Below are 116,356 nucleotides of genomic sequence, written 5' to 3'. Positions count from 1 at the left end.
ATTAAAATCCGTATGTTTTATTTGATTTGAATGCAAATAAAAGGAAATTTCGAATCACATTCCTACCGAATTTCAAATTGTTGATATAAAATGTTTCTTAAAAATTAAATAAATATTTTTTTCCATGGTATTCACATTTGTAAATACTACGCATGTGTTAGTGTCTAGTGATTGGCTAATGGCTCGCGGTTCAAGAGACGAGATAGATATTAATAGACTTATCAGCTTAGAGCAATGTACTCGTGAGCCGTACCAAAATGCGGTCCACTAGCAACTATAAAAAGCTGACGCGATAAAAACTGTTCATCTCGAAATTATTTCCACGATTTTGTAATTTAAATTGTAAAAGGGCTTGTAATATATTTATTTAGTGATATTGGTTATTTACTACGTTTAGACCCGAAACGCTCGATTATGTTCTTTAAAAAATATTTTTAAAGGACTTAACATGATAAAAAATAGTAAAATTAAATACAAATTTTTGTTCTATTTGGAGGTAGAGCTTTGTGCAAGCCCGTCTGGACATCTGAGTGGGTAACACAGCAGATATTTTACCACCAAACAGCAAAACTTATTATTATTGTGTTCCGGCTTAAAGTTACCAAGTGTAACTAGAGGTACGAGGAACATAACATCTTAGTTCCCAAAGTTGGCGGCGCATTGGCGATTTAAGGAGTCATTATTACATAGTATAAAACAAGTCATTATTACATAGTATAAAACAAAGTCGCTGACCGCTGTCTGTCCTTATGTATGCTTAGATCTTTATAATTACAGCGGATTTTGATGCGGTTTTTTTAAATAGATAGATTGATTCATTCATATAATACGTGCACAATATAGTAAAGCAACACAATAATTTTAGAGGTTTCTAAAGTGATGTTGCAAACGCTGGCTGAACCCTACGAGATAGATCAAAATAATATACTAAAGTATTGTACACATTTTTTTTATATGATAGGTGGCAATCGAGCAGGAGGCTCACCTGATGGAAAGTGACTACTACCGCCCATGGACATCTGCAACAACGGAGGGCTTGCAGGTGCGTTGCCGGCCTTTAAGGAAGGAGTACGCTCTTTTCTTGAATGTTCCCAAGTCGTCTCGGTTCGGAAAAACCGCCGGCGAAAACTGGTTCCACAGAGTTATTGTGCGAGGCAGAATATGTCTTCAAAATCGCGCTGTTGTGGATTTTCGGACATGTAGGAGGTGCGTCGGACATCTAGGTGGTGCGACACCTTAAAAAAATCTTCAAAAAAGTCCGTGATGGTATATGTGTATCTCTTAGAGATAACCACCACAATAACTATTTTTTGTCCTTTACTTTTTACGCTGAATAATGGCTTATTTTCGAAGCGATTTTAAGCAATACAGCATTATTCCTTATCCAATTAAGTACATTAAATACATTGTGCATTTAGTATAGATCAATATGACATGTAATTTAATGAATATTTTCGAAGATATTACATATTCAAAACGCAGGGACAAAGCGGTTTGTGTTGTCTAATGACTGAAAAACTATGAACGTTGTAAGACATTCTGTAGTATATTTAGTATCAGCATTGCACCCGTGCGAAGCCGGGGCGGGTCGCTAGTTGTTAATATTTTATACAGTGCCAAAGTGTATGGGCGGTGATGGCCCTGTACCACAAAAATGTTCGTTTGGTAGTAATCCATAAATTACAAAATACTTTATATCCCACACATTAATATATTTTTCTAATATCAAACAGTACTGCTTTGTATTTGTAATCTTAGAATGTGAAGAGTTAGCGAGCCAGTGTTCGCAGGGACAAGGTACATAGCTTTATTGCTGACATGTTTGAATTGTGTCAGGAATATTTGTGCAGACAATGTTTACGTACAATGTATCTGCCTGTCCTCCTAAATTAAATAGGAAAAAAATGTGCATGCTCTACATAACAATATTTGAAGATAGATAAGACGAATATACTCTGCAATAATAATAAACAATATAACATCCTCATGACCGAATTTCGTTAACGACGGCTAATCAAGACTTACGTGTTGTGCAGATGCGCAGGACATTTACACAGAGTTAAGAACCAAGAAATATTAATCTCGCCTTCACAGGACGTCCGGCAGATGTGAAGCATCGATATTGATTGAAAAAATATATACCTAAAGAAAACGTCATATTTTTTAACATATATAAATATAGTTTAATTATTATATTTATAATTACATATAGTAACGAAGTATATGCGACGTACACACAAGAAAGTTTTGATCAAACTCTCAAGGCGCACCAATAAAAGTTTAACATCAAAAAGATTTAATATTTGTTATTCGTTTTATGATACAATATTATTATTTTATTCAAAAATACAATGAGTTGTATCATTTGAAATTTAAATTCGTTGTAATTTAGAATTGGTAAGCTACATATATTTGTTTGAAATCACACTATCTATGTTTAGACTGCTATCGGTCATTCACTGGCACTACGCGCCGTCTACACATGTTTTACAGAAATTAGGACAGTATAATGCTCTGCGTTTTTTTTTTTTTTTGAAATAATAAACACTCTTTGGCACGCTTTCAACAATCCACCTTAGGCACGAATGAACTACATTAAACCGGTGACAGGGCTTGGTACAGGTCTGAGTGGGTACCATCTGCTCAATGATTCTACCGCTATGCCGCTATACAAGGCACACTAGACATAACATCTTAAAACTGTTGGTTGACAGTACATTGAAAAGATAGGAGTGGTTAGGATTTCTTGTAGTGTCTTCTCGAAGGTAACTACTATATGATGGTTCAATTAAAAAATACATAGTTACATTTTTATTGTAAAATAAAACCTCCAACATTGTATTGATAATTGTTGTACTATCTTTAAAAGTACTACAGTAATTTTGATGAGTGCACTCGGACACTAAGCTGCACGACGAAGAAAGCCTGGTCTTAGCGCCGGCTTTACTAAGTTGAAGTAATTTTTTTTAGCATTTCCACTATCAAATGTAAACTGAGTTGTATTTTCTTGGGACATTTTTTTAAAGACATTTATTTTAAATTATAAAAATTAAAGATTTAGATACATAAAAAAGTAAAGATAATCTAACGGACCGTAAATGTTGCCTCACTTTTGGGTAAAGGTTTGTGGCTTATTCCACCGAGCTACTCCGATGGAAGTTGGTGGACATATACATAAGTGTCACAATTTCTTTTTAATTATTATGCAAATTTTAACGTATGAATTATAAACATAAATAAACCACTGAAAAATTAGTCGTTCCAGCCAAGTAGTTGATACTTATAACCAGGATATACGCAAAATATTAAAGTTTTTACTTTAAATGTCATTTTTCAAAAGTACATTCTTTCATTCCTCTGTCGATACATAAAGTCGAAGTAACACTCAATTTCCTTTGTTTCATAATTGCTTCTTAGTTACCTCCAACGCCAAAAAAATTTAAAAATTAAATGAAACCAACTATGTGTCGCCGCTTGCAATTCTTTATAAGTGCAATTATACATTTTAATTTTAACAATTATTTATTCGTTATATTTCATTTCACGAGTCTTTGTTGTGATTACAAGCTATACATATATAACTCGAAAAAAATAATTAATACGCATTTTACTAAAGTGCATATTAATTTAGTTTTTCGAGTTATATTTACAACCAAGTATTTACGTAAATTACGTTAGATACATTTATTTTTGTTAATGATTTAAATACAATGTATAATACAGTTTTATTTTACAGTTCTTTATGCATTTCTGTTCTCATTGCAATGCCTCTTTAGATTATTTTAAAAATAATTATCAAATACTCATCCGCCATCTATTATTCGTACATATTATTACGTTGATGGCACTACGCCAGAAATCTTTACGCAAGTAACAAGAAATGTACAAAGATTCAACTAAATCAGTTAAATAGTTTAAAAATAAATACATGAAACATTCTATTTTTAAAAAAGGTTATTCGATCTAAAACTTTTAAATATATTACTTATATTACTTATACAATTTAACGATGGCAAAGACAATGAGAAAAAATAGATTTATTTCTTGTCTAGAAATCACAATGACTGCCTCATGCAAGTCAATTACGTCTATCAGCCGCCTTGTTTGTGTTTGAACTCGCTCACTGATACAATATGAATTTCATACAAACAAGTTAGTTTACGAGAAACCATCTAATATGATTAGACTATTGTGGCGAAATCGAGTTAAAGTTCAATTGTCTGGTTTTGAGTACTACGTGAAGTTTCAGACAGACATTTAATTACAATAATCTCAATATAACGAGACATTTTATTTATAGTATCAAATAATGCCTTTGATAAGATTCTACACGAAGATAGTACATTAGCTAATAGATAAATATTAAATAGTTTTATCATTTAAATGCTCAAATAATCCGTATAATATTTTATTGTCTTATAACATTGATAATGTTATATAGAAAGTATGTAATGAAGACCGAACGTTGTTACAAATGACGTTTATAAAAGCTTAAACCATATTCAAATGTAATTTTTTTTAAATATTAGATATCTCGCTTGGGATTTATTACAGTTCGCAATTCGGTTTCTTTGTTTAAACAACGAAATTGAATATTGAGAAAGCGCTGCAAAAATCCATTTCGAATACTAGGAATCTAGCAATTTCTATAGTCGGGATATTGAATAATATATGCTATTTATGACGATGATTCGAGGTTATGTAATCCCAGTGCGCTGCGCGCTGCAGATCGCATCCATACCGGTAACGTGAGTGTACAATAACTACATATATCTCCAGGCTGCTTTATGCCTATCTCTTTGTTTATTCAAATCATCCATATAAATATATAATAACTTTATATTACGTTTCAAAACCTCGTCGGTCTAGTGGCTAGCTTATGGGGCTACATACACCAAAGTTGTGAGTTCAAGTGATTGGACCAATAATATATTATTGTGTTTTCTAAAAATAATTTTTCGGTAGCAACTCGGAGTTGACAGTGTTTACATTCCCGTGCCTCGGAAAGCACGTGAATCCGTTACGTGTACTATGTCTTGCGGCTTTTCCGAACGTGGCGGACTTACTATTCCAGCAGACTATAGCAGTGAAAGAATAGGAAGTGGACCCATACACTATAATATGTCCTACGGAATTTATAAAAACAACCATGAACGAATTCACAACGAAGGAGCATCATTATCATCAAACTTTTTAAATTTTAATAATATTTGATTAATAAATATATCGAACGATTATTTGAATGTGTTTTAAAAATAAGAATGAGCTGTATTTGACATAAAGCCTAAGAGATAAATAATAATTTTGTTAAATAATAAATTTAAGTAAGTATAACAAAAGCGGATTCAAACAAATATAAAATGATTAGAATATATTTTTGTAATGAGTGTAATCATTCAGTAAATTGTCATTTGACTTGTGACTCTAAATGTCCAGTACCAATCAAGAGCAATGAATGTCCTACGATATAAAAATATTAAATATTAGTCCTAAATTGTTAGCCTATATGATACTTGTGTTAATATATTGTTATATTAACCAAATTAAATTAACATTTGTAATCATTTCAATTTTGCAGATATTTATAAATTTGGACAGTGTGTTTAAAATAATATATTTAAGAATATATAAATAACTAGCTCCTCGAGTCTGCTCCTCTCGGTTATAGTCATTTATTTATTTGATATAAGATATTGAATATAGTGAAAAATTACAAAGATTTTGTTAGATTATGGAACGAATAGAAAAAAGAAACAGATCTCTGAATTCTCACGGGAAAAAGCTGTGCTCGGCTGGCTCAGATACTGCATGAGATGGTGTTATATCATGGAAAGGGAGCGCGAGGACGGTGTTGCCGCTGTGCCATGAAGCAGACAAGGGAGGAGGCGTCGGCGCTGCGCGCACCTTCTTCCACCGCCGTAAGTGTAGTCGCCGCGGAAATACAACGATTTTCTGAATATGAGAGGAGACCAACAGCATTCCGGTAAATCCCACGTAGACCCCACTTCACGCAGGGAAAAATAAAAAAACCTGTAAATGTCTTAGTAGAGTAAGTGTTCTAAAATGTTGTGAAAATAATTATAATTATTTAATTGATGAAAACTTGTTTAGTTTACACAAAAACATCACACACTGTAACCAGAGTGACCAGCATAATAAAAAAAACAAATTACCTAAAATACGTGTGATATTAATTACAAAAATTAAACTTTTGAATGGTAAAATTTACAGTTTGTTATTCATTATTTTATATTTCGAAGATTGTGAAATTGGAACCTTTTTAATTTTGTTGATGAAAATCATTTTATTTTCTCGTCTTATATTTATTCTTATAGATTTTATTGTGTACCCGTATGTATTATTTGATAATTCTTGTGTCTCATATTACATAAGTTTATTTCTATTTATTAAAGTAAATTGTAATTAGATGTTTTTCTTCAAGCATTAACGTCAGATCCTAATAAAAAATATATTTCGTTCACCGGACTCATTAGAGTTCTAGAACTGGCAGTAAAAATATATATCTACATAATAAAAATTGAACATGGCCAACTGGCATATAATCCACAACCTAAACTGATCATAACAGGAAATTCGTAAAGGAATCCCTTATGGAATGTACATAGATGAGGAGTAAAAAATGATGAATAATGAAAAAAATGGTGTAAAAGTTTCTATTGAAGAGTATAAGATAGTCGATAATGAATACCATTCAATATCAGTGAAATGGTGTTTTATTCGATTTATTAACTATTTTGGTCGTAAATTATATGTTAGCTTCGTTTTCGTTTAGCATTACAGTAAAGTTGTTTGGCAATATCCGTAAATAATTAAAGGGGTTGGCTCCCAAATCTGGACACAACCCTATATTGTGATTTATGTGATTTGGTAGTATTTCGTGGAATCTTATAGTTAATTCACAGCAGACTTATATTTTTAGTTAACAGTTACACAGATAACGTGGTTAAATAAAGGTTTGGCAATGCAAGTTACAAAAAAACTTCAATACTTTTGCAAATGAACGTGTAACTGAAGAATGTTTCCGATAATATATCCCATCGGGTATACGAATAGTATATCAATAGAAAGCAGTTAATTGATATTTATAGGACCTTTATAAAATAAAAAGTCTGTATATATTTTTAGCATAGGAACTACGGAGACGTGACAAGTAGGTGCGACGCAAAGTTACAAGCAGCACAGACTCAACCTTGTACGCTTATAGTGCTTCAATTTATTGAATATTGATGTTTTGAAATTGTTCTTGGTGCATATTTAAGAATATACAAATATTAAAAAAAAATCAGTGGCATGTGGCGTATATAAAGTAAATGATTTGCCAAAAAAAATATTTGTCTCCTCAAACTATTTGAATTATTCTTCCTTTATGAACGTATCGTTGGCAAAACTTATTTATAAGCGATTTGGAAGAAATCAGTTGTATTATTAAAAATATTAAATAAGATAGATTTTGTGTAAATTCCAGCAAAGACTGGCTCGGAATCCTTTATTAATTATTCAAATGATTGCACCTACTCATTCACGACCATCGTACTCCTGACCGAGTTTTTGGCCACGATTATTAATCACATAGAGTATATATCTGAGCAGGATATATTATAGTGCACCAGCGCGTAAGCAAAATAAAGGGGCATTCTGTTTTCCCTCGTTCTCGTAATCCGATTGGATGACGATTCAACACGATCGGAGAGTTTAACACTGTCAACTTTCCTACTTCCGTTGGGTCGATAAAGTTCAATATATGTATTTTTATATTTCAGGTATATCTGGAATCACCTAGATATATAACTGATGACTTCGATTATAAAAATAACACCAGCCTGTGGAGTGTCAGCAGGTAGTACATAACAGTTCTAAGAAACTTTTTCACACATATTTTAATCTTGCAGACGCTATAATTAAAAATGTCAATAACAATTAAAGCTGTGTTAAGGAAGCGAAAGATAGAGAAACAACAACAGGATGTGAACTTTGAATATAACAATTGAATATGACAAAATGGACAATAAGCGTGAAATTTTGAAACATTTTCGGAGATTCATATTTTAATTGCATGAATAACTTTCCTTTGAATTTATCGTTGGGCAGACGAGCAAATAAGTCATTTGCTCTTAGAAATATTAACTATTCCTCACACCTCAAATAGAACGTCAACTGATAAGTACATTGGTTGGAACTGTCTCCTTTATACTGTTTCAATCACCATTCAAAACGGGACAGCAATACAAGTATGTTTGTTGGTGGTAGAATGGCTACTAACAACACGGTGGCTTAGAAGGAAATCTTTTATTTTAATGATTTTAAATGGATATCATAATCATAAATGTCAGGTGATAACGTGTCCAGGATAAAACATGCTAGCATATAACGTGGAGGACTAATGGTATTGTTACCAACGGCATTAGATCCGAGAGAAGATATCTTGATAAATGGTAAAATATATATCTCACGACTATATTGAAACACTTGATCCTCAGTAATTTCGAGGGTAGTACATTATATTACTTTATATAGCACGCATCAGAGAAATATGGGTAGAGCGTGCGGTGAGCTGAATTAACCTTAGGTAGGATGTCAGGTTACAAACGGAGAAAACGCCGCATAATATAATACATTTAATAAAAAGTATTTTATTCAATAAATGGACAATATTCGTGAAAAAAAATGTTTTTATTGTTTAAACATATATTTTTAAAATATAATAATACGTTTGTTCTATTAATGAAACAATATTAGAAAAAAGATAAAATTTACAATTTTTCTCAAAATCCATATTTATAAATTGGTCACTACATGTATAATTAACTCAATGATTTATTGATTCTGGTATAACAATAAGTTATTATATTTTCCTGGCACGAACAAAGGATAAGAAGGAAAGTTCTCGAACAAGGGATCTTAAGTTAAGAGGTAAAGTAAAATATGTACGTATAGAAAGGCTTCATACCTTAAGACATTTTCACCTAATTTTCATGGACTTTCATGGAAATTTTGTACTTAATTGTAAAGATAAAATAAAAAGTTTTTTTAATTGGCAATTACATTATTATTACTATTTTGAACAACGACTTACTTATTATGTCCGGAACTTTTTAAGGTTGATTAGTATTAAGCACACTGATATAAAATATTTCGATAACTAAATATAAATTAATTTACATCCTTTAAATGTCTCATTTCTGGATTAAGGCCTATTTCACCTTTTTCAGAAGAATGTTTCAAACCAACTTTCATAATTGAATAACTCAATTGCCTAATTTTCTTGTATTTAGTTATTTCACACAACTATAGTATTTTTTATTTGGCACAGAAATGTACCGGTTGTTTAATGCATATGTTTTAAACGGAGATTCCACCTCTCATTACGTTGCTATTGTATATTTTTTGGCACTACACCTACAAACAACGTTGTGATGTAATTACGTTTATAATTTTGTTTGTAAATGAGAATATTTGTAAACATTTATAAAATACTATTATCATTGCTAAATATTGTGCATTTTTGTTACTGTAATATTTATTTTAATTTTAATATCATATTATTTCGAAATTGAATTTATTAATTGTATATGTATGTATATAATTATTGTTAAATTTATTTAACTCTGCATAACAATTAAAAAAATATTTGTAAAGATATTCTTGCAAGTCTAAAGCAAGCTTTACATTAGATGATACTTCCTTCATTAACTTAAAATATGGAGGTGGGTCATTTACCTGCTCATCTATTTTAAATTTAAAAAAAACTCATAATTAACTTAATTAGGGAACTCAAATGTAATGTCCCTTGAACCTGTAATACGGACTATAGTGACAGCAATACTATAATTCTAATATGTGATTACTTACTTTAATCGTTTAATTATACGTTCATAATAAAAATATGTTTGCCAAAAGTTTATTAAAAATCTGGTTAATCTGATATGCGATCGATTCTTTGGTCTTTTTCGTTGCATAAAACAAACGTAAACATGATAATGTAATTACTCTCCGAATATCAACAGCAGAATGTTTATACGGTTCTGGGCATTCGGAATTGTTTCGTTCGGCGTGGCGGCAGGCGGCCTTGCTCAGGTCGCGAGTCCACGAACTACAACAACATGTGAAGAATTCGAACGTGACGTTAAATTCGACTCTTTGGCAATTGTCGACTCTATGTGGAAAATAATTTATTTTTGGTCGAATACGACAGAAGTCAGACCAATTATATTTTCGTTGATTGCGAAAAAGGTTCGTTTGGTTACATTATTTGTTGTTTTTATTAAACTCTACATTGCACGTGAAAAGAATAAAGTATTTTTTCTTTTCTCTTATAAAAATACTCTAGTGAATCTTAAAGATATAAAGCAAAAGTTTATGAAATCAAGTGTAGAGTTAGTATTTGTTGAATTCTATGCGGAATAAGTATTAATTCAATTATTGTATTTAATCATCTATGTAATTGGTAACAGAAAATTTTAACTATTGAGTTTCTTGCCGGTTCTTCTTGGTAGAATCGACATTCCGAACTGTTGGTAGCTTTAAATTAAATTTATTTCTGTAAACCGGCGATACAAAAGTGCTCACAAGAGCCTACTTGAACGAAGTATATTTTGTTTTGATTGAAGTAATAAAATAAACAAATTTAAAATTATTCAAATTTTAGAGACTAAATAAATTCAAGGCCGTAGTGGACGCCATAGCACCAGAGTTAGATGTCGAATGGCGTCGAGCGATACTCATGATGGAGCCAAGGCCTGGTGTCCAAGTCATTCTCTTGCATGCTACCACGCCAGGTGCATTCCGAGCCATCGTTAAAATGGAACAGCGCGATAAAGGTAATTGAAAAAGTTTTTATAGAAAATCGAAGCGTAGCAAAATATTTTCAGAACATTTGTATAAGAGTTTTATGTTCACACGCGTCCCCGGAAACTGCAGACCAATTATTATTAGTAACCAGTATCATATTTAGTTTTATAAAAATATTGATATACAAAGAAACTCCTGTTCCTCACGTCAATAAATAGCCTGCCCATAGTACGTGACAAATATATATTAAAAAATAATCGCAATGTATTGTAAGTATTTTTATTTTCTTTGAATCACCAATTGCTGGTGTACTCAGTTATGATAACGTGTTATATAAATCTCAGTTTTAAAACACCAAAGAGTCCGTATATCATAAAATGAGCATATTTTTTAAGATGCTCGAATTTTAGGGACACAATGATGTAAAATGTGTTCTTGTGTGCGCAGGCACGCCAACCGAGTTTTCAGTCTTCGTCAAGATGGAAGTGCGCAATAAAGGTGCGACAGTAATACACCCACCATGTACCCTCCCGCGCGCCATTTCCGTTCCTAACTTTCACGACTTGCCTCATAATGATAATAAACCGGGCGCTTTTTAAACGTTTTTTTTTCATCGTATTTGTTAATGTTTGTTGAAATGTACAATCTCGTTAGTCGTGAGTAAAATATGATATGAATGTTATAAGTATCCACTTCTAAAAAATACCTACTAAAATTTTAACTATAAAGTATTTAATTGGAAAAAGCTATTAAATAAATATAGTATTTTAAAATGGTTGTCGTTATATTTTATATGTTCTAAAGTTTCTAACTAAAAAGCTTCTACAGTTTTAAAAGTATTAGTGACATTAGAGTAAAATTGATAATCAAAGAATTTTTTTTTTTTAAAGATGAAATAAAAGCAAACGCAGTCACAACACCTCTTCGTCACAGTAGCCTGCGAAAGCGATCCTGTGGTGCCCAAAAGACGGAAAGGGATTATTTAGTGGGTATTCCGGTGTACTAGGGCGCAGTCCTGGGCACCGGTGAGTCCCACATACCCCCCCACTTCACGTGGTGAAAACGCGTAATGCGTTTTTCCAGCGAGAATAACAAAAGACACAACATCCCTCAGTGTTGTAAACGATACGTGAACCGCGACGCCGTTTTCTGTACCGCAGAAGTCGAGCGCCTGACCGCTCACTTAGCTCATTATTTACATAAATTGAAACTGAAAAATAGGAGAAAAGATTTTTAAAAGATTTGCCATAATATATCCAAACTAAAAAAAATAACTCCATGAAAATCTTCAAAAATAATTATCAAGTTATAGTAATAAGAGAAAAGTGTATATTATGTATGTCGGTGGCCTGCCTTGATTGCAAATATTTCACTTTGAAAGCAACAAGGGGAAATACCTTTTATCATTAAAAATGATATGTTTTTTAACATTTAATAGGTCCCCTGATGATTCTGACTTCTGATCGTCGCACTCATTACTTTTTATTTCAGTACGGCCAAATCCGGAGCCGCTTCTGAAATTTGCTGATCTACGATTCAAATTAGTGGGTCGGTATTTAGGTATGATGTGCTGTGAAGATTTCACAGCTTTTGTGATGGCCAGAATGGATGAGCTGCCCACCACCGAAGAAAAGTGTCTTGCTGCTGCTAATAACCTTGGCTTACATGGACCAGGAGGTAGATCGTACTTGTATTTTAATATAACCCGAACTGAACTCTAAATTTATAGGCAAAAATAAACTTCAATAAATATATTTATTTAGTTTCATTTATTTTGCACAAATGTAACAATTAGTATGGTTGGTTATATGACTTTAACTTTCATAAACAAATAATATCTCATTTTAGTAAAAACGTTGTGAGTAAAATGTGAATCAGCAAAAGAACTGAACGAAACACTTTAATGCTAACATTTAGAAGTTGTACATTTGTGTCAAGTGACACAAATGCCATCATTAGGAAATCAATAGCGTTGTATTTTCCATGCAATACTTTATATCTATGGATTATGAAATTTGTACTATAAATATGAGTATAATTAATGTTTTCGGATGAATTTAGTAAAATATAAACAAAATATTTTTTATATTCGTACGTAACAAAACCCAACGAGGTACAATACATAAAATGTACTGGCGTTTTTAGGCTTTAATTTAAAAAATTGTTATGAAACATTTTTTTTAACATATTTTATAGATAGTCTTTACCTATTTCGGGGCCCTAAGGCACACACAGGAAGAATTTGGGACGCTATTGGAACGTACAAAATTGACAACGTACTTTTTAGATATTTTTTCAACATACTTAAAATATTCATTTAAAGTACAGTCCAGACAAAACTTCATCCAAAATTATTTCAGTTAAAATTGATAGTATTATTTAGACAGCCCAATAAATAGGTTAAATAGAAGCGAAATATATTTGTATATAATGTAACTGGCAATTATTATTTACACTGAGTGTTGTCAGATAATTTAAAAGGCTATTTGTTAACAAACTAATATAAAAAAAAGAATACAATGTAAACGAATACAAAGCCGTTTCGGGCCCCCCTTAGAATGCCGTCATGCTATGGCCCGTGTCTTATGGTAAGTAAGGTAAGTATGTATAGTTGTTTATTATATAAACTTAAATATGATGTCGAAAATAAAAAAAAAACATAACATTATAAAAACAATATTTTTGTACTATGAATTGATACGAATGCTTTGGTCCTGTAAGAAGAAACTCTAAACTCACCGCAGGACACGAGCGTAAAGTGTCAGAACGTGATATGCGACGTTGAGTTAAATAATTATAAAATTTATGAATCAAAATCAAAATATACTACATATAAAAATAGAAAGTCATGTTAGTTAAATACAATTATATATGTATATAATACATCCTGCTTAAGTCAACGAGTATTAGCTCCACGCTTTTTTAGCATCTATATAATCTTGTATTGAATAATATGCCTTCTTTACCAATGTATTTTTACTATTTCAATTTATGATTCCGCAAAATTAAAAATATCTGTGGAATTATACTATAGAAACAGATACCTATAGGCACACGTATATATCGGAACATATATATACTATAGAAACACGTACCAAAATGGCCTATCTCAATAAGTCAACATTTCACGATTGAGATTCGAAGTGAATTCTTAGACAATTGCACTGCTCTTACAATTTTATATTATTTATAGATGACAACATTGACGTTAAGACTACTATAGTAAAACTAATCAAATATAAAGAGAACTGTTTAGGAGCAAATAAAATAGAAATAGTCGCCATTACTGCGTACCCTTTTCTAAAATTGTTTTTTCAATACGAGTTCCGAAGAACTGGATACACCTCAGGTGCACACTTTATTCTCAACGGAACCTATTCACATTTAAAATGTATGTGTTAGTTTCAGTACATCACTTACTAGTTGGTCAAGATTTATCAATGAAAAATATTATTCGATACACAAAATCATAGTTTTTGATGTAACTACTCAAACGACATTTTAATATCATACATATTTTCAAATTGTAATATTTGAATTCAACAAATTTTAATATAAATATAATATAATACTAGACGTATTTAGGGGTAGTAAATTACAAATTTTATGAATAAAACTTCGGACTCTACTAAACAACATATCAATCAAAACGTTAAACGTTTTTTTGTAAACAAAATAATGGTGTTGCAGTTATGAAGATCAAGGAAATTCAATTTAGATCACGTATATATCGGAATAAGAACATGCCATATTGTAATCAAATGAAACGAAATCAAATTACTTTATACAATAGAAGCATTACCAAAATCATAAGAGAATTTGTAAGATAGAATGAAGTAAATTACACTTAAGCTCAAATATTGAAAAAACCCTATTTGCTTATTTTAAGACTGCACTTATTATGCTAAGCTATAACGACCCACACTATATGTATGTAATATTACTGTAATATTACTGTAATATTACTGTACTATCTGTATGTATTAGCTATACATATAAAAGCGAAATACCACTACTGATTAAGGACGTAATCTTAGAAATTCCTTATAGGGTATAGACATCTGGATTTTATGAAACCCTACCCCTACCCCTACCCTAACCCGGGGATAAAACGGGGGTTTGAAAGTTTGTATTTTATAAATTTCGCGCGAGTAAAGTCGCAGGTTCAGCTAGTTATTTATAAAACAATTTGTAAGGTCTTATACTATCTGTATGTCGTTCAGCCTATAACTCCTCTTTCTAAAAAAAAATCGACCACGGATGATTTTTCGACGGACACTATCCAATTGCATAGGATAAAATATATTTTACGCACCAATGTATTTACTAACACAAGTATATTATGTTTACTATTATTTTATTAGTAGTATCAGTTGGGATAATAATAAAGTCATTTAAACATCATGCTAAGATATCATTGATTCCCACGAGTGAACATGTTATAAAACCATTGTTTGTAGATATCTAGTGTAAAAATGCAAACGAAAATGAATCAAATCCTCGTAACATTTTTTTTTAAATTCAAAAAAGCGTAAATATCACACCGAGAAGTTGAAATTCACCTAAAAACTCTAAAACCAATAACTAATATTTATTAGTCCAGTCAAACAAGCAATTAAATTGAAACTTGAAGTAATTGGCTGAATTTTCGCTATAACTTAGTTTGGGACATCCCGAAACTATTGGTCAACAAAAACAAATTTAACCTCGAGTAGGGTTCAAAACACAGTTACATTTTTTAACAATAATTTGAAAAGGGTAAGTACTGAAAACAAAATCAAAATAAAAAATCATAACATTGTACATAAAATCACAATTGTACATGATATATAGTCTTTTAACAATTTTTGGCAGTTGCAAAAAATTGAGTTAAGAAAAGTGTAAGTTAAGGGAAAACACATTTTTTTTAAATAGGTCTTGGTGAACATCATTGGCATCAAACTGAGTTTCAAGCAAGGTCCAACTTTATTCTTCTTTCAGATATATTTTTATCAAATACCCTATTACAGAAAATAATAACATTTTATTTTTTAAAGAGTACTGTACCGTACTGAAAGTTCATAATTTTATAGTTACTTATAAAAAATATTGCTTTTAAAATCACTTATTCGAAACTTAGTAATTACAATTTTGTTAATATCGGGAAGATATTTACCCTCTAGGACGTCCTATTTACTAAGAATTACAGTTAGTAGGATATTTGACAGGCCTTTCTGAGTAACTACCACCTATTAGATATTATGGAGATTCACATACCATAAAATGTGGTTTATTCGACCATGGGCGAAGGTATTCACTTCCCATTTCTTTTAGGTAACCAATTGTTGTTCGACACTTGCCCAAAAGTAATATTAAAAAAAAAAAAACACTTGATACGTATAAAAGTAATTAATTAATGTGGCTATAAAGACTGACGCTCGAGGAGCAAAAACTGTGATCTTGAAAAGAAAAATTAAGACCGAAAGTCGTTGTGGGAATATTCCACGTAACTGAGAAAGTTTGCTAAACACACAGAAGTAATTCTTATTGTTATTTGTCTGTTATTTTGGCTTCACGAAAGGAAAATTCCCTTCTAAACATTAAAAATCAAATCAATCTTATTCTGTTTACAAAATTGTCTTGCCGTGTATTTTAAGGATCATAGAAGAAAAATTGTATTTAAGAATATACAAACTATAAAAATTTGTTTGATTTTAATAAATCTATATACGGCTGATCAACGCAAAGCCGAAACCACTGTGTACAAATAGATGGAAATTTGCAAAAAAGGTCTGTATATAAAGTAGGTAAGTACTGAAAAGATTATTTAAAAAAAATCTGAAGTATAAAAGTTTGTATCAAGATATCGTTTTTTATTCAGTCAAATTACTTGAAAATAGGCGCATACACTTTTCAGTACAAATAATTGAATAGGTTTTTCAGGTTTTTCTAAAATTCAACCTCTAAGGAGTTGAGACCGACTAATAAAGTTTTTGTAATACTTATAACTGGAAAAATTTCAAAAATCCTTTACAAACGTTATTTATATTTTTTTTATTATAAAAGAAGCACTGCTTCGCAGTTTCATCTGCTTTAAATTTGGGCTATTGAAGTGACAAGCGTGAATATCACGTTCTTGTATAATATACCAAATTTGAAATGTAGTTTGAAACACTCGAAACTTAAATTATGATAAGTATAGAAATTATGGCCCTACTAACCTAAGTAACTCCTGACACTTATTACAAGGTCCCAACTCCCAAACCGTAAATGTGTAGCTATAGTGTTAAATGGTAATAATTATACGTAACCATGATTGTAAGTTTGTCCCAACCATAATTCTTGTGGTCAGCGTCGGTGACGCGGTGCACCAAAGATGGCGCTTGTAAACCTATTTCTACACCTACATCTAAAGTGAACTAAACACATGCATGTACATTCGTACAAAATATTATATCAGTATACCTACGCAATTAATAATAATTCAATATTTTACTATCAACTGATTTTAAAATTGAAAAATACGCATTTACGTTATTTTTATGTATATCTAAATACATAAATCGTTCTGTATATAGAATTCCAGCATTGATTTTATTAAATAATAGTAATTCTCTATAAATACAACCGACTTCGTACGGATGAAATAAGATTATTTTTGGTCTAAAACATGGAACACGATCGCAGCGCCACCTACCGGGTTCCATCTAAACCATAAAAAAGTAACATCTGTTTTAATTTAGATAAACGTACCGGAAATACAATAAGTATTATACTATTATATTTTTATATATAGAAAAACATTACTTCACGAGTAGCAGGTAATCCATTATAAATTGATTTGGTACGCTGAAGAGCCTATATCATTTTCCAGTCCGTTCCTCTCTGTGGATTCATGATGTCTTAGCAAATAATTCGAGAAACAAAGTATCTTATTGTCCCGATCTCATAATAAATCATTGATCCGTGCTAAATCCTTCCTAACCCTCCACGCCGGGGAGCTTGCTTATTAGAGAAATAATGGTACCATTGGCAGGTTTCATAAAACAATTGCTAGCAAATGGTTTGCTTTCATTTATTTTATTTATTTATTTTACTTTAACTTTAAAAATATATTAAAGATGTATATAAAATTATAATCTTTATTGTTGAAAATAATATGAACTCTTTTGATTTTAATATTTCACGTATAGTCGATATGTATTTCACTTGTTTGTGTTAACATTATACATTTTAATGGGATTAAAAATATATTTGGACGGTTCAGTAGATGAAGCACGTGGATAACCTGAATTCGCTGGTTCAACTTCGACTATGTTTTTTCAACTGAGTTCAATTACAAATTTATACTTTACAATTATTCGACCTTCAGCTTACTACAAAGAACAGAGAAAATATCTGCTGTAAGAAATTGTAAGTTATACGAATCGCCATCGGAGGTATACAGTGTGTATGATAATACCCTAACATTCTTCATATTAATGAGAAGTGTTGGTTATGGTATATGAAGATTTACTATTAGAGTTATCTTTATGCACAAAATTAATGAGCAAAAACAAATTATCTGTTTTTAATAAATTTCTGGTTTTGTATTTGTAGACAATTCAAAACTGAACAATTGAAAGATACTAACAATTAATACGAAATTTATATTGTATTCCTTAGCAAGAGTATCTTCGTCTTCGTGTGCTTCATTACTGAAGGTCGTGCTTGGTCTGAAATGCTTTCACCGATGTGTCGACTAGCTTCCTCCGCACCCCGTCCTCGGCTAGTCTCAGGGCAGTCGAAATATTGTTTACTTACTTACTATTACCAGTTTATCCACTGTCTGGTTGTCTCCGGGCAATATGACCAAACTATCTTAGAACTCGTTGGTAGAAATAGTATAAATGTATATATAATATGATTAGTAGAAAAGAATAGCTACTGAGTTTCTTGCGGGATTTTGATGTGAAACGTCTAATGGCGTAAAATAACAGTATAAATTTCGATGTTTCAAAATCTCAATCTCTCTCCCTCTCCCTCTCTACCGAGCGTTCCGTGTTCCGTTCAATTTTGAAAAACTGGGTATTTACTTTCACTTATAGTCACTATACTATATAAGTCATTCTTCTTATATTTTGTTAATAAATTCAAAATCTTCAAACAAACTACGACATATCTACCACGATTCATCGTTAGTTCATTATTCTTTTATATCATGCGTTATGGCTCTTGAGAATAATTTAAACTATTTTGATTTTGTTTTTTTAATACCCAATTAAGGGACTGGTTTATGGGTATATGGTTTATTTATGTAGTAGTCTAAATCTGCATTCAATAACACGTTGGTACCTCGAGAGTCTTATATTCAACAGAATAAATTTATTTTTCCCCGAAGCGCACTAGACGTCAACAAATAAGGTTATTTTTCAACAGAGGTTTTATTCATTCTTTAGATGGTATAAAGGCCAAGTCAACAGTTTTTTCAATTCTATATTAAAGATGTTGATTTATCTTCACTTATACTGGAATATGCTTAAAGTCTAAGAAAATAATGTATTAAAAGAATAATTGTTTTTATTTAAGTTAAATGTCATACAATTTTAGTTTAAATATACTTATAATTGAATGTAAATAATATAAAATATTTGTTACACGGATATTTTTAATTTATTTAGATACTTAATTCTTAATTAGTTTCTAGTTATAAATTCTCATAGAACATAACTGCGTAGTAATATATTCAAGTGTTATCGTTCAACCGCCTCGACAGGAGGTCTTTCGGAAAGCTTGTTTTATTAAATGAGAAGATTTACTGTGACTTCAAACAACCTTCCGGTGTTAAATTAAATATTACGCAAGGAAACCTATGAAGGCAATTTTGCGCATATAAACAAAAATATTTTAGGTTAAATAAATGATGTAAGATGTGTGTAAGTAAAATCAGAATTATATATATCTTTATATATAATATAAATATATACTAATGTAAATGTATAATATAAAGATTGCAAGTAATGTTTAAATCGTTATTTTCTTGTTTTGCTTTAAAACAAAATATTTATAACGTCTTGTATAAAACGTCCTTATTTCTTTATTAACGTGTGTCTTAAATATTTTGTTAAATGTTTTCGAAAGTGACGGTGTTTTTTATTGATTATTGCAGATTAATTATCTTTTATTATTTCACCACATTTTTATACAGCAAATATAGCGTTTTGTTCTAACGAACCGAACTAAATATATTGTATATACGATACGGGTAAAAAATAATATTCGCCAACAGGAAAATGTTTTTACATTCTGCACAAAATAAACTTAAGCCATAGACGGACTTTTTATTTTCTGGTCCAAATAGGATACCTTCGTCAAAACGGGTTTCTTCCAAATCCATTAAGTCCTTTCTCACACCGAAAAATGATTCGATACTGATATTGTCCCTAGCACGTCTTTCCATTTACAGTATTCCAATGGAATCGCTATTAGTAAACCTGCTCTCCCATTTCATGGATCCATAAAAAGATCTTCGTCAAATGAACGTCTGTTGGACCTTCCGAAATAAAACGCTTAAATTAACACTTGTACTGACTATAAAATAGACGTAGTCTTTATTGATATTAACGCTACTACAAAAACATTAAAAATAACTACCACTTTTTGAGTTAATTCTTAACTTTTAAGTTTATAGTCGTTGATTGTCTTTTATTTAGAAAGTTTATTTTCGAGATTAATGATTTTTTTATCTTAATAAATAAAATATAATGTTCATAATATGTATGTCCTTTATGCGTTCCAAAATCATTTTTTGGATTGTGGTGAAAATTTTGGTATGTTGTTCTGAGTTCCGCGAAGGATCAAAATCACAAAAAACAAGACATTTTTCTTTCAATTTTTGTGATCCGACATAACTTTCTATCTAGCAAAGCTAGACATTGGTTGACTTTTTGGTATAGCCACTACCATACTGATGTATCAAGAAGTAACTAACTCTATTAATAATAAAATAGAATTCTTCAATAGAAAGAAACTACTGATATAAACAATTTTACAAGATACTCGTTTATATTTAAGTACATCCGGGGATAAGTCATTAGGTAGGGACGCAGAGTTTGAGGACTTTTTAGAAAGTGTAAAAAATGATTTTCGGCGTTCTGGAATACATAATTAAGGCCGAGGGCCTAATAGTAAAGATGGATTTTAACTTTTTAAAAAGAAAATGTCTTTAATATGAAATACAATTAATTGAAGTCTTATTTTATTGACAACATAACTAAGACAGGTAAATAAATGAACAGGCATGATGGTTTGCCTTCTAGCCATAAACAATAGCTTGTAAGAGCCATTACGCATTCCTTGCATTACAAATGCATTGCCAACTATGGGATCGAAGTTGCTATGACCTTTGTATATATGTAATGTATGTACACGGCAATACGATAGTTTATATTTTGCTGTAGATGATCTGGATGGTGCCTCTATAAAGTCGGCAGTTAGTCTACCAATACTAAAGCATAGACAAGTTCGTTATTTTTAGTCACGTTATTTGGGCTAATATTGATTACTCTTTGTAAGGTCGCTTCTATTTAAGAATAAATATATATGCTATTCGGCGCATTAAGACGCGTTTTATCACAAAAAATAAAACGTACTAGTAAAATATTAGAAAATCTGATAACATTTACATATTTTCCTTTTTACAAGTTTCGACGAAAAAATGCTTATTTATAATTGTTTCAGTAATAATTTCACATATAATATTTTTCTTGAAATTATATAATTTCCACTAAACCAACCACTATTATTTCAAAATAATTTAATTATATTCAATTACATTTTTTATCATACACTATTTTTCGAATTAACTCTTTTTTTTATCTAGTCAAATTTTTTTTTTTTTAACTTTTATAGTTATATCATATTGTAAAAATTGTGCTTGGCTTTAAAAAATAATATAACTTAAAGGAAACCGTAATGGATTGTTAAATATAAAGTAAAAATTAAGTCAAGAACATGTTCTTTCATTAGTGAACACGTCGCCTTGTCATAACCAAAACATCTTTTGCTTCTTTCTTAAGAGCGGAACCGAAGAGCGGCTTTTATGTCATCCACTTCTGTTTTTAGGTTTCTTGTCCATACAGTACGAAACTTCTAATTATTTTTATACAGCCCCGAGTTTACACTTTGATGTAAATATAAATGATACGCTTTTCAGGTTGCACACTTGTAAAATGAATCGAAATTAACATATATAAATATATAATAAACGTATCTGTATTTATATTTATAATTTACGCTTAAAATTCTTGAAAACGAATAGTATTTTTCATATGTTTTGTACGTTGATCACTATGTTTACATATGCTATAAAACACTTTTAACATGCAGGAACGAAATGAATAGAATAAAAGTGCGAGTGCACAGCTTTAAATCACCGTGAAAAGCCATTTGGACACAAAGGATATGGTCAATAAACAAACAAGACTCGGCGCAGATAACTCGGTTTGGAACAAAATAAATTATAAGAGCGAAATTTATATTTCGTGCTATTGTTACCGAATACTTTTCGAGGGTATTCAAGAGGTTTTATCTGCAAAAAAGCCTTGCGAAATCTGATTTCTTATTTCCTTCGACCACACCCACCTAATGCAGCAACTAATAAACTGGTCACGTTGATGTTATTTATTGTTATAGCAACAGAACCGAGCAAAAATATCCATGCCTCTAATCGTATTTGACGTCTCAAACTCCTTCGTGCAACTGCGGGGAGTTGCTACGAAAACTGTATAGATCGAAATTATTATCCCCAAGTTAATATAATCCAGTCGATAGAACACGTACATCTTAACTGAAGATCGCAAGTACAAGTTCGAGCAAACACCATTAAGTATTTCATGTACTTCATCATACGAATAATTTCGATATAAAACGTGTTTGATAGTATTATTATACGCCGAGCTTAATATATTTAGTGAAAACATCAAATTGTCTTTAGTAATTGAAAACAGTGGGTTCTGTGTTTACTCAGACTTACTTTATAAACTTAATTTACAGTGTGTGTTCTTTTTCGAATCGTTATTTTTATCTCTACAAGTTTGTCGTCTACTACTTACGAATTGAAATCGAATTTAAAAATTAACGTGCATAATTCGAAATCAAGAAATAATTACGCAGGCATTAAAATAAAAAGATACATCGTATTCATTCTAATAAGAAGACCCGGCAAGAAAATTAGTTGATAGGTACTTTTATTCATCAATCTTATTCATATCATAAATATTTCAACGACTACTTGACTAACTACGGAACTCCAGCTTAATTACAATAACCACATATTTTATTTAATTTAAAAGTTCTACTTTAAATTATCATCCTTGTAATATAACGTGCTTTATGCTGAGTAATATTGATCAGCTCTTCTTCATGAACGAACAATAGTGAATTGTGTCTGTTCTTAGTTTCCAATTTGATGCTGTGACACCGTATCGTTATTTAGACAGCTTGGCTCGTTAGTTCACGTGCCAGATGTATGACCAGCTACGCGACCCCATACCTGTGCCTTCCTTAATAAGGCGCACTTTCCAACCGAGGAGATGCGTAGAGTACAGCGTGTTTTCCTGTTGTTTCAATACATACATATTTTCATCGTATATTTTCAGTTTTATAAGAAGAATGAAAAATATTGTAAGCTTGGAAAATTCGTTTACGACATGTGCTACTACGATAAGGTTTTGTAGGTGTGTTTGAAAATTATAATAAGCATTTATCAAGTGAATGTGTAATGATAAAATATTCGTAATTTTATGAATGGTAAGTACAACTTAATATAATATTTGTAACATAGCCAACAAAATAACATAAAATAATCATATATTCTTTGTCTCTGATTGCTCCAACAGCTTATGAATTCTTTGGAATTATATTCTAATAACCTTTTATTTAGTCGTTGTCCATTCGTGGATACGTTTTGATCCACCGTCTAACGAATTTATTTTGTAAGGCAATCATTTATTTTGTTTTTTAAATTTAAAAATTAATTTAATTTAATTAAAAAGACAAAGAACAGTAGTAAAAATTATTAATACTCCTATTAAAATGTTACTTCAATTGAAACAAATAAATTACGAATCGGACAAAGTTTCCAAAACAATGTTTCTACTTCGACGGCCAACGACAAAACGGACGATATAATTTTTTGTTTCATTTGTTTTGACTGTTTAATTGCTGTTGCTATAAAGGCCAGTAGGGCAGTGGCCCCTATAGCGTCACCGAGTGGAGGGTGAGTACTAGACTCCGCCTTGCAAAAGGACGATATCTGTGTCTTTATGTATCTACGCTTCAGACCAAAATATTTTCATACTCCAAAGGTTACTGTTTCACACAACGATTTTTCCTTATTAAACGTATATTAAACGACTTATCAGTCTATATAAGTAATTTAAATACTTATAATACAATGAATACTTTGCTTTAATTTAGAATGGGTCCGTTTTTCAATGCAGTTCCTTCAGAAAGCTGGCCTCTTGGGAGTGGAACCAGGTTATATGGGATTCTTATTGACTAAAAAGACTCAAATGGCCGTCTTTAACGCCTGGAGAGGCTATGGGATCGTGTCGATATCAAGTATCTGCGGCTTGACCTGCTCGTTGCTCAACGGAACACTCCTCGGGAAGCGTAGGTTATTTCAGCCCTCCACGGACCTAGGCTCACGCCCAATCTTTTAGGCCCCGAGCAGAAGGGGCGAGACTACGCCTTCAATATCTCCACAAAACAGGAGCGGCTCTTTCCCAATCCCGTTCCGCCATCTCCTTCTGGATCATCATAGTCTCACGGAAGTATGCTACAAACCTCCTCACTGATTTCCAAAGCTATCTTATATTTTTAACTGAATTCAAGTAAATGTTAAGTTTAAGTTTTTCTTGAATACGCATTACGCTACAAACTCTATATTATAGCGTGTTTTCTCACTATATAATAAAAAATACTTGCACATCGACATATTTCATCGGTCGATTAAATTTAAATAAGGCAAAATTCAATTAAACCATTTAAACTCACACAAAATTTGCATACACTTAAACACATACACACATACAATCACTAATACACGCATAAAATAACAATGTAACTGCACTACCACACACACCCGCAACATAGTCTGTGTTGCCTAATTTGTATTCGTTTTTTTTTATTTAGTTTTTGTTATTTTTAATTGTTGTTACTTTTACACGTTATGTATCAAAAATGTGTATTGCTACTTCTATTAACTAATATTAAGTTTGCATAATTAAAATTGTTGTCTGTATACTATATTTTTAATGTTTATATTTTGTAATATATGCTGTTGTTTTCCTGAAATAAATAAATAGGAAATTGTGTATTATATTTGGCTCATCGCTATCTGACATTTTTCTGTCCATTAGCAATCACACTTCGGTGTGTTATTCATAGTTACCTATCAACGGAGATCGTTATAATATACATTATTAAAATTTTCACACACAAGTCTTTAAAAGTATTTTTAAAGGACGCAAAAAAATAAATTCAATTTACATTCAAAAACGTTTTTGATATTTGTTACTAAAAAAACGAGAATCTAGAAGTGGATTTATGTGTAACTTTTATGAGTTTTTCACAATTCTCATTTTCAGGCCCTCAGAGGCCATTCGCACTTTCTTGTCGGCTTCGCTTTTTATGAATAACTTGCTAACCTTTCTCCAGAGACGACTGCTACCAGCAAGTTTTTCGGCCTCTAGCTTGTAATCACATTTGGGGACTTGAACGAAAGAATGATTTGAACTTTGCTAAAAAATCTGAGCTCTTCTCCTACGTTTAAGTAGCGGTTTTATAAGTGTCAGTAACCCATAAAAACAACTTTTTCATTTTTTTGGGTTTTCATCTTTGAATAGAGCTGTACTCGGAGCATCGGCCTACTTACCTTCCCAAATTGTCCATCATACAATCATCCATCACTATAAAACTTTCTACGATTTTGGATTAGCCATTTGTTAGTCTTCTGCATTTCTAGATATTTCTACAATTAGGAACCTACTATTGTAGATTATATATTTTGATTCAGTCACTACGGTACAATATGTTTGCTCTTAGTATGGCCAATTTTTCTACGAAGAAAGAAGTTTTGCTTAAGAAGTTGCCTTAATTGTCTCTTGTTTCTTTACCGTCTTTATCTCTTGTCTTCTTATTTTCTTGCTATTGCACTCAATATTCAGTAGACTCTGCCTTTCTTCTTCTGACTTTTGCATTTCCTTCAGATCTCGGTTCGGTTTGTATCGCTTCTGCTTTTATACTTATTTTTGAGCTGAATTACGGATTATTTTTATGTTGCTGTGCTGCGTTTGTTGTCCTTTTTTTAAACATAATACTTTTGTAGTCATCGATTATATTTTGTAGTCAAATGTATATTTATTCTTAGAAAAACCTTCCACATTTAGTTAATTTTAGGTTTACGCCGCTTAGCAGAAAATGAAGATTTTAAAAGAGGTTACACAAGAAGTGCTATTGATTATATTGAATTGGGTTTATAGTTTTATCGGTGTAATTATGATTTCCTTTTAAGAATCGCATTAATATCAGCGATCGACGTTCAGCATCTCAAACCAGTTTGTTCTGCAGCGCGGCGTCAATAAATCATCTTGATCAACCATCAACCAACCTCACCTCATTATTAAGAAGTGTTAGCACAAAAACAATTTATGGCTACTTACAAAAGTAACCATAATTTGTTGTTTTTTTACATTATCTAAACTATGATATATAAATTAATTATGGAATGCAATTATATAAATAAATTTTGCAAAAATAAAATTTTGTAATTGATTTGGAAATGATTAAAAACTATAAAAATTTAAACTCAACCCTGTCAGTTAAATATGAACAAATTCAGATCCCAAAAATAAATGACCGAAAATGATCAAAAATCTAAACCTTTTCAAAATCTATAATTATTTTAGGATGTTAAAATATAATTCGTTTTTGGTTACAGGTTATCTAACAAAATATTCATTTATATTCACGCTCATTCTTTCATATATAAAATAAAATCAAAATGTTAACAAACATACTATAAAAACAAAATGTATTTCTACCACCAATATCAATATTTACCTACACTAGTGGGCCAAAAATTTTTAATTAATACAACATAATTCCCACGACAAATCTACTAAAGTTTTTGGCAGAGGGATGTATATGGCTTTCTGTTTTCGTTCTCTTCCCAATGATTAATGATGTTCGCGTTTCGCTTATAAAACTTTTTACTTTGATAACAGAGGGGTATAAAATTAAAATAAATATATAATAGTTTTATTTGTGCTATAAATAAAAAAGATAGACACAGACATATAGAGTTGTTATAGTTAGTTACACATGTCGCGACACAATCCCAAAATTTACCTTTGTGACATTATTAAAATTGTGTCAACATGACGCGGTGGCGGCCGATCGCTCGTGCCGGTAGAGTTACAGCTACGGCGGCCAAAGCGGCGGTTACGGGCTTCGGCGGCAGTCGGCGTTCGTCGCCCGACCGCTCTCCGGTCCGGTAAATACAGCCTCCTTGCCTCCCTTGTATGGATTAATCGTAGCTAGCGAGGAGCGGAACCAGTGCGACCCACGCGCTCCCTGCGGTCGCTCGTCTCGACTTTCGTGTAGATCCGTATAGCGCGCTCGTAGCTCACTCCAGCTACGGAATCGTAACATCTCACCCGTAACATTGGTTTACCTTTAGCGAAGCTATTTTAAAGCATGCCATTATACATCCCCTACCCGTATTTAAATGATGAGTTAAATGTCATATTGATATATCATGAAAAGAACTAGTATAATTATTAAAGTGTAGTTGTCCGTGATATTCCAGTGTTAAGCAGTTTTTGATTTAGCGTAAGTATTGTATTGCATTTTACAAATAAATATATGAAAATAAATCCAATATAATTAAGCTGTTATATAATTCATATTGATAACAATACTGTAAATAAATAAAAAATGTACCATTCACAAATAAAACGTGAGATTTTTTGTGAATGATGTGATAAGACTACCCTTTTTTTGACTTAACTAACTTGTAATCTTCCTTGATAGATTTTGTATACTTATATAGTAGATATTTATATCCGTATTAAGATAAGCGTGCTTTAAAAATATATATTCAAGTGTTATTACCGTAGAATAAAAACTATTATAAACCTTTGTTTATAGTTTTAAACCATACCCGTCAACCCGTCGTTCATCTTTACGAAGTCAAGCGAAACAAAAGCATTGTTCGAGATAATGCCATATGAAATTATGGCCTAATTATTATCTAATCTGTAGGCCATTTTTCTTATGAAATACTTCAACCTTTTTTGAAATATATAAAACTGTTTAAATATAAACAACGGGTGGCTAGTCAATGTTAATAACGCTGCTTAGAATTTAACTGGTCAAGCAAGAATGTGGACCTGCATGGAACGCTTTGTTTGTAGTAATAGCACTTGGACGATGTGATTACAGGTCGATCGACCTGACAAATAACTTTTGAAATATATTACACAATAAAGATCGATTTTAATATCAGTAGTGTATACTTTATTGGGCTTACAATATTTTAATTATTTTTTATAAGTATTTTTATCACTAAACCATATTTAATGTTGCTTATTCATTCATATACGCATCGTGCAATAATAATTAAGTGAATATAACGTGTATATAACGTGTGTATAATAATTAAGTCTCCATTCAAAAATACAAATAGTCGTTTATCCCTTTTTAGAAATGCTATAAAAGTTACGTTATATAGAAAATAGTTACCATGGAAACAGTTTTGTAGCTAGCTATAAAAAAGGAAATAATCATTTCTATATAAAATATTCTCCACTAGCAGTGGCATATTTTTTATTGATTTAACGGTTACAAAAGTTGTTTTATTTTAACACACTGAAACTAAAAAAAATCGCACTGAAAGAACACATCTCGTTTGCTAATGGAATCCGAAATGCAAAAATAAAAATCTTATTTATGTTCCGTATGTATTTCATAAAATCATTATTATCAATGAAGATAAAAAATACAATTATTGTATGATAATTTGTTCGGTGTGTGCACGCATCGCGGAAAGGGTGACATGGTATTAAATGAAACTCGGCATGGCTCCTACCTTTCATACGCAATGTTTTTTTACGATAATAAAAGGATTGTTGGAAAGGGGTTTTTTGCAAATTGTATTTTCAACATTAAATATATCCAAATGAACAAAGTCACGGGCACAGCAGCTCGTATTTAATAAAAGCGATTCAATGCAACTCTGACCCATTCTCTGTGTATTGTGTGCGCGTTCTGTACCAAAACAAAAAAACATTTACCATGCGGAAATTCGGAATGATTTTTACGTGCGAATTGTTTTTAAATACGTTCCTTTTGATAGGCTGTGATTTTTAAGTTTCTATATGGGCTCATTTATACGATTCAATTATTTAAATAAGACCAAATATTTGTTTTAAATGTACACAACACTAGCAATATATTTTATGACATTCCTAGCTAAATAAAAAAACTGCATTCGCAATAATGTTGATATTTGTTCCTTAATTAGTGTCGTTAAAATCAATTCTTTATTTTCATGACAAATTACCACGATAATTTATATAACCGATATTTTTTCATATCATTTTACTAGCACTACATCTCTAGAAAACATCAAATCCTAAACTTCATTGTGCACATGCTACGTGAAACGAATTATAAATGCAGCAACAACACGTTAATCATTCTGAAAATTCCTTTTCTACTCGGAATTAATTACCGTAACGGTTTAAAATAAAATGGCAAAGAATGGAAAAATGAGTATCACCTTGTGCAACCCTTTTTTGTATGTGTACAGTAGCCGCTTTAAAATCAGTTTTGAGATCTTCTGACTTCAATATCAAGCTAAAAGGTTGTCATTGAAAAAAATTGTAATGCTGCGTATATTTATTTTAGTTCTTCTTATATAATTTACTTTTCGTTTAAAATTATACACTGCTATGTTAATTTTAAATTAATGTATGCACAGAAGTGTTTTCGAAATAAAGGTATTATAATAATATTATAGTATATTGTGATATTCTCATGTACCTATTTGAATCAACGAAAGTAAATCTGTGCCCACAGATTTCACTAACAGACACTATGCCAATAACCACATCGATCTCGGTTTTTAAAAGAAAAATCTTCTTAAAAAATCCAAAAATATGTCTAAGCACTTAAATCTTTACCTAAGTTTTTCATATCTGCAACAGTTTTGTTAGGTTCTTTAAGAAATTCGGTCCTGTGGTTGGTCATCGAGTTTATGTCAAAATTTGATATAACTAATCAAGTACGTATGTCACAATTCAATATGATTGTGTCATGCACTTAATTGAATACTGTACAATACATAGCATTTACAGCCCCTTCGAGATTAGTTAACCGTAATTTTCATTGTTTCTAGATATTCTGACATACACTGTTCGGGGATTGACATTAATATGATGTAAATTCTGATATTAATTTCCTTATGGAATATTATTTGCTTATTACTGCATTTTTTTTAGTAATTGTTAATTCAAAAAGAATACCCGAAACATTGAAATTTCTTATTAGGTAGTTGTCAGTACTGTTACATTTACCGTTTGCTCATCTTTGATCATTGTATATAATAAATACGCACTTCGCGAGTTTTAAATCCACATTATTAGGATAAGTAGCAACTAATACACTGACGTTTCAGTTTATTGCTTTATAATATGGTTTTGTTAACTAACCAGTACATTAGTTACTAAATAATGATCAATTTAGTCTCAGAAAGACTATATCAAATAGTAACTAACCATTGTAATTACAGGCACATAGCATCTTATGACGATGTAAAAAATGGTCAAAAAAAACCGCGCCAATGTCTACGGGCAGTGGTGACCATTTACCATCTGGTGGCCCATTTGCTTTCCGTATACCTAAATTATAAATAATAGAGGATTTTGCGTTTTAAATTTTAAGATAATATCAAATTTAGAACATTATACCACTCAGTGTTTCAACACTGACAGCCTCGATACTAAAGTACGCGTATGTAACGCGCGTGTAGAGCACATGAGTATTACTTAGTTTTATATCTTTACCGGTTTTAAGCCTTACTATATATAACTATGAATATTATAAGAAAAAAATTCTAGGCTTTTTGTATATTCTCCATGCTCGACAAAATGTCGGAGTAAGTGTAGTTTATTTAATATTTTATTTAAATATCATTCTTTTTGTAGAATCTATATAGTCACTTAAAATAGCAGAAATATTTTTTAAAAATATTGAACTATTTTTTTAGAGCTGATTTAGAGATTTGGAGCTGATAATTATTTAATATTATCAGTAAAGCCTAGGCTAAAATTATTATTTACTCGATGTGGCTGAATAAAAAGTCCCCTATACACGTGTATACACGTTTAAAATGTAATGACAATAAATTTTGAATATAATGCACTTCTAACCATCTCCATTCATAATTCATAATTTTATTTAATTGTGTACATTAGCGTAATATATAATATCTATGAACGATAACTTTAAGACTGATATAATTTCTTCAGTCAAAACTGAAAGTACCGCCATATTGCTATTTATCAATTACAGCTGAGTTGAACACAACACTGGTTTCAGCTGGTGCGTATACTTCGGAAATTAAACAAAAATAATTATACAAACAATAACTGTCAAAGAAATGTGTATTTTTAAATTGAATATAAATTACATTAATTATATATTTTAGCTATTATGTTACATACCTAGAAGATAAAAAAATACTCCATTCAGATATAATATTGCATAAATAAAAGCGAGTTACTGAAATGAAGTTAATTATGCGACTTGTCTGCTTTATAGATATGCTAATTAACCCTGTCTTACATAAGACGTATTTCTTAAAAAGCTCTAACTTTATTTGTCATTTATTTAAAATGTTGCTTTCTTCTATAGTTTATCATCTTATTTATAAATTGCATCAGACCATTTATATATTCGTTATTTTCAAATAAAAAAATAGAATACATTTATTTTTATTCGGAACAGATGTTATCTGTGCCTTTTAGATTTAATAAATGAATTCAGATGGTTTTTTTTTGCACGTTATGTGGTATTTTCTCTGATGTGAATATTGATGATTTTTTTTTTATTGAATAGATTATGGTATATTCAGACCGAATGGATTTTAATTGAAGGAAAAAAATATACTAATAAGGGTGGAAACTGAGTGTTGCTAAACTTGTTATGTGTGTGTTTTATTTATAAATCCCTTTCAATGTTATATATTTTTTTAATTGAATGAATGAAATTGAATGAATGAATCTTATTTCAATTTTAAATTATAAATAAAAACCTAAAGTTGGAATGAGGGTTGTAAACTAAAATATCCATCAGATTTGCAATCGTTTTCCGATGTATACAAAGCAAGGCATATCTGTTAAGAAAATAAACTAATATAATAATATAATAAGCTAATGTTAGTAAAGATCTAAAATCGTCTCAGTCCATTGAGTTATAGTGGTTTTCTGAATTGTATTATAAACAATTATCGGATACGACTAACGCGCCATCTATTGTACGTAATGTATATTAAAAATCAAAATTGTCAGTATGTTTCAACTTAAGATTAACAAGATTTATTTTAGTAATCCAGTTAGTACTTCACCTACATATTAATTTAGTTTTGTAGATTGTATCTACTCTCTGCTACGATAAATATAATGTTAGACGGTGACTTATATTAACTGTGGCCATTGTAGGCGCGGAATGCTCCTACATTCTCTATTTTCGATTGTTTTTTCTGGACGAGTGAGCATTTTTCTTCGTTGCTTACAAATGACCGCTTACCTACATCGAAATCTTTTCGTACATTTTATTCTCCCTACTACAGACGCTTCCATTATTTTGTTAATGGAATGATAGGTAGACATGCCCGGACAATAAGAGCCTACGTAATATATATAATAGATGTAGGTAAACCGTATACGTTACTATTAATATTACGGACATACCTACATATTGTTTTTTTTATATTTTAAAAAACAATAAAACAGTCATTATTATATATATATTTAATAACAATAATTATTATAATAAAAACATATGCATAAGCAAAAGTAATCTAATTTACGATGTAAACAATTACTTAATTTATAATATATTATATAACTATTCGTTCTAGCAAAATCCAGCAGACAATTTCCTGCCTGTGAATATATACCAATTTTCATGGCGATCGGTTGAACGGTATAGAAGTTGGAGTGCTGCAGAACCATCTAGTGGTTGGAATAAAGTGGATAGTATCAAAACTTTCTCCATGAACAAATACATTAATGTCTCAACTTACGTGGTGATCGGTCAAACAATCTCGAATTCTATTAATCTTAAACAGATTAAGAACAAACATCAATTTCTTTGTAAATATATCGAAAGACGACTTCTTAATATTCAATTTAATATAACAGATTTATAATTCCTTCTTTTATAATTATTTATCCGCTTATGTAACAAGTATTCATTTAATTGTTGGTCTAAATAGTTCACAGCACAAGAAGTTATTCATAATGTATTATACTAGGTACCCGTCCCGACTATGTACGGCTAAAATAAAAATGTTATCTCACGCTTTTTTAATTTGACCAATACGATATACTTATAGACATTCTGCTAACCGATCTATTCGCCTGTACTGTCCTAATGCGCCGTAAAACACGCTCCGCGTATTTTTTCACGCGCTCATCTAATTGTCTCGTAATATTTCGAAAACTACTGGTTCGAAATTCAAAGTGTAAAAGTCAATACAACTATGTTAAACGTTCACAATTAACTTGTGATTATGATAAAAAATAATACTTTGCAATTAAATTAAACGAAGGTTGTCGTTAATTTTTTCCCATTTTTTTTAAACATTCATTTGATTCACAAACAGATTGCTCCTATAAACATATTTTTAGTGTATCTGTTATAATTATGTACAGGCACACTTATACATTATTTTGGTTTTTAGTTGTTTATACCAATCAGAATAGTAGTTTTTGTATTTTTTTAAATTTAAATTCAATTAGTTTTTAGCTTTTACGCGAAACCGTGCAAAGTTAACAAATAAAACTCTCCTCTTTATAATATTAAAAGCATGTGAAGATTTTAGTTGAAATTTTATTAATTTTAATATCGTTGGCTTTGTATGAACCTACCCAGAGGTAGGTACCATATATATTCCACAGTCAAACAGCGATATTAAATTAGTATTTTTGTGTTAGTGCCCAGGGTTGATAGCGCAATAGTTGATAGGAATGGTTAATATTTCTTATAGCGTCAATGTCTTTGGACGGTGGTCTCAAGTCCTTGATCTTAATATAGGAGTCTAAATATGTATGTAGTTAGTATTTAAAAACTAATTAACGAAAAGAATCTTTTTAAAATAAAAAACGAAATAATTAAATCTCTTTTGTATTTTTCTTAACGACACTAATAATCCGGGACGGACAAATACTCGATAAATGTTAGTAAAAAATATTAGGAAAAACGTAAACATCAATGTGTCTCGATTTCAGTTAACATTCATTAATAACCTTGACCTTTAGCTATAAACCTTGTTAAAGGGGTGATTAGTTAAACAATGCTGTGTCTTTTTCCTTCGAATATCAAATCAACGATAACAGAAATTGAGTAATCAATGTTTAACTAAACACCCGCTTATTATACTCATTTGTAAATAAGATCGTTAAATTCTATTGATGTTATACATTATAAAAGACTTACAATATAGGTTGTGTAGAAAATACAACATGTCCGCTGTCTGTCCCTGTGCATGCTTTGATCTTTAAAATCAAATCGCAAAAAAATATATTAAAAAAATCGCATGAAAATCCGCTGTGTAGGATTTTGACGCGGATTTTTTTTTTTAATAGATAGATTCAAGAGGAAGGTTTATTATACATATTATTATTTCACTGATTATTTCAGAGGTTTCTAAGTGATGTCGTAAATAAACACATATTTTTGCGCTTACATTGCAAACGCTAGCTGAAGCCTACGAGATAGATCAAAATAATGTAGTACAGTATTGTACACTTTAAAAAGGTCTTTAAAAAAAGTCCGGGATAGTATATGTCTATATCTTAGTGATAGCCCACCATAACCATTTTTATCCTATACTTTTAACGAGAAATAATGGCTTATTTTCGAAGAGATTTTAAGCAATACAGCATTAATCTTTATCAAATTAAGTACCTTAAATACATTGTGCATTTAATATAGATCAATATGGCCCTTTACAGCATGCAATTTAAATGAATATTTTCGAAGACATTACAGATTTAAAATGCAGGGACATAGCGGTTTGTATTATCTAATGATAAAAAAGCGTGAACGTAGTAAGACATTCTGTAGTATTCTGTTATATATTTTAATAATTACTTTAGCGGGTCGCTAGTATTCATTAAAATATAAAATAGAAATTTAAGTACTAATGAATCGTCAAACGCTACCGGCGATTCGGAATGTTCCTAGATTCTCTCAAGAAGAATCTACAAGAAAGATTTTTGTTCTCTTTTTAACTTTTTGTTTTTTTTTACATATGGGTATAGTAAATCCTACAATATCCAGCAATAGTTAATTCCATTTACATTTTTCTCAAATTCTGATACAGATTTTAAAGTAAAGTAAGGTTGGTTAAGAAAATTAATTTTATTCAACTTACAAAGACGTAGACTTCATTAAACTAGGTTTATTACAATTTATTTTCTGTTGACCCACTTTAACAGACCATCGTATTTTATTACTATTATAAAAAACATCCTTCTAATATCCTTTTATGAAATGAAAGTGCAAAGAATTTTTTTTCCAGATCGCACCTGTAGTTTGTTGATGAACGCGAAACATAATTTATATTATTGGGTATAAAATAATAAATTTAATTGTAGCATTAAAAAAATATAACAGTTAGATATCAACGTCACCATAAAGGTTATTAGTCTTCGGGCCATTTCTTATATAATGTAAAATAAAATATAATAATATTTGCCGATGGGGTAGCGAGGAGGAGGCCCGTCTACCTTACTAAAAATTCACACTTAATTGGAGTTGAAGAGGAGTTTCAATTTGGGGAGAAATCCTATAATACAGTTACAACTTTTAACATCTACTTAAAACAAAAATTAAAATCACCGACTGACAGACACAGCCTAAGCTGATGGTTCCAACAGTATGAAAACATGGATAGGAATAATTCCTTATGGAATGTAGAGCACTAAGAAATAATTTCTCTAAATGAATTTCCTAAGAAATTTAAATGGGTGGGATGAAAATTTGTATAGAAGTTCCTCATTTTTATAGGGAAGAATATTGAAAATCTCTGTGTATACTTCTGTTTACGAGTAAAAGACAGCTGAGACAGCTCTTTTGAAAATTTATCACCCGAGAATCTGAAATTGGGGATGAAATTTTTGTATTGCGGTTCGCTTTTTTTAACATAGACGTCTATATTTTGACCTCTATTTATGAGTGAAAGATATAGTATTAGTATAGGATTTTGGCAAATTCACCTCTTAAGAGGTTGAAATTTCTGACCAAAATTTTGTATAGAATTCACTTTTTCTCAATGTTTGAATTATGGAAATTGGTCCTTGAACATGCTTATGTGTAAAAGACAGTTGTTTCAGGACTTTTGTAAATCCATTGCAGGTTACCAGAAAACTCTAATTCGGAGGGTTGTTATAACATTTTTCCGATGGTATGTCCCATTGCATGCATGTTTAGTATAAATAAAATTATACAGAGTAATGTAAAGTATTGTGTAATTTTGTATACACGTACTACTACTATTATACTGTTGACTTGTATAGGGGATCTTGCTAGCTCTATCTTTCAGCGTATTCAACATATGAATTTGTGTACATTTCTTGAATAAACAAACCAAAACCCAGCGCAGGGTATTTTTCAGAGGGTAATGTAAAAATACTACAGTGCATTATATGAGCTTGAACATCAGATCCGCTCTCTACGAATATGTTTCTATTAACTCTTTTAATTTTCATTTTTCTTTGTTCCTTAAAATAATACGAGTATAATTTTATGATATATATTTCTGACATTTATATTATATTTTCTCATACATCGACTTATAGTAACACTATATTAAAACGATATACGGTAAAAATTAAAATTAATTAATTGTAAAAATAATCAATTGGTTTTTTCTGTTTCTTTAGAATGTCGACGATGAATTAAAAAACCACCAAGCACAATCATGATTCACGTGGACAGCTTCAAACGTTCGTCGCCGTCACCATCGCGATGCTCCGTTCGAAGTGACAGCAGGGTCTTTCGACAGCCACGTGTGATTCAAGTTAATCGCGATGCAGCAACAATGATGGACGAGGAAACTGTTGACAGCCCTGGGACCACTGCAGATGCGGGATGCGCGTCTGACTTCGAAACTCATGTTAACCAACACGGTGCTCATTTCCGTTCGCGAACATTCAGCGATGGATTTATCAGAAACACAAGCCTCGAGTTATTACTCGGTGTGGATTGTGAAGCTTGTTTAGCGCTCGCTTCACAAAGACACTGTATTAATGAACCAATATCCGAACAAGATTTCGATTTGGTGTGCAATTGTAATGTTCGACAAAATAATTACTTGAACTGTTATCGTGATTCTATTAAACAACGTGGGCACACTCTTAATATATACGACATAGAAAGGATCAAACGAGATACAGGGCGAAGTAGTCTTGCTATTGGATCGCATCGCAGTCTCGACAGAAAACATTACAAAAGCAAAACTATAGGAGTATCGAGTTACATTTCAAAACAATTCATTTCGTATGATCCAACTAACACACTCGTTCAAAAAATAAAAAGGAAATTGTCCAATTTAAAAAAAATAAAAGGCGAGTCTATTACAAAAAAACCACAGAACTCTCTTCAACTCGCTGAGATGGCCTCAAGTTCAACTAACTCATTAAAAAGGTTGTCGATGCTATCTCTTGTAGATAAATCTCATAAAAAAATGGACAGTCAAAGTCGCATCTTTTCATCTTCGAGTATACAATCAAAAGACGATTTAAAAAACAATGTGAAAACTTATGAGAATTTTTCCTCAAATATTGATCAATGTTTTGATCGTCTTCGTAGCACAAACATGGATAGTAATACCTCACAAAAATTTAATAAAACAAGAAATAACGAAAATAATGATGAACTTGTAACAAGAAACTCACCATTGATCAAATTTTCAACGCTTGATAACCGAAGTCGTTGCCGAAGCATAAGGAGACAGTTGTCGTATAACGATTTTCCATGCGACCGATATAGAGATCGCGTAGCCGACCCGTGGCCGCAAGACGAAAATGCTTTCATGTCGAGAAATTTACGAAACGACGTTGTTGATGATACACAAACATTTATCGAAGTCGATAAAGTTGTAAGAAATAACCCACGAAGTGCACATGCCCACTGTACTTGCAACACTGGCCGTGAAAGCAGAGTTCCTTCGATTTTCTACGATACACATGTAAGTTATTCTGAAATAATAAACCAATTTTAAAAATTGTTACAAGCTCGTCTAAGTTTGTTATTCATGAACATTCTACCACCAAACAGCAATTCTTAGTATTGTTGAGTTCGGTTTGAAGGGTGAGTGAGCCAAAGTAACTAAAGGCAGAAGATACATAATATCTTAGTTCCCAAAGTTATCGTGCATTTGCGATGTAAGATATGCTTAATATTTATTACTATGGTAATGTCTATAGGTGGTGGTTTCCACCTATAGACACCACCATCAGGTGGTCTATTTGCAAGTCTAATTATATAATATATTTAATCACAAATAAACGTTACATAAATGGAAAGAATATTAATAGTAACACTTTGCATAAACCAAACTTCTAACTAAGTTACGTAACTGTAAGTTTTGTGTTATCGAGTTCCTGAATTGATAGTATGAACTGATAGTCAGAAAATCGAATACAATTTTCGTTGTATTCGTAAAGTTTATACTTTTGTAAAAAGATGCAAAAATATTTCTCGTTGTAATTAATTTTACAGTCTACAAAGTGACCGAATAAGAAAAGATCTGGAAGCCTTTACCGAGTTTCGTTCAGACTTTATCGAGACCGGACATTCCTTTCAGTGGTCATTCTTTATTTTATCTTACATCACAGATCAAAGGCACACGTCGAAGAGGCTGAATGAGATGACTCTTTTAAACGTGAATGCGGTTGTATCCTTGATGGTTGAAATTCTTATTTTCTTTCTTTCTTATACTTATTTTTATTCTTACGTTTATATTTAAAAAATTAAAAAGGTATATTGATTATAATAATATTAAAAGTATATTAAATCCTGAGAGTCTTTATCGTAAAGTATTGTTGTGGACAGAAAACATGTGCTATTTAAATATACCAGTAATTTTAGTAGAGTTTAATAACACGAACGTGAATGTGAGAATGTGATATGCTCATTGACTATAATAATAACAAAATTAATAGGATACCCATATCAAAGTGGTGTATCTCCGTAAATCGGTTGAGAGATCACGAGTGAGATACGGTTCGAATTCTTACAGACTCGCACTGTAGCTATCACGGATCGTATCGCATGTAATGTTTATAAGCCTAAAATTTCAATGTCTATGTTCAGAGACATAATCACTACCACCATCTGACTAAACCGGCCCTTTCCATGTCTACGTTTTAGCCAACTAAATTCAAAATGCTGTATTTTCAATTTTCAAACAGCATAAAGTAAAATAATTCAGGTAATTACTGTGTTTCACACTTATACCTAAAACGTTCTTTTCTGCTTCTTCTGAAGAATGGCTGGTAGAGGAATATATTTTCCATAAACATAGCCTTTTATATATACATATATTTTGTGATACTACGTTATAAAATTAAATATTTTAAAAATGGAATTGATTCGAAATTATTAGGGCAAAAAACGTACAACACCGGCACCAGACGTAACGGATAGATCGGCTGGCCGCGTACCTGCCTGCAGCGCCTGTAAACCGGCTCAATGGCTGCCTACAACTACGACCTCAACAACTAGCCACAGCTCGACTACCACCGCCAACTCGTCGCGTGAGTTTTTGACAATTTTATAGCTTAAATATAAAATAAGCGTAGTCTATAACAATTTTTCAGAACTCATAAAATCACAAACCGTGTGTATGTTTGTGTAATGATGCACATTTATATACACACTCAAGCATTTATATAATAAAGTAAGTATTTGTCCATAGTTTTTTATTATATCCTGAAAAGACACAGATACTGACGTTCATAAATTGCAATAGTGTATACTAGTTGTTATTGACAGTTCTTTTTATTATTATAGCAAAGAAATATATTATAATACTTAAAATGTTTTCCAGATGAATACGTTCAAAGCAATAAATTCCACAACATTATGTCATCTATTAACCCGTCGGTAACTTCCCACTGAAGCGATCCAGGAATGTTGTTTGACAAGTAGATTATCGGGAAGCTTCTGACAACTATTGCTATGACCTAAATCGTTTTGATATATGTGCTGTCTAATACGATCGATCATAAATTTAATAGTTTCAATATCATTTCACATATATTAAATTTAACAAACAAAAATACATAGGTTATATGACCCAGACATGTTTATATTTATTGGTTGAAATCTATGGTTTTATAAAATATATGAATTATTTTAACAGGTTTATCCGCGTGGCATCGTCGTTGGTGCTGTGTTGCTATATTGGTGCTAGTGGCTGGCACGGCTTGCGTTGCCGGACCGTTGGCGCTTCGGGCTCCTCCAGGAGCGCCTCTTCATGAACGTCTTCGCCTTGCAGAACGACTTTTACATGATACACCACTCATAGATGGGCATAATGATCTACCGTGGAATATAAGAAAATTCTTACACAACAAAATAAAAGATTTCAGGTACTTGACTTTGCACGTGCAACTCTATCTCAAAAATTTATTATTTTTTAAATAAGTATAACGTCAGTTTAAGCTCAAAAAAAAAATTAGAATGAATTTAGAAAAAAACTCAATTATATTAAAATTTAGAAAAATATATCATATTTAAGTGTTTTGTAATAGATTCGATGAAGATCTTCGCACAATATCTCCTTGGGCTACGAGCTCTTGGAGTCATACCGACCTCCCTCGCTTAAAACAAGGTCGAGTTTCTGCGCAGGTGAGTAACAAATTAAAATTCTCACCTCAAAATAAGAATAGACTGCATGGCATGTGGACCCAACTGTAAATGTAATTATAATTTTATAATGTAATCTCCCTTACTTTCTGTTATAAAATTCGTCATTCTATTTTTAAATTGCATTCGATATAATGTTATTCAATTTAAAATACGATATATAAAAGAAGTAATAAAAATGCAATAAATATTTAAAACAGCTATACGAAGCAAGAAATTGAAAGATACTATAAGATAGCAGCTATGACTGACATCTTAAAACTTAAAACCTCACGGACCGAATAAGACTTGTGTTTTGAATGCTTTCTTTCAAGCGCCAAGCTATCTCACGTTTCCTATTACATGTCACTGCGTACAAAGAATGCACATTTATATTCCACAAGCGATCGTGGAATGTTATTCGTGCATGACATTAAATCAACTGCCAGTTAAAACATGTATTTCCATCCGTTTTGTATTAACGCACGTCATATTGTTATATACTCGTTTAATTCTAGCGTTAAATTATTTTATTAACCTACTTTTAAGTGACTTTTTCTCAGGATACTACCGACATAATATTTTTTTTTATGATTCTCTTACTGAGATACATATAAGATTTTAGTTTCTATACCATTCTTACCATTTCTATACCATTCTTAGTTATAGTACTCTATATACTAATAGATAATATAATAACAAAAACATTATACGCTCAAGGTCAAAACTGCCAACTTAATTAGAACAATTTCCTCTAATCCTTCCGTCCTACGGAGTTAAATTTCATATGTTCGGTCAGCTTCGATGAAAGCATTTTTATAATAAGCATGTGTTGATTCTACGGTCAGGATCATCTCCATGTTATAGGACTCCTTAACGGCCAGCAGTGCAGACAAGAAATTTTGTTATTCAGTTATGATCGCGCCCATTCCGAATAAGCGCTTTTAAATAAAATTATATTTAACTTTAACTTTTAATTAAAATCTTTCATCTACCTCTTTGCTTCACCCCTTAGTTATGTTATCTTGTAATACAGGTGTATTTTGTTTTACAATTAGTTTTGGGCCGCGTACGTCCCTTGCGACGCACAGCATCGGGACGCAGTGCAGCTGACCTTCGAACAAATAGACTTAATTCAGAGGCTGACCGACAAATATCATCCACAATTAACGTTCTGTACATCCTCTGAGGGTAAGTAAAAGAAATATAAAAATATAAATAGAAAAATATATCGTACGTCGGAATAAATTTTAAGTTTTCATTACAAATATTTCCATAGTATTGAATGTTTAACCCAATTCATATACAAATATAAAAATACGAGAATAAAAGATGAATACAAAAAGAGGAGGTGCGAAAGCGATCTAATTGCTTAAAATAGGATCTTGACTATTGGACAGCATAAAATATAAACATCTACGAGGGATGCGGACAACACAAATCTCATATAAAACTTAAAACGCATTATATATTATATATGAAGAAATTCAATTTAAACATTACAAATACGAAACAGATCGCTATAATTGATATTTGTGAGCTATAACCAGCCAACCAGCTCTGTGCAATGTCAACGCTGCGTAATACTGCATCCGCTCTATGCAAACTTCGCCCGTAATATAAGTGTAGGTAGAAGTACAAATACCGCAAAAGTAATAAAATTATATTTTGAAATAAATCAAGAATTCCACGTAGTTAAACTTATATTTAAAACTTTTACGTAGGTATATCTTTACAAGCTTTATAGGCAATCATTTGTATTGTATACTGAGGTCCATAAATAACTAAAGGAATTAGCTGCCACTGTTGGGTTATTTTCCTTAATGACAGCAGATATTGGCTCATTATTCATTCGGGTCTCTCGCTTTTCTAAACGTTAAGTATACTATTTTTCATAAGCAGTAATACTTTTATTAAGTTAAGTATTTTTTTGCGTAATATCCAACGACGACTTTCAATCATTATTGAAATCGATAACTACCTTTTCTTTAACGAGATTCTTAAACGGGAATTCGATATTCAAAACAAGATACAGAGAATTTCTTTTACATAAAACAATATAAACATTTACCGTTAGTAATAAAGTAGGTATTAATTTGTCGTTTACTTAATTTTTCCTATCGCTCAGCTAGAACTTAAACTTTACGAAATTTGGATTAGCATATAAAAAGGCCTTTTAACTCTTAAAAAAATCTAAGCTGAATTAATTTTATCGTCTTGAATTTTGCCTTAACGAAATTGTTTTTTTTTTTTCACTTTCTTCTGAATAGTCATTAGTGTTACAATAAATCAAGCTGCCAACGCAGAATGCCTTTGCACATTAAACAGTTAAACGAGGGTTCGAAAAAACTATTTCCGTTACAAAATGAATTATTCTTATATAAGTATTATATTTACAGGTACGTGTTTATTATTATTGATGTCACATTAACATGTAGGTATACACAGAGACAGATATTATTTGACGCTTTCTTAAACCATATTAGTCTCTCCACAGATATTTATTAGTTTTCATCCGCGTTTCGTTTTTGGGGAGGTGACCTATAGGTATAAAAAAAGCTATATCTATAGCTTTTCTTTCTTGGGTTCAAGCTTGCTTGTTTCGCATTTATAATATTAATTATTAGTATAGATAATGCACGGGTGCATATATATATATGTGTGTGTGTGATGGTGAGTGTGAGGTGATATTCTATAGGTCCATTATCATAGCTTTAAGCAACAAGAGAGAAGGCCTTTGTCCAGCTGTTTGACAATTACAGGTGGTTACAACTAAATAATTATCTGAACCGAAGTAATCTCTGATTCAATTATTTTTTTCAAATTCAAATTTCATTTAATTTTTAACAAAATTGAAGTTACGCTTTAAGCTGTTTCACAGATTAACAGATATATTATGTACGCCTGCAAAATTCTTAAAAATGAACTTACCTCACGGCGTTTTCCTTGACCGCACTTCATTAAAAGAATATTTAATTGTTAATAAATATTTTGTTCATGAGAGTTTCCTCTCAAATCATATGTTTGACATGTTAAAACATAAAATTTAATACATCACTTATCGCTAACTTTATATCATTATTGCTCAAAGGCCTTGCCTTATTTTCTCTTACTTTTAGATTACCCATAATTATTCCATAACGCTTTTCGACTTTGAGTCAATGGATACACTTACGACAGAATTTTATCCAACACATTTAGGTGCTGACGATTTTCCTTTATCACCACACGCAAGATGAATTTTAAACACAAATTAAGCGCACCAAACCTCAGTTGTTCTCGTCCGGAATTAAACTCGCTATCTACGGTTCAAATCCACGTGTTCCATCTATAAACACAATACAATGTATATCATTTCATTCGGTAAAATTTAAAACGTTTCAATTTCTAAGGTAATAACGGAAAACATTTTTTTTCCAACAATTTATTAAAACTTTTTTTCTCTTTATGATTTCTAGATAATTAAAAAATGTAGTATGACATTGATGAAATGATTATTTTAGATATATTGGCGGCTCACGCTAATCAACGTCTGTGTTCGCTTGTGGGTGTGGAGGGAGGTCATGCTATCGGGGGATCACTGGGCGTTTTGAGAACCTTGTACCAGGTCGGCGTTAGATATCTGACACTGACATCCACTTGTGATACGCCTTGGGCAGAATGTGCATCTGCCGATCGACCAGATTCTATTCAAAGAGGAGGATTGACGCCGTTCGGTAAGGTATGTATAACAATTGTAACTTTATATTGTTCATTTATGTATCTCTAATGAACATACTAATATCAATTTACAACTTGATATATTTATATGTTATACATTTTAAAAGCATTTTCTTACAAGATATTTTAGGTCAGGATCATCTACAACAAATATTGATTGAATAACATACATATATTTCGACTCTATTTAATAATATGATATATAAATATATTTTTCATTAAATACAGTCAATGTATAACAGAAAGATCTATTTAATATTCAGCTACACTTACTGACGTGATGACTGACGGTATGAGTTATTTATCACCTCAAATTTCAGAAATTGTATTATTGCTACAATAGTAAATCATAGTCCATCGTGTTAATCTAGTTTCGTGCGTATACGTCTAAATATCGAGATCCTGACTTTGTATCTTGAGCCGAGAAAGTTATAATAATTGGGTTCTATTGATTTTTCACCGATAACGCTAGATTGGCATCGCATTGGACTATGAGATTTGTGGTAGGACCATATGAAAGTCCGTCTGGGTAGGTACCACTCATGAGGCATCCTAGCGCCTGACAGCAATACTTAGTACGGTTGTGTTTCGGTTTGAAAGGTGAGTGAGCCAGTGTAAATATAAGGACATGAGACACATAATTATTGTTCATTATAATGTGTCGTGCAGATTGGTTTGTCACCGAAATTATTTGACGTATGTCGACGACTGTCTGAAATTTGGTCAGGAGAATATTAAATACTAAGTTTCATAACTAGTTCACGAACAACTTAGTTAAATTCATCGCAAAAATTAAACACAATCATAGTAGCTGTTGTTTAATTTAAATATGGATTATGTAAACAATAATAATTATTAAATTTCAAATACATATATGGAAACAATTCTCAATTATCATCCCAAAAAATCTATTTTCGAAAAATAAAACATATTTTGGAGTTTAATATTCATATAAAATTTTCTTAAAAACGAAGTAATGATAATACAGGAATATCTATTATTATTTATTGTTCTATCAGTACTTTCTCCAAGTATATAAAAAATAATGTCAAGCTTAATTTTAAAGAAATAAAATAATTTACTGAAAAAATCTTTATTGTACGCATACGAAGCCGGTGCGGATTTTTAGTACAATATAAATCATTGACCTCTTTTGCAATAAACGGCTCTTTACTGTTATTATTATGAGCAAGCACTTAACATTTGGAGTCTCGAAGGTATTCAGGATAATATTACAGCGGGTAATCAAAACAAAACCGTAAAGATCGAGATGTGGAGTAGAGTGAGTGTTCCATAATCATAAACATCCTATGCCGCTGCAATATTTTGCTTTGAACTTCGGTTGCTTGCGAAGCCGTTCTTTGTTTTACGTACAACGATACTTTTCGTAACATTTTCTTTTGTTGAAACCACTCACTGCAAGTTAAGCATCAATTTTTGTAGGAAAAATAATGTAGCGGAATAAGAAACTTAATGAAAATTCACACAAAAAATCTGAAACAGTAAAATATAAATATGTTATAAGCGTTTAGTTAGGGTTTTTAAAGCCACTTTAAAGTCAAAGACACTTATTTTCATATTCAAACCAGTTGCAATGAATATAAAGCGTCTAATGAGAAGCCTTTTCATATTTTTTGAGCAACTATGGTTAATTTTTTTCACATGAACAAGAATATCCTTTCCGGCAAAGGTTAAATTTTAGTACAATATTTTTGTAAATTATTTTTACGGTACTTATTAAATCTCATCTTATTATATTATATTATATTATATTAATTGAAAGCTAAGCTTGTTAAATTTTTGATCATTTAAAAACATAACGTGTACATTAATATTCACCATGTCAATATAATAAAAGTTAAACTTTAATAACGGTAGCCACTAAATTTTATCATAGCATTTCCATTTTTACCCAAAAAAAAAATGTATTTTGATGTAATTTTAATTTGTATAGTAATTAGCTTTAAACAGCGTTGTGACTTTTCAGGTAGTGATAAAGGAGATGAACAGGCTTGGCATGTTAGTGGATTTATCACACGTTTCCGAACGCACGATGCGCGACGCTCTGTCAGTATCCCGAGCACCGGTTCTTTTTTCACATTCTTCAGCGCGCGCTATCTGTAACGTCACTCGCAATGTGCCTGACAGCGTACTGCGACTTTTAGCAGCAAATAAAGGCCTTATAATGGTCAATTTTTATACCTCCTTCCTGACATGCAAGGATACGGCGACCGTTCAAGACGCAATTGGTAAATACTCAGTGTTGCAAACTACAATAAATTTATACCTAGTAGGTTTGTACAACACTTTACATTTTTAATTACAGAACACATAAATCATATACGCGACATCGCTGGTGTAGAAAGCGTGGGCTTAGGTGCAGGATACGACGGCATCAATTAGTAAGTACAAACATCGCATTTTTGTTCTTTTATTATTCAAATTAAAACGCTAATGAGAATTTTTCATTTAAATAACTTTTTTCTAACTATTATTTTCCTTATTAATAGCACACCACAAGGCTTAGAAGATGTATCTTCATATCCTCTCTTATTTGCCGAGTTAATGGAGGATGGTTGGAGTATAGAAGATCTCAAAAAATTGGCTGGCCTTAACCTTCTACGTGTCTTAAATGCTGCGGAACGTGTATCTCGGGAGCTGGCCTCCGCGCACGTAACTCCTTATGAAGAAGTTGCGCCTCGCACTTTTGATGCTCACAACTGTTCCAGCCAAGACATTTAATAACAAAAAAGCAATTACAACTTTGTTCTAAAAAATATATATCTGAATGCTATCAGTAACAAGCATCTACTACTATATTTAAATATTTATCGCTACATGTTATGGGCGAAGTGTTTATAAATAGCAAGTAGTTCTCAAATGCTCTTATAAAAGTTTTAAGCGTGTATCAGATCACTATATCGATATATTTTTTCTGAACAAACACGTTTTTCTTTTATATTATCAAATTATGGTCTATATTTGGATATATAGACTTTACCTCCAGCAAAAAGCTATTTTGTTAATCAATTTTTAGTAGCCTAACAGTGACAAACCGCATCAATTTAAAACAATCGTGACATTCTTTGTGCTATTCAAAGTCAACCATTTAATTACATATCTCAAAAGATAGTCAACGTTTCACAGATAACGACCTAAATTATTTTTTCTACTAAAATATAAGATTAATAAAAATTACCTTGGCTCTTTTTTATTTATTCATAAATTTTAATGAACTTTTAACGTCTTTTTGTGCAATATGCTTAACGACCATACGTCCTAGTAGGATATAGTACCGCTTTCAAGTCTCATATCTATTGTCCTTAATAAACATCAAAATATCCATATATGTAATAGAATATTACATTAAAAACGATAACATGTATTTTTACGGAGTTTCCCTTTCTAAAAACAAAATGTAGGTAATACCAAAACTAAAAAAAAACAATTGAGTACGTTTTTTTTTAAACAATTCGTTCTTTTGCAAAAAATATATATGGTCGAGTATGAGTCGTATTATGTACATCGTCCTAGTAGAATGCTCTTCGTCCATAACATATTATACACCTGCCCATTTAAAAAGTCTTATAGTGTGAATAATCATTTACCTAGTTCTTAAAATTAAACGTTATAATTTGTATTTTAATAATATGTTACACAAATTATTAATTTTAGTCTCTTTAGTTTGAAAAACAGCATTATTTTAAACAAAAAATATTAAAAAAAAACACGTAATAAAAAGATTATTTACAAAATAAGAAATGAGTTGGAATGAGGTATGGTCATACATATATTATGAGTAATAAGCCATAATTTATAGGTATGCATGTTTTTGTAAGTTGCTTGAAAACATTCGGAGCTGGACTGATATTTTATCTTTATATGAATAAGAGAACGTAATTTATTATACCTAGTATAGATTTTCAGGTTCGTATAAAGTAAATATTTAAAATAAAAAAAATAAAAACATATTGTGGACTTCAATTATATCCCAAGCTTTAATACATTATTGTATATCTATTTCGATAATTGTAGTTTCCTTCCCAATATTAGTCGAAATTTTTTAAAATTGATCTACAAATATTTAAATTTATTAAAATATACAGTATCTATTTAGTGCCATAATAATTAGTACATTAAAAAAAATAATGTTAAAATTTATTGCATTCGTTGATGATGTCGTAACTGAATGTAATAACTACTTTTTAATATATTATTTATTGTTAACGAGCTACTTTCTTGAATTATCTCTAAAAGCAGTTTAAAAAATAATCTATTCACGTAACAACCAATATCAACAGTTACGCAACGGAACTACGTCGAAATAAATTTATCGCTGTCAGACAATCAATCCACTGCATAAAAGTCTTAGAATTAGTATAAACGCACATTTATAAATGAAAATATTGTGAAAATTTGTTTGTGTGTAGTTTCTGGACGAGGTCGAAAATTATTTATAGGTACTCAAATCATACTTGCCTTTAAGATAATTCTTGAAATATATTGCTTCTAATTTAAAAACGTAGACATTTTTAATATATTTAGTAAAAGAGTTGCCAATGTATGTATATAATTTGATTTAACTGTTATTTTGTGTGTTATAGATATTTTATAATGCAACACATTATTGTTATTAATAAAATTTAAATAGCTTTATTTAAAGACGACCAAAATAGTATGAACCATAGATTAGATACCTATAGTATAAGACTTTGAAATTTTATTTATAAAATTATATATTTCATCCAACGAGATGAAAAACTTTTTGTACCTTCCTATTAAAACGCAATATTAATGTACGTATTTGTTATAAAATTAGTAATAATAGACCGATCTTAAGACTGACATTTTAATGTAACCTCATCTAACATTACTGTTAACTGAAAATTTTCATCTTAAGATTTGTTTATTATTTCCTTTAAATCTGATTTCTTTTATAAAATTTGTAATTATAAAACGAAAATTAATATTAATTATCTATTTCATAAACGATTATAAGTATAATTAGTTAACACATTTGTAATGAAAGCAATACTTTAAGTTTTTTTTTCCTATCAATAACGGATCGCTTTGTGTTAGTAAATTAGATGAAAATAGATACATATAATATATAAGAAACTTTTTCAAACATATCTTTAACTAGTCAATAAATAATCCGAAGCATATATTATACTGGAATCAAAGTTAAAATTAAATATCGCGTGGTCAAAATTCGACCAATTTCCTTTGTGCACGTCTATGGCACCGAAACCTTCTAATGATATAAGTTTTCTTTCTCCGTTAAATACAAAAAATATATACTACATTTTTTGATGTTCACTTATTACGTAATAAATAGATACATAACTAAATAGATGTTATTCCCTTTAAAACGATTTATCTTTTACGTGCGTAACATATAGGTACATAAAATATAAAAATCCAAATCATAACTGAAATCTCTAAATTATATTTTGCAGTGAATAATTATAAAAACAGTTGATATAATTTTTAAGATATATCACATACGTGACGGTATGTATTACTTCTTCGATTGTTTTTTCTGCATAAACTCTTTAATTAATAATAAAAAATTGACGTCCCCGTACAATTAAGTTTTTCATTGTAATTTTATTTATAAGTTCCTGCAACCAAAGTAATATTTCAACTTTGTACTAAGTATACTAGGTACAAAGTCAATTAGAGATTTTATGAAGATATTTTGTAAAATTAATTTGTATATCGATGACATGTTACACCACAGTGACAGTTTTGTGTGTGATAAAGTCACAGTTTCTGTATTAATATTAAAGAATATTTTTATTGTGTTAACGGTTATGCTTAGATAAATGTCCCGTAGATGTTTAAAGCAAAAAAAAAACAGTATGTATTTACCTACCATTAGTTGAAATTTCTAAATAAATATTTAAATGTTTTTTTTTGTCAATAAATTACTAAAATGCAACATGATAATGTTTGGTTTTATTCGTCTTTTAAAACATTAAATGTACACACACACTTCACCTGCGGATATTATATTAAGTTCATATCATACTCCGATTAATACACATGTAAACACTGTGAAACACAAAAATATTTAATAATCATATCAATAAAATAAAATATTTTTTTTTTTTTTCAGGTCATTTAAAACTATGTTAGTACGCATATTAGAACAAGTATGTATTGTATATGTACACAACTTGCTTAATAATACTATATCATTCGATGTATCCTATCACACCACGCGAGTGAAGCTCCGGATTTAATTATAAATTATTGTAAAAAAAAATATTGTTATCACTATCAGTCTTATTTCTTGCTTAAATATAAATTCACTAAATATATACGTATTAATTATATTATGGAGTTATCCGGTAATATATACTTCTGGCTTAGTGTAACTAATCAAATGTAAGATATTATTTTTGCTTATCTAAATTTAATAAGAGTCTGTCCATTTCCTACTATTGAAGAAGTTTTAGAGCTAATACCAATGCCGGTTGGTACTACTATATTTAATAATGGAAATTCATCTTTAACTATTGTACTAGGGTACAACTCATCTTAAACTATCTCTACATACAAAGTCGCTTTCCTCCGCCTGTTCGCTTAGTCTGTTTTTACTACGAACGCAACGAATTTTAAAGTAATTTTCATCAATATATTAATAAAAATGATTCAAGAGAACTTAGGTATGTAACACATGCATGCATATTGCATATTAATAATTCTTAAAGCGCTAATGTATATGGTCGGTGGTGACTAATTATCATAAGGTGACCCATTTGTCCATAGGTATACCTATAATATAAAAAACGAAAAGCGGAAAATTCCAAGTTCACTAGCCGGAAAAAAAAACAATAATTTATTATGTTAAGTTTTTTCTTTATAAACTAGTATTTATTAACATAAAATTTTTTTTTCAATAAGTGCTGGCATGAAACACTTGAAGCTTTGGTAAAACGAATAAAAACAGTCTAGCGAATAAGCGTAGCGTCAATTTGTAGTCACAGGAATAAAGATGATCGGGATAAGAGGCAATGCAAAGCAAAATTGTTAATATTTGATTTGATTTTTATCTGTAAATCCAGTTCAAAGTTAAAAGCAAAAACATTGTATGTATTCATAATAATTACAGTATATTCTCAAGGGTTTGATCTAAATAATAAAATATCCTCGATAGAAAAAAGTCACGAAATGTCCTCTACATACATATAAGAGTAAGTAAGGAAGGTCGGCTTTAGGGATTTCTTGTAAAAAATAAAAAGCTTTGGCGGTTGCTACATTTTTTTACGCAAAAAAACCACTTCTCATTTGTTTACATTTGTTCCTTAAATCAGTCGCTGCGGCGCTGTTAAGAAGGGAGGACATAGAAAAAATAGTTATATGTGCTTTGTAATAATTATCACCTTATTATCAAAAGAATTATAATTTATTATCCATAATAATTTGTCAAATATGTATTTATAATACAACACTATTCCACTTAACTACATATATATCAACTTTAATTTTATAAGTTCCTATAACAATATCGCCAACATTCAAAACACCAATATTTCACCACAGTGAAATTATTATTAGATATGTGGTATTCATTAAAATATTCGTGAAAAAAGAGATTATTTAAGATCTCGCCTAGTCATATCACGTCTATCCAAAAGTAAAAATTATTGTTAATGGGTTTTCGTTTTTATAATTTATAAATATATAAATAATTATACCGATTTCCAGTGTCTTTAACACTACACTACCTACATATAACAAATAATTATAAAATGACGTGCTCTTTTATCTTTAGAAAAAAAACAGAACCTTATTTTTACAATAAAATTAAATAATATATAGAAATAGATAAAATATTCGAAGGACTCAAATTGAATTAACAAAATGTAAAGGGTTTTGTTAATTTTACTAATTTTTGACATTACTAAATGAAGGTATCAATTCCAGTAGACCGAAATAGCCCGATTTCGGTTAAAACTTTCAACTGAAGACCGATATGATAAAGGACTTTTATTTCTCTGTATCCCTACACTCTCTTGTTGGTGGTGAAACTTGCCATCAGTGATTGTTCCTAAAAACTGCGGAGGAAATGATAGACCAATGATAATGGTTTAGTATTAAAACATGAATATGACGCTTTTTATTTAGTAATTTCATACAATTCTCCGCTTTTCACATTGGTTGTTAGCACATAGAAAGTTTTTTTAATCTGGGACCAATGAGGGTGGATAAAAGTGTCATTTTGGCAAGTGGCCACAGACATTTTGAAATTGTATTATTGTATTTGACTTGTCACTTATTAAAACATTGAGTTCGATCACCTAGTTAAACAATCAACAAGACTACAACTATATAAGTTATCTTTTTTATATGTGACTTAAAATGGGCGACAAATCAACACCGCTTTTAGCGGTCCTCCAACTTCTACGAAAGTATGATTTGAAGGCAAGTTTAAGATTCAACTTTATACTATTTTCAATATCATTTCTTAAATGATATTGTTTTTCATAAGTCCCTTAATCTACTATTTAATATATTGCTTCAGGGCACTGAAGAAATTTTAAGGAAAGAAGCAAATCTAGGTGACGCTGAATATGAAAATTTAGATTTACCTGAAGTTGAACTTGCCAGTATACTTACAGCACATCATACTGAAAGTGATCCATATAGCTATGAGTTTGCTTACGATAGTCTAAAAAAATTTGTTGAAAACTCTTTAGACATATATAAGGTAATTAATCAGACTAAACTACACACTTAGAAACTATTTACTGCACCCCTTGAATTTAACCGTTGTCATTTCAGTATTTTAATCTTAATTTCTTGTTTAAAGTTAATTTAAATTGAACATATAGTATTCTCCAACTTGATTTGATCTGAACTAAGTTTATAGTAAAATTTAAATATACACATCCTACTGCTAAGCTAAGATCTTCTTTCCCTTTGGAGAACTAAGGATAAAGCTTACTCCACCACACTGCTCAATACAAGCTAGTTGATACCCATGGCAGAATTTCATCCACCACTTGCTTTATATGTACCAGGTTTCCTTACAATGTTTTCCTTCATTACCCAACATGTGATGAATTATAAAAACAAACGTGAAAGTTAAATGATGTGCCTGGATTTTAACTTGGATTCATTGGTTAAAATTAATGTCTTCTAACCACTTGGCTATCATGGCTCATAAAAGTAAAATCAAATCAAAATACTCTTTATTGTACACCAATAAACATAAACATTAGTCACATTCAAGAAAGATGCACAAGAGGCGGCCTTATCGCTAAAACATCAATCTCTTCCAGGCAACCTTAAGGAGAATAATTTAATAAAATTGTAAATTTAAAATAATATTTCTTCTTTCAGTATGAGCTGTCAACATTCCTGTATCCAGTATTTGTTCATATGTATTTAATCCTAATTTTATATGATCACAATGAACATGCTAAAAAGTTTATGGAAAAATTTGGTCCAGAACAAGAAGATTATTATCAAGAGGACCTTAAACGATTGGCAGTGGTTGAAAATAAAGATCAAATAAAGGGTAATGAACTTGCAGAAGTATACAAGTAAGTTGAATAAAGAATTTATATGCTGGTATAATTATACTTTGACATCCTTAGACTGTTTGGCATGAATATTGGCACATATGATATATTTTGTTATAGAAAAAGATTTAATACTACCCACTTTGTGGCTAGATGTAAATAATAATTGGTTCATTGACAATTTATACAAAGGGAGAACAACATCTGAAGAGTTGGTAAAAATACACTACACCAACATTCGGAATACATTTAACAAATAATTGTTAATGGTATTTGAAAGCTCTAATTTGCATTTTTTTTTTTAGTACAAACAAATTTCAAGTTCAACTGTCAAGAGATGCCTCTACACAATTAAAAAGATACCTACATGAACAAAAAAGTTCACCTGTGATCATAAATATAATTAATAACCACATTCAGATTGACATTCATGATGGTCCAGGGAGGACACAAGCCCAGGTAAAAGCAACTGTTGGTGGACTCCTTGGTGAAGCTTCAAGGAATGGTAAATATTTTTTTCAAACTAAAAATCAGCATTACTTTTTATTTAATAAAGCAGATATTCTGATTGTAAGACTTCTTATACATAAATTTTCATACTTATAATTGGAACAGCAGATATATTTGTCAACTGCAAAGTTATATTTTAAATGTTGTAAAAGAGTAACTACTGAGTTTCTTGCTGGTTCTTCTTGCTAGAATCTGAATAGATTTCCAACTGGTGGTAGCTTTATGTTTAATATAATAATAATATTCTGTAAAATGATGATTCAAAGGTGATTGTAAAAACCTACTAGAATAAAGTATATTTTGATTTTGAAATAATCGTAATTATTCTGCTATTATTTCATATAGCATTGTATTAAATATTTTTTTATCCTACTTACTTTATTAAACTTTAATTTATACAGATAATCGCTCCAAAGTTTTCTATGGACTTCTAAAGGAACCTGATATTCAAGTTCTTCCTGCTCCAATTGAAGATGAGGATGAAGCTGATGAAACTCCAGATAAACCAAAAAAAAAGAAAGCTAAAAAGGATAATATATTTATGAAAAAACCAAAATCTGATCCTAATGCTCCTCCCAATGACAGAATTCCATTACCTGAATTGTATGTATCAAGCACTTCTGGTCTTATCTTATTTACTTTTGTAAACCATTTTATGATTCTTCTAAACATTTGTCATTTTATTTTACTATTAATTTTGTTACTGTTTGAATCAACTTATGTGTATTAAAGTACTTAATGAGATAAAATGAACAATTGAATATGCTTTCAGAAAAGAAACTGATAAAATTGAGAAAGGTAAAGCTCTTAGAGAAGCTTCTAAACGTGTCCAGCTTGGTCCTGACAGTCTACCTTCCATTTGTTTCTACACACTATTGAACAGTGGCCAAACTGCTGTTTGTGCCGATATTTGTGATGATTCTACTTTACTTGCAGTAGGCTTCAACAATTCTTCAATTAAGGTTATTTTTGCAAATAAAAAATTAGCCTTTTAACAATTAATTGGATTTATATTTTATTTCATAAAATTTCACTCATCAGGTATGGACATTAACAACTGTTCGCTTACGAGGAATGAAATCAGCAGAAAAATTGCAAGATATTGACAGAGAAGCAGGTATAGGTTTTAATAAAACATAAAAAATATTTATATATATATAATAATAAAAAATATGTATATACATATTATATATATATATTTAGACAATAAATAAATGTGTCAATTATTTAACAGGTGATGTTTTGGTAAGAATGATGGAAGAAAAAGATAGAGACACATGTCGTACACTATTTGGACACTCAGGTCCTGTGTATAAAGTTGCGTTCGACCCATTCAAAACCATGTTATTGTCTTGTTCAGAAGATTCAACAGGTAAGAATTAGTAACGTTTTAAATTAATTTTCTGTATAATACTTGAGCTGTATTAAAACTTGTATAGATAATTTAATTGATTTAAAATCAGTATTCATGAATATTGTGTCTTTTATTCAGTTCGACTATGGTCGCTGCAGTGCTGGACGTGTTTAGTGGTGTACCGTGGTCACGTGTGGCCAGTGTGGGATGTTCGTTGGTCACCATATGGCTACTACTTTGCATCGGGTGGCCACGACCACACGGCACGTCTCTGGGCCACCGATCACCACCAGCCTCTTAGGATATTTGCAGGACACCATTCTGATGTGGATGTATGATTTTAATTTCTCCTAGTAATTTGTCAGTGCAGCTGTAAATAAGATTTTTTAAAAATTGCGTCTAAAATAATTATTAATGAAGATATATGTGACTAGCTATAAGGATAAAATTCGATTTCTGATATAGTCCGTAGCAATTAGTCAGAGTTCAACTTTTACATTTTAGCCCATATTCTTCATTTTAATATTTAGTTTCTTTTTTTCTTACCTTTAATTTTTGATATGATCTCTCAACAAGAAATAGCCAATAAATTGACGTATATGTATACTACTAAACAAGCTGTTCAAAATTAAAATTGTGTCACAGTGCCGGAATCGAAAGAAAGCGGGACGAGTTAGTTCAGTGATTAAGCCTAAACGACCGCGCCGCTTTAGCACTATTTTATTTTTTTTTTCTGTTATTTGATTCAGTTTTGGTCATAATTGTCATGTTATTAACTATATTAGACAATAATAATAACAACATATAATCAACATAACAGATTTAGGTTAGAACCTAAAAAAAAACAGAAATCAATTTAGTGCTTACTTGAGAAAATGTATGCCCAAAGAAGACTAATGTTCTCTGAGACAATATTTTTTACAATATCGAAGAATAAAATTCGGCATTTTTGTAAAAATAGTTATTGTCACAATAAATTTCTTTTTAAAATTTTCCGCTATTGGCACATCTGTTTACGTATGTTCGTTAATTTCGCCATATCGGCTGTACTGCTCCCTCTTAGGTGAATCTAGTAAACAGTAAGCAAAACGGGTCGGCATATCGAGAAGCCTGTGATGTCTGTACGTAATTTTCGTTAAATAATTTGTAAACTCACCATAAATAATTATTTAAAATGTAAACAAAGTGCGCATGTAACTAATAATGCCTTTTTATGACTCACTAAATAAAAAAAATCTGAATATATTAAGAATACAAATAAATTGTACTTACAACAACTGTAAGGTATTCTCTGGTAGTGGTCATTGACCGTGGGTGCAGTCTCAGTACCGGACAGCGCGTCTAGTAGTATACATATAAGCCAATGAGCCAAAATGATAAATATTACATGATTACAGTGCATACAATTTCACCCAAATTCAAATTACATTGCTACTGGCTCCAGCGATCGTACAGTTAGATTATGGGACTGTTTAACTGGAACCCAAGTTCGGATTATGACAGGACATAAAGTAAGTATATAAAGTATAAGACAGTCTTACTTATATCTTAAACAAGAAAGTTAGGATTTTTGTTACGCCATCCAAATCGACGGAAATAAAATTATAATTTCATAATGAATCTATTATAATAATTATTCTTTTTCTAAGAAATATATTTTAATAATAAACGAACTTTCAGTCAACACCATTCGCATTAGCTTTTTCCGCATGTGGGAGATGGTTAGCATCAGGAGCTGGAAATGGAGAAATAGTAGTGTGGGATATGTCGACAGGCTTGCCTACGGCGACCTTACCGCCTATGCACTCGGCACCTGTACATGCATTAGCGTTTAGTCGCGACGGAACTATCTTATCTTCTGGTAAATATAACAATTACTAAACACTCACCCACAATCAAAATATCTATAATTAGATATATTTGTCAGTAGGCTAGAGAGCTGTGTAAATAGTCTTTTACATAGTCTTACAAAAATAAATATGTATAGCCTATTCCAATGGATGTAGGATAAAAGATAAAAAAAACTTAGATTTACGTATTTCATGCAATTTTGTAATATCTCAGCTATACCTACGCGCTAAGAGTTTATGATTAATATATCTTTATTTAGAATACAACACTATTATACTTAACTACTTATTTCCCTTAATTTTACTTCCAAAATTCCGATAACAGTTTGGTCGACGTTCAAAATGCCGTTTTTTTCGCAAATCCATATGGAATATCATAGATTAATCAAGCTCTCGACCAATGATATCGCGTCAATTTACTGTCAAAATTTTTGTTTATTTGGCTTTTTTCCTTTTATGGTTTGAATAGAGCATATATAGAGTATTAAGTGATATACCAGTTTTTTACTTCTTAATAATGTTACAGGTGCTTTGGATTCCACCATCAAGCTTTGGGATTTCAGCCTAATATCTGACGAAAGTTCGAGCGAAGAAAGTGGGATGACTAACGTAACACAAAAAGAAGAAAAATTTTTATTACGTTCCTTTGCTACAAAAAATTCACCTATAAAAAATTTACATTTTACTAGAAGGAACCTTCTGCTAGCTGTTGGATCATACGAAGGAAGTTCATAGAATTTAGTTATGAAATCAATTTATTAAATAAACATTTCATTTACACATTTTCTTTCACTTATTGCTTACGAATTGGCTATAAAGCTTGCAAAAAATAAGATCTCTCAGCTGTTATAAACTGAATTATTAAATTTAGCAAAGATTCATTACTTCTTGCAACTTGAGCTTTCATTGCTTGTTTAAAATCTTCTTTGACACCTTTATCTGCTCCTCGAGTGCCTATTCTGCGCTGCCCCAGATGTTGTTGTGAATTGGGTAAAATATCCAAAGCAACATTTTTTCCTTGTTCATTCCAGATAAAACTTAATTCTTCTAACAAATCTATGTGAATAATGTATGTTGGAAAAAGATGATAATGAAATACACCTTTTTTCCTAATTGTATCCATGATATGAATAAATATCGCTTCTTCCTGTGGCCAGCCAAGTTGCATTAATACTAATATATGACCATAAGCCATATCAGTGTTATTTCCAGTTTTCATGAGTATCCTTATCAGTAGAGTACAGAAATAATGCATGATTGCAAACTTAGTTAAAGGTAAAAAGTGAAGATGGCGATGTTTTCCGCCAATAATGAGATCTGACTCCAATGATCCCTCAATTGAAGGCAGTAAAGGCAATGCTGCCAAAATATTTTCAATGCAAGCACTGTAGTTTTGCTGAAAAAAGTAAGCAGATACATTTGCTATTAGAACATTTATATTACTACTTGTTGAGGATGGACATGCTTCTTCATATCTGCCTCTAAATAGAGCTAATTCTTCAGAAAAACCTTCTACCCAAGGTTTAACTTGCAGCTGTGAAGTTAATTTTATAAATTCCCTTGAAATAACTTCATTGCGATGTAACAGTTCCCAACAATTGGCAGCTGCTTGAAACTGGTGAGCTGATACTCCTGTCACCTCAATATCACCTTTTCTTCGTTTTGATGGTGGTGCATCAGGATCAGATAAAGCTTCTACTAATATATGATTTCCCTTAAGGGATTTATGTTCATAGAGTGACCTTAAAAAAAATACTACTCCACAATATAAAAGTTGTCTACAATCATCAAAATTTCTCAATGACAATAATTTTTGAAAATAGGATTCTTTATTTAAGCTATTGCTGTAATTAACTAAATAAGAATCCCAGCCGAGTTGACGTCCCAATAATTCAAGTACACCATAAAGTCTTTGCCAGGGATCTGTAATATCATGTTCACTTTCATCATAAATATAAGAATTATAAAAATCAATTGCTTTAACCACTAATCGTTGTAACAGTCTAGGTGATTCCAAAGAATTGAGTAAAGGCAAAGTTTCTACAACAAGCAGACGAGCATATCGATTATCATAAAAAAATTCTTCAGCGTTTATAAGTGTTTTGACAAGACTATCTACACCTAATTGTGGAAACTTTTTTAATAATAGCACTAGCAAACGACAATGCTCCATTGTATCATCACTATTTTCAACACTTGTTTTAAGTATTGTTAGTTGTATATCAGGACTAATATTATCAAACATTTGACTTAAAAAACAGGGCTCATTGGATTTAAGAGCATGAGCAATAGCAGAAATTTCTGTTAATAAATCTGGTAGATTTTGTGGTGACATCATTAATGAACTAAAACATTCAGCTGCTTCTTGTACATTTCCAGATTGTTTTTCCATTAAGTAGGCTTCGAACTGAATTTTAAAATTAGCTGGAAACAGTGTTTTAGCAGTCAACATCCAAGCCTTCGCAGAATAAATATTGCTCTTTTGAGCTTCCTTTGCTCGAGATATAATATAATTTTCATCATCTTCAAGAGTCTTATCAACAGCTGGCATAATAACTTTTAATATTTATAAAGATATTTTGAATGTTATTTTGTATAAATTAATAATAAACCTGCGTCAAATTTCAATCTAAGTTAAAATGTCAAATTTATACCAAGAACCAACTACCAACTATTATACCAAGGCTTATATTTCTAATAAGGTATAGGGATGTTCGATATACAGAGAATGACAACGACAGATAATGGTTTTAGTTAACGAAAATTAATGTAGTATAATAATAATAATAATCAAAAAAAATCTTTATAAATGTGATGTTTCATAAATAGCATCGTGGATTTAATATGATTTTATTATTAATTTTTGTATGTTATCAAATTTGGCTTCATACAATACACTTAATAAATGAATAAAGCATAAAATGCTAACTGGCCAATCCGTAAATTTTTTACATATTTTGTATTGATAGATTAAATTATTATTCAATAATCTATTAGTGGTATATTTTGTCTTCGACTACATAGTTGTGAAAAAATCAGAAGAGGTAAGGTAATACAAAGTAAAAAGTTTACGTTTGTTAAATTCATAATATAACCTGTAAGTAAAGACAATAATATAAAACCAATATTTCCATTTCGTTTTATACTAATTGCATTTAATGAGTATTTATAAAACGTTTAGGTTCTAACATTAGGATAAAAATCAAGTGAAATGGTGTTGTCACATCACATCATAACATAATAATTGATAAGATTATTAATAAATTTATCGTTATCATAAATATCTGACGTTACCATTATTCTAATTAATTATTTATGCTCCCAGAACGACATCGTTCAACCCGTGTATTTTTGGGGCACAGCACTAGAATTTTGACGCAAGCAGTGACAAGCTATTTATGATACTGTTATCCTCTCCTAATCTGTGAAATCTGACTCTGTGATTTGTTGATAGGCATTTTGGACTCCTCATATCTTTTATAAATAAACGACTTTGGTTTTAAATTAGATTTTTTTTTAAATTATAAGCATCTAACATGGAAATTTGAAAAAATATTTTAGTGCCCTGAAGTAGATTTGACTCATTTTTAAATAGAAAATATAATGACTACACCAAGACTACATCAAAGTTATTAACAAAAAATACTATTTTAATCTTTTTTTAATATAAACAAATAGTGATAAATTTATAGATTATAATGAACACATATGATAATGATATAAGTCACTATGCTATTGCAGAACTGGTCCCGGATCATTTTCTAGAAAATATATTTTCATATTTAAACTTGCGAGATCTCAAAAATTGCGCATTAGTGTGTAAAACTTGGCTTAGAATTTTAAGTGACGAAAATAATGATGTTTGGAGATTGCATTGCGTTAAAAGACTGGCCGAAGAAGTCATGAAGTCTGATTTGCTTTCCAATCTAGCAACCTATAAGTCTAAGTTAAGAGCATTCTATCATGCATGGAGTCCGTACGATTGTTCTAGGAATATTTATATTAAACCTAATGGCTTTACTTTACACAGGTATGAATAGAAAAATAGTTATAGAACTTATTTTATATCAGTAAACAATTAACTTTTTCCTTACAGAAATCCAGTAGCACAAAGCACTGATGCATGTCGAGGAAAAATTGGCTTTTATAGAGGTAGACATTCGTGGGAAGTTATTTGGGAAGGGCCACTGGGTACAGTAGCAGTGATTGGAGTATCAACTAAAGAAGCCCCATTACAATGTCAAGGCTATGTAGGCCTTTTAGGTTCTGATGATCACAGCTGGGGTTGGAATTTAGTTGATAATCAATTAATACATAATGGTGACACTCATGGACGTTATCCTATACTTAATAACTGCCCCAAATATCAAGTTAGTATAAATCTATTGTTTCAGAAATACGTTAAGTAAGCGTGTTTATCTTTGTATTCATATAATTGCTTAAATAGGTCGGAGAACGCATCAGAGTAATTCTAGACTGTGAAGGACACACATTATCATTTGAGAGAAATCATGAATTTCTGGGAGTGGCTTTCCGAGGTGATTACATTGTTAAAAATTAAAAATGAATAAATTATAATGAAAGAAACCAAGAGGTTTAGTATTCATTTTTTGTCTAAATTTCAGGCCTTCCATACAAAAAAAAGTTATATCCTACTGTATCAGCTGTTTATGGTAACACAGAGGTTTCCATGATCTACCTTGGGGTACCAGCAGATGGGTAACAATTTCCACATGATGGTACAACAGTGTTTTAAAATCTCAACATGTGATAAATTTTATATATTATTTGTCATAAACTTTGTTATTTTAATATTTATTATTAGTAATTTTAAAATGATCTCTTAGTTTTAAGTAAGTCTAGTCAAGTCCTAATGATATAACTATTTATTTTAATTTTATTTTATATTATTTTGTAACAAAAAGTATTGTAAATTTAATATTAATTTCATTCATTTTATTTATAACATAAATATTAATGTTTTATTTTTAACTAATAAAAGCAATAATAGTAACTTTTAATACATTATTTTGATTTTAAGCATATTATACTGAACTGAAATTACTAAAATATATTCACATTTTAATATAAAGTTTTAGTTATATGTAGTTGAAATGATGATAAAGTAAGTTACATTATATTGAGCATAGTTGGTCCAATAACTAGAACAACTGGATCTTAAATTGCTGATTCAAATACAAGCAAACTTGTGTTAGTGTTTTTTTTTTTGACTAGCAGCATATCCACGAGCCAAAAAGAGCTATGCTATCTATAAAATGCTAGTATTAAACACAAGCTTTCAAAATCACACAGAGAACACATTTGTTGGATATTTATAAGACTTTCTGTACCTTAATCTGGTATATAAATATATGTATCTGAAATTATTACACTTAACAAAGCTATTGTTTGAGATATACCTATGGGGCTATTACAGTTAGAGTATAGCAACTGTTGCTTTCAATATTTATTGCGGATTGATATCAAATCAAAAAAATTATAAATCAGTATTATGGACATAGGTCCATAATGATTTGACTGTATTATTTATTAAGAGGACAGCCCTGGCGGAACGCCTAAATAGCGCTTACTATTTTCAAAATATCTTAAAACTGGAGCATTGATTATGGATGAAAAAAAACATTCAGTATCTTAATAGATAGATCTCAAGTTTCACCGCATGATATTTATAAAATTTGTATCAATAACCTAGTAAATTCATCGTCAACGTCACTCCAAACACTGAAAACGACCTTTTCTATTAACATTTTTTAAGCTATTTAGCTGCTAGTTTATACAACTATTTTTGGTTAAATGAGGACACAAAAGTGTAAATAATAAGTTCACCGTGTTCAATTTTTATTATATCACACAATATTATAGTAATTTTTATTTAAATATTGCTTACTTTTTGGCATTCGTCGTCCATACTTTTTAGTATGGAGAAAATAATTTGACGGTTTTGACTTAATATTCGACATCGCTGTCAATAAATTTTCAGTCCCTCTCCAGAGCCCAAGGTGAAAGCATGACAATTTTTATTTCGAGACAAGTCTTATAATTTCGCGAATTGTCTACGCACACATAGACAAGTTAGCATAAGGGTGGGGCGCGTGTGTCGTGGGATGCAATTGTTAATTTTTACTTTTCAAGAAATCAGATTAAGTAAGTAAGTATTACTAACCGGTCTATCTATTTAATTTCTATCTTATTCAGAATTAAATGGGAAAACGTAAAGAAAATTATCGAACACATAAAAAATACCAATTAAAAAACATTATCTGTGATAATTTTAATTGTCTAGGTTAATGAGATACAGCCTGGTGACCGACAGACGCACAGACAGACAGAGGGACGGTCAGTGGAGTCTAAATAATAAGATCCCGTTTTACTCATTAGGTATGAAACCTTAGAACCACTACTTTTTTACCTAAGTTTAGTTCGTAATTGTAAGTAGAATTGTTATGTTTTTGACAAAATGGTGATGATTAATTAATGTTAACATTGTTTAATTTGAGCTTTAATTGTTATATTTCTGAAACTAAATTAATTTTTGTATATAGTTGTATTTTAATTTTGTGTAAAGGCATGGGGTGCATTCGGACAGTTAGATAGGGGGTATATTCGTACGCGTACTAATGTGCCGCCTTAAATTTTATTAACCACCAGTATATCAAAATTTTTTTTATGAAATATGCTTAGAAACATATCTTCCCATAACACCAGAAGACTTAAGATACAGAAAAACCAATGAAGTAAGAAAACCGGGTAAATCCATACTAATATAATAAATGCGAAAGTAACTCTGTCTATCTGTCTCGCTTTCACACCAAAACTACTAAACTGATTTAAATGTCGTAAGTCGTGGGCATAGCTTTTCCCGTTTATATACAGATACACCTGAAAACATTAAACTAAAAGAGAGACATAGACAGAGAGAATTGAAAAAATAGAACAGGAAAGGAAAGCCAGAGTAAGGCAGTGAATCGTAATTTGAAGGAACTTAATTCAAGACAAAAGAAAAAGAGAGGCAAGCAAATAGAAAGCGATGAAAATTCATAGGAATCTGAAGGATCGCTGAATTATCAAAGACTGTACAACGATGCCATACAAAATTATTGTAAACATTTCATTTATACTGATTGTAAAGTTTAGAATAATCAAAAAGTAAACGAAGGATGAACGATTTCATTTTTGTTATTTTTCTAAAGAAAGATTTATCGACTATTAGTCAAGTCACATATTATTAAGTTAGTTCTTTGATAAATAAATATTTTTGTAATAATTAATAAAAAATTAACGATTTTAATTGGCTTTTTAATTACCCTGCATGAATCTACCCCATGGCGTACGAATTTACCGCATTTACTGTACGACCGTACCTTTACCATACCATACCAATACGTGGGGTACATTATTTTATGTAGAAAAATGCCTATAACCTTTTGTCATAATAGTTTTGGACTTTTTTTGTTACAAACTATAATATATTTGTTACTCTTAAGTACATAAACTAGGTAAATACGACAATTAATCACATAGTAAAAAATAAAATTTAAAAAGTGTACGAAGGGTAACTACTTTCACCTAATGTCGAATTAAAAGTACAAAATTGTAAGGATGAACATAGTGAATACCTGAATGTACCTGAATATAATGTAATTTTTGCACTATCCTGCTTATTTTTTTCTCTTAATACGAAATTTAAAATAAACGCCAACTCATACCATTACTCATGTCATTTAGTTCGTCTGCTTAATTTCTAATTATTTAAATGCTTAATTAAAATAGTGCATAGTGCTAAGCAAAAACGGTTGATATACATTCCATTTTGTACTGATGCTATACTTGGTTAGTACCTTTCATGACCAGACACCGTCAACGGCCCGCCCCCCTGATTTTTGTGTAATATAAAATAATTTTAATTGACTTATATAACCAAGAAGATTTATGTCTTTAGTTTTTAGTTAATTAAAAAAAACTGATTAATATTTACCTCCATTATTTTTATTTATAAAATTTAAGTACGTGATTATTTAATGTGTCTTTACGCCCTAATTCGGTATACCTACCAATCTTAAAATATCCAGAAAATAATAATAATTTAGTTAGAGGAGAGCAGTAGAATCAATAAAAATCATAATGTATATGAGGCATCTTAATGCACTCTGACCGCACCCTATGCTAACAAATAATTTATAATTATGTTTGCGAGTGACAACCTTATAGCTAATACATTACTCGTAATTAAATGTATTTTTATAAATCCTATGTTATGAACGCGCAATGAAAATTTAATTTATTCGTTGCACCGAAAACAAGCAACTAATTGTCTCCGAGGATGCGTACGATACACTGCACAATGCAACTGTATTATTGGAAGGTGCCTATGTGTGTGTTCTAAAATAAATTCCCACGCTTACAAACTACGCTCTTAATGAGCAACAAAGATTTGATAGCAACTCTAACCGTAATAGCCCCACTGATATAGGTTTTTTCTAACAAAATAATTTCTGTACTTGATTTAAGCACAAATTCTTGGTATGATTAATTAAAACAAAGTAAACGCATTTATGTATTATTTAATAAACGTTGTTTTTACAGTGTATTGATTGAAGGTCAAATGGTGCGAAAAGCCGAGTAAAATAATATTAAGGATTATTTTACGATGTGATTAAAAAACAAATGTATATTTGTATATGTAAATTTATGACATGATTAAACTTTGGATTCAAATATACGACAGACTAGTATCGTTATAAAATTTAACTTTGAAAATGGGCTCGCGCCATTCTTTTGAGTTTCTAATTAAATAAATTATTCGTTGTACACTTTAGGTTTCGACAGTAAGACGATAACAGAGTGTAACATTAATATTACCCGTATAACCATAATTGAACTATAAACTCTTGCCAGCTACGGCGTAAACGCCCTGGACGGACCATTCGCTATTTTAACCTAATCTTAGCTTTGACATATTATTTTCTTAAACAAATTACTTATTCAAAAATTCAACATACCACATTTCGAATGTGATTCCTATATTACTTTCGCCCTTTAATGTAATATTAATTTAAACGATCGATTTATTTATCTTAAAATAGAGGACTTTTTAATTTACTAACTAAACTCTTAAACCTAAGGGGTTACATATAAACCTCTTAAACCTTATAGTATGATAAAATTACTTTTTAATATATTATTGCAAATGTTATATTATAACCCAATAAGCCCATTCGCTACCGATATCATATTTCAATTGTAATGTTACAAGCAGTTACAAATAATTATATTCGTACTTAATAATTAATACAATAACAATTCAGCAATAGACGTAACAGCAGAAAGGTCGACCCAAGAACGTTTACAATGGTATAATGTACCATACATATATAATGAAAGTCACACATTTATCAGTTACTATTCAACATACTCATTCAACTTCTTATCTTGTAAATGATCTTTCATGTGTGGTTTAACTTTAGTTGGTGGGAATTTTGTCAAACAAAAGTCGGCGACCAAACAAAAAAGTTTGCACAGAAGTGGACAAAGAATGGCTTGGTGTATCACGGCCGCTATGCGGTACCAAGGGCCATCAAATGGATCCAAGATTGCTGGGCATAGCATGTGATTTAAATTCACCTGAGCTGGCTGAAAAAATACAAATAAAATTATTACCTACCTATATATGTTATAGAAAATCAGAATATAAAAATTTGTACATTCGTACAGCTTAACATCATTTATTATTTAACAAACACAGTCTTAAGCAGAACAAGAGCCCGAGTGCAAAAAGTGCTACGGTAGTTGCAATGCAAATCGCAAAATATTTAAAATAGATCTAGGGCACCTAATGTGGGGACCATTAGACTAGACTAAGATCGGCGAAGCGCCGCACACAACGGGGTCGTTTTTTTTCAATCTTGCACCACGGTTAGAAACTGGGCCTGATAATGAAAGTAATATAAATTTATTCACAATAACTTACTATTGCAATCACTTGCAGAACAATGAAGTGATATATCATATTTAAACAGTAGCTAAAAATAGACCAATTAAAATCCCAAAGAGGCTCTACGTTATATACACCTGCAATGAAAATAAAATAATTACTTAATTATTACAAATTCGTTAATTTAAAGATAATTACGGACATACCACCAATTCTTAATAGATAGTAGGGTATCACAAACATCATTCCATGTTGTATCCAGTACAATGCAGCCTCTGCTAAAATCTAATATAAATGACGTATTAAATCAATTGTGGGAAAATATTAGTTAAAGCTAATTTTTTAATACATTTTTCTGTAATTTTTGCAATACATATTATCATTAAATAATTTTAAATTAAATATAACATTCTTTCTACTTAATGTGATGCAAATGAATTAATCAATTCATTCTATACCTACATATAAATAAATGTAAATAATCACAATTACAGTAACATTTCATATAATTCACAATGCACATTTAAATATTATTACGCTACTAGTACACCATATAAAATGTTGCCTACCATTTGTATTTTTCATACTTACCGTTCTTGAAGCTGTCTCTGGAAAAAGAAAGGCTAGCAGCGGACCATTTAATAAGTTTAAGTGAATACGGAATAATGCGGTGACTGTCTTGGTAGGCGGAGCGGCCAATAAATAAATCTGAAATATAAATAATAAGCATGTAATACATAAATATATCGAGCATTATATAATCTAAACATACATATAATAAAAGATCTGATCATACATATAATAAAAGATGGAGTCTGTTTACTAAATGCATGTATACACGGTCCATATACCAAAAATATGTTTTTTTTTTCAATTTTTGTCTTACTGTTTGTTTGTTCCGGCTAATCTCTGGAATGGCTGGACCGATTTTGACGGGACTTTCACTGGCAGAAAGCTGATGTTATAAGAAGTAACGTAGACTACAACAGTAACTTTTTTGTTAAATTCAAATGCGAACGAAGTCGCGGGCACAGCTAGTTATATAATATTTTATAAGTGAATTCCAATTATAAATAAAATCAAAATCAAAATCGTCCATTAAAAAAAAAGAATATCGACTTCTACCATCGACATACCAAATATATTTTTTCAATATTCTCGCATAGATTAACCCTACTTCAACACAACCCATGTTTGGAACAGCGTGGTGGGTTATGCTCAAACTTCCTCCTCAAAAAGGTAAAGAGGATAGCCTAGCAATGGCACAGAATTTACGGGATGAGGCATTCTCTAGAATAAGTTATTTTGCCCAAATTATATTTATCTGATTACGACACTAATCTGTTTACTAAGTAAAAAAAATATGCTACAAGTAAGAACAATATATCATTTAAGTCCCAAAATAATATGTATTTTTAATAACATCAATCGACAACCGAGACAATAGTTAAGACACCCAGAAGCTCTTTTAAAAAATTTTTATTTGGGGAGACATAACTATAAACTAATATCTATAATTATTGTACCCTATAAAACTGTAACTGTAATGACAAATACAGATTTTTTTTTAAATTGTTTTTATATGATTTCTCTACACCAACGACTGGGCTTGATGTTCCCTTCAATTTATATTTAAGGAGTTATACTTAGGCAAATTGATGCAACTTTAACCATGAACAAATTAAGCGTTATGTGTAATGCTATTTTCTTGTTTTCAAGATGACTGTGACCCAGCCCTTGATTAAACAATCTTTCTTGATTGAACAAATAAGCAATTGTAAATTTATCTAAGTACTCTCAGGTCCACAAATTTAAAGCAAATATGAAAAAAAAACTGTAATGTACAAAAACAATGTAAAACCTTAACTTATACAGTTATATGAGTTTGCAACCTATTAAATTGTCACCTAGCTAAACCTGGTTTGATAAACCTTAATTTAGGGACTGCATTTTTCTTTTTTAAAAATGAAATATTTTTTACATGTACCAGTTTTAAGTTTTCATGTATTATTTGAATTTAGAAAATAAGATTAAATTAGGAGGATAATTTAATATAAAATTCAATAACTATATTGTCCGGTTTACAATTTATTGTTTTGAAAGTAAACAGGATTTTTTTTAATTTTGACTGAAAATAAATTATTAGTCATACTAATGTTATTATTAATGTACATGTATAAACTGTAACAATAACAATATCATCATAGTTCATCAGAGCATTTCATGAATTTGTATTCTTTAAATCAAACAAAAACCATATAAAAGACAGATTTTGGTCAATTCAGTTGATAATGATACAAATTCATAAAAGCTTACTATTTAATAATAATTTAGTATAATAATTGTATTACTAATTGATTCAGCAGTACTTAGTGCTAGTAGCAAGCTGAATCAAAATAGTATATTGTTAAGTTTTTACACAGGCTTCTGGTGGTACACAAGGACCCACTATAAAATTTCATTTCATTGTGGGATTTCCTATAGACACTTCATGTTGTTTTATTAATTGGCTAATTAATCAATGTTGAGATATATATAATTTTTTTATCTATTTATCTCTGTGGTTGGGTGTCACTGCAGTTTCAATTTAATTTATGAATAATATTAAAATTAATGATATTATTAGAAGTGTAATAAATATATTAAAGACATTAAAATTTGCAAATGGCAGGAAGAGAGATTCTAACCTCAGTTTGATAGCCCACTTCACCCTACACCACTCTGTCTGTACTCATTATTAAAGAGTAATCATTTAAATATGGATTACAGCAATAGATCTGCCTCGAGAAGTCCTACAAGGACTTATGCATATTTTTAATAAATGTAAATAGTAGTTTGTCTAAGTTGTTTTAGTATTTATAGTATACTTACTTGAATTAATGTTGTAACATGACAGGGATTCAACAAATATATTACAGTCCTTGATGCAAACTTAAAACCAATTTCCATTCCCCATAAAAGAGCAAGTAGAATAACTAGTAGTCTTTTACCACCTCTATCACATTTTATATACGTATTCTCTTTGGGAATTTCCAATTTTGGAAATGTTTTAATCTAAAAAATATAGGTAATCATTGTATTAAAAAATAGATATTAACAATGAACACTGTAGATAAATCATTAATCTAATTACAGAACATTTGAAAATATTGTATAATTGTATGAATGATTATTATTATGGTCATTTTTGCTACTTACCATAATATATACGCAGGTCGTTGTTACTATTATAGTTTCGATAATTTGCCTTTGAGGTGATAAATAATATGCACATTCAGGGCCGACATTTCGGGGTACAGCTTTATTAGCACCACTATAAGCCCATTCGAACATGGTAATTAAATTTTGTAAATTGTTATATACATGAACATCAAATATTTTAAATATATTTTATCATTGATCTTGGATTTATTTAAATAATTTACTTCCTTTCGTTTTCCGGTAATTGACAGAATTGGTGTGTGTTGCCAGTTGGATTTTTTCTTGCTGAATCATTGATTTATATTCCTCTAAAATAAAATAAAATAATAATAATATAATTTATTTTGTAGTAATCCAATAAAATAAATCGAAGAACATATATAAAAAGGTTGATAAATGTAAAAAAAAACGTTTACGAATATATTATATTAAAGGTTTTCTTAAATTTATTCATTTTATTATACGCATTCATGTATAATGATAAAAAGTTTCAAGTAACTTTTTTGGGCAGATATTAGGTAATCTATATATTCTGTTATAAATAAATGTTGTAATTTTGCTTACCCGTTGTAAGCAAAATTTCATGATGATTGGTTCAGTAATGAAGACATGAAAACGTAAACGAAAAATGATATTATATTATTGAGTTGAGAGAGAAAAGTTATTTTATATTATTGAGTTCTTAAGTATTGTTTACTTAGTATTTATACATACTGATTATTTTTATTATATTTCCGAGTTCTCTGCAATTGCCTCTTCTCAAACTAGCGTACTGTCAAATATAACAGAACAATAGAACTAATCAAAGGCAATTAATTTACAGATAGACAATTTTATTACCGTCAAATCTGGCAAAATTTAAAAAAGTTATAGTCCATTTTTGACCAAAATTCAAGGTATATAATTGAAGTATGTTTGGCAGACCATATATTTATCAAATAGTGCAGAAACATAAATGTATTTAACTCGAACGTTATTTGGGTAGAGTATTGATGAGTATTGAGTCCTATTGGTAGGTAATAAGAACTATTTATGGTAAAATAACAAGCAAGTAAAGGCATAAAAGGGTCTTATAATTTTTTTTTTGCTCGTTTACAACTCCTTGTCACCGCAAATCAAGGCAAAGATGCCATCCCATAATGGTCGGCATAGGCCTGTAACATTGCCAATAATGCACAGCTGGGCACGAGCCTTTTCAGTATAAGACATGTCCCTCGAGACTTTAGCTAGCAACCATAAGGTATAGTTCGCCACGCTGTTCCAGTGCGGATTGAAGGTTCTAAAGCTTTACTAACGTAAACTTCACACATTTTTGTCAATGTTTCCTGAACTGTCAGGCTTCCTTACGATGTTTTCTTTCACCGTTAAAGAAAGCGACTTGATTTATTTATATTGATTTATTAATTGGCGAATCTTTGCAGGGCTAGATTTAGAGGTCTAAAGGCTTTAGGGCAAAGGAGGAGTTCTTCCACTCAAGTTTTTTAATAATTTACGGACTTTTAAATATTAATTAATAAACGTCGAAAATGCATGCCATACTAGTATTTTACTATATCTATATGCTACTGTAAAAGCGCGAACTACGGTAAATTTTAAGATTTAAGAGTAAGTCTTAGGATTTATCGACATGAGTTGGTAAATGGGACGATTTTTTCGGGCTTTTACCATTCGAATTCAGTATATGCTAGGTTATTTACTGTGCCGTTAATGTAAATCCTAAGATTTACCATGTGAATGATCGTAAAAGTTCGAATCGCAAACGTTTTTGGAAATTTACCATTAATAAATTGGTAAATCTTAGGTTTTACTGGAAAATCTTAGGATTTACCGTAGTTCCAACTTTTACAGTAACATATACACAAATTACATTAAAATAGTTTATTCGCCGGAATTATGTATTTTTTTGTAGAATCTCTATTGTAGGTATCGACCCATATCACCCAGGGAGAATCGCCTCGCTTGTGGAGGCTCCAAGGTAGTTGCCTCAGTTGCACGCCCTGATTTTTTGTCATTTTCTTTTTACTGAGCCATCTCACCTCTTTGAACAAAAGCATGTTCCTTTTATTTATACTTCGTTATGTTTTAATTCATAAGGTAACTAAAACAATTTCATATTTTATGTTATTTATTAAAATGTCAACTTAAAACAATTATAGAGTCTATGTAACATTATTCTATCTACAATGGCAGTGTTAACACTGATCATATAATTAATATTGGATTCTACTAAAAATTTGTGAATATACAAGTAACTTATACATTTAATTAAATATTTCAATCTTTTTCATAACTTATATGTGTTTATTTCTGCATTTTAAAAATTGTTAAATCGTTATGAATTAAATATATACACGTTTCTATATTTGGTGTTCTCCATGTATTATAAATGTAAAGAATATTATGTTTTTTTTTTACATCTGTTGTAAAAGCTAAATATTGAGTTTAAAAATTTTGTATGACTAGTGACAATACATTTATAATAAAAGAGATGAGAATGAGAAAAAATATTTTTTTATAAAGAATTAAATATTATATACTTAACTTTTAATTCTTAAGATTACATTTTGCTTTGGTGTACAGTTATTACAATATTTAATTAATTGACATATCGTTTTTGAATTCCTAAAGGATTATAGAGTAGATTTGACTTTCTCATTTTATTTATTACTAATTATTTTAAAAAGGATTCTACAAAAGCAAATATTAATATACTTTGGTATTACTAATATTCAACTCGATACTGTGTAGTATTTTTAATGCAAACTGCACATCTAGAAACTCTTTGCAAGAGCCTTCCTGATTTTAAGGTTTCGCGTTCGGGCATAGAGAATTGTTTAGTTTTTTCAATAGTTGTTAGCCAGAAGCTAAGCTTATCGACGAAGTGATGACATGTACCACCTTCACCGTTACATTCTATGAAAGGTGTGGCTCGGAAATCTTCAAGACAGGAGCCAGGACTGGCTAGTGCTTGGCCACCACCTTGTCCACCAGCTCCAGTATGCTGTAAAAATAAAAAGTGTTATGATTATGTATTTATTTATAAAGATTATTATCTTTGTTTATGTTTTATTCTTAGGTATTTAGAATAATAAAATAAAGACTTAATTGGGTTTTTGAGTGGAATTGAAATGAACAAAATTTAAAGATTATTTTTCTTTAATTTTATCCTCTAAAATATAAAACTTCAAAAATTATATTTAATAACGGTCAGACGATAACACGACAAAGTCGGTAAAACGATTTTTGAAATGAAGCTAACGAACTTACCATAACAAAACTATAGCCGATCCATAGCGAATTCCATCCCGTAGGACAGTTTGGTATATCCAGAGTTTGACTGTGGACAGCTATAACATTGGCCGGTACTTCGCAAACCACACATCTCGAAATGTATCGAGCGATTTCCTCATTTTCCACTGGCATCATAGGTATTGGTTGGTTCGTTGATAGCCAGTAACTTCGGTCATTTCTACTAGCATAATTACAAACATCATTAAGATCACAGAATAGGAATGGCATAGTACTGAATTTTCTTACACATGACCCAGCATAACCTAAATCTTGATTATGAGCTTTTTCGTTGCCATCAATATAAAGTAAAGAATATCCGTCCCACAGTTTCACATGACCTGGTTCACATTGAGGTATCATTTCAGTTTGACTATGACGAACTAAGAGTATTCCTGTCAAATAATCGGTATTAGTGCAAGGTGCCCCTGGAGAACCAGGCAATCCTGGTGCTCCTGTTCGTCCTATTTCACCTCTTTCTCCTTGTAAGCCTATTAAGCCTTGAGGACCTTGTGGACCGGTTGGTCCTCTTGGTCCTGAAAAACCTCTATCACCCTTCAATCCTGGGGCGCCATCAAATCCTCGGGGCCCAGGTGCCCCATCATGCCCAGGGAGACCATCTTTGCCGGGAGGTCCAGGAAGTCCACGTTCTCCTTTGGCTCCATACACAATAGCTGCTGCTTCACCTTTGTCACCTTTGTCGCCTGTTATTCCTGGTGAACCTATTCTGCCGGGGTATCCGCGATCGCCTTTCTCACCTTGATTACCTTTAGGTCCTGTTTCTCCTATAAGTCCATCAAAACCACGCATTCCTTTGTCACCTTTTTCTCCTTGTGACCCCGGAATTCCCGGCGTGCCTATATCTCCTTTGGCACCTGGTAATCCAAAACCAATTGCTCCTTTGTCACCTTTTGGTCCTCTTTCACCAGGTATACCAGGAGGTCCATTCAATCCAGGAGTTCCATCAAAACCAGGTGGACCCGCTAGACCCTCTCGACCTTGATCGCCTTTTTCTCCAATTGGCCCAGGAAGGCCAGGTATTCCATCTTGCCCAATCTTTCCTGGTAAGCCAGTCAAACCTATTTCTCCCTTTTCTCCTGGGGCGCCATGTAAACCTGGTCTTCCATGTTTTCCTGGTAAACCAGGTAAACCTTTCTCTCCCTTTATTGTAAGTCCAAGCGTACCTGTTGGACCCGATGGCCCTCTATCACCTAGAATAAATATACATTTTTAAGAATAAAATAAATCTAATAAATAAAGCTTCTGTTTTTTTAAAACAAACAAATAGTTTTATTGTTTTTTTTTCATGTTTTACCTAAATAAAAAGGTATATCAAGAGTTATTGTTTGTTCAAAATAAAAATATATTTACCTTTTTCACCGAATAACCCTGTTCTGCCTATTTCTCCTTTTTGTCCTGTAAATCCACGATCACCCTTGTCTCCCTGAACACCTTGGAATCCATCTCTACCTCTTTCGCCTTTTTGGCCCATAGCACCAGCGATACCTTGTAAACCAATATCTCCTTTGTCACCTTTTATGTTTATTGAAGGCCCAGGTAATCCTCGGTCTCCTTTGAATCCGATAAAACCTACAGGTCCTTTTATTCCTGGAGGGCCCATCAACCCACGTTCACCCTTATTTCCGTCGAGACCATCACGTCCAGGGAAACCTCTATCACCTTTGTCTCCTTTCTCACCGTCATTTCCAGGCAATCCAAAGTCACCCTTTAATCCTGGGGCACCGTCCATTCCAGGTATACCTGGCCTTCCCTGATCTCCGGTTAATCCTCTGTCACCTTTAATACCCATTAACCCGGGTAAACCACGATCTCCTTTATCTCCACTTTTACCTGGAAAACCGTCTATACCAGGTAGACCCATATCACCCTTTTCTCCTGGTGCTCCTGGTAAACCAACGCCGGGTATACAATTGTCGCCTTTATCACCTTTTTCTCCCTCTAGACCAGGTCTTCCATCTGTCCCAATTAATCCAGGCAAACCAGGAGCTCCTTTGTCACCCTTTTCTGAAGCCACACCTGGTTCACCTTTTGGTCCAGTTAGACCTGGGCGACCTAAATCACCCTTTTCTCCTGGGCTACCCATTCGACCAGGAAGGCCTGGCTGACCCGGAAAACCTTGGTCACCCTTTAAACCAATAATACCCATTGGTCCTGGTGGTCCATCGAGACCTCGGTCTCCAGGTAATCCTGGGAAACCTATTTCTCCTTTATCACCTTTTTCCCCGGGGCTTCCATCCACTCCAGTTAATCCCCGTAATCCTGGATGTCCACGTGGTCCAGGAAATCCTTTAGGGCCATCTGGTCCTTGCATGCCTGGCTCTCCTTTTTGACCGGGTAGTCCCATATTACCTGGTTTTCCAGGTAAACCAGGATACCCTTGTTGTCCTTTCGGTCCATCTCTTCCAGGAGTTCCTGGAACACCTGTTATACCAGGAGGGCCAATAGGACCAGGTTCACCTTTTAATCCCGGTGTACCAGGAAGACCTGATCGCCCTGCATTACCTAAATCTCCTTTTTCACCCTGTAAGCCAATTGGTCCAGGAGGACCATCGTTACCAGGAATTCCTGGTTTACCTATAAGTCCATAATCTCCTTTATTTCCTTTTAAACCAGGAAGTCCCGGAGGTCCAGGCATAGATGCCCCAACTTCTCCTTTATCTCCTTTATATCCCGGTAAACCAGGAAAACCTCTAGGACCTACTTCGCCTTGAGTTCCAGGGAATCCCATGGACCCTAAGTCTCCTTTGTCACCTTTAAGTCCAGGTAGACCTCGTGCACCTACAGGTCCCGCACGTCCAGGTAATCCTGATTCTCCTTTATCGCCAGTTTTACCTGGTAGGCCTCGATCTCCCTTTTCGCCTGGCATACCTGATTAACAAAATCGATTACTACAGTATAGGCAAACTAATATTATAAATATGGAAGGGAGTTTGTTTATTTATTCGTTTGTATGTTTTTGTTACATACTATGAAAAAAACATATCTTACCATATTAATAAAGTTCTTAATTTAGATGAATACAAGGCTATCAAATTAAGTAGTAAGTGCAACTGCACGCGCCACTAAGCAAGTATGGTAAAACAGTTTTGGTCGTATCAGAGGTTCACCAATTATTCTACCGCCAATCAGAAATATACTATATTTTTATATTTTGCTTTTATTAATATAAAGTATAAAACATGCATATACTATTAGGGATATATTATTAGTCGCTGACCTTTATTGTAACAGTTCAGATTCGAGCATTACAGAAATAAGTGAGAAGAAATGAGCATTACTGTGTGCAACATATAATGATACAACTACTTGTAATATTACATCAGAGAGAAGGACGGACCGAGTTTTAAACTCCACAAACTCGTAGAATTCACTGATTTAGAAATAAGATTTGCCAACGTTATACGTTAAAGTTTTTTATGCTTTTATTACGTAAATAAAGTAATTGAATTAATATAACACCCTCAATATGACTCAATATGATCTCCCTTCTTTCCGCTCATCATAAAAACAATCGAACTCGACTTCGCCTCCATTGATTGTCCATTATGATAATTCGATTCAAAAACGTTTCATTATGAAATTGTGTGATTGTGTTTACTTGAATGAAATTGATTTGATAAACGAGTGCTCCCCGTGTGGGACAACCCTTACACAAGAAATTCCTTTAAATTTGATGATGATGTATAACTATGTTTTTTACAAAAAACGAACTTAATTCCCCAAAACAATTTAAAAAAAAGAAAATTACCTAATGGTCCTTGAGGTCCGGGTGCACCAGGAGATCCTTTTTCTCCTTTTGTTAAAACCTTCAATTCAATAGGACACTGTCCTGGTTCACCCTTTTCTCCTAATCTTCCAGCAAAACCTTTATCTCCTTTCTGTCCCGAATTACCAATTAAACCTTTTTCGCCTTTAATAGATATACCATTTGATCCCGGTAACCCAGGAGAACCATCAGCCCCAGGAATGCCGTCAATTCCAGGTGGTCCCATTCTACCTGTATCACCTTTCTGGCCTGGCATTCCACTTAGTCCACGGTCTCCTGGTTGTCCGTCAAGTCCTCTGTCTCCTTTAAGACCCATAATGCCTTTTTCACCTGGAAATCCTCTTTCTCCTGGAGGGCCTTTAACTAAGTTTGATGGTATAATTGCATTCGCTCCACTTTCTCCTGGCGATCCTATTGGGCCATCGTCACCTCGTTCGCCCTTTAAAATAAACATGGATTTAGTTAATTATGTCATTTAGTTCACAATACAAATTTCAATTAAAAATGGTAAATTAATAAAATAATATTATATAGAATTAAAATTTATTGTTATTTTGGTTCGATCTTTTTTTAAATTAATATACTCTTTTAACTCACCGGGGCACCAGGTGATCCAGGTGAACCATTGATTCCATCGGATCCTCTTTCTCCTGGAACTCCCACTGGACCTATTGGTCCCCGTTCTCCACGTTGTCCAGGAGTGCCATCTAAGCCACGATCACCTTTAGCTCCTGGGCCACCAGGTCTACAGTCATTACAGCGACCCCCAAGGTCTCCTTTTTGACCAGGACTTCCTGGTAATCCGTTAAATCCGGGAGTTCCTTTTTCTCCCTTTTCTCCTGGAGGACCCATTTCTCCTGGACTGCCAGGAGTACCTAAAGTTGAGTTACCGGGCACACCACGTAAGCCTTGATATCCTTTCTCTCCTTTTTGACCTTTGTCTCCCGAATAACCCGATTGACCGTCAGTACCTTTTAAACCCTGAAAAAATATTAATTAAATTAATATCTATGTATGTGATTATTATTGCATTGTTTGGTATCAAATTTAATGAAGAACCTAGATGTATGTATAATGTATTATATATGTTAGTTTATGTTTAGGGTCAAGGGAGCTAGCAAGCACTTCGATATATGATCTGCTCTAGTTTCATAGCAATCGGGAATAAAGTTCAGAGCAATACAAATCGATTACAACCATTCAATTGATATACAACTGCACCGCATTTTAGTAAAAAAAAATATTCTGTTTTTGATCTTTTTTTTAGATAAAAAAGAAAAACAGATTTGACAAACATATGTACTTTGATTGTTTTTCAGTAGATTCTCAATTAGTGCGTGTTATTTTCTTGATTGTATTTAAGTCTTGGCTTCTCAATCAACAACAAGTTTTTCGATTTACCTTTGGGTGATTTTTTTATTTGTGAGCTTCCATTTATACTCTGTTCAAGACTCATGTCGTCGATAAAACGCAAGTGACGTAATTTGAGTCAAAGAACTAGAAATGCTAATTTTCAGTCTAATCTGACTGCACAGTATAGTAAATAGCGTAATCAAATTGAAAGGATTCGGATATTACAAGCCTGCACAGCGCCTACCTATATACAGCTAATAATCTTGCGACTTTGAGACGAGCCGCTTTCAAATACAAATAATTCAATTGACTAAACACTTACCAATGCTTAGCTAATAAAAATAATAAGCCTGTCTTTTTATGGTACAAGGAAAATTTATTACCGAGCAACTTCACTGTTGACGGTATCGAATAGACATATTTATCTCATAGGGAATTCAATTCAAGAAAGGAGATGAATAAAATAGTATCTAGTAGTAAAAATAAATGTGCAATAAAATTACATTATATAATCTGGGCAACCAGGCGTCTCTTTTGATAATAGTGATTATTACACAAGTCAATTCATGAAAAAACCTCTTTGATTTTCTTCGTTTCGAGAATAATTATCACATTTCACTAAAAAAATCGAAACGGTTTCAAATAACAAAGTAGCTTCAGGCTCTACTATAATAGCAGACTTAACTTTACAATATGAATACAATAATTGTCGCTACAAATAGTATCTACCACAACAGCGAATCATACATTAATTTTAACCACCAGTCCACTGTTATTAGCTATATAAATTGACACCATACGAAACAAAATGCAGAGTTCAGAGGTTTCAAACTTAGCTATATTACCTGCTTACTTGGCGTAGTGAATACTGTGAAAGCGCACGAATGACAAGGACCATCGTGTTAGGCCATCATTTAAAATTTGAATTAAAGTTATCGGGACTTAGAGGATCGTTAAATAAGTTATAAAATAATCAGGTGACAACATCATTGAGAAATTAAAAAAAAAAAAATTATATTCATCATTGTTGGTAGTCTTATAACATGTTTATATAAGATATATGTTTACCCCGATTTTCTTAGAACAATTATAGCAATTAGAGACCTGCCTCAATTCAATTCGAGTCATCCGAATATCGCTCCAGCTCTTTTCGATAAATCCCTGAACGATCGTACACGACGCGTATATATTTTTTTGTCATGTAATTAAATGGGGAGGTTATGTATAACCTCCCCATTTAATTCCGTTTGACAAAGACGCGAGGTGAGAGACTTGTTAATAGTTATTTGTAAATAAAATCACTATTGTAAACTTACAGGTATTGAAAGTCCATCTTCTCCTTTAGGTCCTCTAGGCCCTGTAGGTCCAGTAGGTCCATCGTATCCTCTTGGGCCAATTTCTCCATGTGGACCATCAAGACCAGGTTCTCCCTTATCACCTTTGTGACCTGGCATACCTTCTAAACCAGGATTTCCTGGTTCACCAGGACCTCCACGTGGTCCCATAGGACCTTGTAATCCCATATCTCCGGGTCTCCCATCAGAGCCAGGTGGCCCGGCAGGTCCTGTGTAACCTCTGGGTCCTACAGGCCCAGGTGGGCCACGAGAACCCATTCGACCACCAGGTGGTCCAGGCACACCTTTCAATCCTCTTGGCCCAACTAAACCATCTTTTCCGGGTTCTCCTTTAGCACCGGGTCTACCAGACAGTCCAGCCAGACCATCATAACCTCTGTCTCCTTTTTGCCCCATTGGTCCAGGTTCACCATACATACCACGGCGACCCTACGAAAAAATAAAAAAAATCGTGTAAATTAATACAACTCAATTTTAATGTTTTTAAATGAAAATTGCTATACATATTTCATATGTAAAATTTAAAATGTATTCAATATTGCTTACACTTGGCCCTGGGTTGCCTCTTATACCCTTTTCACCTTTGATGCCCATTAGACCAGGAATACCTGGTTCACCCATATGTCCAAGTTCTCCTTTATCTCCCATTTTTCCAGGTTCTCCTTTTTCTCCCTTTGGACCCATGTCTCCTTTAACTCCTTTAATAGCACCTTTATTATCTAAAGAAGGTAAGGTTTCTGAAGGACAACTTGGTCCCTTGTCTCCTTTATCACCTCGGTCTCCTTTGTCACCTTGTATCGATTGCCCTTTTAAGCCTTTAGAACCTTTGTCACCTTTAAACCCAGGTGAACCCTATAAGAAAACATTTTTTTTAGTAAAAACATAATCTTAAACATTATTCAACGAATTTTACGTAATCATTGGTAGGAAAAATATTCGATAAGTAATATTTTTTACTATAAATTATAATACATTGTATCGTCTAACGAATAATAATACATACTTTTAGTATGTATTTTTAAAACATATTTTTATTGTTTAAATTAATACGCTAGAATATTCACGACTGTAGGTAGGTTTGTGAGAAACAATATGTCAAAGTAGTTTTAAATTTAATTATATCCTTTTACGTTTTGCAAATGTTTATTTTAATTTAACTTTCAAGTTCTATAGTTAATAAATTCAAATGAACTCTTACTATTGGTCCAGTATTTCCTTTTGGTCCAACTAATCCCGTCGGCCCCGTTGGACCAACTGGTCCCGGGGGTCCATGCATACCATCCATTCCCGGCTCACCCTTCTGTCCTTTGGGATAACGACCAATATGAGCTGCTTCTCCTTTGTCACCCTTTTCACCTTTGGGACCATTGAAACCGCGAGGTCCTTGGAAACCTTTCGGACCCATTAAACCAGGCTCGCCCTTAAATAAAATTAATTGATAGTATTTATTTTTTTGTAACATTTAATACATAAATAACTTTTTATAATTTACTTACATCTGTTCCATTACAACCATCTCGTCCAGGAATACCAGGGGCACCCGTCTCACCTTGTGATCCCGGAGGGCCAGCTAAACCAGGAAAACCTTGGGCACCAGGTTTACCTCGATCACCTTTTGGTCCACGAGGGCCTTGGGGGCCAAATTGCCCTTTTTGACCTTTTGGACCTTGCGGACCTTCAGCACCTTCGTGGCCTGGAAGACCTCTCATCCCTTGCAACCCAGGCATGCCTGGGAAACCCTATTAAAGCAAATTTTTTTGTGTAAAAAAAATTCTCGTACTTTACAAGTAAATTACATGTAAGGAAGCTATATGACACTATAAAAGATAATGTGTAATAATTAAATTTTAATATTTAGCAACAATAGCACAAGAATACTTACTCGATTACCCTTTTCAGCGAAGCATTTAGGAACACAACAACCCGGAGCTGTGCAATTGCGGTCGATCGCAGATGTTCGCTGTCGTGTTACTGGATCATAAATGGCAAAATTTTGACCATAACTCCCTCTTTGACGAGGTGGTGGTGGTGGTGGAGGCGATGGATTTGACGTTGGTACTGAGACATCAGGTCTTCTCGATAAACCATAAGTTCTAGATGCTGGTGGTTGATATGCGCTTTGAGAAATCCAATCTGTTTGCGGCCATGGATTTTCGTAAATATTATTTTCTTCTACATCACCTCTTTCATAACTCTCCTCTTGCTAATAAGGAAGATAGAATAATTATAAAATATGCTAAAAATAATATTTAAAAAATAACAATCAAATAAAAAAAAGACACTTAGGTAAATAATTTAGAGTTGGGTTTATAACTGTATCAGTTTCATAATCAATGTACAAAGCTAATATTCAACTTCATAAAACCTTATTATAAATTGTTTATTTAAAAGTTAATACGTTAATATACGCTTTTTGCTAGCTAATTGTTGCATGATCAGCTTAAAAATATAAATATTATCAAAACAACTTTAGAATTTTGTTAAGGAATAATTATGCAGAAATAGTGCATAGCGAATATTTTGTACGCGGACATAGGTATACTCTATGGGTTGAATTATTTGAAATCAGAAAAAGTTACCAAACTAATAGAGTGTTAAAGGAACAGGTTGGCAATATATGTATTATATACACATATTATAACCTAAACACATATAACAAATATACATATTTTTATTTGTCAAATATTTAAAATATTTAATTTAAATTAAGATTAATGGTACAATATCACGTGTGTATTTTAAACCATATTTATTTGTGAATTTTATTTTATTTACTTTTAAAAAGATATAAACAAGTGTTATTTCAATTCTGAAATTAATTAATATTTATTTATTTTCATTAGGACAATCAACAGTAGATACAAAATTACATCAAAATAAATCAAGGCAAAAGTTCTACTACTTGCAGGTAGTCTCACCATCATCTCATGCACTATCATATTGCACAATATGTATTAAACATATACAATATGTATTACACATATTCCATAAAATTAGAAATGAGCACAAATAAAATTCTTTATTTTTCGATTGATCTGAGGGCGACTATCGTGACATATGTCTAAATTTTTTACTTGATTACTGATGGTGATGTATACCAATGATAATCTCGATATGATGGATTTTTTACCTAATTGCGTTCTATATAATCTGGTATAAAAGAAATGACTCATATCACGGGAAGTAATGTGAGGGAAGTTTAGGTTTAATATAAAATATTACCCATCAAACTTATAATGTTTACAAATATGCGTGTAAATACAGTCTTATTTTCATCTCGATGATTTTCACTGTCCGACCTGACCGTATTATATAAGTAAAAAATATAAATAATTATTAAAAATTTTATAACTACCAAATTACGTTAGTATTTGATAGATTTATCAATTTTAGATTTAAACGATATAATGTTACAAGTAATATTTATGGATGATACGTGATATTTAGCTGCCATTGCACTTTGCTCGTAAAGTGATACTATTATAGTGACCACGTACGACATTTCGCTGGAAATCACTTTTTAAATAAGCTTGTTACCAGTCCCGACTCTTTATTGTTTTCTTTATAATTTATAAAATATAAATAAAGATTATAATTAACAGTATTAAGCATTTATTAAAATATTTAAAATTAGTGGTCAAATTGCAATGTGTAGATGCGATTATTATGATACTATGATGATAACTAATTTAATAATAGTTGTCGATTTCGATTTTTCCTATGCGCCATAATGCGCCCTCTTTATAAGTGAATCCTGTACAATACTGTATAAACAAAACTCTGTATAAAAAAAATATAAATCTCCAAAAATCTACAATATCAACAGTTGCGTTAATCGTTAATATTTTAAATCATTCAACGTAATAATTTTTCTTTCAAAAGGATGTAATAAATAAGGATAACTTTGTTTATTTGTCACAGTTTATTAATCCTTATCAAAATAAATAACATATGAATTTGAGGTATTTTATGAATTGCTGAATTATTTAAAAATTTGCTATTTTGTAATTTAGAACCAAAGTTTTTTTTAGAACTATATGTACTATGAATATAGTTTTTTTTTAAACGACGAGAAAAGACATGATGTGCGGTAAGATTGCCAAGCGCATAGTATTCTGTGTGTGTTTTGTTAAATATAATTAATGAATTATAATCATGCGGATTTTAGCGTGATCGTTTGTTATCGTTGTGACAAAACGCAACATTTATTTATTATATAAATTTGTACTAAGTATTTAATAATGATTTAATATTAATTAATTTTTTTAATAATTCGATCCGACTGTATGAACATACCTTAAATGATATACCACAATATATATGTAATATATAAACGTACTATACTGCTTATGTCTCTACTGTAACTATTAACTAAGTAAGTATTTACTTTAAAATATTATGTTCGTTTTATTTCGAAGGTATTATTTGTTTCTGCATAAATCCGAAAAAAACAAATGAAACTTACTTCTCAATATTAGTATGATTTCGTCTTGGCTGACTTAGGTAATAAAAATATATAATCAGAGCTAGAGCTTCTAAACAATAATAAGTCCCGTCCAAAGATTTTCTAAAATCGTAAAGCAATTGAAATTTATTAATTGAAATAATCTACACGATTTATATTATTTGGATCAAATAATATTTCTATAAATAAATCTAACTGACATTTGTAAAAAGCTTCGCACACTTTTTCTTCCACATTCATGTTATTAAAATAATATACCATAAATATTATGGTGTTTTTCTTATACAAAATTACAATAATTTATTTATTGTTAAGAATTTCGTAGACACGAGAACTTTATTTATTATTTCTAATGATTATAATTTCTTATTTTGTATCATTAAGTTCTTAAAAAGATTTCGACGATGAGACGTTGAATTCAGATAAATCGGACATAACGATATTGTGAGATTACAAAAATGATCTTAGCTAATTTTAATTAAACTAACAGAACCTTGCATTAAAGGAAATTATTCAATTGCAAAGTACGACAATGTAAACAGTTTATTATTATGTATTTATTATTTTGTTATTAAAATACGTTCACTTAAATCGTTCTATCATACGTTCCATCGTAATTAAAAGCGCCGCATTAATTTAGAAACACGATTAAATATTTTTATTTAGCGATATTAATTTAAAAGAAAAGGAAAAAAAATGCTTTACAATGTCGAATATAAAATATACTAGTTATGTATGATAGATAATGGATACTTACTATATACTTTAGTTTATACTAATGTAATAAAAATGTTTTATTCGGTGAGACATAATACTACTAAAATATAAAAATTATATTTATTAGTTTTATAACTGTAAAAAAAGAAAACGATTACAATCTAACTTTATAAAAATTTATGCAACTTTTCGCGTCCCAGAATATTATGTTTTTAAATCATAATAAATTTAAGCGATTGCACAAATGATTATTTAATTAACAAAAAACTATTTTCTAATCGTATAATTTTTTTAAATTAGGGTCTTTTGCTTAAATTACGATACAATTTAAAAATAGGTATTTTTTATGAAAAAAAAACTAATGTTAATAAAATAATAAAATTTTGAGGTGTGACGCGAATTATTTAATTTTAGGCTAATATTTATTATTTATCAATCATAGAAAGTATTATTTTCGATTGGCATTGTTCTGTTTAATTTTATTGTTATAGATATACTTTGCGCAATGACGACATTTTACATCCGAGTGATAAACTTTGTCGGTTTGATGTATGTAATAAAATAAAGATATACATAAAGATAGAATGTATTTATGTTTTTATAATTTTTGGTTTCGAAAAGAAATAAAAATATGCCTTACGCAAAGATGCTTCTTTTAAAAATTTCGTTCGACTAAGTCCGCGTTTTAAAGAAATTGCAAAAAAAACGAATATAAGCAGACCGACCAGTCAGCAAGCGCGCCCTTTCGCTGTCCCTACATTCCCAAATTCCAGTAAAGATTTTATTTGTAAAGCTCTTATTAATCACTTTCTTATAACACTAGGGATTTTTATTCATCTATATACAAATAATAACTTACCGTTTTTACTCCTCTTAACACCAAAGCAGCCACCAACCTAAAATATTATTATTATTATTCTATTTTTAATTTAATATACATACTTATAAAATTAAGTTCTTGAAAAAGATTTAAGAATAATTATTAAATCTAAATAAATCCGAGTATTTTTTTTTTTTAGTATGTTTCTGAAAGCTTACCAAAGTACGTGGACCGCCATGGCCCGGAGCGCGCAACGCCTGTCCCGTGCGCGCGCGCTGTTTGAGCCGGGATACTAAGGAAAGAGGAACGCTCGGGCGGCAGTCTAAGCGCCCCCGCCCCTCGGTACGAGGCGGCAGCGGTGGTGGCGCGGGTGCGGCGCTCGCGGCCTGGCACGAGGGCGCGCGGCCAGTAGTGTGGCGCAGCCATGTCGGGTCCGGCGCGTGCGCGCCTCCTTGCGATCCAGCTCGTGCCCGCTACCCTTCTGCTGCTCTACTGGATTCCTTCACCTGTTTCAGCTGTAAGTAGCTTACTTATTTACTTCACTTTTTCAAAATCATAGAAACCTACTATGTACCATCTAAAAGACATCATCGAGATCTACTATGACGTTGTCATGTTATACATACACTGTATGTTATATATGTGTTTTTTTCAAAGTAGATTTATACCTAATAGCTTCTTATGGGCTGGTTAGAAGATCTAGCTGTGAAAGCTTTATCGGAAACTTAACGTAAATTCTGCAGTGTCATCAATGATGATACACTATTATTATAGCGACACTGAAATATGAAGTACCAGGCTCTTTTTCGACTTACGTACTGAAAGTTATAATTACTCTTACTGAACACATGGCTTAATAACAAGTCTTACTTTAATATAAAGGCTTGTTTACGTTTTATCAATTATTCTTATTATATAGTAAGACGAGATCAAATGTAACTAAAGCTAGCCTGACGAATGCGACAAAGTAAGTTTATAAATATAATATATAATAAATCTAATTGTAAGCTTCCATCCTGATATTTTATAACATCAACATTACTTCCCACTGATAAATGACATTCAATAAAATGTTTGAATACGAGTTGTTAGACACAACTTGTTATCTTATTCTAGAGGTAAACTTATAAGAAAAGTACTAATTACTTAAAAAAAAAAACAATTATTGCAATGTTTTATATAAATGACTATAATTGATCTATTACTGAGGAGAAACTAATATAAGACATTTTGTCAATTTTAGTTTAAGATAAGTTCGCTTATGTATACCTTCTTCAAAACTTTGACCGTAAGCTAACACCTAACAACGTCAGCTCTATAGTTCAGTATGCGACAGCCATTATTCGCACAGTTCGTTTGTTAATCAAAAAAAATATAAGATTACCTCTAAACTAATAAATAAATAAACACAGTATAGTACACGCGTATATACGCGTGTACATATATTGCGTATAATATCCCACTGCTGGGCAAACGTCACTTTTCTTGAAGTAAAGGATTTACGTTTATTCCATCACGATGCTTCAGTTACACACAATTGGTAGAATTTCATGCAGTTTTCCTATGATGTTTTTACCACTGCAAGCAAGATAACCCACAATAATAAACACTTAAATTAAGCATATGAAATCTAAATGCTTGCGCGGGTCCTATCGATGGGAGGTTTCGTTCATGAGTATAGAAGTAAAATACTAAACTATTTAAATTATGTAAACAAAATATGTTTTCTAAAGTTACACATGAGTGACATTATTGCGAGAGATACGAGAGATTACAAGAGATGATATAAAATTTTGACAAAAAAAGGGATTCTTTTTTCTTCAAATTTAAACCAAACCAAGACCAAACGGGAAATATATAAAACTAATAGATTAATAAATATATATATATATATGTATATATATATATATATATATGTCTATGTATCTATGTATATATATAGATCTATATATATATATATATATATATATATATATATATATACATATAGATCTGAAGTAACAAACAATAAAAGTTCAAATTAATTAGTACCCGCCCCCTTTTTCTTGAAGTTGAAAATAAACTATTTCTTTGAAATACCTACAATGTTAAAGTATGATTAATGGGAGAAAATGAAAACTCTTATTTCGCTTCCTTTTTTTATATATTTGAATATATGTACATTTAGAGATTAAAAAACATTATATCTTTAATACTAAATTCGTTAGCTAGATATTTTCAGTTTAACTACATGATCAACCTGAACCAACCACTGATCCAAATTAAGCAAAACAGTTCCTAACTTACATGCTTTTTTGCACAACAACTAAAACAATTTCCTACCAACCAAACAGAATTTCAGAAAAACAGTTTACTTGTATGTGTAAATACAAATACTTACGAAGCATTTTATGTGATATACTTACATTATTTAAAATTATTATGAGCTTTTACAATTAAGAATAAACATTTAAACAATCGTAGCTAGCTGTAGTAGTAGTAGTACCAACCAATACGATTATATACGATTATACATATATACGATTTGTACTAACTATATTTTGCATAGTACACATAAAATAATCAAGTAGACTTGGAAAAAATATTCAACATACAGAGTTCCTGAAATATAAATAACAATATATCTATACGTCAAGTCTTTATTGGTATTTCTTCATAAATTTTCTTTAATATTAAACTTAGAGAGATAGGTATGAAAAGTAAATATGTTATTGTTATTAGTCAATTTTGTCAAAGTTACGAAACCTTTAGTCATGAAGTAAATTTCAAAATGCAAGTGAACCGAGTCAAGGCTGATTTTTATAATAGATATTGTGAGGGTTTACAACTCCTTGACTTGAAATAGTCAACCACGATTTCCTATGAGCTTTCTCCGCTATCATATAGAGTTGTGATTATATAGCTTTTTTTAGTTTTTATTATTAATTAAAATTAGGTTAGATCATATGATTCTTTTAGATAAACATTTTTTGTGTTACGCCGTTCTTTATGTTAAATGTTTTTATTAATGTAATTGAGCAAGTAATTTTTTTGAAATTGATGGCATTTTTTCAATTTTTAATATTTGTGTAAGACCTAGTAACTGGACTACAATCATGACACAATATATTTTCCAGTGTTTAATAGATTAAGTATCAAAACTAAGTAAAAAATGTTATAAAATAAAAAATACAAAAATGATATCAATTTCGTTCTATAAATAGGCGACTAGAGTATCAGGTCCAATAATTAACCTCATATCAAATTATGTTATATTCCTAGGAATTTTATTTTTTTCAAATTTTAAGCTCAGTGATAAGAGGGAGAAGGGGACTTGGTCTTGGTATATTTCCTTTAACTCTCGTAGGCTTTTGTTTTGACTCTCTGTCACAGATTTTTGAAAAACTTATATTTTTAACATTGAAATGCTAATCTTCTTATGCCCAAAAATCTATCACTTCGAAAAATTAATTTTCTTTTAAACATTTAGTGTGCGATCGGTATCTGTACACGGCGGAGCCAAAATAAGATATCAGCTTCCGCTAATGTCCCGGTTATTCCGCGCACCGAGAAACATAAAACAAAGAAACTTCGTATGAAACAAGTTGTTACATACCTTACGTATTTCATGTAATATATTATATCTGATGATTTTTTATTAAAATATATTTTAATATAAGTTATATTTATTTGCAGCATTAATAAACTAATAATAGAATCAATAAGTATTTTTTTTATATTCATGAATATTGTTTAAAACACATAATACGCCGACACCAATAAACCATTCAGGCACCCAAATAAATACAAAAAATCATCCAAATCAGTCCACAGTTTAAGAGTTCGCTATACATATCTATATATGGTGTTTGATATTTTTCCATTGGCATTTAATGTGTCTTTACCTCTTGTTTAATCAGAAGAGTTATAATTGTAGACTTGTCGAAACTTTAATGATAAGATAATAAATAAGAGGCTATCTGTACACAACTAAACATTGATGTCATCATTAAAGACTATATAAAACTTTTTTCATGGGCCCGTTTCAAATAAATCACTCAATTATTGTCGTTCAAAAGTTTCGTTACACTTTAGGACTAATTGTATTTAATATTATATTAATGAAATATTATCATTATCACTTACACAGATAAAAAAACAAGGCGTAGGTATTTAAATATCGAAATACGTTATAGTTTCGTCTTTTAGATAAATTATTTATTCATCATAATATCTTTTACATAGAATGCAATATATAAGAGTTAGGACGTGCTAAAAGCGCGTGGTTTTCCAACTTGTTCGAAGACCAAATAACGTATTTTTATTTTATGTATACAACTTAATATTTATTTCTTGATTGAAAAGTTAGTTTCCTATCAAGGCAATATTTTTGATTTCCTTTATATGCTCTATTTTATTTATTTTAGAAGGTTTAATTGCATTTTGTCTGATTCTTGTAAGATATTCCATAACTTCCGTATTATATGTTATTTTATAATTGTGTTTGATCTATAATAAAAGCCGTGGATTTGTTTAGTTCAAAAGTCGGCACATTAGATAAATTACTTGTGAACCAGTGCCGATAACGATGGAACCTGTTCTTTGCAAGGCTATAGAGGCTTCATATGCAGGTTCCTCGAAATTTACGTAAAGCTGTTTGGTCTTGGGTATGATCCCTCCGATCATATCTAGTTGGCATCCCTTTGGACTATAAGAGTGAATTGATAGGTTTTTTTTTCTTTGAACACGATTAAAAACTGAACAAGTACATAGTTGATTTAAGCAAAAAAATTTCACTAGACGCGGTATACGAACCCTATACTTCATAATCTCTATTCACGCAAGACCAATAAATCATACAAATATCTGAAGGAAAAATAAAGACATCTCACATTACTTATTTTATATACTTGAAATCCAAAATCAAATTAAACTACGTTCAATTCGGTTTTTAAATAACGAGATCCGTGTACCTGAAGCGGTTAGCTAGTTATTTACATTAAATAAATCGATACAAAGAGCCAAAATATATATAGAATAGAATAACTTCAACTCTAAATCGGGACTTAGCAGAAGTATTAAACCATGGTTTTACACGTCGTGTTTTTTGTTTCCAGACTCCCTTTTTCCCGTCAATATTTTTAGTTTTCTTGGTATAGGTTAACATTTGTATAGATTAGTTATTTTTTTACAACACAAAATATTTAACTTTTCCTGAAATTTGTGACCACCGGATCATATCCTATTGCCTTCGTTAAATGCATCCCGAATAAATTATGGAGCTCTAAGGAGTGCAGACAACTCTTTGTAAAATGAATACACGTAAATGTTTCAATGCGTGTAGCGTTATCCCCCAAATTAATTTGCCATAAGACATGATGCTATGAAAATAACACAAAATATACTAATCGAGTAGTAACCGCGTGTCGTAAGTAACGAAGTATAGCCAGCAAATAATGTAATATCTCATATACTACATATTCTCTCTCTTCTGTACCGTATGTTATAAAGTCTGTAAGCGCCATCGTACATGAAGGGAATGTTTGAGTTCTTGGTATTACATACTGTATTATATATAATACAGTATGTAATACCAATATGCAGTATGCTATAGCATACTGCATATTTCAATGTAGAGTCGATCAACTATGGAATGGTCTATCCTTATATGTATATCAAACGATTCTTTCAATAATAACTTCCAAAGAATCGGTCCGAGAACACTTTATATAATTATTGTTATAATATGAATAGTGTTCACGTATTGTTATTTAGTTATAAGGAATGTGTAGGTATAAATAAATATACCACCCATCCTCTACTAATTATTGCTCTTAATTTCTAAATCTCCACAACCAAAGGTTGCCTGGAAGAAATGGCTTAGAAGCGACAAGGCTGCCTTTGTGCTACACATTTTGTATTTATGTATCTATTTTAACTTTTTTTTTAACAATGTAATGTGTTGTACAATGAACAATAAAATAATGTCACAAATATATTTTATATTAACATGTATGTAATCTTTAATATATACTGAAAATAAATAAGAACTTAAAATGTATCCTTGTGGAACACCCATTACAGCAGAGTAAAATCGAAAACCCTTATCATTATTTAATTTTTATTTTTTTTACCTGTATATGAGACAACAATAAATATAGAAATTTAGTTTATTTCATTTATTTAATGCAATCAGCTTTTTAAATACGTAATGTTCATTCATTTATTTTTTTATCCAACAACATATATTTTATAACTTGTATCTATTCGGAAACGTGAATGATAATTTATTATTAACACAATCATTTATAAGTTATGATCTCCGACATTTATATACATAATAATATAATAAATAGGTACTGATAGATAATGATTTTTAACTTAAACAAAATGATTGTGATGTATAGATATACGAGTAAAAAATACATATTATAGTCTTGTTAAATTTGACAATCTGTTGTTACGGTAACCTATGCCCTATTATCATAAACTTTTATGTGGACCGCCAACTAGCAACGCAATTATCATTCCTCAGCCTCGTGACCTAAAAAAACATTCATTATTAAAAAAAAAACTTTGTCATTTACTTAACTAAGCAAGTCGCCTTTGACGTAATTAATTTTATATAATATAATATAATATGATTGAATGTCTTTCTCGTTATAGCCATTTTTATCTTCACATTGCAAAATAAACAGACAATGTTATAAATGGATAAATCTAAACGAGTTTTACATAAAAATATTTACTATTTCATTATGTATCTTGAATTGTTTCGCTTATTAATTCCCTAAGATATAGAAAAAACAAAATCTAAATCTAAGCAAAGACTTAGCATGAAATAATGAACTGAAGAATAATTTGCAGCGTTCTTGTTTTATTTATCGGGCGATAACTTATGTAATAATAACTATGTAAGACCTAACTTCATATAAAATACACACAAAAGTTTTATAATTTCAAAACCCAAACATTAAATATATTATTGTTTATTATAAGTAGATGTCTTATTGGAAGCGTAATTCTTCGTATGTTTTTATCGTTAGTATTATTGATAACCTCTGATAATTTTGGATGTGTGATGGAATCGAAAAAGCCAAACATTTATGTATTTAAGCAGATTTCACCTACATTTTAACAATCTTTAAACAATATAGGAAATATTCTCTTGGCCATAATGTTGTATATACAATAGCGATGCTGAAAATAGGTATAAGTCTCTCTCGAAGAGAAATGGCTCAGGGTCCTCTGTTTTCGCATCCAGGCTGAATGGCGTCTTAAGCTGTGTGTGTTCATCTGAGGTCTACTGCAAAGGCCATCGATCCTACGACACAAGTGACGAACCTGGTGATAGTAACTCCGGCTCTTCTTTTGATTTCATTCAAATGCTTTATATAAAAAAAAATTATATCAAAATCCTTTTTCCACAGCTCAAACCATGGTATATCGTTGGATTTCGAACGCATTCCTCAATTAAGTTAGTCTTTAACAAATTACATTACATATTTTCTACTTTATATTAAAATTTTATCATATTGAATGAAAATTATTATCTAATAAATAAGCTTTTAATGTATAAATTCAAAAACTTAAAGTTTTTAAGTGAAAAGTTAGTTTTCACCATAACTGAAAAGAAATGTGATAAATTTAATTTTTAACTGTGCATCAATTAACGAAGTTATTTATTACAAGAAGTAAAACATACATTTACAACAAGTACAAAGCTTTAAGTCGCTCATAGCAATAAACTTAGTGCTTTTTATAAGTGTGAAGTTAATTCAAATTCTTATTAAAACTAAATAAAATATATACATACAAATTAATAAACTTATTTACAGTTGTTAATAAAGTATATAAAACTTCAAACATACTTTTTTCTTTTATTACTATATATTTTTTACGAATGAAACTTTTTTTAGCGTTACGACTTATTCTAGAAAAAAATCCTATTCGTGATTAATACTGTTAACAAATACAATTAGCAGAATAGTGGAGCGGTCAATTAATCGTTATAAAATAGGTCAAAATCAACAGTTTCCATTGACAAAGCTTTCGTAACGAGGTCGCGGCATAAACAGCAACATCTCTTATCAAACCGACGGGAAACTGCTATCAAGTTGTCGTTAGATATATTACAATTTTTGCAATTATTGCCGAAATAATGATATTTTAACTCCCACGATTCCGTATCATATATATGCCATAATGACCCCGAGATTACATTTTTTTTAAGTAAACTTTAGGTACGATTTGTTCCAGATATTTATATAATGTTACGTTATCTTTATATAAACTGCTATGACTTATTTTGACCTAGATTTAAGTTGTATATATAAATATGTTTGAAGAACTTTTATCAAAAAACCTGCGCACGTTTTCAATATTACACTGAAACCTTAATTAAAAGAAAATATGTAATTTTGAATATTTTCGATAAACGTGAACAACAAATTGTAATGTTAACAATGTACCCTAGACAACAACACAAACGAAAAATTCAAAAATATAAAATATTAATGAAAATCAATATTTTATAGTACTAGATACTCTCCGTGTTTAAATTACATTGATGAACGAAACATACAATATTTGAATGAGTTACGTATGTTTTTATAACCCCAAAAGATGAAATAAATAAGTTAAATAAACATAGACAAGTTATTTTATGAGGATAGAGTCTAAGAAATACATTATTATTTCTATTATCTATTTTTCCATTACATGAATTTAGCGGTAAAAGTCTAGGTAATCCTTTTCATAATAATTGTATATGGCCTAGAAATAACGTGATATCTGAAGTTTTGTAGATAAAACAATTAAATATAATAACGTTAACGCTGTCGGTATTCTGGGGTGAGTCGTCCTGTCAATGATCGGGCGCAATTCATGAGTCGAGTCTTTATCGTCGTGACGTAGGGTAACATAGAACATTGAACCTTGGAGGAAGTATCCGTGTTCCTCATTTTTTATATTTTGATATCATTTCAATGTATTAAAACGTTAGGTTTTTATTTATAGTAGATACATTGATAAGACTATGATGCATGTTTTATAATATTGTTTCTTTGTAGTTAACGTATCGTAAGTACGTCTAATTTACGTATATACTTATACGTTTTGAAGTAGTATTGTAGTAGTTAGTAGAATGTACCTGCTTAAATTATATATAGATAAAAAATAATTGACCATTTACCATAGCTATATATATTATCTACATAAAATGTAATATTAATAATCACAGTTAATAATTAATAAATGTTCTATTATCTACGAAATCTTAAAATATTTCAGTGTGGAATTAGTGTTCATCGAATTAAATGAAGGGAACTTTTAAAATAAGCTTTTACGTATATAATGTCAGTTCTAAAACTAATTAAATTAATTATCGTTTACTAAATTGAAGTATATTTGTATCACCAGTTTATGTTATAATAATAAGTGATTGAATTAATGGTATATTGATTTAAAAAAGATCTAAGTCTGTACAGAAATGCAATGCGGTGGCACGTTAACACTTAATGGTGTGCTTAAATCGATTTAGTAAGAAACTATTATTTGCAAGTGCATATAACGCAACGCTTCACTCGCAGGTCCGTTTTATTACTGCGTACATTGCACTGAAAATTATTACTTACTTCCAGTAATATTAAATAGGTCAATAGTTTCAGTACTGTAACAAAAGCCAGTTGAACGTACCGTCATGTTCCTGATCTAAATTTAGTACAGTCACTGATAGCTTGTACATTGGCGAATTACTGTTCACAGATTTATGAAAATCGTTGCGCTCGGTAACATAGTAGAGAATCGCTGAAACGTCTAAATTGTCAATGAAATCATTTGAAAGTTACACCAGACCTACGTATCCATAAGTATTACGTGCACGCGCTACTTACAGTTCTTTTATATTGAGAAATGTAATAATTACTCGCCGAGATTCTTGTGCTCACCGCTGTGACTTGCATGGGTCGAATGAAATTCTGAATGAAAGACATCACAATTTTTCAAAATATTCAGACTGTAAGGGTACTTTTGAAGGCCACAACACATCGACATCAAAATAACTTTATCTTCGGAAATAATGATTAAACAAATAAAAAAACTACGAAAATTTTATAAAATTAACCATTAATTTATTATTATAGCCATAAAACCGGTAGTACAGTAATACAGAAATCTATAACCACTCAGATGTAGTTGATTAAGGATGTATAATAGACAGTAGTTTGGTAAAGATGTTCTTAGTAGTCTTACAAAACTCATATTTTGTAGTATGCTCTACAGAGCAATAGTAAATGTGTTATATTCTAAAACAATTCCTTAACTTCAGACATAGGATTTATGTTTTACAAACAGCAACTACCGAGGTGTATCGGGAACGCATTTACGAGTTGCCGGGGTCACCAGATACCGACAAATTGCTCGTAAATTCCTGAATGTTCCATTTTTCTTTTATCATTATGATTAATAATAGCGTATTAGTAAATCTCTGAAGTAATAAAAATTACTTCTACGCTTCTTTTATAAGTTTACATACAACAGATAAATTCCGTTTTTACAAGCTTTTATTGAAGTTATTTTTTGTAAGTTCTTTTGATCAAATCTAACAAAATGAATTAGAACCATTTCCTCTTATCCTATGGATTTGAAATTTGATATGTTGGCTCAGTTCTGATGGCAATGTATTCTTCTAGTAAACGTTATCTTGTTCTACAATCAGGATTGGCCCCAGACGTAATTCTAAACAAGAAATACTATGTTTACTCTTGGACTATATAGCTTGTTTTCTTTTTACTATTTATGTATTTGTATTTTATGTTTTTGATTCAGGCTTCGGTATTGTTATAAATGAACCGTTTTATTGAATGAGCATATTTTCGTTAAAAGATGATGTTAATTGCTTTATCTTAGTATAAAATGTGTTCTTGTATGGTTTTTACACGTGGTAGCGTGTAATGAGCGCAAGGCGCGGGGAGGCGGCGCGCGGGTCGCAGGACGGACGCTGCGGGATGTGCGAATGGCCGTTATCGCTTGGGACACTGCAATGATTGTTTATCCAGCCCGTTCCTTGAATTGCAACTAATGACTCACTCGTTCTATAATCGACGGCTGCTGTAATACCTACTACAAAATGCTGTCATCAGACCCTACCAAAAAGTGTTTAGTTCGGTTAGACATTCATGAAATTACGAAATAGGCTTTGGAATTCACAACACCTATATATATATTTTTATTTATATCTGTAAACACTTAACTCATTAGTAATTATTATAACTATAAGTAATTACAATAGAAATATTAATAATCTTACAATGTATATATGTATATAAAAGCATATCATTCAATGTTAGTTGAATTCAATCATCATAGTCATCCACCCAACCTCACCGCATCAAATTCTTTATGAGATAGCACATTCCTAAAATCAAATGACACTTCGAATTACCGCAGTACCTACTCTAATACCTATAAGTATATGATTGTAAGCGTTACCTATTCGAATAGCTGTTTGTTATTCGAATTTGATTGTATTATAATATGTCATGATATGATTGTAATATATCAATCGACGAATCGTCGTTAATCGAATAGTCAGTTTAATATATTTTATAAATGGTTAAATTCACGCAGTACATAAGTAGAATCTACAAACTCGTAACAAAAAATGTATTAATTATATTCAAAATATCTTTTTCCGTTGTCAAAACGGTTAATATTCAATAATCAATATTCTAGAAAAGGCAAGTCATTATGTAATGTTTTGTAATTGGTATCAACTTAATTCGATCAGTCATAACATAAAACCAATATGTATTATAACTAATCATGCTGTCACCAAAATTATTAATATTTATCGTTCAATCATCATCATTCATCATTCATGATGATCATCATTGATGTCCCAGTAGTTAGAATAGAAATAAAATTGGAGGTTCATAGCCGTATATAACTACATAATTTTCATTTGAATTTTAATTCATCTCGTGGTTAGCAATGAAGGAAAACATCGTAAGGATACTTGCCTGTGTCGAATACTGTATAAAATCTGTCAACTGCGTATCCACCAACCAAGGCTTTTCAAAAGGAAAAGTCTTAGACCACCCGTACAATATTTACAGGCTGCGCTACTGTTACTTATATTTCATTCAGGATTTAAAATCCTTTAATTATACTTTAATTAAACTTTAATTATATTGAAAAATACCTACAATAAATATGTAAAATAATAGCATAACTCTTTTATAAAATTTTCTTGAATAATTGAAATACTAATTCTACTCCTAAAATATTAATATTAAACTTAAAAATTGTAAATCTACGTATTAAAAACACGCAAATACTGAATTACTAAATAGCAACAATTATTGTTATTACACAATAAGTGTTATTTCAATTACAAGTAGAGTTAATTAATTACTGCGTAAATTCGGACTTACTCTGAATAAAGGCGAAAATATTCATTAGAGCTTTCACGCCACAATAATATAATTGTTGTGATGTGTAATTCGTCATTGTGTTTCTTAGTTAAGTTAATTATTATTAACGAACTGCACCATCAAGGTTACTATTTGCTTCCATAATAAATAGGTTACTAGGCGTCAGACAATAAAATGATTAAAGATAACAATATAGCATCTGCAAATACTATTTAGGCGCAGACCGGTTCGGTTTAACCATTAAAATAAATGAACATACATTTAAGGATGACATCATATTATTTATTGCGCCAGTAAAATAAAATCCGCGCTAAAGTTAATAAACCACGACACTAAAATTAATTAAAATATTATTATTAATTAAAAAATTATAAGCTAAATAAATATAAATGTTGTTCGAGGAGTTCGTAATTCATGTGTTACCCTTTTTCTTATTAATAATATAATAGCATGGTGTTTTAGGTTAAATTAAACATTTGTTTAAATTACCCTTAAGCATTTAATTTATAACAAATGAAGCTAATAAGTAAGACTGATGTGAACGCGATTAATTAAAAATAGACACTGTTCTATTTTTCCGGGATAAATAAAGTTATACATTGACTGGAATGAAGCTTTTCAGCAAGACGATGATTTACTAACATTTTTAAATGCACTTTTCGATATACACGAAACATAGCGACATTAATCTGAATTTACCTTCATAAAAAAGACCATAAATTATAAAACATGAAGCGAAGCAACAAAGTCGTAAATTATATTCATCAATTTAAACTCAGATTGAGCTATGATTCTATCCCGCATTTCATTTACGTGTATACTAACATTAATGCTGAAGTAAGTCTGTCTGTCAATTTGTTACCATTGTTGCAGTTGGCAGTGAGGTAATCTGGGAATTGAATTAATTAGATAAGGGGAAAAGATATTGACGTGTTGTCCCGCCAAAATGTAATTAGTAATATTATGTAATGTACACTTTATTCAATTTCCTATTTTGTTTATGGTTATGAATCGAAATCCTTCTTAATTGATGTCGGATAAACATATAATAATATTTTTCTTCTAATATAATTTATACGTTCTATAAAAAAACGTAACTACGTTTTTTTATAGAATGACTGACTTATGAATCAGAAATGTATTTTAAAAGATTTATTGACGTAAAATGTGATCAAAAATGATATAAGTACATGATGTATTTGAAAATATCTTGTTTAGGTCATATATAAGAGATCGATAAATTTGTCTATATCATGTGGTGTCAAGTATTTTCTTAAGTTATTTATAAACGCACATAAAGCATAACAAAATTGACTTCATGAAAAATAAAAAAAAATGCACATCTTATGACGTTCATTGAATCGGAAAAAAAAACAATTTTACATAATTGCCCAATCAAAGTTATACGAAATATATATTTACCATAAGTCCTTTAGTTTATTATAAATAATAATTAAGCGACACATAGTACTATAATAATGAAACTGATTTATTAAAAAATAAAACAATTTGTGAAGTGTTTTCAGGTTTCACAACTAATTGACGAGAAAAGTTTCTAGACCATTCTTTTTACGTTTCTATCACATTAGATAAATTTAAAAAAATAAATTGGTCCATTAAGTTTTTTTTACAACGATATGCACACTATCTTGATTACGTGAACTAACAAGAGTATAATAATAAAAATAGTTGCCGAAATGGGGCAATATTTTTGATTAAACGCGCACATAATTACATAAGATTGATATATTATATGCACGTTTCCTATATGACTATTGAGTCCATATATTACAAGCCTGTATTAATTTATACGTTTTTGAAATTGACGAGCCGTATAAGAATCAACTGTATATTAAATTGCGTCTTGCAAATTTAGCAATTTCTTTACGACAATTTTATAAATTGGTATCATTCTTCTTAATAAATAATGTATTTTTGCTCATTCTATATAATTACAAGAAATTTGATTTCTGCTGAAATTCTCACAAATGGCTCTATATTATGATTGTTAAAGATGACATATAGATTATAGATTAAAACACATATATGTTATTATAAGAAGATCAGTAGGCTACACTCGTATATCAAAGGACTGACTGGAGCATAAAGATAGCCGTCAACGAAATATGCCACCAAGGTTCAGTGCCATATAATTAAATCTGTATTTTAATTACTTTCTAAAAATGTAATTGGAATTGGTATTTTAAATACCTGACTGATTTATTTTTTAATTAATAGTTCGCTCTTCAAAATACATTTAGCATAAAGCTTACTATTTTACAAAATTATATAGGAATAGGAAAACTAATGAAAAACTTCCAAGTTTCAAGCGTTTAAGTTAAAATCGTTCTTGGAGGAGGGCATTTGTCACAATAAATTGCAATTAATTATATTTAAATAATGAAAATGTTTAAAACACAGTATTTTGATTATGTATTTTATAATTCAAATTCATTTTGTATTAAAAACGCGCAAAAATATTTTGAAATTTGTATTTTAATTAAAGCAAAGTAGGTACGTGATTTTCCTATCTCTGTTTATATGAATATATATAATATAATCCAACGGTTTCCTTAAATAGAGGAAACAAGCGACCTAAAATTCCATCCTCAGGGTAGACATTTTTCATAAAATGAAACCTCGACCTATATACATATAAGTATAGATATTTACTTGTATATAAAAATAGGCAAAGACTAAACAGTTTTTATTTTATACCTTTTGACCATTTGTCAACCGACTTACTTTATTTTTTGTTTGGTAGCAATTGATATACTTCAGTGTTACCGATAAAAAAAAATGGATTAAAACATATACATGAGAAAACGTAAAAAAATAGACGAAATAAGAACCCGCTATAAACTCAGATAAAAGATAATAATAAAATACCAATATAATACAATACACTAGCTTCACACGGCTTCACATGGGTGCTACTTATTAATAACTAACCCGTCTCGATATATATAATATTTTAGATTGAAGAACGAATATAAAAAGAAAAATTGATGTTTTTTTTTCGACGAGGACAACATATGAATACTTTTGTAACTTACAAAAACATATTTGAGAAATTAAATAATGCTCTCTTTTGTAACGATCGAAGGTTTTGTGCTATATTAAAAAGTAGGAAGTAACTTTTACACTCACGGTGGCAACGTATGTATGTCAGAGGTCCTGCCGATAAGGCACGTTCCTAGTGGTACTACTACATTTATGTTCTTGATCTGCCGTTACTTTATAATCACTTTCCCAAACACAATTAGTGTATAAAAAGTATTTTTAAAAATTAATTTACTATTAAATTAAAATAAATTATATTTAAGCCAAATCTATGAGTTACATTTATTCAATAAAAAAATCAAGCGGAAAAAATACTAACCATATTCAATCGATTTACAGGTTATTTGCAACCAGACTGTATGTGATTGTACTGGTCTTAAAGGTGACCGTGGAGACCAAGGTTATCGAGGAATACCAGGTCCTCAGGGTGACTATGGAGACGATGGACCTGAAGGTCGTATCGGGGTACCAGGAGAACCTGGCGAATGGGGCCAACAAGGTGACTACGGCGACAAAGGAGAACGGGTATGAATTTATATTTCAATGGTTAATAAAACATACGCAACGAATTATTATTATATTATTAATATTCCTTGCACATTTAGTTGCACCAAAATGCAATACAATTAAATGTAATATGTTTTCAGGGTATTGATGGACCTTATGGAGTTAGAGGATATACTGGACCCCAGGTAATTTGAATAATTAAAATTAACTTGTTGTATTACGCAGTTGGTGTTGATGTCGAATGCGGTTTTTATACCTACATATAACGTTATCATACTTTCGTATTATTTTGTGTTCTCTAGGGTCAAATCGGGTTAGAAGGTATACGGGGCTTAGCGGGACTAGATGGATGTAGTGGTGTAGATGGTGAAATAGGAGTTCCGGGACCGCAAGGGTACCCGGGGGATAGAGGGTTGCCTGGACCATATGGAGAAAAAGGATTACAAGGCTTAGCTGGAGAAGGAGGAGTAAATTCAAGAGGTGCTAAAGGAGACCAAGGTGATTTCGGACGACATGGACTCATTGGTCCGCCAGGTCCAACTGGATGGAGAGGGGATAGCGGCCCGCCAGGTGAAGATGGTGATCAGGTAAAACTTTTAAAAATTGGAATAAACTATTTCAAATGAATAAACACAATATATTTGACATAATATTATTTATTACTTAAGGGATCCATGGGTTTTCGAGGAGAAATAGGATATAGAGGGGATACTGGTGATGACGTTGTAGGCCCACCAGGAGAAAAAGGAGATCAAGGAGAAATCGGTGAACCTGGAAGACCAACAGAAGTAGTTTATATCGACCATGTACAACAAAACTTTACTATCTTAGCAAAAGGAAATAAAGGTGATAAAGGATATCAAGGTGCTCAGGGTGTTAAGGGATTGAAAGGAGAACTAGGTTCTACAGGTGCTCCGGTAAGCTATTTAAATTTATAATTTTTAAAATTGCCGTTGACAACATATTCAATGCTTAGACGTAATTATTGTCGTAGCTAAAAAATCACTTACTCATTTAATAACCTACTGTTTTTATTATAAAAAGGGACGTTATGGAACTAATGGACCTCAAGGCTACAAAGGTGATCAAGGTGTTGAGGGTCCCAGGGGTAAAACTGGTTATCGTGGTAAAGCTGGACCTCTTGGACCGAAAGGTGATAAAGGTTGGCCAGGATATGATGGACCAAATGGAGAAGATGGTCTTTCTGGAGCAATTGGAGAAGATGGTAAACCAGGTATACCTGGTGAACAAGGGCCAATGGGAGAAGTAGGAATTTACGATGAAAGATTAAATGAACCACTTTTACCTGGCTCAATGGGACCGCAAGGACCAATTGGTTACGGTGGTCCTATAGGACTTAGAGGTGCTGATGGTGTTCCTGGATTACCTGGTATAATGGGCCCATCGGGGTTGCCTGGTACTAAAGGTCTTCCTGGTAGAGCAGGGCCACCTGGAACCTCTGTAAAAGGAGAACCTGGAGACGATGGTTTTAAAGGTTTGCCTGGACCCATGGGCCCAATGGGCAAACCCGGTCTTCCCGGTGTTCTGGGACCTAAAGGTTTTAAGGGAGCAACTGTAGTAGGTCCAGATGGAGAGGGAGGTGAACCAGGAATGGATGGATTGCCAGGTTTAAGAGGTGATAGAGGAGAGGTAGGGTATATGGGACCACCAGGTTATCCTGGACGTGGTGTAACTGGTGTTGGTCCACCAGGAGATGATGGGCCAATAGGTCGTCCAGGAGCAGTTGGTGACCCAGGAGAACCCGGAAGACCAGGTTTTCTTGGATATAAAGGAGACCGTGGTGACGATTGTCCTTACTGCCCATCAGGTACACATATATTACTAATTAAACAGTTACAAAATATAAGTATTTTTATACGTTAAGTTATAATATATAATATTAAAAGCATTTACAAAATTTCTTTATTTTTCTTCAATTATGGCCAAATGAATGGATTTATTTTGTGAAATAATTATTACGCTACATGAATGTGCTGTAACGTTGCAATAAATATAGTTTTTTATTTTAGGTCTACCTGGATCTAAGGGACAAAGAGGAGATGATGGTTTTCCAGGCCAAAAGGGTTACCCAGGATTCGAAGGTTTACCTGGCCCTCGCGGACAAAAGGGACAATCGGGTTTACCAGGTTTACATGGACCACCAGGTCCAAAGGGTAATAAAGGTCAATCGGGAATGGCCGGAGCACAAGGACCGAAAGGACGGAAAGGTCTGCTTATACAACCGCCACTCTCTTTAACTAAAGCTGAACCTGGACCCCGTGGTAACCCAGGCAAGTACAGAACAATACATTATAAAACTTGAAAAAAGTATTACTTTATCATTTTTTTGTTGAACGGACTAAATTCGTAGATTTTATTGGATAAATAGTTAAAACATTGACTTCTGAATGTTTTGCCAGTGCTTCTCGCTGGAATCCAGAATGCAGAAGCCGAAATACTTAATTATACCGAAATACTACAGTAATGATTGAGAGGTGGTAGAATTTAGTTCATTACATATATTTTTTTTAAATAACAAATAATTTTGAATTGACAAAAAATATATCAATTTATTTTACAAAATACGGTTATTTTTTCTGAAAGCATATCAAGCAAAGTGCAACCGAGAATATTTTTTACTGAAAACTACTAAAATGAACTCAAATTAAAACATATACAATAACATCAAAATATATGAAATACAGGTTTTGCTGGTAGTCCTGGCTTTCGCGGCGATCCTGGTTGGCCTGGACCACCTGGCCCTCATGGCTTTAAGGGTCTCAAAGGCTTAATGGGTGATGAAGGTTTCGCTGGTTCACCTGGTCGTAATGGATCTAAAGGCCGAGATGGATTACCTGGATGGGATGGGACAAATGCTGATGTACCAATGGCTTTTCTTTTTGGTGAAAAGGGAGATATAGGCATAAAGTAGGTACAAATGTGTGAGGTATCTTAGACTAATTAGATTTCCTTATAGAGTAGCCGTGTGCCCGATGAGATAACCCATATAATATATTATTTAGAAATCCACCCATTTTTAAATTATTTTCTTAGGCATAATATAATTCCTAAAAATCAATTTCCATATTTCTAACATCGAAAATGACAAATTACCTACAAACTTTCATGTTCCATTTAATCCTCAGTAGAGGAATTTCAAAAAATCCATTTTAGTGCTACATTCCATATGGAATTCAAGTGTAAAATTTCACCCTGAAAGACCCACCGATGTAGGCTGTGCGTTGTACGTCAATCAGTTCATTTATTTTTTTATTCAGTGGATAACTAAAATTTAAACGATTTGATAAATCGTCAAACTTACTTTACGTAAAGATTCACCTCTTACTTTCAAAATATTACTACTATTGATAAAAAAAAATATCAACTGACAAATCAACCACAACATCACAGTAATATATGGCGCTATAATATATATATACACATATATTGGTTGGAATTCTGATTTCTGATTCGGATTGTTTATATACTGTCGGTCATAAAGGTCTTGACAATGTTAGCGGGTAGAGTACTAAAACACAACCTTTGTTAGTTTCAGTTAATTTTTAATTCCATTTTTTTTTCTAAGGGGAGAACGGGGTGAACCTGGAGAAGATGGCTTAAAAGGTGACGCTGGAGACGCGCTTGGTTTTGAAATCAATTCAAAGGGACAGAAAGGAATAACAGGACCACCTGGAATACGTGGTTCGTATTTTGATATTATTAATAAAATCTTCTATTTCTTTATAAATTAAGTAGTCGGACGGACAATGGGCCATCTGATTGTAAGTGGTCACCACCGCCCATAGACGTTGAAGCCGTAAGAAATATAATCCATCGTGAAATCGCGAATGCGCCAACTAACTTAATAACGAAGATGTTATATCCCTTGTGCTTATTGTCACACTGGCTCATTCGACCGTCCAATCGGAAAACAACAATACAATGGAATGCTCCTTGGCGGTAGAATATGTGATGAATTGATAGTAACTACGTGGAGGAGTCAAAGATAGATACAAAGTTCTACCATGAAATAAAACATTTGAGTACCGACGTAATAACACAGTTTAAAATGTTAAATATAGAAAGAAACCCTGTTTCTAAAATATTATCGTGAAATCTACACATTTAAAGAATACAGAATAATCACTATACAATAGTTGGACCATTATGTTGATAGGCGACCATCTTTTGACTATCTTACACTAAACATTTTTTTTACAAAAAATGAAATAATTTCAATCGACTACTTACTTCTGTTCGATTTCCTTTATCAAATATTGCTATTTAATATTAAATTGAAAAAAGTTCTTAGTTAGGCGCGCGTTTTTGTTTATTAATCAAATATGATATCATAACGTATATATTTTTATTAGTATTAATTAAATTATATACTAATAATGTCGTATTCAAACGTTGATAGAAAGAATAATTATTTGTCTTATATATACCGTCAAATTTCAAACTGTCATTTCTCGCTTGTCTTATCGTGTGATACTATTTTCGTATTTTTACACTCGATAACAAGAAATTATTAATATGATGTATTATAAAATAATTATAGAATTATTTATGAAGCCTGAATGTATAAAAGAATGCAATAATATTTAATTATATGTTTCATAAGGTATAAGAATCTAGTAACAGGTAAAAAAATTATATCGTTTAACCACATAATAGGCTGGAAGAGAATTGTTAACGATAAAATCCAACGATTTCTTATAATTAGAGGGCTAACATGAAAATATTTTAATAACATGTATAATGTACTTGCGATCGTAAGTTTGAGTAGGAAATTGTAATTTCAAATCACGACTACTAATATTGTGTCTTATTCTTAGCATAAAAAAATATGTTGAAATAAATGGTATAGATATCATATTTTAAGTACAATCTGGAGCACTATACAACTTGGCTCATCTCGTTTTTTACTAATAGCAACAATTGAAATTGTTCATGACTATATCTTGAAAAATATTAATAAATAAAGATTGAATTTTTTTCGTAAAATGAGCTGTAAATGAGGTATTTTGTAAAACCATTCACATTACAAACATTATTCACGCTGTGAACCTGCCGTGCATTCCTTCCGAAATTCAAATATGAGTTGTACTCATAGGTTACCTAATTTTGATTATTGGAATGATTGTGATTAATTATATATTTCTTATACTCATGCAAATAAAAAAATATACAAATATCGGCAAAATATCACAATATTTACACAACAATTTTTACTATTATAATTAAACTAAACCTAAAATGATTACGATATTTGATTACAAGTAGACAATGATGTTTTAGTTCTAACATATTAACGTTTGAACTTCATTTTAATTATTATAACGTAATCAGATTGCGGCATTCATTTGTCAGAAAAAGATTATTTATTTTTCGTGATAATTATGACTTTCACATATACTTAATGCGTCGAACTGTTATCCAGGGTTTACTGGAAGAAAGGGAGAAGCTGGAGATATTGGATACGGCGGATTTCAAGGTCGAAGAGGTGACATGGGTATCCCAGGTATTTCACAACAAGGACCTATAGGTGCTAGAGGATTTCCTGGTGATAAAGGTGACACTGGTCCCTATGGAGAACCAGGTAATCCAGGACAACAAGGACCAATAGGATTCTCTGCAGAAAAGGGAAAAAAAGGGTCACGTGGAGATGTCGGTTACTCTATTATATATGGTGAAAGAGGCATTGACGGAACAAAGGGGGATGCGGGAGATGAGGGCCCATCTGGATACCCGGGATCACCTGGCCGAGCTGGAGTAATGGGATCTAAAGGAGAAACAGGAATTCCCGGAGACACTGGTCCACTAGGCCCATTCGGACCTCCGGTAAGTGTTTTTGATGTCGTATTGTTTTAGTAAAAATATTTACAAGCAAAATATAATTTTAATTTGGTGTAAAATAAGACAACTCATGGTATCGCTATGTTCCGCTTGAACAGCTTCAATATCGATCAATAAAGTTGACAACGTACCATCAGATGGTTAAATTGCCCATATTAGATCTGGCATCCTATTAGATATGTGATTTATTTTATAACTTTAACAATATATCTGAAATATTTAAAAAAAATGTAATTAAATTTTAATAAAAAAAAACCTTGCGGTTCGCTTACATGATTATAATAAATTAGCTATGTTTTTGGTTCAAAAACGAATGAATGACGTTATCATAATGTGTCTAACAAATTATAAAGAAAATCTGAACCTGCCAGAAAGACAAGGAAGAATTTGAAGATTCTATTCGATTTATTGAGAATTAAGATATTATGAAGACCATTTTTTTATTTCATTCTTAACAATGAGGCATGGTATGTGGTAGATTCGTAACAATTAGAGATACTCATAACCTTCGAGTGGCAACAGCATAGCAGCGCGCTATGCGATACGATTGAGCCTTGGTAGTATTTTAGAAAATTTCTAATAACATAATATGTTTAAATGTTTAAATATTAATAATAAAATTTTATTTAAGTTAACTATTTAATAAAACTGTAATAAAAAAAACTCGAAATTAAATTTTTGTCTAAAATATTATGTATGCTGTAGTCATTTAGGCAACTGGATCGATGTTAAATACATAACGTTTTTACAATTAAAACAGAATTAGATGTAGGTAGTAGCTCCTGCTACTTATGATTCTACAGGTTGGCTTATTTGAATTAACAATATAACAAAACATTGTATTTGCAGTAGCCATTTCTCGTGTAATTAAATTTATGTTATTTATAACAGGGTCGAAAAGGTCAACCAGGAATAGTGGTACAAGGAGCTCGTGGACTACCTGGCATACCTGGAAGACCCGGATTTATTGGCATAATCGGTCAACCAGGCTTACAAGGAAATCATGGTTTACAAGGTGATGTTGGGCAAAAAGGAACAAAAGGTGAAGCGGGCCTAATTGGAATTAGAGGGTGGACTGGCGAACGAGGTTTTCCAGGAATCGTCGGATTTCAAGGATTTATAGGAAGACCTGGTATTCATGGAGAAACTGGGGAGCGAGGTGTGTCAGGTATTACAGGAAATAGAGGTTTACCAGGTAAGCCAGGACTACGCGGATTACAAGGAAATAAGGGACCTTATGGTGATGCAGGTAATCCTGGTGAAGATGGCTTAGATGGATGGCCCGGTGTGAAAGGACAAATAGGAGATATAGGTTTCATGGGTCTTCAAGGTATACGTGGAGAAAACGCTTCTAAAGGTATGAAAGGTGATATAGGAAACCCAGGTTATAGAGGACTCGATGGAAGGCCCGGAATTTATGGTCAAAAAGGAAGAAAGGGTGATAGAGGAAGTCGTGGATTTGATATAAGGGGACGTGATGGCCTTAAAGGTCTACCAGGTAACACAGGAATACCAGGTCGACAAGGATTAAAGGGAATTAAAGGACAAATTGGCGATTACGGTGAAGAGGGTACGAAAGGCCCGATCGGAGATAAAGGTTATGAAGGCCTTCCTGGTCAACCTGGATTACCAGGATATAATGGACCTAAAGGCATGCAAGGAGGTATAGGTTTTGCTGGAAGATCTGGACTGAAAGGCGATTATGGCGATAGTGGTGAACCTGGTCAGATGGGTGTGCCTGGTTTCCCTGGCGATGTTGGGTTACCTGGACTTGAAGGGATTAGAGGTGACATGGGTCCTAAAGGAGAACGCGGTGACATAGGTCCAAGCAGTTATTCGCCAGCAACAAAAGGTGAAATGGGTGATATAGGAATGGAAGGATTAGAAGGTTTACCTGGAGATAGAGGAGATGTAGGTTTCACTGGAATTAAAGGTTTTAAAGGAGAACAAGGTGACATAGGGTTTCAAGGAGAGTTTGGTGATGATGGACTACCTGGTCTTAAGGGACAATCTGGAGATATTGGCCCTCCTGGCTTACCTGGTCTTGATGGAATTAATGCAGTACAGGGCGAAAAAGGTAAAAATGGAATAGATGGGCTTCCTGGGTGGCCTGGTTCAATGGGACAAAAAGGTGCTCCGGGTGAAAATGGAGCTGATGGCCCGGAAGGAACTCGTGGTCATCCTGGATTGAGTTTCCAAGGACCAAAAGGCATAACAGGAAGTGTTGGTCGCCCTGGAAGACGTGGAAACATGGGTATACCTGGTGCTCGAGGTATGGAAGGAAATCCTGGTTTCATGGGACCTAAGGGCGAAATTGGTGAACCTGGATTTGCTATAAGTCCTAAAGGGGAAAGAGGAGATTATGGTATACCTGGATTTAATGGCATAAAAGGTATGCGAGGAGACAATGGTGATTCTGGTTTAAATGGCTATCGAGGATATATGGGAGAAGTAGGTATGAAAGGTCTAATAGGTGATGAGGGTGAAGACGGTTTACAAGGATATTTGGGTCTTAAAGGTATTAAAGGTGAAAGAGGCGACACTGTCCTCCCTCATGAAGTAAACCCTGGAGAACAAGGTGATATAGGTATAGCAGGCTTTGATGGCCGCGACGGAGTTCCAGGAGCACCTGGTAGCTTTGGACAAAATGGACTTCCCGGTTTCAAGGGTGAAATTGGTGATTTGGGCGAATTAGGACCTTCTGGTTATCCTGGACCTCAAGGAGAACAGGGCCTGATAGGTCGACGAGGAGAAGTTGGATTTGATGGATCGCGTGGACCTCCAGGGCTTCCCGGAACACCGGCTCCGCCACCACCTATACCAAAATCGAGAGGTTTTTACTTTGCAGTCCATTCACAAACAAGAATGATTCCTCAATGTCCTTCTGGGACATCACCTATGTGGGATGGATTCTCATTGATACACATAGTCGCTAGCGCCAAAGCACATGGCCAAGATTTAGGTAAGTCACGGATGATTAAAAATCATGCTCGAATCTCAGGCTTTAATGTTTATTATATAATATACCCTCAAATAAACATTTAGATTGGAAAGATTTGTTAATTAAAAAAATTGGCATAAAATTCAGCTTTAATAAACATTATTTTAGTTTAAGTAAAGTAATTATTTTAGTTTGCAATAGTTTAATAAAATATCTGATTTTGTTACAATGCGAGCACAGGAAAGCAAGAAGTATGGAGAATCTACCATAAAATTTCTTTTTTTTTTAACAAGAGTCATGTAATATCATTATATATATATATATATATATATTTGTATTCATAATCCTATCGTTCCATTAACTGTTTATTTTTATTAAGAAACACATTACAAAGAAAATTTCCTACAGGTGCCCCTGGAAGTTGCTTACGAAGATTTTCTACGATGCCTTTCATGTTTTGTAACATTAACAACGTATGTGATTTCGCCCAAAGAGAAGACTATAGTTTCTGGCTATCAACACCGGAACCTATGCCAATGGCTATGACGCCAATTCAAGCTAGAGATGTAGGGTCATATATTTCAAGGTGAGTTATTAACTTTAAAAAAATATTAAAAAACAAAGCATTTTGAGTTATACAAGTTTGTTTAAAAATATCACGAAGCCAGGCAGGCAAGTCTCAGTCCAGGGTACAAGGAGTACAAAAAACCCGAGCAACATGCGTAGGTAGCGCCTTGCTCATGATGGTCAAGACTTAGAGCATCAGCAGGGAAATATTTTTTTTGGGGGAGATTGCCTAACAATAATTGTACCCGGGCGATAGTTAGGATGCATGTAGAATGTATTTATTAATTAATAATTTATATTTCATTTTTGTCTAACAATAAAAAATCACATAATGAAAACATATTGTTAAAGATGTCAAGTATGTGAATCATCGACAAGAACTATAGCTTTGCATAGTCAAAATAACACGGTGCCAATGTGTCCGAGCGGCTGGGAAGAGTTATGGATAGGATATAGTTTCCTTATGGTAAGTAACAATGTTATTAAATTAATATATTTCGGTTTTGTTTATTATACAGTTCGTTTTGGAAGAATATAATATAATAAAAATAGAGCCAACTTAACCACCCCTCTCTCTTCTGTCTCTTCTCGTGGGTGTCATAACAGGCAACGTTGTCTGCGTTTGGTGACGGGAAACCAACGCACTAGTAAAACCATTCCCATAATAACGTTAAAAGTAAAAAATGTTCTTTCTTGCAGTTTACAAACTGAACAAACTTAAGTAAATATAATAAGTCGAAGTGAATAATTATGTATAAGTTTGACTTAATTATTACATGAATGCGATCACTTTTACTACAGTTACATAAATACGGCGGCATTGATTCGTGTACTAGTAGTTTTTCCAAGACCCTTTAAATAGTCAAAGTCATCCCTATTTATAAACAACGTAGCAAAAATCGGTACTAGTTAGTACGTAATTAGTTTCTGCATTTTCAGTCATGTCAAAAAAAAATCGATAAACTCAATTATAAAATTGTCTAGATTATATTTTTGGCTCATTTTTTAAAATACCCACAATTATTACTCCCCTAAATTTGAGTTATTCTATAAATAGCGCACGTTCAAAAATACCATGCATGAATTTCCATTTCAGTAAAGAAAAAAATATACTTAAAATATGGAATTTTATAAATTCGCTTAAAAGTTAATATTTGCATATATTATTTAGGAAACAATATCTATGTATTCCAGCGATTAGCTTGTTAAGTAATATTTAGCGTATTTTTTGCATTACCTCCTAAATATATATCTTGCATTGCAATTTGTTGATATAATTATATGTATTTACAATATTAATATTTTGTTTTCAGCATACGGCTGGAGCAGATGCAGCGGGACAGAGTCTAATTTCACCTGGTTCATGTCTCCGCGAATTTAGAACTCAACCGTTTATTGAATGCAACGGACTCGGTCGGTGCAACTACTTCGCTACGGCAGTATCATACTGGTTGTCGACCATTGATGACGACAAAATGTTCCAAAAACCAGAGCAACAAACTTTAAAGTCAGATCAAGTGTCTAAAGTCAGCCGGTAAATATATTTTTTAAATTACAGACAAACGAATCTCAAATTACTTAGCATTATTAGAATCAATTGAATAGCGATAAGGGATAACATTATTATCTTAACTGTTATTCCAAATTAGTTTTTTTTTTTACGATTCATCATTGGATCATGTTCCATCCACATATTTTGTTATAAAAAGAAAATGTTTGAATTACAATTACTGGCACAAAAACGACCACCGACGTACCCACCGTACACTGTTCGTATGCGGGTTGGTGGTTTAATGTTTTCTTCACTGCCGAACTCAGATTTTTTTTTTTAATTATGAGTACAAAATAAGCACATGAAAATTTAGTGATGCTTGCCCGGGTTTGAATCCCCTACCATTGTGTAAGTTTCACGGGTTCTAGCCACTGGATCATGACGGCTCTACATTAACTTACATTAACTAGTCTTTTTGCCTTTTTTACATAAGTGCAGGATAAAAATAATATATATTTTATAAATACTAAGTTATAGAAGGTGCGTTGTAAAATAATATTACTTACACTAAGACCTTGCGAAAGTGTTTTAAGTTAATCCTAATTATTCCAATTTCTCTGTATTCAGATGTGCAGTATGTATGAGACGACAACCGGGCCCGACTGCGAAAACAGCGTATCAAGGCAGCGCCGGGGCAGTGGAGGCTGTCCCGAACGAGGCACGTCGCCGACCGTTCTATCGAGGCAGACATCGCGTAGGCGGCCAACGACATATTCGTGGCAGAGCTCGTTATTAAATAGGCTATTACTCATGAATTATACAGTATAAAATAGAAACTTACAAGAATAGGTGTCCTTAAAACTTATGCGAGTACTTAGTCAATAAAATATGAAGGTATTTATGCTTATTGTGCCACTTATATACGATTAAAAATAAACGAAAAGTCATAACACTGTCGATACGCATTTAAATAAATTTAATTTAATTTTAATATGTATTTAAGGAAAACCTACATCATATTTACAACGGTTTTCATTTAATATTTCGTATAAGAAATTTGAAATCAGTTCAAAGGGAATAACGTAAAACACAAATTCAGAATAGTAGATAAGTGAAATATACCAAAGGCTGTGTTTGCATAAGCTGAGTTACATTTGCACTGAGGCCGTGTTAATTATGAATTATAATAACCATAAACAAAGATTTGGTAATCTTTAGTACCAATTCTAAATAAAATTTAAACACGATAAAATAACATCCGCTTCTGATGAAAAAATGAAACTTTTACAGATTTACTCGCTTGTGTGTCTGTCCAGCTGTTTCGACTTATTTTTGTATTATCCCGTCGCCATTCTAGGTTTTTTTCTCGTACTAGAACAACACAGACTTCTAATGCAAACACAGCTTTTTCTCTAAGTCAATAGAAATATTGTTCAAAAATATTTTTAATAATACCTACACATTTTTGTAAATAAATTACACTATGTAGACAATCTATTTTAATGTTAATATAAAATTTAAATTAATAAAATATTGCGCTGTTTTATTTATTATATATTTTTAGTCAAATTCTTTATTTCATGTTAAAATACTAATACTCTCGAAATTCTCGCTCGTGACTGTTTGTAGCGAAGTTATTAGGCTTTTTGATTGACTTTCAATGATTGCAATTTTGATATCATTCTACGACATATAGATACTTTAGCCACTCATATGTTTGTATGAACGTTGTTTTAACAAACAATAACATAGAAAAGTATTAAATTTTATATGATTATTGATGAAATTCAATACAGTAAGATTCATATTGTAAAAAAAATCAAAATATTATGTTTGCTCACAAAAGCACTTTTGAATCATCATGTTACTACGTTGAATTAAATTTTAAGCAACCACCGGTTCGGAAATTAGATTATACCGAGAAGAACCAACAAGAAATTCAGTAGTTACTCTATTCCACGATTTTAATTACAAATTATATCAATAAACAACAATTATTTTTTTATATATCCTGCCTACAATTCAAAAAATACTAAAATTAAACACTACCAACAAGATCTATATTATTGTGAATATACATAATATTGTTGTAAACATAATGTGAAGCAACTATAAGAATAATCAATCCATTAAAAACGTCCCGAAGCTCCAAATCCGAAAACGAGTCTCAATATCCGCAGCGTTACCCCAAAACAAAATAACGTAAGATATAATGCACAGTATCAACATCAGATAGTTTTCTAACTTTTCTAACCACGTATGCTGTGGAGCTGAGTCTCCCTGTCAGTGACAATATATGAGGATTCGAGTGAATTTTGATCAAAAGTGATTCCTAGAAATACGGCAGTATCAGTTACATTTAAATCATTATTGTTTTCAACATAACACTGTACGCATAGTCTTTTTAGTATTAAGATCTATATTTTTTTGTAAACCAACTTCGTATGTAAGAATTATTAACATAGTCCTTAAATATATGCAAATATGATTCAAAAATAGTTACTGCATAAATCTTCACCGCGTGAAATAATAGTAACAAAAAAAACAAACAAGACTTTATATCAGTGCTAATGCATTGTTTACATCGCCATAATTAGGTTGTTTCCTTTCAACTTAAAAAAGTAATGAG

The 116,356-nt window shown here is 31.4% G+C and overlaps 8 protein-coding genes across 8 annotated transcripts; 5 read left to right on the top strand and 3 right to left on the bottom strand.

Moving 5' to 3' along the window:
* Window positions 1-9,971: 9,971 nt before the first annotated feature.
* LOC113394419 (uncharacterized) lies at window positions 9,972-12,550 on the top strand. The gene is made up of 3 exons (XM_026631725.2): window positions 9,972-10,251; window positions 10,667-10,838; window positions 12,301-12,550. Exons 1-3 carry the CDS (start codon window positions 10,030-10,032, stop codon window positions 12,528-12,530), a joined length of 624 nt encoding a protein of 207 aa, XP_026487510.1. The 5' UTR covers window positions 9,972-10,029; the 3' UTR covers window positions 12,531-12,550.
* A 14,717-nt stretch (window positions 12,551-27,267) lies between these two features.
* LOC113394517 (uncharacterized) lies at window positions 27,268-47,895 on the top strand. The gene is made up of 10 exons (XM_026631855.2): window positions 27,268-27,325; window positions 37,008-38,314; window positions 39,734-39,884; window positions 40,493-40,721; window positions 40,884-40,980; window positions 42,036-42,168; window positions 44,481-44,698; window positions 46,685-46,946; window positions 47,024-47,099; window positions 47,208-47,895. The coding sequence occupies exons 2-10, from the start codon at window positions 37,046-37,048 to the stop codon at window positions 47,437-47,439; spliced, it is 2,667 nt and encodes an 888-aa protein (XP_026487640.2). The 5' UTR covers window positions 27,268-27,325; window positions 37,008-37,045; the 3' UTR covers window positions 47,440-47,895.
* A 5,125-nt stretch (window positions 47,896-53,020) lies between these two features.
* LOC113394558 (transcription initiation factor TFIID subunit 5) lies at window positions 53,021-58,731 on the top strand. The gene is made up of 12 exons (XM_026631908.2): window positions 53,021-53,130; window positions 53,231-53,416; window positions 54,052-54,254; window positions 54,539-54,738; window positions 55,145-55,346; window positions 55,516-55,705; window positions 55,785-55,860; window positions 55,978-56,115; window positions 56,236-56,429; window positions 57,495-57,608; window positions 57,778-57,958; window positions 58,474-58,731. The coding sequence occupies exons 1-12, from the start codon at window positions 53,068-53,070 to the stop codon at window positions 58,680-58,682; spliced, it is 1,956 nt and encodes a 651-aa protein (XP_026487693.1). The 5' UTR covers window positions 53,021-53,067; the 3' UTR covers window positions 58,683-58,731.
* On the bottom strand, window positions 58,685-60,588 carry LOC113394559 (integrator complex subunit 10). The gene has a single exon (XM_026631909.2). It carries the CDS (start codon window positions 60,496-60,498, stop codon window positions 58,759-58,761), a length of 1,740 nt encoding a protein of 579 aa, XP_026487694.1. The 5' UTR covers window positions 60,499-60,588; the 3' UTR covers window positions 58,685-58,758.
* A 773-nt stretch (window positions 60,589-61,361) lies between these two features.
* LOC113394561 (F-box/SPRY domain-containing protein 1) lies at window positions 61,362-62,875 on the top strand. Its single transcript, XM_026631912.2, has 4 exons — window positions 61,362-61,977; window positions 62,044-62,317; window positions 62,395-62,485; window positions 62,573-62,875. The coding sequence occupies exons 1-4, from the start codon at window positions 61,646-61,648 to the stop codon at window positions 62,668-62,670; spliced, it is 795 nt and encodes a 264-aa protein (XP_026487697.1). The 5' UTR covers window positions 61,362-61,645; the 3' UTR covers window positions 62,671-62,875.
* A 3,637-nt stretch (window positions 62,876-66,512) lies between these two features.
* LOC113394560 (transmembrane protein 164) lies at window positions 66,513-71,389 on the bottom strand. Its single transcript, XM_026631910.2, has 6 exons — window positions 71,098-71,389; window positions 70,771-70,953; window positions 68,491-68,607; window positions 68,106-68,184; window positions 67,936-68,036; window positions 66,513-67,598 (listed from the first exon to the last, which is right to left on the bottom strand). Exons 1-6 carry the CDS (start codon window positions 71,230-71,232, stop codon window positions 67,368-67,370), a joined length of 846 nt encoding a protein of 281 aa, XP_026487695.1. The 5' UTR covers window positions 71,233-71,389; the 3' UTR covers window positions 66,513-67,367.
* A 1,818-nt stretch (window positions 71,390-73,207) lies between these two features.
* On the bottom strand, window positions 73,208-87,235 carry LOC113394555 (collagen alpha-1(IV) chain). The gene is made up of 12 exons (XM_026631902.2): window positions 87,104-87,235; window positions 86,925-86,961; window positions 82,766-83,086; window positions 82,380-82,622; window positions 82,082-82,303; window positions 81,430-81,735; window positions 80,845-81,312; window positions 78,773-79,156; window positions 78,158-78,614; window positions 75,760-77,277; window positions 74,368-75,599; window positions 73,208-74,101 (listed from the first exon to the last, which is right to left on the bottom strand). Exons 1-12 carry the CDS (start codon window positions 87,121-87,123, stop codon window positions 73,823-73,825), a joined length of 5,487 nt encoding a protein of 1,828 aa, XP_026487687.1. The 5' UTR covers window positions 87,124-87,235; the 3' UTR covers window positions 73,208-73,822.
* On the top strand, window positions 87,183-114,720 carry LOC113394556 (collagen alpha-1(IV) chain-like). The gene is made up of 15 exons (XM_026631905.2): window positions 87,183-87,402; window positions 102,701-102,886; window positions 103,009-103,053; window positions 103,171-103,455; window positions 103,537-103,785; window positions 103,913-104,696; window positions 104,899-105,159; window positions 105,574-105,796; window positions 106,455-106,570; window positions 108,312-108,712; window positions 109,619-111,689; window positions 112,077-112,254; window positions 112,587-112,701; window positions 113,549-113,769; window positions 114,355-114,720. The coding sequence occupies exons 1-15, from the start codon at window positions 87,310-87,312 to the stop codon at window positions 114,521-114,523; spliced, it is 5,397 nt and encodes a 1,798-aa protein (XP_026487690.2). The 5' UTR covers window positions 87,183-87,309; the 3' UTR covers window positions 114,524-114,720.
* Window positions 114,721-116,356: the final 1,636 nt, after the last annotated feature.

Source organism: Vanessa tameamea, chromosome 4 (genome assembly GCF_037043105.1).
Source record: "Vanessa tameamea isolate UH-Manoa-2023 chromosome 4, ilVanTame1 primary haplotype, whole genome shotgun sequence".
Classification (NCBI taxonomy): Eukaryota; Metazoa; Arthropoda; class Insecta; order Lepidoptera; family Nymphalidae; genus Vanessa; species Vanessa tameamea.
The sequence above is the reverse complement of the archived record's forward strand: the minus strand, read 5'-3'. Positions and strand labels throughout refer to the sequence as shown.

Bases quoted from the DNA above. Each gene is read 5' to 3' on its own strand.
- LOC113394419 (XM_026631725.2), top strand. From the start codon at position 10,030: ATGTTTATACGGTTCTGGGCATTCGGAATTGTTTCGTTCGGCGTGGCG. The intron at 10,252-10,666 runs GTTCGTTTGGTT...TTCAAATTTTAG, and splicing joins TTTCGTTGATTGCGAAAAAG to AGACTAAATAAATTCAAGGC. The intron at 10,839-12,300 runs GTAATTGAAAAA...TTTTTATTTCAG, and splicing joins AATGGAACAGCGCGATAAAG to TACGGCCAAATCCGGAGCCG.
- LOC113394517 (XM_026631855.2), top strand. From the start codon at position 37,046: ATGATTCACGTGGACAGCTTCAAACGTTCGTCGCCGTCACCATCGCGA. The intron at 40,722-40,883 runs GTACTTGACTTT...GTTTTGTAATAG, and splicing joins AACAAAATAAAAGATTTCAG to ATTCGATGAAGATCTTCGCA. The intron at 44,699-46,684 runs GTATGTATAACA...GTGACTTTTCAG, and splicing joins GATTGACGCCGTTCGGTAAG to GTAGTGATAAAGGAGATGAA.
- LOC113394558 (XM_026631908.2), top strand. From the start codon at position 53,068: ATGGGCGACAAATCAACACCGCTTTTAGCGGTCCTCCAACTTCTACGA. The intron at 53,131-53,230 runs GCAAGTTTAAGA...ATATTGCTTCAG, and splicing joins TACGAAAGTATGATTTGAAG to GGCACTGAAGAAATTTTAAG. The intron at 57,609-57,777 runs GTAAGTATATAA...ACGAACTTTCAG, and splicing joins GGATTATGACAGGACATAAA to TCAACACCATTCGCATTAGC.
- LOC113394559 (XM_026631909.2), bottom strand. From the start codon at position 60,498: ATGCCAGCTGTTGATAAGACTCTTGAAGATGATGAAAATTATATTATA.
- LOC113394561 (XM_026631912.2), top strand. From the start codon at position 61,646: ATGAACACATATGATAATGATATAAGTCACTATGCTATTGCAGAACTG. The intron at 61,978-62,043 runs GTATGAATAGAA...TTTTCCTTACAG, and splicing joins AATGGCTTTACTTTACACAG to AAATCCAGTAGCACAAAGCA. The intron at 62,486-62,572 runs GTGATTACATTG...TCTAAATTTCAG, and splicing joins TCTGGGAGTGGCTTTCCGAG to GCCTTCCATACAAAAAAAAG.
- LOC113394560 (XM_026631910.2), bottom strand. From the start codon at position 71,232: ATGTTCGAATGGGCTTATAGTGGTGCTAATAAAGCTGTACCCCGAAAT. The intron at 70,954-71,097 runs GTAAGTAGCAAA...TATATTTTTTAG, and splicing joins CGACCTGCGTATATATTATG to ATTAAAACATTTCCAAAATT. The intron at 68,037-68,105 runs GTATGTCCGTAA...TTTTCATTGCAG, and splicing joins CTATCTATTAAGAATTGGTG to GTGTATATAACGTAGAGCCT.
- LOC113394555 (XM_026631902.2), bottom strand. From the start codon at position 87,123: ATGGCGGTCCACGTACTTTG. The intron at 86,962-87,103 runs GTAAGCTTTCAG...ATAATATTTTAG, and splicing joins ATGGCGGTCCACGTACTTTG to GTTGGTGGCTGCTTTGGTGT. The intron at 81,313-81,429 runs GTAAGCAATATT...ATTTTTTCGTAG, and splicing joins GAGGCAACCCAGGGCCAAGT to GGTCGCCGTGGTATGTATGG.
- LOC113394556 (XM_026631905.2), top strand. From the start codon at position 87,310: ATGTCGGGTCCGGCGCGTGCGCGCCTCCTTGCGATCCAGCTCGTGCCC. The intron at 103,786-103,912 runs GTAAGCTATTTA...TATTATAAAAAG, and splicing joins TAGGTTCTACAGGTGCTCCG to GGACGTTATGGAACTAATGG. The intron at 108,713-109,618 runs GTAAGTGTTTTT...TATTTATAACAG, and splicing joins TAGGCCCATTCGGACCTCCG to GGTCGAAAAGGTCAACCAGG.